General features: G+C 46.4%; 1 protein-coding gene across 1 annotated transcript; it reads left to right on the forward strand.

Moving 5' to 3' along the window:
* The first annotated feature begins 24909 nt into the window (after positions 1–24909).
* On the forward strand, positions 24910–63126 carry LOC311246316 (growth hormone-inducible transmembrane protein-like). Its single transcript, XM_084338481.1, has 9 exons — positions 24910–24988; positions 25543–25679; positions 27221–27323; positions 27652–27763; positions 29378–29519; positions 31270–31378; positions 31718–31906; positions 39389–39560; positions 62464–63126. Exons 2-9 carry the CDS (start codon positions 25566–25568, stop codon positions 62546–62548), a joined length of 1026 nt encoding a protein of 341 aa, XP_084194607.1. The 5' UTR covers positions 24910–24988; positions 25543–25565; the 3' UTR covers positions 62549–63126.
* The last annotated feature ends 64252 nt before the right edge of the window (positions 63127–127378 follow it).

A 127378-nucleotide genomic window follows, 5' to 3' on the forward strand; every position in this document is an offset into this window, starting at 1 on the left:
GTGTTTCACAAACACACAAAAAACTGGTGATCCAAAAAGAACTGTTTCCAAAAACTCACCAGAGCGCAACGCGTAAAGCGGGCAGATAAACGAGGCGCAGCTTCGTACGGGGAATCAGGTTCTCCACAGGGATAACTTCACAAAAGTCCTGGGGAGCAACAGACAGGGAACAGCGACGGGAAGACAGGCAAATGCAGGAGAATATTCAAAACGATCCAACATCGATATTAGGGGGAACAGGGTATATAAAGCCACAGGGCGCTGATGACAAGCTGTGATAGCTGCGGGATGAAATTGATCATTGCTCCAGAAGCGTGCGGTGGGGAGAGCACCAATCAACACGGCACCTTACGGGAAAGAAGCGTGTGGCGGGGAATGCAATTAATCAACAAAATACCTTAAAGGAACGGAGCGTGTGGGTGGGGAGCGGACCAAACCTCACATATCTATCCGACCTAAATACTATTGTAATAAAACGTTCAAAACTATGTTCAACTTGTGTTTTGTTTCTTACTATAAGATTGTATTTCGCACTGTATTAAGCCATACCGACGTCACAGATGAGCTTGCTAGCCATTAGATTGTTAACGTGATATTAACGTTAGATCTATGACCACAATTTGATTCCAAGTTTTTACATACCTCACTTTGTTGGTCTCTCACGAAAGTCTTTCTCTGGACTGCAAATATACCGTCTCATAAATATACTCTTCCAATATATAAATATACATATAAATATATTGTTTTAGATGCTGTTGTCACAATGAATTACAAATGGGGGACCCTGATGTAAACAAGACAAACGTCTTTCTCTGGTCTGCATCCCCTTAACAATTGTTTGATACTTTTCTGGACTCTTTGTATCATAAACAGTACTGTATTTGCAAATCTGGTATGTCATAATTAAATGTATAGATGTAGCAGTAGGCCTACTGTATCTGTATGTCATGTATGTCATATATGTTATGAAGAATTGAAAATGGGGGACCCTGATGTAAACAAGATGAAAGTCTTTCTCTGGTCTGCATCCCCTTAACAATTGTGTGTATTGAGCTGTACTGTATTGTAAGGGGGGGCAGTGTTAGTAAAGGGGGGGGGGGCAGTGTTAGTAAAGGGGGGGGGGGCAGTGTTAGTAAAGGGGGGGCAGTGTTAGTAAAGGGGGGGGGGCAGTGTTAGTAAAGGGGGGGCATTGTGCATTATGTTACACAGGAAAGGTTTAGCTTTTATCTCTCTCTTCTGGGATAAAGCGTGTACCAGGGAACCGCTGCACACATTCATATACGTTGATGAGGCGGGTTTCAATCTGGCAAAAGGTAGAAGGCGTGGAAGAAATCACATTGGACAGAGAGCAACCATTGATGTCCCAGACCAACAAGGAGGGAATATTACAATGTGTACAGTGTGTACAGTAATGTGTAACTGTAGATTTCAAATGGCTGTGCAAATAGTGTATAGTGCTGTCTTGAGAATTTTCAGGTAGTGTCACCAAGATCTGACTTTTTTGCATTGGAAAACACTTACAGAGTGATCTGTCATAATGAAAACATGACAAAGCCATTTGACTATCTTGTTCATAAACAATGGTGTCAGGACTTTTCGTTTTGATGACACCGACACTTTTCATTGACTTGAATACTTGCATTTGAAGAAGGAACTATCCATTTTGAGCAAGTGACATGCAGGTTATCATCTAGGTTTTGAGAAATGTACTAACTGCAAATGTAAATAGTGATGTGAGAAATGCACCAAAGCGACTGAGAAAAACTGTATATGCCACATAATTATGGCATCACTCACCCAAATGTGCTTTCTTTTTCCTCAGAAATTTCATAATGTAGGCTATTTGGTCTAAAGACTGAGTTTCCACTGTGCTGTATGCCTTTGGAAGATACTCTCCCAATTCCTAGTATATACTCCAGTGTATAGTAATTGACAAAAAAACTCCCATTATGTCATCCAAGTGAAGAGAATACATTCAAATTTGCACAATTTATTGAACATTGCACACTCTCAATGGCAAAAACACCATAACAATAACATAAATTTAAAGAGGGTGGGAAAGCTGCTCATTTTCAACGACAAACAAAACAAACAAAACAACAATGCAGGAGGGCGGCTAGGTGGTGTAGTGGGCAAGGTGCTCGCCACCAATGCAGGAGACGCTGGGTTCGAGCCCAGCTCTCAGCATTGCTATCAGCTTGGCTGGTCGTTCATACTGACACAATTGGCAGTATTAGAGGGTGGGAAAGCTGGTGGGTGGGTCCTGGTCGTTGTACAGTTGAACAGTGACTCCTACAGTTCGGTCGGGGCGCCTGCTCAGCGAGGATAGGATCTAAGGGGGGTAGTGTGATCCTTCCACACGTTACACCCTCTCAGTGAGAGTCCGCGTTGCCAGGTGAAAAGAAGCGGTTGATTGGCTACACGTGTGTCGGAGGAAGCACGTGATAGCCTCCACTCTCCCAGACCGACTGTGGGGGGGTTTTGATTGATTGATTGAAAACTTTATTAACAGATTGCAGAATGGGTACAATACAGTACAGCTCAATACACACAATTGTTAAGGGGATGCAGACCAGAGAAAGACTTTCGTCTTGTTTACATCAGGGTCCCCCATTTTCAATTCATCAGGACATATATGACATACATGACATACAGATATGAAGTACTGCTACATCTATACATATATGACATACCAGATTTGCAAATACAGTACTGTTTGTGATACAGAAGGAGTCAAGAAAAGGGAGTATATACATTTTACAAGTGCGCAGCGACCAGGAAGGGGATTGGGAATTGGCATAACGACTAACATTGGGATGAGAGAAAAACGGAGGAGGAAAAAGATTAAAAAAAAAAACGCAGGGATGGAACCTTCCTGGACAGGCTGATTTAATGCCTTATTGTATCCCTGAAAACATTGACCACGTCCTCCATCCCCGTCAGCTCAAACATCCTGTCCGGGAAGGTTCCATCCCTACATTTAGGGCAATACGGCGTGTTCGCCATCCATTGGGCCATGCAGACCCGGCACCCAACGAGGCTTCGGCAGCATGGTGCCACGACAAGGTTCACCATCACATCTGCAAGATACAATTTTTTTTATTAGAACAATTTTAGATCATATGATTATTATATTAGTAGGCTATGTAATAATAATGGTAATAATAACAATTCTATGACTAAAGTCAGTAGGTATTTCCATTTGAATATGAGGATAACCCCTTAAACTCAGATTTCCCCATGCATTTCCCTTGTATCCCTATGTATCTCCAGTTTTATAAACCACTTGTTCCATATTGTAGGACAATGTCACATGCATATAGTGTATCTGCTGGTTGCAGTTTCATTTAAGCCACATCACAGTAAAATATTCAAAGCCAAGATGCCATTGTTTTATGGCTGCAGCTTTACACCAAACATGCATGGCTTTAAACAAAGCTTGTCAGAGCAGTGTGCGTTTGTAATGATGAACCCACTAATGGGACTGGCCAGTTTGAAGAGGGTAATGCAATTATTACTTCAATTTAAAACGTCTGAATATGGTTTGTTAGTAGAGAATCAAAGTAAGTTACTAGCCTCTGCAAATAATGCACTGCAAGGTGAGCTGCACACTGGACACCTGATCGTCTGTCAGGGCCAGTGTGCTGACCTTGTTGGCCCGGGCGTACTGGCCCAGGCAGGCGCGGAACTTTGTTCCTAGCGGTGGGGGGGACATATTAGGGGGCGTGGTCAGTGATGTCGCAGGGGGGGGGGGTAGGGGGGGGCGGCCCCCCTTCCAATTTTTTTTTTAATACCAGGTGTGCAATACGCATTTTCCCAGGCGGTGGCGCCTCTTGTAAGAAGTGGTCATCGTGGAGCCAGGGCTTGTCCAGCTGCACGTCCGCTAATTTAATATAATGATACTAGTGAATTTTTTTTAACTCTGTCAAAATAAACGAGCTGCATAGGCATAATAAACTGTAAGCGACATATACATGTTTGCACTGTCTTTTTTCTATTATAAAGTGCCTCTCGAGACTCGGGTCCATAACACATAACAGATCAGTCATTTGATTGTAATGCAGGTGCTCGCATTATAAATCGAATGTATGCGAGACAAACAATGTAATCGTTTTGATGCATACATCTCTGCCCAGCCTACCCCACCTGTTGCTGTTGCGCCCCCGCACAGAGACCCATATCCCCGCACCAGAACGCTACGACGGGGACGTCTCTAAATGTCATGCCTTTATTTTTCAATATTCACTAGTATTCGGACAACAGCCGCACACTTAAAGTGATACATCTAAAATCGCTTACCTTACCTGTCGGGGGTCCAGGACTCCTGCGTTAGAATGGGCGACAGGCAGCTCTCCACTTCCCTCTGCAATTCGTTCCCTGCATACATCGCAAAAGGTATTCGACCACCCTCCCGGGGGCTCGGATAGTTCTTGTAACTGCCTCCGTGTTCAAGTTTAAGTTAAGTATGATGTCATAGACTATGTCAAATGTCATGACTCATAGTAGAATCGGCTGGCTTGTTCGCCATCCGCCAGGGAAACCGCAGATATATTCCTTTACTGCGAATTGAGAGCGTCCCAAAAATTATTCCAGGCCGCTATTTCTTTACCAACGGATTTCCAGTTCCGCGTAGACGCTTCCAACTGGTTCATGCGTCGGCTACACGCTGCTTTAATAACACTGCATTATCGAGACAGCGCCCCTATGTATGACTTTGAGGATCTGGCAATGAATTCCAAGAGTAGGGTAAATCTGCAGTGCCGGCACTGTGTAGTAGCGACTAGCGAGTCACAGTGCTGGCCGCCAGGCCGCGCAGTTGCAGCGGTTTGGGGGTAAAAACATGGGGGGGACAAATACTGCATTCTGAAATCATGCGGGGGACATTTTCCGGGGACCCCCCCGCAAGTTACGCCCCTGGGCCCAGGTCCCGCAGGGCATCCCTGATCGCTGGCAGCTCTCCTGCTGCCAGCACCAGCTCCTGGACCTTTTCCAGGGCTCCGTCATCTATGCGACTGGGGGGGGGGGTATACAAAAATACAAAAAGTGAGGCGAGACAATGTAGTCTTGGCTTCACTTGCCAAAATTCAAGCAAGTCTGGGCGGCTGGGTAGCTCAGTGGACTAAGCACTCTCCTACCACGCAGAGACTCTGGGATCGAATTCAGCTGTCAGTCATCCCTACTAACACAATTGGCAGTGTTAGCGGGGGGGCTGCTTGTGTCATCGCTTAGTAAGGTGGTGTTCAAAAGGGCTCAGTGACTTGAAATTACACATGAGGAGACTATTTTTGTGTATTTAAATGTCACTCTTCAGAGCCTATTGTGGTGAAAGAACTGAGTCTTTCAAAAATAGGTGGAGGCTTAGATAAACACCATGCTTTGTTACCTTGTGCTCTTCCTCTTCTTGTTCTGTAACGGCTCCTTGTGGGAGCTGTCATAGAGGGCAACCATCGTTCTGGCGTTTTGCCTCCAAAAAGCTAGGCCTAAAGAGAAGATATTACCATATTTACCATCAGTCATGCTCTTGCTAATAATGCGATGTCTGTGTCTAGGCAAACACTAGGAACGGGTATATACAAGCTCATGAAAGACATGACGGACGCGCCCATAAGCTACCTTGCAGCAGAAGACACACCTGAGGTAGAAGCTGGCGGCAGGACACATGCTGTGGGAGGTGGCCACCAGGTGAGAAACGTGTATAATTATGGAATAAGATAAGAGTGCATAACTAGTCCCCAGCTCCAGTACTTCCTGGAGGAAGCTTGCACATTGGTTTCCTGTCAAATATTAGATGAAGTTATTAATCTCAGGTGTGCAGCACAGCTGATTAATCACATCATCCAATAGTGTGAGCTTTGAAGTGGATTCCTAGCTTAATCTTCTCCTACTCTGCGTTGTGATTTAAATCTTACAAGCTCTTGGAATTCCCACTCTCGCCAAATGCAGATAACCACTGTTTAATCTGGTTTCTGCTTACCCAGAGAGAAAATACGGCGCGGCCGTTGAAATGAAGCGAGATCTGAGCAGTTTGAAAAGAACCCGTTTTTAATGAAAAAGGATTTCAATTAGATGTTACAAAAGAAATAATGTGCAATGAAATATACGAGTTGCATCCTCTATGCCGGAGGTTCGTAGAATTTCAGGCTAAATTCTCAATAAAAAGATCTGTCTAAAAACATGTCTCGTGTCTCGTCTCCGATCTGCTGCGTCGGTCTCTTCTCCTCGCTGGGTTCTAGTGGAGAAAAAGGGTGTGTTTGTTGCTTCCTGGGTCTGTGGGTTGTTCTTGTCTCTCCTAGCCGGAGTTTTGGTTATATCCAATTTAGGCTCCGCCTCTAATTTTACGGCAAGCGGGCGTTTCCAAAACTCGCCTCGAGCGTTCCTATTGGAGAACACTTATTCTCAGCTCTCATTGGCTAACTCACTACCGTGACGTTTTGAACTGAATTAGGTCACGGAGTGGATTTAAACGGTCCCTTTAATCAACTGCTCCTTTGTTTCAGCAGAGACAATCTGGCGTCTCTCAAGGCAGTTTCTTTGTATTCAATCTGTTTGGACCAGATGGCCTGTTGTAAAATCACCCATGTTATTGACTTTCCCAGGAAGATCAAACGAGACACTATCTCTCACTCAATAAGCGTCTGCCTGTTTCAACCCCCCCTCCACAGAGATAGAGGAAGCCTGAACCACGCAGCTGCATTACTAAATCAGCGATGTGTCTCGTTTCTTGTGTTTTTAGGAGCGGGGGAGAAAAGTGTATGTATTTTACCTCTGTGTTTCCGCCATTCTGGTTTGTTGTACACATATACACATATACAGTTTGGTATTTGACAGAAATCTACCACAGTTCCCCGGTTTGGGGATTAATGATCCCCAAGATACTTGTTAGTAATTTCTCAAACAAACTGTTTACAATTACCTTAACCTTACTGTTTAGCCTAATTACCTCAGAGCCAAACCTTTCCAGAATCCTTCTGACTCATTTTCCATATTTGTTAGTATCAATTGCTTTCAACACCCACATTAGCTCCCTCCTCCACTGACCGACTATGAATCCATTTTTGTTTACACAGTTCTTTATTCACTCACACCGTTTAACAATTTCCACTCATTTGCTGGTTATACACAATGTATCAGTTATATCAATTTCACTTCAGTCTAGGTCCGTCCCTTTATACAAAAAGATGATCGTACCAATTACCAGGTTTAGACTATACTTATGTGTTTTTCTTAACCAAACATGTCTGTTTTGTGCAATTCACTCTGAAAGAAAAGACCTTACATTGCATTTACTATCTAAACATTTCTAAAAAAGGAGAGAGCTCAGCTAATGAAAAATGAAAAATTAATATGTACACGCCCTCTCCAAGGCCTATCAGTTACACTATCCCTTCTTTCGCCTATGTATACCGTTTAGGCTTCTGGATGACTCGTTTTGGTCGAGTATCTTGTTCCGGGCTTGTGCTAAGCACTGGTTCCTCCGGTTCTTCTGGTACCTTCTCCAAGTCCACAGAGGAGAAATTATTATGTTCCAATTCATAATCTTCTCCTCTGTCTGGTTCCTGTAAAAAAACCTTCATCTTCTACTGGTGGCCAATCGTGGCCCCCTCGGTCTGGCTCGCCATAATCATCCGGGTCTTCCCCATCATTTGGGGTTAGCGCCGCCTTCACTTCGCCTTCGTGTAACGGTTGCGACGCCCCGGTTTTACCGTCAAGGTCTTGTGGTTCAGGTTCCCATTCCTGGTCCGTATTGATTGCTTTTACACAATGAGTAACGTGAAACCACATAGGCGATCCTTGAATTTGTAAAGCCCTCTCGGTGGCTCGAACGACTTTGTATGGCCCTTCTCGTCTCGCGCCAAACCACTTGCGTCTAAATACTTTTACATAAACGTAGTCGCCTGGTATGATTTGAGGTGTAGTCTGCCTATTCACCTCCTCCCCGGTTTCATGCTCCTGTCTACTGGAGACATGAACCAGAATACTTTTGTGTATCTTTGACATGTATTTTACGTACTCACGCATGTCGTTGTCCAGGATGTCCAAACTCGGACCTTTGCCTGTCGCGCGCAAACCTGGTACTACCATGCAGCGACCTAACATCATTTCGTGCGGTGTCAGACGCAGACCGCGAATTTCGCTTGAACGACAAGCTATCAAAGCTAAAGGGAGAGCGTTTAGCCAATTCAAGCCTGTGTGTTGACAGATCTTTACCAATTTGTTTTTTAGTGTCCCGTTCATGCGTTCCACCAACCCCTGGCTCTGTGGATGATAAACGGCCCCCAATCGCTGTTTTATGCCTAAATGTTGGAGTATTAAATGTACAGTTTTGTCGACGAATTCTTTCCCATTGTCGCTCGAAATTCTGTCCATTAGCCCAAATCTCGGACATACCTCTTTGCACAAGAACTTGGCCACTGATGCTGCATCCTTGTGCCGGGTGGCGCACGCCTCCACCCACCTTGAAAAACGACAGACAACGACAAGAATATATCTCTTCTGATTAATGGGCTTAATCATGTCAATGTAATCAATTACAAGGTCTCGCATTGGGCCATTGGGCGTGGGGATATGTCCTGGTGACACACTAATCCCCTTAGGTATATTGTTTTTCAAACATATTACACATCTCTGTAACACATGATCAATTTGACTGATCAAATCTGGCGCCCAAAAGCCATATTCTCTGATTTTTCTCCTTACCTCTCCTTTATGCGCATCGCAAAAGTCGTGCGCCGTGTGGATCAGCAGTCCGACCAGGCCAGCAGGAGCCACCACAAATCCACCGGCGTCGCGCCACAAACCTGAATCATCCTGACAAGCTCCCCTGGTTATCCAGAGGTTCCGTTCTACCTGACTAGCCTCCTCCTGGAAAGTCAAAACATCTTTGTAGGTTATCTTGTCCTCTAACTCAACTCTGTGTGTGATAACCAATACCTTGCCTGCTCTGTCAGCACCTGTCACTTCCTTGGCAGCTTCGTCTGCTCTTCTGTTTCCTCGAGATATCTTTGACTCGTCAGACTGGTGGGCAGCACACTTGATTATCGCAATCCGCTTTGGTTTCATAATTGCTTCTAACAATCGTTTAATCTGACTACAATGTTTTATGGCGCTTCCGTCAGCTTTCTTAAAACCTCGCCCTTTCCACACTGTTCTATGTAAAAATGCGGTACCGTGAGCATAACTGCTATCTGTATGAATATTCACAGTTCTGCCCTCTGCCATGTTACATGCTTCCGTCAGTGCGACCAACTCTGCTAATTGGGCCGAACAAAGTTGTGATAATGCTTCGGCTTTTTCTACCACAAATCCTTCGCCCTGTGACCTTACCACGGAGTAACCTGCTTTTAGTCCCTCGCCAACACGATAGCAAGAGCCGTCAGTCCATAACTCCAGATCTGGACTGTCAAATGGAAATGCCTGCAAGTCTGCTCTGAGTTTAGAGTACCTCTCGACTTCGACTAAACAGTCGTGGGGTTCTCCATCCTCAGGCGTAGGGATGTCAGCTGCCGGGTTCGTTATGGAACACCTGACCAGCGTCACGTCTTCCTGTTCCAAAAGTCTGTAGTAGTGTTTAATGCGAGGCATCGTTAGTGCATATTTACCGGACTCCAACAGACTCTTTAAGTCATGCCTCACCACGATATCCACTGGATATCCCATCATAATACTTGCGGCTTTTTCGTACATCGTATACACTCCAGCCATTTCTCGGTAGCATGGAGCCATCCCCATCTCTACTTCCGAGTAGGCAATTGAGTAGTACGCCATCGGCTGCGGTCGCGCCCCCACCCCTGTGTTCTGGGCCAACACCGCACACGCCTGCTTCTGATCTGGTGAAGAAGAGACGTATAGTATGAATTTCTTGGTATAGTTAGGCAACGCCAAGGCCGGCGCCTCTAACAGTCGGGACTTGATTGTTTCGAATGCCCGTGAGCCCTCTTCGGTCCATACCACTTTACTGCTCAGTTTATCAACGCCCGTTTCTTTCAGCATCTCTCTCAATGGTTTCACTATTTCCGTATAGTTCTCGACCCAAGGAGAGCTGTACCCCATTATACCCAGAAATCCCATTAGCTGTCGTACCGTCACAGGCTTGGGTGCCGTCCTTATGGCCACCAAATGTTCTTCTGAAATAGCCCGATGGCCCTGTGAAATTGTTTGTCCTAAATAGATCACTTTAGGTTTACAATATTGCAACTTTTTCAACGACACTTTATGGCCGTTTTCCGCCAACAGTTGCAACAGTTTCACGGAATCGCGATGACATGTTTCCTGATCGTCCGCGCACAGTATCAGATCATCCATGTACTGAATGACCCTAGAGGTCACGACTTGAATCCAGACACGCTTCTTACACCCTAACTGACTTGAATGCTCTGAACGGCAACGGTGCTCCGTTTTCCGTGCTTTTAGCTCTACTATAGAACGTACCACGCACGCTGTGCTTAGAGCCGCCCTCCCCAGCCAGAACATTCAACTCAATATTTCTTTACATCATGCTTACATGAGGTTAAATCTTTAGCAACCCCATCCATGGTTCGAATAGAGCACTCAAATACATCATCACACTCACCTCTTAGTAACTTCTCCAGTCACTTGAAGACGATCGATCGATCAGTTGTTTTCCTCGTTGACCGGCGTGAAGAAAGAGAAAAAAAAATTTCTTTTGTTGTGGTGACAAAACGAGCGCTCTGATTCTAAAGTCCGGCACCAAAATTGAAGTGGATTCCTAGCTTAATCTTCTCCTACTCTGCGTTGTGATTTAAATCTTACAAGCTCTTGGAATTCCCACTCTCGCCAAATGCAGATAACCACTGTTTAATCTGGTTTCTGCTTACCCAGAGAGAAAATACGGCGCGGCCGTTGAAATGAAGCGAGATCTGAGCAGTTCGAAAAGAACCCGTTTTTAATGAAAAAGGATTTCAATTAGATGTTACAAAAGAAATAATGTGCAATGAAATATACGAGTTGCATCCTCTATGCCGGAGGTTCGTAGAATTTCAGGCTAAATTCTCAATAAAAAGATCTGTCTAAAAACATGTCTCGTGTCTCGTCTCCGATCTGCTGCGTTCTAGTGGAGAAAAAGGGTGTGTTTGTTGCTTCCTGGGTCTGTGGGTTGTTCTTGTCTCTCCTAGCCGGAGTTTTGGTTATATCCAATTTAGGCTCCGCCTCTAATTTTACGGCAAGCGGGCGTTTCCAAAACTCGCCTCGAGCGTTCCTATTGGAGAACACTTATTCTCAGCTCTCATTGGCTAACTCACTACCGTGACGTTTTGAACTGAATTAGGTCACGGAGTGGATTTAAACGGTCCCTTTAATCAACTGCTCCTTTGTTTCAGCAGAGACAATCTGGCGTCTCTCAAGGCAGTTTCTTTGTATTCAATCTGTTTGGACCAGATGGCCTGTTGTAAAATCACCCATGTTATTGACTTTCCCAGGAAGATCAAACGAGACACTATCTCTCACTCAATAAGCGTCTGCCTGTTTCAACCCCCCCTCCACAGAGATAGAGGAAGCCTGAACCACGCAGCTGCATTACTAAATCAGCGATGTGTCTCGTTTCTTGTGTTTTTAGGAGCGGGGGAGAAAAGTGTATGTATTTTACCTCTGTGTTTCCGCCATTCTGGTTTGTTGTACACATATACACATATACAGTTTGGTATTTGACAGAAATCTACCACAGCTTCCTCCATGAAGTACTGAAGCTCAGACATGTGTTTCCTGTGCAGCACACCTGAGATTAATCACTTTATCCAGTTGGTTTTTTTTTTCTTCTGTTTATTCTATACTTTGTCTTTGTTCTTAGCTATGTGAAGCTTGTGGTTGACAAGTGTCATGTCTAAATGTGATTGATTGATTGATCCAACACTGTTTGACATGAAATTTATGTGAGGGAATTTATGTTCCCTCTCTTGCTTCACTGTGTTTTTTTTTTTTTACAGCCTCTATATTCCAGATTTGGACATACCCGTGATCCTGGCGTGTGCCATCCTCAAGAGAAATTGATAGTGACTGTCCGAGTGTTAACATTTCGATACGATTGAATGATTAGTACAATAGCCTACGTTCATAATCTGCATGCAAACTGAAACATTCCTTTTGCTGGTCTCCTTTTCCTAGGTCATCAGAGAGGTCAACCAGCCTGTGGACGTCCATCTGTAAGTGCTGTGGGTGTCTTGAAAAGCACTATATAAATGCAAGTAATTATTATTAGACCATTTATTATGTTCTGATTTAAGATCTTCATCCTTTCATAATGTTAAATGGTAAATGGCTGCTTTTTTATATAGCGCTTTGCCCCGGTGTTCACCGCCATATTTAATCAATCCCTGGCGGAGTCAGTGGTCCCTGCCTGCTTCAAGATGTCTACCATCATCCCTGTACCGAAGAAACCCTCCCCAACATGTCCAAATGACTACAGACCGGTGGCACTCACCTCTGTGGTCATGAAATGTTTCAAGAGGCTGGTCAAGGACCACATTTGTGCCTCCCTCCCCAGTGATATGGACCCTATGCAATTTGCATACAGGACAAACAGGTCCACTGACGACGCGGTCTCCCAGGTACTGCACAGCACTCTCTCCCACCTTGACCGTCAGAAGGGGGGCTATGTGAGACTGTTGTTCATTGACTACAGCTCAGCGTTCAACACCATAGTCCCCACCAGACTGGTGGACAAGCTGATCGAGCTAGGTCTGAGCTCCGCCCTGAGCGCCTGGGTACTGGACTTTCTGAGTGAAAGACCCCAGGCGGTCAGGGTGGGGGGTCAGACCTCCAACACCATCACCCTGAGCATCGGGTCCCCCCAGGGCTGTGTTCTGAGCCCCCTGCTGTACTCACTCTACACACACGATTGTGTGGCCAAGTTCAGCTCCAACTCCATAGTGAAGTTCGCAGACGACACGCTGGTGGTGGGGCTGATCTCGGACAACGACGAGAAGGCCTACCGGGAGGAGGTTGAGGTACTGGAACGCTGGTGCCAGGACAACAGCCTGCTCCTGAACATTGGTAAAACCAAGGAGCTGAACGTGGATTACAGGAGAGGACAGCAGGAGACACACACACCACTGATGATTAACAGGGCTACCGTGGACAGGGTGAGCAGCTTTAAGTACCTGGGGGTCCACATCTCAGAGGATCTGACATGGTCAACACACATAGACACAGTAGTAAAGAAAGCGAAGCAGCGCCTCTACCACCTGAGACAGTTAAGGAAGTTCAGAGTATCGGGGAAGATACTCCAGTCCTTCTACTCAGGAGCTGTAGAGAGCATCTTGACCGGAAACATCACTGCCTGGTATGGAAACAGCACGGCACAGGACAAGAAGGCCCTACAGAGAGTGGTGCGCTCAGCCGAGCGTACCACGGGTATTGCGCTACCTCCCCTGCAGGTTCTATACAACAAGAGGTGCAAATCCAGAGCCTGCAGATTAATGAAAGACCCCCACCACCCCAATAACAGCCTGTTCCAGCTGCTGAGGTCAGGCAGACGCCTGCGAACCCCAGCTACTAGGACGGAGAGGCTTAGGCTCAGCTTCTTCCCCCAGGCCATCAGAGCCTTGAACAATGAACATTGAGTGCCACAGAAACTGAACTATCCACACACAAGCACACACGAGCACACACACGACACGCACGCTGTGCACGCTCACACACTAGCAGCCACTTTAACACTTTAACACGAGCGGGCACACACTCAAGAACAGGAACAGTGTATTGCACTAATAAAGCTACCTAGCATGTCCTATATGCTCTGTAAATACTATGTACAGATACCGAGATGTCACACCATGTTACCTGTTTATTGCACAATGTTTTTTTTTTATTGGATTCTATTATATGTTGTACCACTGTATTTTTATTGGATTCTATTATATGTTGTACCACTGTATTGCACATCATCGCGGGCAAGACCACCCGCATTTCATTGTTTACTTGTATGCCGTGACAATTAAAACTCTTGACTTGACTTGACTTGACTTTATGACATACCAGATTTGCAAATACAGTACTGTTTGTGATACAAAAGGAGTCAAGAAAAGGGAGTATATACATTTGACGTAGAAACTGTACATTGGAGGAGGTTGGGTGGGGTTGTGTGGGGGGGGTTGGGTACATTGGGATATTGACAACCATACTGGGTAATTTACATTGGAGGTGGTTGGGGGGGGGGGAGAAACACTGTATAAACAAGCAAAACTGTACATGGGGGGGGGAGGAGACACTGTACAAACAAGCAAGATTGTACATTGGACTATTGACAAAACCATACTAGGTAAATTACTGTACATTGGAGGGGGTTGGGTTAGGACATTTACAGGGGCCAGTTTTGAATTGCAGTCTCCTGTAGGTGTCCCTTGAGAGTGGTTTTGAAAATGGGTAGTGATCCACATTCCTTTACAGCTTTGGGTAGGGCATTCCACATTGATGTGGCATAATTGCGAAACGTGTTTAGTCCCTTATTTGAGCCGAATCTGGGTTTCACATGATTTGTGGAGCTCCCTCTGGTGTTGTGATCGTGATATTCACTGACCTTTGGGAAGTATTTTGACATGTACATGGGTACCTTGGTCATGTAGTGTATCTTGTAGACCAGGCCCATTGCAAGTTGCTGTACTCTGCCGTCTACTCTAAGCCATCCTAGGTTGTCAAAGTGGGCAGGGGTGAGGTGGGTTCTAGGAGTAAGGTCAAGCAGTAGTCTGACCAGTTTGTTTTGAGATGTTTGTAATTTTGTTTTTAGCGCCTTTGAGGTGCTTTGGTACCATGAGGTGCAAGCATAGTCGTAGTACCCTTGAATGAGTGCTCCTGCCAGAGTCTTCAGGGTATTCTTGTTTACCAGAGAGGAGATCCGGTACAAGAATCGAGTTTGTTGGTTGACTTTTTTTATTACATTGGATGCCATTTTGTCACAGGAGAGATTAGCCTCTAGGATGGAACCCAGGTAGGTAATTTCATCTTTCCTTGTGACAATATTGTCACCCACTGTAACTGAGAAGCCGTCGGTCTTGCTGAGTTTGTTATTTGAACCGAAGAGAATGGACTCTGTTTTGCCCATGTGTAATGATAGTTTGTTATCAGCGAGCCATATGCAGATTTTGCCTAGTTCCGAGCTGAGGGTTTTTTCAACCTGTAACTTGTTCCTGTCAGAGACCAGCAGGGCTGAGTCGTCCGCAAACAGGAACAAGTTGCAGTCACAAGCTGACGACATGTCATTTGCATAAATTAGGAACAGTAGCGGTCCTAGTATGCTTCCTTGTGGAACACCACAGCTCACTGTGAGGGGGGGGATAGGGTACCGTTTACCTCCACCATCTGTTCTCTCCCCTCCAGGTAGGATTGCATCCAGCTCACTGATAGACTATCAAAACCAATTGCTTTTAGCTTGTCAATCAGAATGGAGTGATTGACAGTGTCGAAGGCCTTTTGTAGGTCCAGCATGACCATGCTGCAGTATTTGCCCGCGTCCACCTCTTGTTTGATGTGGTCATTCAAATAGAGAAGGCATGTGTCAGTGGAGTGGGATGTTCTGAAGCCAGATTGGAATTCGTAGATTAGATTTTTTTTTCTTCACATCAAAAACGAAAAACGAACTATCAAAACATACACGGCCCATTATTTACTCATTTTTTTCATTTGATTCTGACACCAAAATACGAAAAACAGCTCCGTATTTCTGTTTTTCCCCGTTTTTTCGATTTTGGTTTCAAACGGAAATTGGAAAACACCTCGTATTTCAGTTTTTTTTTTTCGTTTGCAACGAAAAACGAACTATCAAAACGCAAAACGTACACGCAGAGCCGTATAATTGAGAGTTGCGACACGCTTTGATCTCGCCGACAGGATATCACGTGGCTCACGTAGCTACCTGTAGTTCCAATTTGGCTTCCTGTCAACTTGATTTCAACGGTACAGAACCGCAGAACTAATTATACGGCTCTGCTACTACTGTTACAGCAATTTTTGGTACTTATTAATTAGTATATCAAAGCAGGGTAGCCGGACCAGCACTCACAGGTTCAATGTTTTTTATTGGCAGCCTGAATCAAAAGCAGACATGTTTCGGACAATGTCCTTCATCAGTGGTATGGCTAGCCATATAAAAAACATATAAAAAACATTGAACCTGTGAGTGCTGGTCCGGCTACCCTGCTTTGATATACTGAACTTTATGGGATTACAGCACCCAGTGTGAGAACTTGTGAGCGCGGTCTAACTTGACTATATGGTACTTATTAATACAATGTGCATTGATCACTGTTGCGATATATCATTTACATATCTGCTACTTTAATATTTACATTATATCACTAGGCGATGACGGCAATTTCAAACGTTAAATGCTAGCTGTGCTAGCTGACTTATTTTACATTAGCCATATCACCAGTTGTTACACAATCAAGCATCATTGTATTAATCAGCCCACATTATATGTGGGCTATTTATATTCAATATATAATAGCATTTCAGGGGAGTGGCAGAGACTTGTGCTTCTACACATCCTAATGCTATCTATAAGACATTCATACATGCTGTTTACTCTGCATTTCTTAGCATTTACATTTCATACTGTAACCATTGATATACTACTCAATTAAGCCAAGAAAGAAGTTTGGTCAACAGTAGAAAAAATACAAGGCAAGCAATTGCATTCCACACATTTTCTATTATTATAGGCCTATAATATGTCCAGGTAGAGGTCCAGTCTTCCACTCCTGTTGTTGGTAGTGCTAGGGCCTTTCTGTCACGACTGCTGCTCACCTCAGACTGGACACACGCACGTCATTATAGTGGTAATTTATCCTAGAAAACAAAACAGGGAGATAGAGTTATGGAGTTGCTCATGCACTCTACAACAACACACATCTTGTATCTCTTCTCATCTCTAACATTTCCATTCCACAGCATGCAAGCATCCTGCTTCAAGAAGTGTATGATTGTGTATGTGACAATAAAACTCGATTTGATTTCAATATTTTAGAGGGTTTAGAGTTCACCCACCAGTTTTTGCTGTGGGAAACTTGGCATTTATTTTTGAAGTATTCTACAATCTTGTATGTGATGTAACATGTGTGGTTATTCTATTCTGATTAACCTTTTACTGCCTGTAAAGCACTTTGTGATTTTAATCTGGAAAAGCACTATATAAATAAAATGTACCTTACATCAGGGTCCCCCATTTTCAATTCATATTGACATTTATGACATACACAACATACATGACATTTATGGCATAGGGACATACAGGTATTTAGTACTGATACATTTGTGACATAAACGGTATTCAAATATACAGTACTGTTACCCATAGATCCTGACAGAGTATATACATATGATGGGGAGGGGACTGTACATTAGGAGGGGGTGGGTGGGAGAGAAATATACATACGGTGGGGAGGAGACTGTACATTTCTACTAATAATATACAACCTACATATCTACTAATAATATACAAACTACATTACTACTAATAATAATCGACCTCACAACTCCAAATGACTGGGACACGTCTCTCATTAGAGTCAAGACCACGAGAGGAGAGCCAGACAGGTCTGTATCCACTGTGTTATTGTCTATATATTATATTATGTAACCTTACTGTACCTTATATGAAGACCAGTCTATCTAGTGTCATGTGTTATTTATTGTCTATATATTATAACCTTACTGTACCTTATATGAAGACCAGTCTATCTAGTGTCATGTGTTATTGTCATATTATAACCTTACTGTACCTTATATGAAGACCAGTCTATCTCGTGTTGCTCACTTTAACAATAAATCTAATAAACAATGATAAACTAATGAACACCAATATAATAACTGCAAATAATTTGGTAAATATAACGTTAGGCGTAGGCAGGCCAACGTCAGTATGGTAACGTTCTTAACTGCATTTAGAATCTAACAAGCTATTAACTTACGATCAACATTAACTAAAGCTTGCTACATAAAATACCAATATTGACTAAATCCATGAGTGGTCTGCTAATGCGTTAAAATGTACAAAGTAGTAAAAGTAAAGTAAACTTACCAGCGAGTGCCGCTCGGCAACAATGAAAATGCATGGCGTTGAGCTGAGACTTGAACTACGGACCCGCCTGAGGCGTCTCTACAAATCGTAGCTCCAGTTCTGCAGACCCCTCTCTGATTGGTTGAGCTCCATTTCTGCAGCCCCCTCTCTGATTGGTTGAGCGAAGCCCCTCTCTGATTGGTTGAGCGAAGCCCCTCTCTAAGGTACGCAAGGGAGGTGCGCGTAAGGTTATCGAGGTGCTCTCGCCAAGAAAAGAAAAAGATGGCGCAAATGTAATGCCGCAAATATAATGTTATGTTATGTTGGCTCGCTGCGGGGAGGCCGAAGAAAAGTGTGGTGAGCACAGACCATCGCTATAGTTTCCCAACAGGAGTAAAGTCTGGAACGCACCACAGCCTGTCACAAGCAGTAGAGATGTGTCGTAGCAATCCGAAGTGACATTGACCACCAATATAGCATGTACATAAAGACCCAGTGCCTCATCCGGAGCTAACAGTGTATTGCACTACCACAGGACCTAGCATGTCCTACCATGCTCTGTAAATAACTCATGTACAAATACCGATATGCCCTACTCTGTTTACTTGTTTTATTGCACAATGTCGTTCTATTGGATTCTATTATATGTTATTACTATTGTATTATGCACATCGTTGCGGGCAAGACCACCCGCATTTCATTGTAAACTTGTATGCAAATAAACAACTTGTGACAAATAAAACTCTTGACTTGACTTGACCACCAGCCTCTCTCTCTTAAGGCATTAACTGGGTTAATTAATCTAAATGTTATATTGTTAACTGTCTAGTTAGGCATTAACTGTGTTAATCTAAATGTTATATTGTAACTGTCTAGTTAGGCAAACTGTGTTAATCTAAATGTTACATTGTAACTGTCTAGTTAAGGCATTAACTGGGTTAAGTGGGGAGTGCGTCATGGTACAGTTTCAGTAAGTGGGGAGTGTAAACAAGTTGAACGCGTCACGTGAAATAACGTTATGTGAATAAACCTATAACGTTACAATGTACAGTTTATGACAGCTGGCTGTGTTGTGAAATGTGCATAACGTTATGAATAAACCGCGAAACATTACATCCGCCTTTTACCGCATGATGAGCTAAACCAATCAGAGAGGGGCTTCGCTCAACCAATCAAAGAGGGGGCTGCAGAAATGGAGCTCAACCAATCAGAGAGGGGTCTGCAGAACTGGAGCTACGATTTGTAGAGACGCCCCCCTGAGGCGCTTTACTAACAACCAAGTGGGCGGGAGTGTCGGAACTCTTAATTATACGGCTCTGCAATAATTAATAATTGCTTATTAACAGCGGAAGAGTGCAAAAATGCTTCCGCATTCGTCACCGCACGCCACTACGGTAATGCGCCTTTCCTTTTCCTTCGCCCAGGTGCACCGGCGTGCTCGCGAGGTGCCCGCGAGATGCGCGCATGCGCATGAGATCCCCGCTTGGTTCGACACATATTAACACGCTTTGGTTCAATTTAATCACGCTTTGGTTCATATTAATCACCATACACGTGATGGACGCAGCAGGCGATCACTCCTACTGTTATTCAGCTGCGCCGAGGTACATGATTGATTGATTGATTGATTGATTGATCGATTGATTGATTGAGCACTACTGAGCTAACATGAAGTGGGGCAAAAAAACATTGAAGCTCATAGTCTCCCAGTCCCTCCACTCTGCAGTAAACAGACATCACTGATATAGAGTGTCTGGTCAGTAACATGGGTCTAGAACCCACCTCACCCCTGCCCACTTTGACAACCTAGGATGGCTTAGAGTAGACGACAGAGGCGTAGTACATTTTCCTTTTTGAAAATCATCTGACATGAAGATGGAACACATTTTTGTTGTTAATATTATTTATATTACTGGTAGTTCATACAAGACATTATCCTCTAAGCCAAGCTGCACTTTAATGCATAATGGCATTTCCGCCAACATTGTAACCAGTGTTGCGTTGTTATTATGGACTGTGTTGTGTATGTGAATCACAACGGTGTTCACCGGGCCTTTAAGATGGCACGGTAATGTTGCGACACTGCTGTGATATACCGTAAAGCGTTGTGGTAACGGGAGATGGTGTGTGTGTGTTGTGCACTGGTGGAGCGGATTAAATAAACCGTCAAACGTAAAGCCGCAGTCCGGTGCGTTATTTGAATACACAATATTGGCGACGAGGATGGGATTATGGATTCCCTACTTGCACCTCTCTCTCCGTTCCTCGCCCTGCCTGGCGAGCCACCGGTTCCGTGGATTCACTGGCTGGAGGCGTTTAATACGTTCATAATAGCCGTCGGGCTCGCCGACGCTAACGCTGCTCGGAAGAGAGCCCTGCTCATTCACAACCTAGGAACCGAGGGACAACGGATCTTTAGGACTCTCGGAGCTGCACCGAGTTATGCGGACTGTGTCACACTGCTGTCGGGACATTTCGCTGCTCCACAAAACGTCATGCTCCGGAGGATCGTCTTCCGTCAGCGACGTCAACAAGTGGGTGAGTCGATCCACCACTATGTAGCTGACCTACGGGGGCTGGCTAGCCTCTGTAAATTTGGAGTGATGGAAGATGAACTGATACGGGATCAGCTAGCTGAACATACTAACAACCCTAAGCTCAGGGATAAGCTATTAATGATGCCAGATGAATTGACATTGACAAAGGCTGTTAATATCGCTTTCCATCTCGAGTCAGCAGCAGGTTTGGCAGCACAGCTAGCACCCTGTAATGTTTTCCCCAAACCTCTGATGTTGACTCAAACAGTGGCACCGTCCGGGGAGTTTCCCGAACCGGTTTTCCCGGATGACAGCCTGGAGGTAAATTTTGCTGCACGCCGGGGTACGGCCGCGTCAACAGCACGCCGGGCCGTGTGTGGAAATTGTGGCTCCGCATCACACCCCAGCCGGGCTCCAGTTTGCCCTGCCAGGGGACAGAGCTGTCAACGCTGTGGCAGGCAGAACCATTTCGCCCGGGTCTGCCGCTCTGCTCCCGGTGCTGATAGCACGCCGCCACGCTCGCCACGTCCACCTACGCCGACAACCATCCATTCGGTGGACGCCACCTCTCGTGCATTTAAATGGTGCACGGTGGAACTGGACGGGGTGGTTCTCCCACTCCTGTTGGATACGGGGGCCTCCAAGTCACTTTTGAACATTTCCACGGTTCGTCGACTTTTCCCGCGCCGGACGCTCACCGCCAACGCAGAGGACCTGTATGGGTATGGACACTCTAAAATAGGAATGGCAGGCACAATCACCTTCACTGTGTGCTACGGGACCAAGGCCCTTCCCTCATTCACTTTCCAAGTGTCTCATCAGGGAGCCAACCTCATGGGCTACGATTTGTTTTGTGGGCTTGGGTTCTCCCTGGTGGACAATACAGGGGCTGACATTCTGTCTGTGGGTTCGCCCTGGCACCAGCGCTGGCCTGCTCTGTTTAGTGGCTTGGGCTGCCTCACTGCGTTTCACCACCAGCCTCTCCTCATCCCGGAGGTGCGTTCGGTGATCCAGCCGCTGCGCCGCCTGCCCCTCGCCCTACGCGACGATGTCACCGCCGAGCTGCAGAAGCTTTTGGATGCGGGCATCATCGAGCGCGTCAACGCTTCACCATGGGTTTCCAACCTGGTGATAGTCAAAAGGAAATTAGGGGGACTGCGTCCATGCGTCGACCTCAGGCAGGTGAACAAAGCGGTGATTCCGGATAAGTACCCATTGCCCACAGTGGAGGAACTGGCGGCACAGTTTTACGGCTCCTCTGTTTTCACCAAACTGGACCTTCGCCAAGGCTACCTGCAGGTTCCACTGCATCCTGACAGTCGCTACCTTACGGCTTTCGTGACACATGTCGGAGTGTTTAGGTATACCCGCATGCCTTTTGGTCTCAGCTCAGCCCCCAGCTGTTTTCAAAAAATAATGGCCACCATCTTCGCCGGCATCCCGGGCGTGGTCGTTTTTTTGGATGACATAGTGGTCCATGGTGCAACATCAGCCATCCACGACGAGCGCCTGGCGAGGGTGCTGGACGTCCTTTCCGGTCACAACCTCACGCTGAATGGGGACAAGTGCACCTTCTCTGTCCCAGTCATCGAATTTGTGGGGTTCCGCCTGTCTGCTGATGGCCTCAGCCCGCTCCAGTCTAACGTGGAGGCCGTGCTGCGCCTGCCTGAGCCGTCCTGCCCAGCGCAGCTCTCGTCGTTTCTAGGGATGACAGCCTACTACCTTCGCTTCCTTCCCCAATACTCCACAACCACCACCCCGCTTCGGAGGCTCCTGAAACAGGACGCGGTCTGGGAGTGGACCCCAGCCTGCTCTATCGCTGTTCGCCAACTTAAAACGCAGCTCACCTCACCACCAGTGCTCGCGTTCTTCGATCTGGCGAGCCCGACGTTTGTCACCTGTGATGCGTCCAATACGGCGATCGGGGCTGCGCTGTCTCAGGTCCAGCGGGGCGTGGAGCGCCCAGTGGCGTTTGCCTCCCGCGCTCTCTCCCCAGCGGAACAGAAGTACTCGGTGGGGGAGCGCGAGGCTCTGGCCTGTGTCTGGGCGTGTGAACGGTGGCACATGTACGTGTACGGACGACATTTTACGCTGCGGACGGACCACCAGGCTCTTACCGCCCTGCTCGCTACATCCGGGTCGGGCCACAAGCCATTGAGGATTCACCGCTGGTCTGAGAGGCTCCAGCCATATAACTTCACCACAGTGTTTACTCCCGGCAGGGAGAATGTAGTGGCTGACCTGCTCTCCCGTGCCACCCCTGACCCAGCACCCAAAACGTGCCCGGATCCAATGGAACCGGAGCTTGTCCTTCAGCTTCACGGCCCGCTCCAGGCCACAGTCTCCCTGGAGGACCTTCAGCTTGCATCGGAGGGGGACTCCACGCTCGCCCAGCTCCGCACCTACATCAGGGGGGGGTGGCCCGTGAAGGTCCCGGAGGTGCTGGCGCCTTTTCATCGGGTCAAGGATGAGCTGTCCTGCTGGAGCAGTGTTTGTGTGGCTCGGGGGCTTCGCACAGTCATCCCCAGTGACCTCAGAGCACGCATATTGGCCATGGCGCACGAGGGGCACCTGGGCATCGTGAGGGTGAAGCAGCGCTGCAGGGATCTGGTGTGGTGGCCGGGCATTGACCGGGATATAGAGACAATGGTGAGGGACTGCTCAGCCTGCCTTCTCAGCGGTAAGACGGGGCCGCCGACCACAGCGCCGCTGCAGCCTTTGCCGTGGCCACCCGCACCTTGGAAGCACATCCAGCTGGACATCTGTGGGGAGCTCCATGGTGTCCCACACCACCAGCGTTTCCTCCTGGTTGCCTATGACCTCCATTCCAAGTGGCCGGAGGTGGCCGCCTCGGGGTCTGTGACTACCCGTGTGGTCACGGATTTCCTCTCCGCCCTGTTCGCCCGGTGGGGAATTCCAGACACCCTCACTACGGACAATGGGCCGCAGTTTGTCTCTGCTGACTTTGCCACTTTCATGGAGGCCAGGGGGATTAACCACGTCCGTACAGCTTTCTACCACCCGGAGGCAAACGGGGGGGTGGAGAGGTTTAATCAGACATTGAAGAACGGCATCAGAGCGCACCTGACGGAGGGTCTGCCGTTCTCAGCCGCTTTACTCCGCACTCTGCTGCACTACAGGGCAACGCCGCACACAACTACGGGCAGTTCCCCAGCCCTCCTGATGATGGGACGCGAGTTGCAGCTTCCCCTGGATCGGCTGAGGGTCCCGGCAAGTATCGCGCCGGCAGTGATACCCTGCCAGGGCACCAGGGTCGCAGATGCTCAGCGTCGAATGAAGCAGCGGTTCGACAGGAGGCGGAGGGTGAAAGCGCCTTCCTTCACAGAAGGAGACTGGGTCCGGATTCGTCGTCCCCACCGGGACCACAAGCTGCTCTCCTTCTGGTCGGCGCCGATACGGGTCACGGCCCGGCTGGGCCCGGCCACCTTTCGTCTGGCCGATGGATCACGGTGGCACGCAAACCGGCTTAAGAAGGTGGCAAACGACCCCATCTCGGACCCCGAGTCCAGGGAGGGTTCAGAGCTGGACATTGAGGACTGGGTTTTGCCAGATGAGCCGCAGCGGGGCCCGCCATTGCCAGCCGAGCCCCAGGTTCACCTGGAGGCCTCTCCAGACCGCGCCCAGCGGGGCTCACCATTGCCATTGCCGGTCGAGCCCCAGGTTCACCGGGACGCACGGCCAGTCCGCGTCCGGAATAGACCGGCCTACTTGAGAGACTATGTTACTTGAGAGATAGACTATTTATGTTACAGATTATTTATATTTATTCATTGACCGGTTTAGTCAGAGCATAGTCTGTTGCGTGGCAGAATAATCCACAAGACTATGTCGGTGACTGGCAGTCTACCCGGTTCACCTAGGTAGGCTGCAGGGACTGTTAGTATGAATTAAATATGAATTAAACTGTATGGGGATGTTCTTCGGGGTTCCCTGTGGGGGGGGGGAATATGTTGTGTATGTGAATCACAACGGTGTTCACCGGGCCTTTAAGATGGCACGGTAATGTTGCGACACTGCTGTGATATACCGTAAAGCGTTGTGGTAACGGGAGATGGTGTGTGTGTGTTGTGCACTGGTGGAGCGGATTAAATAAACCGTCAAACGTAAAGCCGCAGTCCGGTGCGTTATTTGAATACACAATAGACTGAGCCGGCACGCAGGATAATGACGGCGGCGTGAAAGGAAAGGCGCATTACCGTAGTGGCGTGCGGTGACGAAGGCGGAAGCATTTTTGCACTCTTCCGCTGTTAATAAGCAACACGCACACGGACCCTCCCCCGCAATCTCCTCACGAGCTCATTGTAACGCGGAAGTGCAGTGGTCTATTGCGTCACTAACGTGCGTCACTAACCTGCGTCACTAACGTGCGTCACACTGTACTCCCAGAGAGGTGAACGAGAAGCTACTAGAAGAAGCTCCCTTGGTATGTACTGTAACAATAACTCACTTAATGGAACTATATGTACTATGTAACAATAACGAATGCTTCGTGTATATTTCTAGTAAATGGAATTACGACGTGTGTTTCACTTTTATCTATTTGGTTTCCGTGAGCTGAAATAAAAGAACAATTCGTAATGTTGATCTTGAGCCCAGAGCTGCCGTTAGCTGCTGCGCCACAGTTGTTATAATATATAGTTGTTATGTCAGTGATGTAGCTTTAACCTTAACCTCACCTGATCACAGACATGTTGTTATTATATGTTATATCAGTGATGTAGCTCTAACCCTACTGTCTGTTAACTCTGTCAGCTCCTTAACCTGATCAGAGACATGTTGTTATTATATATATATATGTTATATTAGTGATGTAGCTCTAACCCTACTGTCTGTTAACTCTCTGGCAGCTCCTTAACCTGATCAGAGACATTATGTTTACAATCTCTCAGAACCACAGAAGCGCGACATGATGTTGATAGAAAGTCTTAAGTATGACTACTGTTATCTTTACACACGTTATATCTTCACTGTTTACAGGCTGATTCCACAGCTATATAACCATGTTGGTGGCGAGGCTGACCTGCCTGAGGACCCTACGGCCCATGCTGGCCCAGGGGACTCCTGCCCTCAGATGTTCAACCCTGAAGGCCTGTCCCACCCTGCTGAAGCCACAGGTACTTGTTGTAGTCTAACCTCTAATCACTGTGCAGATTTATTGATTGAATGAAAACTTTATTTAACAGATTGCAGAATGGGTACAATACAGTACGACTCAATACATACAATTGTTAAGGGGATGCAGACCAGAGAAAGACTTTCGTCTTGTTTACATCAGGGTCCCCCATTTTCAATTCATAAGGAATTTTAAGTAAGGGTGCAACTTGCTCCGTGCAATCCATTCTTTGTGGATCTAGCCCTCAGTCGTAAAAAAGGCGAAGCAGCGCCTCTACCACCTGAGACAGTTAAGGAAGTTCAGAGTATCAGGGAAGATACTCCAGTCCTTGTACTCCGGAGCTGTAGAGAGCATCTTGACTGGAAACATCACTGCCTGGTATGGAAACAGCACGGCACAGGACAAGAAGGCCCTACAGAGAGTGGTGCGCTCAGCAGAGCGGACTACGGGTATTGCACTACCAACCCTGCAGGTCTTATATAACAGGAGGTGCAAATCCAGAGCCTGCAGAATAATGAAAGACCCTCACCACCCCAACAACAGCCTGTTCATTCTGCTGCGGTCAGGCAAACGCCTGCACACTCCAGCAACCAGGACAGAGAGACTTCGGCTCAGCTTCTTCCCCCAGGCCATCAGAGCCCTGAACACTGAACTCTCCACACACAAGCACACATGAGCACACACACAACACACACACTGTATACGCTCAGACACTAGCAGTCACTTTAGCACACACACATGCTGCACACGCTCACACTAAACGGTCACTTTACAAAATGAAAGGTCACTTTAAAAACAAGAACGGGAGTGGTTATTGTATAGTAAACAGAAGGATATAGCAAGCTAGCATAAGGACACATAGTATAACTGTAGATTGTATAGTATAGTAGTGTACATAAGACCCAGTGCCTCATCCGTAGCTAACAGTGTATTGCACTATCGCAGGACCTTAGCATGTCTTACCATGCTTTTTGTAAACTTTATGTACATTATACCCGTTATGTCTTTACTCTTATTATTGTATTATTACTTGTATTATTGCACAAATGTCTTATTCTCATCCTATTCTTATTATTGTATTATTGCACAATCATTGCGGGCAAGACCCCCCGCATTTCACTGTATGCTTGTATGCCGTGACAAATAAAACTCTTGACTTGACTTGACTGTTGAAACTGAAATACATATATTATTTTTCCTGTTAGTGTTTTTATATCTTAACACTTTGAGTATGTGCAAAACTGGATTATGGTAGGAAATATTTTTTTATACAGACCACATACTGGATACTGGTAAATATTGGGTATCGGCCATAATAGAAAATGTATTATCTGTTATAGATATCGACCAGTGCATGGCATGCCTAATTATTTACATATTATGATGCATTAGCAACACTAGCAAGGATGGAAAGTGTCCAGTTGAGTGTCAGACCTGCATATTGGTATCTATCTTCTTTTCTGACTGGAGAAGACGGTAAGCACATATCCAGGTGTTGCACAGACATGAGTAAACCTGGCATGGCCATTCTTATTTCACCAGGGTTATTCCACCAAAGCCAGATTTGGCTTCCGCCGCGGAAAGGCAGCCAAGGAGCAGCTGAGCGAGGCAGCCTTTCAGCCAGCAACAAACACAGCTATCAGAAGTGAGTGTTCCTTCTTACACATGTGAACATCACCAACGTGTTTGCATGTCATTATCTAATTGTAGTGTTATTCAGCCTAATTTAGCTGTCCTCACAGGGCCTTAAATCTCATCACTAATTCACAGTAAACAAGACAATGTCCCAATGACACACGTATGGTCGCTTTTGGCCTTGTTCTATTTCTTAACGAGAACAAGCTATATCTTCTACTGGCACAACAATTACTTCATGTGAAACACACACACCAGACTGTCCAACCTGACACCATTAAAATCAAAGAATGTGTTTGATAGTGTTGTGTGTGAATGTTCTCTGTTCTTCACTACAGTTGACAGCATGGGAAGAATAATCCTCGCTGGCGGTGCGGTTGTCGGCCTCGGCGCCCTTTGCTTCTATGGACTCGGCATGTCCAATGAAGTCGGTGCCATTGAGAAAGCAGTGTAAGTAACAGTTAACGTTTACTGTTAAAGCCAATCTGGGGCTTATTTCAACATATGAATGTGGGCTATATTCACACATGCTCTTGAATAGTATGATATGTAGATGGAAAATGTCCCCATATTCTTTCTCACCGTAAGATGAACATTTTACAGCCACCAAATACAGCAATTGCAATTATGTTTATTTGTGCAATTGCTTTTGGTTCTCAAAAATGGGGGTACTATGTATACAAAGGGCTACAATTCCTACACGGTTCACCCGATATGGATGTAAACACAGTGTTCCTTGCTAAAAACAAGATTACAAACATCACAAAACAAACTGGTCAGACTTCTACTTGACCTTTACCCCTAGAACCCACCTCACCCCTGCCCACTTTGACAACCTAGGATGACTTAGAGTAGACGACAGAGTACAGCAACTTGCAATGGGCCTGGTCTACAAGATACACTATACGACTAAGGTACCCATGTACACGTCAAAATACTTCCCAAAGGTCAGTGAATACCACGACCACAACACCAGAGGGAGCTCCACAAATCATGTTAAACCCAGATTCAGCTCAAACAAGGGACTAAACACGTTTCCGTTTAAAATATAATGTCCTGGAGTACAGAGTCAAAAGAAGAGACCCTGAAGAATCTGTGCTAAGAATGTTTGCAAATATCGGCCGATATATTAATATCTAAATTTTCATACTCCACAATATCGATATTGGTATCAGCCCCACATATCCAGTATTGAATTCCTTGGATGGGCTCCAGTAGAACGTGCCCATGGACCACCTCCCCTCCATAGAGGTCCACATGGACCACCTCCCCACCACAGAGGTCCACATGGACCACCTCCCCTCCACAGAGGTCCACATGGACCACCTCCCCTCCACAGAGGTCCACATGGACCACCTCCCCTCCACAGAGGTCCACATGGACCACCTCCCCTCCACATGGACCACCTCCCCTCCACATGGACCACCTCCCCTCCACAGAGGTCCACATGGACCACCTCCCCTCCACAGAGGTCCACATGGACCACCTCCCCTCCACAGAGGTCCACATGGACCACCTCCCCTCCACAGAGGTCCACATGGACCACCTCCCCTCCACAGAGGTCCACATGAACCACCTCCCCTCCACATGGACCACCTCCCCTCCACATGGACCACCTCCCCTCCATAGAGGTCCACATGGACCACCTCCCCTCCATAGAGGTCCACATGGACCACCTCCCCTCCACATGGACCACCTCCCCTCCACAGAGGTCCACATGGACCACCTCCCCTCCATAGAGGTCCACATGGACCACCTCCCCTCCACATGGACCACCTCCCCTCCACAGAGGTCCACATGGACCACCTCCCCTCCATAGAGGTCTACATGGACCACCTCCCCTCCACATGGACCACCTCCCCTCCACAGAGGTCCACATGGACCACCTCCCCTCCACAGAGGTCCACATGGACCACCTCCCCTCCACATGGACCACCTCCCCTCCATAGAGGTCCACATGGACCACCTCCCCTCCACATGGACCACCTCCCCTCCACAGAGGTCCACATGGACCACCTCCCCTCCACAGAGGTCCACATTCTCTTTTCTCTTTCCTTCCTGTAGGATCTGGCCGCAGTACGTGAAGGACAGGATCCACTCCACTTACATGTACTTTGCAGGCAGCATTGGAATGACAGCTCTGTCTGCTATGGCAGTGAGCAGGACCCCAGCACTCATGGGACTGATGACGCGAGGCTCCTGGATGGTATCTCTTCCCCTCATTTACATATTGTGTACATAAGAAAGAAAAACAACTATATCTATGACTGCCGCGGTATTGATGTTTTACTTACCGCACAAATTTGCAAAATATTTCCTACCGCCACGGTTACCGCAAGAAAAAATAAAAATAAAAGTTTGAATGCATTTTATATATATATATATTTTTTTTTAGTAGTCTACTCTTTATAGCATATAGCCTGCCTCTAGTCTAAATGTCTATCTTTAGAGGATGACTTTGCAGCATGAATATTGTTTGGGATTCGGCAAGCACGCATTCGTTATCGAAAGTGAAACACGGATTCGAAGTCTCCCCTCTGGTCGTGCGCCGCTCACTCGGTGTCGCGGGCAGGGGTGGTAGCGCCTGGCGGTTACCCCCCCCCCCCCCCCCGACCCTTAGGTATCGCCATGTTGCGTCATTCTGTCCGTAAACTCTGTTTAATCAAAGACTGTTGTTGCCTCTGAATAATCTGGTCATTACACCAGCGTTTCCGTTAGCCGGTAATTACCGGTATTTGACCGGCAAAATCTGTTGAAGTCCGACATATTTACTCTCTCCGGTCTTAATGTCCGGTGAAAATAATTCCCTGAGTCTAAGCACAATTTGATTATTTGAATTGTATTAAAATAGGCTAAAATTAAATAGCCTATGCGATGAACGAAACGATCATTACATTTGTTTCCTCGTTGCTTCTAATAATGACAACGACGTCGTCAGCGAGAGCTTAGTGCTGGGTGTGCAAACTTTTGTGAAGCTGCAGAGCCAGAGCAACAACAGCACAATGCAGTATTCCAGCAGTACTCCAATTCAGCCATTTTCAGCCAATGTTGGGTGGGGGGCGCTGCTGTGCGGTTCCCAGAAAAGAGCCAATAACACTGAATCAGCTGCTCTGCAGCGCCATACTCTTTGCAAATAAGTCGTTGCGAGGTGGAGAGAGTCGTCACGCAAACCACGATAATGTTGCCGTCTCTCTGCTTTCTCAGTTCTTCGCTTGATATAATTAATACAAATGTCCAATATAACGGAATTCGTTAGCTCATAAAAATGTGATTATAACAGACTGCTGTTTAGTGTCGGACCGACTGCCCACATACGCGGTCTATTTTATTTCAAGTCAGCAGCAGCACGGAGTATCGAGGGACTTATTTTATTTGGAATATATTAATGACTGTATACGTGAAGTTGAACATTATGATATGTGTGACGTGTCTGATACAACGAGGTGAAGCGATGTCGACTCGAGATTCATTTGGGGGTGCGTGTGACAGAGCTGCTGCAGCGGGAGCCTGCGGGGCGGGAGCTTGATGCTGGTAGCGTATCGCACTAACTTGAGAGGCGAGAGATAGTAATTTGATTCTGCAAATCAATTTCTCATTCTTCGCTTGATGTAATTAATACACATGTCCAATTATAACTGAATTCGTTAGCTCATAAAAATGTGATTATAATAGACTGCTGTTTAAAACTCTGACCGGAATATCTCGAATATGTCCGGTGATAGAAATCTTGCAGGACACCCAGACCGGCACGAATATGTTCTAACGGAAACGCTGCATTACACATCATTCCTCAATATCAAGATGGCGGCAGAGTGAACAGACAGATGTTGCTATAATATTGATTTGTCTGTGTTTATAAACACCATATTGGCAGTGTTCTATTGTTTTATTCATTGATTGTTTGTCATTTAATACATGGTAATTTCATCTCAATACTATGTCGTTATTGTATGCAGGCAATTGGAGCAACTTTTGCTGCCATGATTGGAGCCGGCATGTTGGTGAGGTCCATTTCGTATGAGCACAGCCCAATGCCGAAACACCTCGCTTGGATGTTCCACGCAGGTACTTGAGAGATATTGTCCAGTAATTGTCCAGTGCAAAGTCACTGTGATGTAGTACCAGCAACCGTTTTCAAATGATTCTAGCCTTGTACCTCTTCTCTGCGTCTTGGTTAATTTGAACACTAGAGGGCAGTCATGTGCAGTTGTACACAACTCCTCTTATAATATAAACTATATTTGTAATTCTCAGGAATGAAGTAGGCCTGTCATGACTCTGACCTAGTTAAAGAAAATGAACATAATTAGATAAAAGATAAAAAATTAAAGATCTATCTTGCGTTGCCGCCAGTCTTGCAGTGGTTTACGTCAAACTAAATGTTGAATGTGTGTTTTTGAACAGGTGTGATGGGCGCAGTCATAGCTCCTCTTACTCTCCTGGGAGGACCACTGGTGATGAGGGCAGCCTGGTACACGGCAGGCATAGTGGGGGGCTTGTCCACGGTGGCCATGTGCGCCCCCAGCGAGAAGTTCCTCAACATGGGTGGACCCCTGGCTGTGGGCTTTGGAGTGGTCTTCGCCTCATCCATTGGTTAGTATAGCGCATTCAACAAACGGCATCTTATTATTAATAATAACAATAAATGAAGGCCTTTTTGGCGTCTTTCTTCTATTGACGGATACACCAATATCAAGAAATTAGGAGTTTTGTGTTCTATGTAATTTCCCACCATTCCTGTCATTTGCACAGTGATAGTTGCAATAAAATACTCCCCAGTGTAGAATATCCTTTGTTATAAGCTGTCTGTCCGAGCTGGCTGAGCCTCACTGAGATTCACTCCACTGTGCACAGAGTACATCTCAGCAGCCTCACAGTCTGATTGTACAGACAGGAGTGTGACCCCCATTAACTTTGTACTGGTTTGTGGCAAACTGTTCTGAGAAATAGCATGGATTGTGCTAAGAAAGGACCGATCTACAGCATCATATGACTAGGGTTCCAAACATCTGAACTACCCCCTTTTTAAAGGAGTAGAATGATCCAAAAGAACAATGTATAGACTCGTACAAATATAATCCCTCTCAATCATTGCTCAAGTGTTAGGGGGTGTACTTATCTGCAGAGACCCCATCCATCGCTCTTCTTTCTTGCTGCATGGGACATTAATCTGCGCATGTTATAAGTAATATATTCACGTATTGTACAATGTGTACATAACCTACATCTTCAGCATTTCAAGAGGAAAACGGCGTCTTGTTTGCTTGTCAACTTTCTCTTTTTCTACCTAAAGTTGAACTTAGTTGAAGTGTTTGTTAACACCACATTGCACATTTCCTTTATTCATTTGATTGTTCGATAATGTGTTTTGTCATTGTTTCGCAAGTGCATTTGAATTTTTTGTCCATAATAATCATCAAATTTAAAGATGTTGAATATTGGCACAAATATCTGCTATTGACCTATTTCAAGTGCCGTCCTCTTTCCCTGATCCTCCAATCGCAATTGTTGCTTTCCCTCGGACCGGAAGCAATAGTTGTGATTGGAGGATCAAGAAAAGAGGGCAAGGTTTGAGATGGGTCATTTGACATTTTAAAACCTCCCACACGGGTGGAACCCTGGGCCCTCATTTATCAAGTTTTCTTGGAAAATGTTCTATTTCCACACGTAAGCACAGAATTTAGAATGTGTGCACGCACAAAAAAAATGGGATTTATCACACGTGCGTACACAGGTCCTACGCACACCTGTCATGATAAATATCACCTTGCTTCTACGCTAAGGCTCGTGCACACTTTCACGTATTTGCATACCAAAACCGCCCCGATTAACCATATACGGTAATGGAACACCCCCATGAAATGTGGAAAAATGGACTAAACCGAGGGAAGCGTGTTATGAGACAGGCTGACAGACGTGTACACGTACGGTGATGTCGGATATGATATCTATTAACCATTGCTGCCTGGGCAGCGCAAACACTAATAAAGACCGTGCTGGAATATGACTGCCTCATGCATTAAAGCATTCCGTCTCCAGACGGATTTCCGTCAATTTGATTGGGGAGATCCGTCCATTTGATTTGCGGTCTGACGGAATTGGCTACCTGGTATAATATGATTTGTAGATGCATACACATTTAAACAAAATTGAGCCAATCAGAGGCGCCAAATATGAAGAAAAAAAAATCGCGCCGCGCCAAGCAGAGTCATCACTCAGCGACTCGAGAGACAGGACGCCGCTCGCTCCGGAGGCTCGCTCCGCGGTTGCAGCTGCAGTCTATTGGGCGAGTTACACATTTGCGAGGTCTGAGAAGTCTGTCCACCACATGGCAGGGTAACAAGATAGGTCTCACACAGGTGTATCTGTAGACAGTCTCCTCCCCACCGTATATTCTCTCCCCACCGTATATCTTTTTTCTACCATCCCCTCCTAATGTACGGTCTCCTCCCCATCATATGTATATAATCTCTGTTAGGATCTATGGGTAACTACTGTATATTTCTCTCCCACCCACCCCCTCCTAATGTACAGTCTCCTCCCCATCATATCATGTATATAATCTCTGTTAGGATCTATGGGTAACAGTACTGTATATTTTCTCCCACCCACCCACCCCCTCCTAATGTACAGTCTCCTCCCCATCATATGTGTAATCTCTGTCAGGATATATGGGTAACATTACTGTATATTTGCATATCGTATATGTCACAAATGTAACAGTACTATATACCTGTAGACTGTAGTATGTCCCTATGCCATAAATGTCACTATGAATTGAAAATGGGGGACCCTGATGATGTAAACAAGACAAACGTCTTTGGCTCAACGTATTGAGCCATACTGCATTGTACCCATTCTGCAATCGTTAAATATTGATTGATTGATTGAACATTTTATTAACAGAATTGCAGAATGGGTACAATAGAGTACGGCTCAATACACACAATTGTTAAGGGGATGCAGACCAGAGAAATACTTTTGTCTTGTTTACATCAGGGTCCCCCATTTTCAATTCATCATAACATATATGACACACATGACATACAGATAGACAATACTGCTACATCTATACATTTATGACATACCAGATTTACAAATACAGTATTGTTTGTGATACAAAAATAGTCTAAAAAAGAGAGTATATACATTGGAGGAGGTTGGGTAGGTGGGGTGGTACATTGGAGGTGGTTGGGTAGGCGGGGTGGGGTAACTGTACATTGGATTATCGACAACCTTACTTGGTCCCAAGAAGAGGGTCTTGTGTATTAAATAAAGTTTTCATTCATTCACTCTGGATCTGGTAAATCCAGTAGCAATACACACAATTGTTAAGGGGATGCAGACCAGAGAAAGATGTTTGTCTTGTTTACATAATCAGGGTCCCCCATTTTCAATTCAGTGACATTTATGACATACACAACATACATGACATCATGACATTTATGACATGGGGACATACTTGACTTACAGGTATAGTACTGTTACATTTGTCACATATATGATAAGCAAATATACAGTACTGTTACCCAGAGATCCTAACAGTAAATATATACATATGATGAGGAGGAGACTGTACATTAGGAGGGGGTGGGTGGGTGGTAAAAAATATATACAAACGGTGGGGAGGAGACTGTCCATTGTTGTTGTGGCATAATTGCGAAACGTGTTTAGTCCCTTGTTTGTATGATAACAAGCCGTTTAGTTCATGGTTCAAAGTAATGGGAAAGGGGTGCTAGCTCGCCATCAATCAGAAGCTAGCCACAAGACTTGCATTCACGCTCTCCAGCACACAGCCTCCCTGCCTGGCACAACAACCACAACAGTAGGGTATATAGTCACAGTCAGGACAGTAGGCTCCCTTAAAACACTAACGCTATTAAAAAAAATAGTGGAGATTAAAATAAGAATGACTTGGCCTGAAAAAAAGTTCAGTCAGGAGATTTTTTTTTGCTTTAATCCCTGCTGCCTTTTTCCGTTTTATTTGATTAATACCCAGGGATTAAAGTTCTCCTCAATTTTATTCCAAATCGCGACGGATTTTCCGTCAATTTTCTACCTGCTGCATATGATTTCTAGAGGCATACAATCTATTTTGATGTCAGTATTGGGTAGCCTATATAAACAATAATACGAGAGCATATACAGGAACAATGAATCTCGCTGCCATGTATGATGTAGCCTGCCTATGTGATCAATACATGAACTTGAATTCCATCATGTTTGTGTGCGGGAGCTCACAAGGCTGTTGTCACAATGGGTGGTAGTACAGTAATAACAGTCTACACAATATCACGATGGACCATGCCATGTAGCCTATGTTCTATTATGACATGATCTGTGATGACAAATGTTCTAGAATGTTTGATTATGACATCATACTCTGACAGCATGCCTATGATCAATAAAAACGCGAACTTGAATCCCATCATCATATTTACATAGTCTGTCCACTATCTTTATTACTTTGTTATTCCCCCCCCCATCTATGTAAAGCGACCTTGCATGGGTCTCTTAAAAGGCGCTATGTAAAATGAAGCTATTATTATTGTTGTTATTATTATTATCATGTCTGTGTGCTGAGCTCAGTGAAGTTTCAACGGAGCGAGGTAATCTATTCTAATCAACAAATTGAAGTAGAAAGCATTCCGTTGTGGCCAATCTTATTTGGAAACATGACACAAAATAATAGTATGTCGCTTTTTATTTGAAACAATATTTAATGGCGTTTGGAGGTGGGTGTTTTGCTTCTGCCCCCCGTGCCAAACAAGCAAGCCAACCTCTTGTTCCCGCATGAGCCCGTTATAATTACACTACTGTCGCTATTTTACAATGAACTATAATTAATTACGGGTCATACAGAAGTTGAACACGCCAGTGTTGGAAGTAATGCACGGAAGCTTATTTCCGCGTTGAAACTAATGCATTAACTGAGGAGCGCATATGCCGTAGTAACGATATTCTACCACTGGGCGTCAGCTAAGCATGCTCAGAGCTGTGCGTAGACATACGTACAAAGTCAAGCACAAGTTCATATTGATAGATCCCACACTTTGCTTAGAAATGGTCGTACGCACGGCTTAAGCACATATCTGTGCGTACGTCACGTTGATACATGAGGGCCCTGGGCCCTCATTTATCAAGTTTTCTTAGAAAGTATTCTATTTTCGTTCTTAAGCACAGAATTTAGAATAAAACGGGATTTATCACACGTGCGTACACAGGTCCTACGCACACCTGTCTTGATAAATATCACCTTGCTCCTAAGCTGGAGCTTGTGCACTGTTTTAAGTATTTGCATACCAGAACCGCCCCGATTAACCATATACGGTAATGGAACACCCCCATGAAATGTGGAAAAGTGGACTGACCCGAGGGAAGGGTGTTATGGAGAAATACGAGACAGGCTGACAGACATGTACACGTACGGTGATGTCGGATATGATATCTATTAACCATTGCTGCCTGGGCAGCGCAAACACTAATAAAGACGGTGCTGGAATATGACTGCCTTTTCCCGTTTCGTTCGATTAATACCCAGGGATTAAAGTTCTCCTCAATTTTATTCCAAATCGCGATGGATTTTCCGTCTTTTTTCTACCTGCTGCATATGATTTCTAGAGGCATATTTGATGTCAGTATTGGGTAGCCTATATAAACAATAATACGAGAGCATATACAAGAACAATGAATCTCACTGCCATGTATGATGTAGCTAGGCCTGCCACGATAACACATTTTGCTGGGCGATTAATTGCCCCCGAAAATATCGCGATAAGTGATATTATTGCGACCGGTTAGAGAATTTTTTTTTGAGAAATTTATTTCCCAAAACTTTTATTTTGAAGCCCACCGCTCCGTCTTTTCCGGTGTTTTAGACTTTTATTTTGAAGCCCACCGACCGGACCGGAAGTATTGTTGTGATTATCCTAGCAGATAGCAGCACGGTTCTGTGTTTTTGAGCTAATGATAAAACAAATATTGAGATTGTTGGTAAACAACTAACTTTAGGTTAGTTTTAACGTTAGCTACTAACGTTAGATGCAGCTACTACAGGCAATCAACGATGAGGAGGAAGCGTCAAAGCAGTATATAATAGAATAGCTGTGGTGCGTAGGCACTGCAGCACGACTCGAAACTACCTACTACGTTATAATAAATGAATTCATGTTTAACTTGTCCCCGTGTCCAGTCCTTTGACTAGCCCCACCCGTTCATTGTAAACAATGATGCATGTAATTGTATTAACGTTATTCTGTGTTGTAGCTATGCTATACGTTGTATTTCGTTTGTTAGCTATTTAGCTAATGTTGTTAGCATTGAATGAGAATCAACACTCGATCTTTCATCTTTATTTAGCAGTCCAGTTTCTCCGGGCAGTAGCGAGTAACTACTTGGGTCTAAAAATAGCTAACGTTACACTATAAATAACGCTACTTGGTTAAAAGGAGCAACACCATTGAGAAATGTAGTTAAGCTATATGTGGCGTTGCTACTGCCCCACGGAGCTCCCGTGCTGTGCTCTGTAGTAAGGCCAGCGGCCCCCCACACGGAGAGTGACTGACGAGGGATACTGGTTCCGCCTCATTAAAACAAACGCGCAAATAGCAATTAATCGCGCCCGTCAAAATCATTGCATTAATTTTATTTATCGCTGCAATTAATCGATTTATTGCTTATCGCGGCAGGCCTAGATGTAGCATATACGCCATGTATAACCTGCCTATGTGATCAATAAAAACGCGAACTTGAATCCCTAGCCCCTTTCGTGACTGTGATGCACGGAGTGAATCCACAGTCACTTGCTCCTCAATGGGAAACCAACCTAGATTTACCCTGAAGGACTGGTTCCGAACCGTTCGTTATACAAGTATCACAGAGACATTTCAAAGGTACTCACAGTTGCACGAGGGTTTCGAACAGAGATACGGGATGGTTTGAAAGCTCGGCGTTGCTAATAAACATTTAAATATTTTGTATAAACTGCTCAAAACGGCATTATTTTCGGCGTTGGCTGCCTGGTTGTGATCACAGCGCATGCGCATCATGCACCCAACGCCAGAAATAATGCAGTGTTGACCAGTTTATAAAAAATATTTAAAATGTTTATTAGCAGCGCCGAGCTTTCAAACCATCCCGTATTTGTGTCCGAAACCCTTGTGCAACTGTGAGTACCTTTGAAACGTCTCTGTGATTCTTGTATAACGAACGGTTCGGCCAGAACCAGTCCTTCATGGTAAATCTAGGTTGGTTTCCCATTGAGGAGCAAGTGACTGTGGATTCACTCGGTGCATCACAGTCACGAAAGGGGCTATTGAATCCCATCATCATATTTACATAGTCTGTCCACTATGTTTATTACTTTGTTATTTCCCCCCCCTATCTATGTAAAGCGACCTTGCATGGGTCTCTTGAAAGGCGCTAATGAAGCTATTATTATTATTATCACGTCTGTGCGCGGAGCTCACAAAAAAAAAATACTGTCTTTTACTGTTAGTCTCAGTGAAGTTTCAACGGAGCGAGGTAATCTATTCTAACCAACAAATTGAAGTATAAAGAATTTCGTTGTGGCCAATCTTATTTGGAAACATGACACAAAATAATAGTATTTCGTTTTTTATTTGAAACAATATTTAATGGCGTTTGGAGGTGGGTGTTCTGCGTCTGCCCCCGTGCCAAACAAGCAAGCCAACCTATTGTTCGCGCATGAGCCCGTTATAATTACACTACTGTCGCTATTTTACAATGAACTATAATGAATTACGGTTCATACAGAACACGCGCCAGTGTCGGGAGTAATGCACGGAAGCTTATTTCCGCGTTGAAACTAATGCATGCAACTGATGAGAGCTATGCCGTCCGTCTGCAGTCCCCATATTCTACCACAGGGCGTCAGCTACGCATGCTCTGGGCTGTGCGTAGACATATGCACAAAGTCAAGTTCACGTTCAAATTGATAAATCCCACACCTTGCTTAGAAATGGTCGTACGCACGGGTTAAGCACATATCTGTGCGTACGCAACGTTGATGAATGAGGGCCCTGGTCTCATACCTGCCGTCTCCGTTCTTTCCAGGGTCCATGTTCCTGCCGCCCAGCTCGGCGTTGGGCGCGGGGTTGTATTCAGTGGCCATCTACGGAGGCCTGATCCTCTTCAGCCTTTTCCTGCTCTACGACACACAGAAGGTCATCAAGAGGGCCGAGACCCACCCCCTGTACGCCGTCCAGAAGTACGACCCCATCAACGCGTAAGTTGAACCCCCCCCCCAAAAGAAATATTAAACAAGCGGAACAAAAAGGGACGGCATTTTTGGATCTGAAGCAACAGTGTAATTGTCCCTCAGAGGAAACTGTGTCCCACAGGAACTCTGCAACTAGAGTGTGTTTCACTGTTTCATGAACCTGTATTTAACCTGGAACTCTGCAACTAGAGTGTGTTTCACTGTTTCATGAACCTGTATTTAACCTGGAACTCTGCAACTAGAGAGTGTTTCACTGTTTCATGAACCTGTATTTAACCTGGAACTCTGCATCTAGAGTGTGTTTCACTGTTTCATGAACCTGTATTTAACCTGGAACTCTGCAACTAGAGAGTGTTTCACTGTTTCATGAACCTGTATTTAACCTGGAACTCTGCATCTAGAGTGTGTTTCACTGTTTCATGAACCTGTATTTAACCTGGAACTCTGCAACTAGAGAGTGTTTCACTGTTTCATGAACCTGTATTTAACCTGGAACTCTGCAACTAGAGAGTGTTTCACTGTTTCATGAACCTGTATTTAACCTGGAACTCTGCAACTAGAGAGTGTTTCACTGTTTCATGAACCTGTATTTAACCTGGAACTCTGCATCTAGAGTGTGTTTCACTGTTTCATGAACCTGTATTTAACCTGGAACTCTGCATCTAGAGTGTGTTTCACTGTTTCATGAACCTGTATTTAACCTGGAACTCTGCAACTAGAGTGTGTTTCACTGTTTCATGAACCTGTATTTAACCTGGAACTCTGCAACTAGAGAGTGTTTCACTGTTTCATGAACCTGTATTTAACCTGGAACTCTGCAACTAGAGAGTGTTTCACTGTTTCATGAACCTGTATTTAACCAGGAACTCTGCAACTAGAGTGTGTTTCACTGTTTCATGAACCTGTATTTAACCTGGAACTCTGCAACTAGAGTGTGTTTCACTGTTTCATGAACCTGTATTTAACCTGGAACTCTGCAACTAGAGAGTTTCACTGTTTCATGAACCTGTATTTAACCTGGAACTCTGCAACTAGAGTGTGTTTCACTGTTTCATGAACCTGTATTTAACCTGGAACTCTGCAACTAGAGTGTGTTTCACTGTTTCATGAACCTGTATTTAACCTGGAACTCTGCAACTAGAGTGTGTTTCACTGTGTCATGAACCTGTATTTAACCTGGAACTCTGCAACTAGAGTGTGTTTCACTGTGTCATGAACCTGTATTTAACCTGGAACTCTGCAACTAGAGTGTGTTTCACTGTTTCATGAACCTGTATTTAACCTGGAACTCTGCAACTAGAGTGTGTTTCACTGTTTCATGAACCTGTATTTAACCTGGAACTCTGCAACTAGAGAGTGTTTCACTGTTTCATGAACCTGTATTTAACCTGGAACTCTGCAACTAGAGAGTGTTTCACTGTTTCATGAACCTGTATTTAACCAGGAACTCTGCAACTAGAGAGTGTTTCACTGTTTCATGAACCTGTATTTAACCTGGAACTCTGCAACTAGAGTGTGTTTCACTGTTTCATGAACCTGTATTTAACCTGGAACTCTGCAACTAGAGTGTGTTTCACTGTTTCATGAACCTGTATTTAACCTGGAACTCTGCAACTAGAGAGTGTTTCACTGTTTCATGAACCTGTATTTAACCAGGAACTCTGCAACTAGAGTGTGTTTCACTGTTTCATGAACCTGTATTTAACCAGGAACTCTGCAACTAGAGTGTGTTTCACTGTTTCATGAACCTGTATTTAACCTGGAACTCTGCAACTAGAGAGTGTTTCACTGTTTCATGAACCTGTATTTAACCTGGAACTCTGCAACTAGAGAGTGTTTCACTGTTTCATGAACCTGTATTTAACCAGGAACTCTGCAACTAGAGTGTGTTTCACTGTTTCATGAACCTGTATTTAACCAGGAACTCTGCAACTAGAGTGTGTTTCACTGTTTCATGAACCTGTATTTAACCAGGAACTCTGCAACTAGAGTGTTTCACTGTTTCATGAACCTGTATTTAACCTGGAACTCTGCAACTAGAGAGTGTTTCACTGTTTCATGAACCTGTATTTAACCAGGAACTCTGCAACTAGAGTGTTTCACTGTTTCATGAACCTGTATTTAACCAGGAACTCTGCAACTAGAGTGTTTCACTGTTTCATGAACCTGTATTTAACCTGGAACTCTGCAACTAGAGTGTGTTTCACTGTTTCATGAACCTGTATTTAACCTGGAACTCTGCAACTAGAGAGTGTTTCACTGTTTCATGAACCTGTATTTAACCTGGAACTCTGCAACTAGAGTGTTTCACTGTTTCATGAACCTGTATTTAACCTGGAACTCTGCAACTAGAGTGTGTTTCACTGTTTCATGAACCTGTATTTAACCTGGAACTCTGCAACTAGAGTGTGTTTCACTGTTTCATGAACCTGTATTTAACCAGGAACTCTGCAACTAGAGAGTGTTTCACTGTTTCATGAACCTGTATTTAACCTGGAACTCTGCAACTAGAGTGTGTTTCACTGTTTCATGAACCTGTATTTAACCTGGAACTCTGCAACTAGAGTGTTTCACTGTGTCATGAACCTGTATTTAACCTGGAACTCTGCAACTAGAGTGTGTTTCACTGTTTCATGAACCTGTATTTAACCTGGAACTATGCAACTAGAGTGTGTTTCACTGTTTCATGAACCTGTATTTAACCTGGAACTCTGCAACTAGAGAGTTTCACTGTTTCATGAACCTGTATTTAACCTGGAACTCTGCAACTAGAGAGTGTTTCACTGTGTCATGAACCTGTATTTAACCTGGAACTCTGCAACTAGAGAGTGTTTCACTGTTTCATGAACCTGTATTTAACCTGGAACTCTACAACTAGAGTGTGTTTCACTGTTTCATGAACCTGTATTTAACCTGGAACTCTGCAACTAGAGTGTGTTTCACTGTTTCATGAACCTGTATTTAACCTGGAACTCTGCAACTAGAGTGTGTTTCACTGTTTCATGAACCTGTATTTAACCAGGAACTCTGCAACTAGAGTGTGTTTCACTGTTTCATGAACCTGTATTTAACCTGGAACTCTGCAACTAGAGAGTGTTTCACTGTTTCATGAACCTGTATTTAACCTGGAACTCTGCAACTAGAGTGTGTTTCACTGTTTCATGAACCTGTATTTAACCTGGAACTCTGCAACTAGAGTGTGTTTCACTGTTTCATGAACCTGTATTTAACCTGGAACTCTGCAACTAGAGAGTGTTTCACTGTTTCATGAACCTGTATTTAACCTGGAACTCTGCAACTAGAGTGTGTTTCACTGTTTCATGAACCTGTATTTAACCTGGAACTCTGCAACTAGAGTGTGTTTCACTGTTTCATGAACCTGTATTTAACCTGGAACTCTGCAACTAGAGAGTGTTTCACTGTTTCATGAACCTGTATTTAACCAGGAACTCTGCAACTAGAGTGTGTTTCACTGTTTCATGAACCTGTATTTAACCAGGAACTCTGCAACTAGAGTGTGTTTCACTGTTTCATGAACCTGTATTTAACCTGGAACTCTGCAACTAGAGTGTTTCACTGTTTCATGAACCTGTATTTAACCTGGAACTCTGCAACTAGAGAGTGTTTCACTGTTTCATGAACCTGTATTTAACCTGGAACTCTGCAACTAGAGAGTGTTTCACTGTTTCATGAACCTGTATTTAACCTGGAACTCTGCAACTAGAGTGTGTTTCACTGTTTCATGAACCTGTATTTAACCTGGAACTCTGCAACTAGAGTGTGTTTCACTGTTTCATGAACCTGTATTTAACCTGGAACTCTGCAACTAGAGAGTGTTTCACTGTTTCATGAACCTGTATTTAACCAGGAACTCTGCAACTAGAGAGTGTTTCACTGTTTCATGAACCTGTATTTAACCTGGAACTCTGCAACTAGAGTGTGTTTCACTGTTTCATGAACCTGTATTTAACCTGGAACTCTGCAACTAGAGTGTGTTTCACTGTTTCATGAACCTGTATTTAACCTGGAACTCTGCAACTAAAGAGTGTTTCACTGTTTCATGAACCTGTATTTAACCAGGAACTCTGCAACTAGAGTGTGTTTCACTGTTTCATGAACCTGTATTTAACCAGGAACTCTGCAACTAGAGTGTGTTTCACTGTTTCATGAACCTGTATTTAACCTGGAACTCTGCAACTAGAGTGTGTTTCACTGTTTCATGAACCTGTATTTAACCTGGAACTCTGCAACTAGAGTGTGTTTCACTGTTTCATGAACCTGTATTTAACCTGGAACTCTGCAACTAGAGAGTGTTTCACTGTTTCATGAACCTGTATTTAACCTGGAACTCTGCAACTAGAGTGTTTCACTGTTTCATGAACCTGTATTTAACCTGGAACTCTGCAACTAGAGTGTGTTTCACTGTTTCATGAACCTGTATTTAACCTGGAACTCTGCAACTAGAGAGTGTTTCACTGTTTCATGAACCTGTATTTAACCTGGAACTCTGCAACTAGAGAGTGTTTCACTGTTTCATGAACCTGTATTTAACCTGGAACTCTGCAACTAGAGTGTGTTTCACTGTTTCATGAACCTGTATTTAACCTGGAACTCTGCAACTAGAGTGTGTTTCACTGTTTCATGAACCTGTATTTAACCTGGAACTCTGCAACTAGAGAGTGTTTCACTGTTTCATGAACCTGTATTTAACCTGGAACTCTGCAACTAGAGAGTGTTTCACTGTTTCATGAACCTGTATTTAACCTGGAACTCTGCAACTAGAGTGTGTTTCACTGTTTCATGAACCTGTATTTAACCTGGAACTCTGCAACTAGAGTGTTTCACTGTGTCATGAACCTGTATTTAACCTGGAACTATGCAACTAGAGTGTGTTTCACTGTTTCATGAACCTGTATTTAACCTGGAACTCTGCAACTAGAGAGTTTCACTGTTTCATGAACCTGTATTTAACCTGGAACTCTGCAACTAGAGAGTGTTTCACTGTTTCATGAACCTGTATTTAACCTGGAACTCTGCATCTAGAGTGTGTTTCACTGTTTCATGGACCTGTATTTAACCTGGAACTCTGCAACTAGAGAGTGTTTCACTGTTTCATGAACCTGTATTTAACCTGGAACTCTGCAACTAGAGTGTGTTTCACTGTTTCATGAACCTGTATTTAACCAGGAACTCTGCAACTAGAGTGTGTTTCACTGTTTCATGAACCTGTATTTAACCTGGAACTCTGCAACTAGAGTGTGTTTCACTGTTTCATGAACCTGTATTTAACCTGGAACTCTGCAACTAGAGTGTGTTTCACTGTTTCATGAACCTGTATTTAACCTGGAACTCTGCAACTAGAGAGTTTCACTGTTTCATGAACCTGTATTTAACCTGGAACTCTGCAACTAGAGTGTGTTTCACTGTTTCATGAACCTGTATTTAACCTGGAACTCTGCAACTAGAGTGTGTTTCACTGTGTCATGAACCTGTATTTAACCAGGAACTCTGCAACTAGAGTGTGTTTCACTGTTTCATGAACCTGTATTTAACCAGGAACTCTGCAACTAGAGTGTGTTTCACTGTTTCATGAACCTGTATTTAACCAGGAACTCTGCAACTAGAGTGTTTCACTGTTTCATGAACCTGTATTTAACCTGGAACTCTGCAACTAGAGAGTGTTTCACTGTTTCATGAACCTGTATTTAACCAGGAACTCTGCAACTAGAGTGTTTCACTGTTTCATGAACCTGTATTTAACCAGGAACTCTGCAACTAGAGTGTTTCACTGTTTCATGAACCTGTATTTAACCTGGAACTCTGCAACTAGAGTGTGTTTCACTGTTTCATGAACCTGTATTTAACCTGGAACTCTGCAACTAGAGAGTGTTTCACTGTTTCATGAACCTGTATTTAACCTGGAACTCTGCAACTAGAGTGTTTCACTGTTTCATGAACCTGTATTTAACCTGGAACTCTGCAACTAGAGTGTGTTTCACTGTTTCATGAACCTGTATTTAACCTGGAACTCTGCAACTAGAGAGTGTTTCACTGTTTCATGAACCTGTATTTAACCTGGAACTCTGCAACTAGAGTGTTTCACTGTTTCATGAACCTGTATTTAACCTGGAACTCTGCAACTAGAGTGTGTTTCACTGTTTCATGAACCTGTATTTAACCTGGAACTCTGCAACTAGAGTGTGTTTCACTGTTTCATGAACCTGTATTTAACCAGGAACTCTGCAACTAGAGAGTGTTTCACTGTTTCATGAACCTGTATTTAACCTGGAACTCTGCAACTAGAGTGTGTTTCACTGTTTCATGAACCTGTATTTAACCTGGAACTCTGCAACTAGAGTGTTTCACTGTGTCATGAACCTGTATTTAACCTGGAACTCTGCAACTAGAGTGTGTTTCACTGTTTCATGAACCTGTATTTAACCTGGAACTATGCAACTAGAGTGTGTTTCACTGTTTCATGAACCTGTATTTAACCTGGAACTCTGCAACTAGAGAGTTTCACTGTTTCATGAACCTGTATTTAACCTGGAACTCTGCAACTAGAGAGTGTTTCACTGTGTCATGAACCTGTATTTAACCTGGAACTCTGCAACTAGAGAGTGTTTCACTGTTTCATGAACCTGTATTTAACCTGGAACTCTACAACTAGAGTGTGTTTCACTGTTTCATGAACCTGTATTTAACCTGGAACTCTGCAACTAGAGTGTGTTTCACTGTTTCATGAACCTGTATTTAACCTGGCACTCTGCAACTAGAGTGTGTTTCACTGTTTCATGAACCTGTATTTAACCTGGAACTCTGCAACTAGAGTGTGTTTCACTGTTTCATGAACCTGTATTTAACCTGGAACTCTGCAACTAGAGAGTGTTTCACTGTTTCATGAACCTGTATTTAACCTGGAACTCTGCAACTAGAGTGTGTTTCACTGTTTCATGAACCTGTATTTAACCTGGAACTCTGCAACTAGAGTGTGTTTCACTGTTTCATGAACCTGTATTTAACCTGGAACTCTGCAACTAGAGAGTGTTTCACTGTTTCATGAACCTGTATTTAACCAGGAACTCTGCAACTAGAGTGTGTTTCACTGTTTCATGAACCTGTATTTAACCAGGAACTCTGCAACTAGAGTGTGTTTCACTGTTTCATGAACCTGTATTTAACCTGGAACTCTGCAACTAGAGTGTTTCACTGTTTCATGAACCTGTATTTAACCTGGAACTCTGCAACTAGAGAGTGTTTCACTGTTTCATGAACCTGTATTTAACCAGGAACTCTGCAACTAGAGTGTGTTTCACTGTTTCATGAACCTGTATTTAACCAGGAACTCTGCAACTAGAGAGTGTTTCACTGTTTCATGAACCTGTATTTAACCTGGAACTCTGCAACTAGAGTGTGTTTCACTGTTTCATGAACCTGTATTTAACCTGGAACTCTGCAACTAGAGTGTGTTTCACTGTTTCATGAACCTGTATTTAACCAGGAACTCTGCAACTAGAGTGTGTTTCACTGTTTCATGAACCTGTATTTAACCTGGAACTCTGCAACTAGAGTGTGTTTCACTGTTTCATGAACCTGTATTTAACCTGGAACTCTGCAACTAGAGTGTGTTTCACTGTTTCATGAACCTGTATTTAACCAGGAACTCTGCAACTAGAGTGTGTTTCACTGTTTCATGAACCTGTATTTAACCTGGAACTCTGCAACTAGAGAGTGTTTCACTGTTTCATGAACCTGTATTTAACCAGGAACTCTGCAACTAGAGAGTGTTTCACTGTTTCATGAACCTGTATTTAACCTGGAACTCTGCAACTAGAGTGTGTTTCACTGTTTCATGAACCTGTATTTAACCTGGAACTCTGCAACTAGAGTGTGTTTCACTGTTTCATGAACCTGTATTTAACCTGGAACTCTGCAACTAAAGAGTGTTTCACTGTTTCATGAACCTGTATTTAACCAGGAACTCTGCAACTAGAGTGTGTTTCACTGTTTCATGAACCTGTATTTAACCAGGAACTCTGCAACTAGAGTGTGTTTCACTGTTTCATGAACCTGTATTTAACCTGGAACTCTGCAACTAGAGTGTGTTTCACTGTTTCATGAACCTGTATTTAACCTGGAACTCTGCAACTAGAGTGTGTTTCACTGTTTCATGAACCTGTATTTAACCTGGAACTCTGCAACTAGAGAGTGTTTCACTGTTTCATGAACCTGTATTTAACCTGGAACTCTGCAACTAGAGTGTTTCACTGTTTCATGAACCTGTATTTAACCTGGAACTCTGCAACTAGAGTGTGTTTCACTGTTTCATGAACCTGTATTTAACCTGGAACTCTGCAACTAGAGAGTGTTTCACTGTTTCATGAACCTGTATTTAACCTGGAACTCTGCAACTAGAGAGTGTTTCACTGTTTCATGAACCTGTATTTAACCTGGAACTCTGCAACTAGAGTGTGTTTCACTGTTTCATGAACCTGTATTTAACCTGGAACTCTGCAACTAGAGTGTGTTTCACTGTTTCATGAACCTGTATTTAACCTGGAACTCTGCAACTAGAGAGTGTTTCACTGTTTCATGAACCTGTATTTAACCTGGAACTCTGCAACTAGAGAGTGTTTCACTGTTTCATGAACCTGTATTTAACCTGGAACTCTGCAACTAGAGTGTGTTTCACTGTTTCATGAACCTGTATTTAACCTGGAACTCTGCAACTAGAGTGTTTCACTGTGTCATGAACCTGTATTTAACCTGGAACTATGCAACTAGAGTGTGTTTCACTGTTTCATGAACCTGTATTTAACCTGGAACTCTGCAACTAGAGAGTTTCACTGTTTCATGAACCTGTATTTAACCTGGAACTCTGCAACTAGAGAGTGTTTCACTGTTTCATGAACCTGTATTTAACCTGGAACTCTGCAACTAGAGTGTGTTTCACTGTTTCATGAACCTGTATTTAACCTGGAACTCTGCAACTAGAGAGTGTTTCACTGTGTCATGAACCTGTATTTAACCTGGAACTCTGCAACTAGAGTGTTTCACTGTTTCATGAACCTGTATTTAACCAGGAACTCTGCAACTAGAGTGTGTTTCACTGTTTCATGAACCTGTATTTAACCTGGAACTCTGCAACTAGAGTGTGTTTCACTGTTTCATGAACCTGTATTTAACCTGGAACTCTGCAACTAGAGTGTGTTTCACTGTTTCATGAACCTGTATTTAACCTGGAACTCTGCAACTAGAGTGTCTTTCACTGTTTCATGAACCTGTATTTAACCTGGAACTCTGCAACTAGAGTGTGTTTCACTGTTTCATGAACCTGTATTTAACCTGGAACTCTGCAACTAGAGAGTGTTTCACTGTTTCATGAACCTGTATTTAACCAGGAACTCTGCAACTAGAGAGTGTTTCACTGTTTCATGAACCTGTATTTAACCTGGAACTCTGCAACTAGAGTGTGTTTCACTGTTTCATGAACCTGTATTTAACCTGGAACTCTGCAACTAGAGTGTGTTTCACTGTTTCATGAACCTGTATTTAACCTGGAACTCTGCAACTAGAGTGTTTCACTGTTTCATGAACCTGTATTTAACCAGGAACTCTGCAACTAGAGTGTGTTTCACTGTTTCATGAACCTGTATTTAACCAGGAACTCTGCAACTAGAGTGTGTTTCACTGTTTCATGAACCTGTATTTAACCTGGAACTCTGCAACTAGAGTGTGTTTCACTGTTTCATGAACCTGTATTTAACCTGGAACTCTGCAACTAGAGTGTGTTTCACTGTTTCATGAACCTGTATTTAACCTGGAACTCTGCAACTAGAGAGTGTTTCACTGTTTCATGAACCTGTATTTAACCTGGAACTCTGCAACTAGAGAGTGTTTCACTGTTTCATGAACCTGTATTTAACCTGGAACTCTGCAACTAGAGTGTGTTTCACTGTTTCATGAACCTGTATTTAACCTGGAACTCTGCAACTAGAGTGTTTCACTGTGTCATGAACCTGTATTTAACCTGGAACTATGCAACTAGAGTGTGTTTCACTGTTTCATGAACCTGTATTTAACCTGGAACTCTGCAACTAGAGAGTTTCACTGTGTCATGAACCTGTATTTAACCTGGAACTCTGCAACTAGAGAGTGTTTCACTGTTTCATGAACCTGTATTTAACCTGGAACTCTGCAACTAGAGAGTGTTTCACTGTTTCATGAACCTGTATTTAACCTGGAACTCTGCAACTAGAGTGTGTTTCACTGTTTCATGAACCTGTATTTAACCTGGAACTCTACAACTAGAGTGTGTTTCACTGTTTCATGAACCTGTATTTAACCTGGAACTCTGCAACTAGAGTGTGTTTCACTGTTTCATGAACCTGTATTTAACCTGGAACTCTGCAACTAGAGTGTGTTTCACTGTTTCATGAACCTGTATTTAACCAGGAACTCTGCAACTAGAGTGTGTTTCACTGTTTCATGAACCTGTATTTAACCTGGAACTCTGCAACTAGAGAGTGTTTCACTGTTTCATGAACCTGTATTTAACCTGGAACTCTGCAACTAGAGTGTGTTTCACTGTTTCATGAACCTGTATTTAACCTGGAACTCTGCAACTAGAGTGTGTTTCACTGTTTCATGAACCTGTATTTAACCTGGAACTCTGCAACTAGAGAGTGTTTCACTGTTTCATGAACCTGTATTTAACCTGGAACTCTGCAACTAGAGTGTGTTTCACTGTTTCATGAACCTGTATTTAACCTGGAACTCTGCAACTAGAGTGTGTTTCACTGTTTCATGAACCTGTATTTAACCTGGAACTCTGCAACTAGAGAGTGTTTCACTGTTTCATGAACCTGTATTTAACCAGGAACTCTGCAACTAGAGTGTGTTTCACTGTTTCATGAACCTGTATTTAACCAGGAACTCTGCAACTAGAGTGTGTTTCACTGTTTCATGAACCTGTATTTAACCTGGAACTCTGCAACTAGAGAGTGTTTCACTGTTTCATGAACCTGTATTTAACCTGGAACTCTGCAACTAGAGAGTGTTTCACTGTTTCATGAACCTGTATTTAACCAGGAACTCTGCAACTAGAGTGTGTTTCACTGTTTCATGAACCTGTATTTAACCAGGAACTCTGCAACTAGAGTGTGTTTCACTGTTTCATGAACCTGTATTTAACCAGGAACTCTGCAACTAGAGTGTTTCACTGTTTCATGAACCTGTATTTAACCTGGAACTCTGCAACTAGAGTGTGTTTCACTGTTTCATGAACCTGTATTTAACCTGGAACTCTGCAACTAGAGAGTGTTTCACTGTTTCATGAACCTGTATTTAACCTGGAACTCTGCAACTAGAGAGTGTTTCACTGTTTCATGAACCTGTATTTAACCTGGAACTCTGCAACTAGAGTGTGTTTCACTGTTTCATGAACCTGTATTTAACCTGGAACTCTGCAACTAGAGTGTGTTTCACTGTTTCATGAACCTGTATTTAACCTGGAACTCTGCAACTAGAGAGTGTTTCACTGTTTCATGAACCTGTATTTAACCTGGAACTCTGCAACTAGAGTGTGTTTCACTGTTTCATGAACCTGTATTTAACCAGGAACTCTGCAACTAGAGTGTGTTTCACTGTTTCATGAACCTGTATTTAACCTGGAACTCTGCAACTAGAGAGTGTTTCACTGTTTCATGAACCTGTATTTAACCTGGAACTCTGCAACTAGAGTGTGTTTCACTGTTTCATGAACCTGTATTTAACCTGGAACTCTGCAACTAGAGTGTGTTTCACTGTTTCATGAACCTGTATTTAACCTGGAACTCTGCAACTAGAGAGTGTTTCACTGTTTCATGAACCTGTATTTAACCTGGAACTCTGCAACTAGAGTGTTTTTCACTGTTTCATGAACCTGTATTTAACCTGGAACTCTGCAACTAGAGTGTTTCACTGTTTCATGAACCTGTATTTAACCTGGAACTCTGCAACTAGAGAGTGTTTCACTGTTTCATGAACCTGTATTTAACCAGGAACTCTGCAACTAGAGTGTGTTTCACTGTTTCATGAACCTGTATTTAACCAGGAACTCTGCAACTAGAGTGTGTTTCACTGTTTCATGAACCTGTATTTAACCTGGAACTCTGCAACTAGAGAGTGTTTCACTGTTTCATGAACCTGTATTTAACCTGGAACTCTGCAACTAGAGAGTGTTTCACTGTTTCATGAACCTGTATTTAACCAGGAACTCTGCAACTAGAGTGTTTCACTGTTTCATGAACCTGTATTTAACCTGGAACTCTGCAACTAGAGTGTGTTTCACTGTTTCATGAACCTGTATTTAACCTGGAACTCTGCAACTAGAGAGTGTTTCACTGTTTCATGAACCTGTATTTAACCTGGAACTCTGCAACTAGAGAGTGTTTCACTGTTTCATGAACCTGTATTTAACCTGGAACTCTGCAACTAGAGTGTGTTTCACTGTTTCATGAACCTGTATTTAACCTGGAACTCTGCAACTAGAGTGTGTTTCACTGTTTCATGAACCTGTATTTAACCTGGAACTCTGCAACTAGAGAGTGTTTCACTGTTTCATGAACCTGTATTTAACCTGGAACTCTGCAACTAGAGAGTGTTTCACTGTTTCATGAACCTGTATTTAACCAGGAACTCTGCAACTAGAGTGTGTTTCACTGTTTCATGAACCTGTATTTAACCTGGAACTCTGCAACTAGAGTGTTTCACTGTTTCATGAACCTGTATTTAACCTGGAACTCTGCAACTAGAGTGTGTTTCACTGTTTCATGAACCTGTATTTAACCTGGAACTCTGCAACTAGAGAGTGTTTCACTGTTTCATGAACCTGTATTTAACCTGGAACTCTGCAACTAGAGAGTGTTTCACTGTTTCATGAACCTGTATTTAACCTGGAACTCTGCAACTAGAGTGTGTTTCACTGTTTCATGAACCTGTATTTAACCTGGAACTCTGCAACTAGAGTGTGTTTCACTGTTTCATGAACCTGTATTTAACCTGGAACTCTGCAACTAGAGAGTGTTTCACTGTTTCATGAACCTGTATTTAACCTGGAACTCTGCAACTAGAGAGTGTTTCACTGTTTCATGAACCTGTATTTAACCTGGAACTCTGCAACTAGAGAGTGTTTCACTGTTTCATGAACCTGTATTTAACCTGGAACTCTGCAACTAGAGTGTGTTTCACTGTGTCATGAACCTGTATTTAACCTGGAACTCTGCAACTAGAGTGTTTCACTGTTTCATGAACCTGTATTTAACCAGGAACTCTGCAACTAGAGTGTGTTTCACTGTTTCATGAACCTGTATTTAACCTGGAACTCTGCAACTAGAGTGTGTTTCACTGTTTCATGAACCTGTATTTAACCTGGAACTCTGCAACTAGAGTGTGTTTCACTGTGTCATGAACCTGTATTTAACCTGGAACTCTGCAACTAGAGTGTGTTTCACTGTGTCATGAACCTGTATTTAACCTGGAACTCTGCAACTAGAGTGTGTTTCACTGTTTCATGAACCTGTATTTAACCTGGAACTCTGCAACTAGAGTGTGTTTCACTGTTTCATGAACCTGTATTTAACCTGGAACTCTGCAACTAGAGTGTTTCACTGTTTCATGAACCTGTATTTAACCAGGAACTCTGCAACTAGAGTGTGTTTCACTGTTTCATGAACCTGTATTTAACCAGGAACTCTGCAACTAGAGTGTGTTTCACTGTTTCATGAACCTGTATTTAACCAGGAACTCTGCAACTAGAGTGTGTTTCACTGTTTCATGAACCTGTATTTAACCAGGAACTCTGCAACTAGAGTGTTTCACTGTTTCATGAACCTGTATTTAACCTGGAACTCTGCAACTAGAGTGTGTTTCACTGTTTCATGAACCTGTATTTAACCTGGAACTCTGCAACTAGAGAGTGTTTCACTGTTTCATGAACCTGTATTTAACCTGGAACTCTGCAACTAGAGTGTGTTTCACTGTTTCATGAACCTGTATTTAACCTGGAACTCTGCAACTAGAGAGTGTTTCACTGTTTCATGAACCTGTATTTAACCTGGAACTCTGCAACTAGAGTGTGTTTCACTGTTTCATGAACCTGTATTTAACCTGGAACTCTGCAACTAGAGAGTGTTTCACTGTGTCATGAACCTGTATTTAACCTGGAACTCAGCAACTAGAGTGTGTTTCACTGTTTCATGAACCTGTATTTAACCTGGAACTCTGCAACTAGAGAGTTTCACTGTGTCATGAACCTGTATTTAACCTGGAACTCTGCAACTAGAGAGTGTTTCACTGTTTCATGAACCTGTATTTAACCTGGAACTCTGCAACTAGAGTGTGTTTCACTGTTTCATGAACCTGTATTTAACCTGGAACTCTGCAACTAGAGTGTGTTTCACTGTTTCATGAACCTGTATTTAACCAGGAACTCTCCAACTAGAGAGTGTTTCACTGTTTCATGAACCTGTATTTAACCTGGAACTCTGCAACTAGAGTGTGTTTCACTGTTTCATGAACCTGTATTTAACCTGGAACTCTGCAACTAGAGTGTGTTTCACTGTTTCATGAACATGTATTTAACCTGGAACTCTGCAACTAGAGTGTGTTTCACTGTTTCATGAACCTGTATTTAACCAGGAACTCTGCAACTAGAGTGTGTTTCACTGTTTCATGAACCTGTATTTAACCTGGAACTCTGCAACTAGAGTGTGTTTCACTGTTTCATGAACCTGTATTTAACCTGGAACTCTGCAACTAGAGTGTGTTTCACTGTTTCATGAACCTGTATTTAACCTGGAACTCTGCAACTAGGGTGTGTTTCACTGTTTCATGAACCTGTATTTAACCTGGAACTCTGCAACTAGAGAGTGTTTCACTGTTTCATGAACCTGTATTTAACCAGGAACTCTGCAACTAGAGTGTGTTTCACTGTTTCATGAACCTGTATTTAACCAGGAACTCTGCAACTAGAGTGTTTCACTGTTTCATGAACCTGTATTTAACCTGGAACTCTGCAACTAGAGTGTGTTTCACTGTTTCATGAACCTGTATTTAACCTGGAACTCTGCAACTAGAGTGTGTTTCACTGTTTCATGAACCTGTATTTAACCAGGAACTCTGGAACTAGAGTGTGTTTCACTGTTTCATGAACCTGTATTTAACCTGGAACTCTGCAACTAGAGAGTGTTTCACTGTTTCATGAACCTGTATTTAACCAGGAACTCTGCAACTAGAGTGTTTCACTGTTTCATGAACCTGTATTTAACCTGGAACTCTGCAACTAGAGAGTGTTTCACTGTGTCATGAACCTGTATTTAACCTGGAACTCTGCAACTAGAGAGTTTCACTGTGTCATGAACCTGTATTTAACCTGGAACTCTGCAACTAGAGAGTGTTTCACTGTTTCATGAACCTGTATTTAACCTGGAACTCTGCAACTAGAGTGTGTTTCACTGTTTCATGAACCTGTATTTAACCTGGAACTCTGCAACTAGAGTGTGTTTCACTGTTTCATGAACCTGTATTTAACCAGGAACTCTCCAACTAGAGAGTGTTTCACTGTTTCATGAACCTGTATTTAACCTGGAACTCTGCAACTAGAGTGTGTTTCACTGTTTCATGAACCTGTATTTAACCTGGAACTCTGCAACTAGAGTGTGTTTCACTGTTTCATGAACATGTATTTAACCTGGAACTCTGCAACTAGAGTGTGTTTCACTGTTTCATGAACCTGTATTTAACCAGGAACTCTGCAACTAGAGTGTGTTTCACTGTTTCATGAACCTGTATTTAACCTGGAACTCTGCAACTAGAGTGTGTTTCACTGTTTCATGAACCTGTATTTAACCTGGAACTCTGCAACTAGAGTGTGTTTCACTGTTTCATGAACCTGTATTTAACCTGGAACTCTGCAACTAGGGTGTGTTTCACTGTTTCATGAACCTGTATTTAACCTGGAACTCTGCAACTAGAGAGTGTTTCACTGTTTCATGAACCTGTATTTAACCAGGAACTCTGCAACTAGAGTGTGTTTCACTGTTTCATGAACCTGTATTTAACCAGGAACTCTGCAACTAGAGAGTGTTTCACTGTTTCATGAACCTGTATTTAACCTGGAACTCTGCAACTAGAGTGTGTTTCACTGTTTCATGAACCTGTATTTAACCTGGAACTCTGCAACTAGAGTGTGTTTCACTGTTTCATGAACCTGTATTTAACCAGGAACTCTGGAACTAGAGTGTGTTTCACTGTTTCATGAACCTGTATTTAACCTGGAACTCTGCAACTAGAGAGTGTTTCACTGTTTCATGAACCTGTATTTAACCAGGAACTCTGCAACTAGAGTGTTTCACTGTTTCATGAACCTGTATTTAACCTGGAACTCTGCAACTAGAGTGTGTTTCACTGTTTCATGAACCTGTATTTAACCTGGAACTCTGCAACTAGAGTGTGTTTCACTGTTTCATGAACCTGTATTTAACCTGGAACTCTGCAACTAGAGAGTGTTTCACTGTGTCATGAACCTGTATTTAACCAGGAACTCTGCAACTAGAGTGTGTTTCACTGTTTCATGAACCTGTATTTAACCTGGAACTCTGCAACTAGAGTGTGTTTCACTGTTTCATGAACATGTATTTAACCTGGAACTCTGCAACTAGAGTGTGTTTCACTGTTTCATGAACCTGTATTTAACCAGGAACTCTGCAACTAGAGTGTGTTTCACTGTTTCATGAACCTGTATTTAACCTGGAACTCTGCAACTAGAGTGTGTTTCACTGTTTCATGAACCTGTATTTAACCTGGAACTCTGCAACTAGAGAGTGTTTCACTGTTTCATGAACCTGTATTTAACCAGGAACTCTGCAACTAGAGAGTGTTTCACTGTTTCATGAACCTGTATTTAACCTGGAACTCTGCAACTAGAGTGTGTTTCACTGTTTCATGAACCTGTATTTAACCTGGAACTCTGCAACTAGAGTGTGTTTCACTGTTTCATGAACCTGTATTTAACCTGGAACTCTGCAACTAGAGTGTTTCACTGTTTCATGAACCTGTATTTAACCTGGAACTCTGCAACTAGAGTGTGTTTCACTGTTTCATGAACCTGTATTTAACCTGGAACTCTGCAACTAGAGAGTGTTTCACTGTTTCATGAACCTGTATTTAACCTGGAACTCTGCAACTAGAGTGTGTTTCACTGTTTCATGAACCTGTATTTAACCAGGAACTCTCCAACTAGAGAGTGTTTCACTGTTTCATGAACCTGTATTTAACCTGGAACTCTGCAACTAGAGTGTTTCACTGTGTCATGAACCTGTATTTAACCAGGAACTCTGCAACTAGAGTGTGTTTCACTGTTTCATGAACCTGTATTTAACCTGGAACTCTGCAACTAGAGTGTGTTTCACTGTTTCATGAACATGTATTTAACCTGGAACTCTGCAACTAGAGTGTGTTTCACTGTTTCATGAACCTGTATTTAACCAGGAACTCTGCAACTAGAGTGTGTTTCACTGTTTCATGAACCTGTATTTAACCTGGAACTCTGCAACTAGAGTGTGTTTCACTGTTTCATGAACCTGTATTTAACCTGGAACTCTGCAACTAGAGTGTGTTTCACTGTTTCATGAACCTGTATTTAACCTGGAACTCTGCAACTAGGGTGTGTTTCACTGTTTCATGAACCTGTATTTAACCTGGAACTCTGCAACTAGAGAGTGTTTCACTGTTTCATGAACCTGTATTTAACCAGGAACTCTGCAACTAGAGTGTGTTTCACTGTTTCATGAACCTGTATTTAACCAGGAACTCTGCAACTAGAGAGTGTTTCACTGTTTCATGAACCTGTATTTAACCTGGAACTCTGCAACTAGAGTGTGTTTCACTGTTTCATGAACCTGTATTTAACCTGGAACTCTGCAACTAGAGTGTGTTTCACTGTTTCATGAACCTGTATTTAACCAGGAACTCTGGAACTAGAGTGTGTTTCACTGTTTCATGAACCTGTATTTAACCTGGAACTCTGCAACTAGAGAGTGTTTCACTGTTTCATGAACCTGTATTTAACCAGGAACTCTGCAACTAGAGTGTTTCACTGTTTCATGAACCTGTATTTAACCTGGAACTCTGCAACTAGAGTGTGTTTCACTGTTTCATGAACCTGTATTTAACCTGGAACTCTGCAACTAGAGAGTGTTTCACTGTGTCATGAACCTGTATTTAACCAGGAACTCTGCAACTAGAGTGTGTTTCACTGTTTCATGAACCTGTATTTAACCTGGAACTCTGCAACTAGAGTGTGTTTCACTGTTTCATGAACATGTATTTAACCTGGAACTCTGCAACTAGAGTGTGTTTCACTGTTTCATGAACCTGTATTTAACCAGGAACTCTGCAACTAGAGTGTGTTTCACTGTTTCATGAACCTGTATTTAACCTGGAACTCTGCAACTAGAGTGTGTTTCACTGTTTCATGAACCTGTATTTAACCTGGAACTCTGCAACTAGAGTGTGTTTCACTGTTTCATGAACCTGTATTTAACCTGGAACTCTGCAACTAGGGTGTGTTTCACTGTTTCATGAACCTGTATTTAACCTGGAACTCTGCAACTAGAGAGTGTTTCACTGTTTCATGAACCTGTATTTAACCAGGAACTCTGCAACTAGAGTGTGTTTCACTGTTTCATGAACCTGTATTTAACCAGGAACTCTGCAACTAGAGAGTGTTTCACTGTTTCATGAACCTGTATTTAACCTGGAACTCTGCAACTAGAGTGTGTTTCACTGTTTCATGAACCTGTATTTAACCTGGAACTCTGCAACTAGAGTGTGTTTCACTGTTTCATGAACCTGTATTTAACCAGGAACTCTGGAACTAGAGTGTGTTTCACTGTTTCATGAACCTGTATTTAACCTGGAACTCTGCAACTAGAGAGTGTTTCACTGTTTCATGAACCTGTATTTAACCAGGAACTCTGCAACTAGAGTGTTTCACTGTTTCATGAACCTGTATTTAACCAGGAACTCTGCAACTAGATTGTGTTTCACTGTTTCATGAACCTGTATTTAACCTGGAACTCTGCAACTAGAGTGTGTTTCACTGTTTCATGAACCTGTATTTAACCTGGAACTCTGCAACTAGAGTGTTTCACTGTTTCATGAACCTGTATTTAACCTGGAACTCTGCAACTAGAGTGTGTTTCACTGTTTCATGAACCTGTATTTAACCTGGAACTCTGCAACTAGAGTGTGTTTCACTGTTTCATGAACCTGTATTTAACCTGGAAATCTGCAATTAGAGTGTGTTTCACTGTTTCATGAACCTGTATTTAACCTGGAACTCTGCAACTAGAGTGTTTCACTGTTTCATGAACCTGTATTTAACCTGGAACTCTGCAACTAGAGTGTGTTTCACTGTTTCATGAACCTGTATTTAACCAGGAACTCTCCAACTAGAGAGTGTTTCACTGTGTCATGAACCTGTATTTAACCTGGAACTCTGCAACTAGAGAGTGTTTCACTGTTTCATGAACCTGTATTTAACCTGGAACTCTGCAACTAGAGAGTGTTTCACTGTTTCATGAACCTGTATTTAACCTGGAACTCTGCAACTAGAGTGTGTTTCACTGTTTCATGAACCTGTATTTAACCAGGAACTCTGCAACTAGAGTGTGTTTCACTGTTTCATGAACCTGTATTTAACCTGGAACTCTGCAACTAGAGTGTGTTTCACTGTTTCATGAACCTGTATTTAACCTGGAACTCTGCAACTAGAGAGTGTTTCACTGTTTCATGAACCTGTATTTAACCTGGAACTCTGCAACTAGAGTGTGTTTCACTGTTTCATGAACCTGTATTTAACCTGGAACTCTGCAACTAGAGTGTGCTTCACTGTTTCATGAACCTGTATTTAACCAGGAACTCTGCAACTAGAGTGTGTTTCACTGTTTCATGAACCTGTATTTAACCTGGAACTCTGCAACTAGAGTATGTTTCACTGTTTCATGAACCTGTATTTAACCAGGAACTCTGGAACTAGAGTGTGTTTCACTGTTTCATGAACCTGTATTTAACCAGGAACTCTGCAACTAGAGAGTGTTTCACTGTTTCATGAACCTGTATTTAACCTGGAACTCTGCAACTAGAGAGTGTTTCACTGTTTCATGAACCTGTATTTAACCAGGAACTCTGCAACTAGAGTGTTTCACTGTTTCATGAACCTGTATTTAACCTGGAACTCTGCAACTAGAGTGTGTTTCACTGTTTCATGAACCTGTATTTAACCTGGAACTCTGCAACTAGAGTGTGTTTCACTGTTTCATGAACCTGTATTTAACCTGGAAATCTGCAACTAGAGTGTGTTTCACTGTTTCATGAACCTGTATTTAACCTGGAACTCTGCAACTAGAGAGTGTTTCACTGTTTCATGAACCTGTATTTAACCTGGAACTCTGCAACTAGAGTGTGTTTCACTGTTTCATGAACCTGTATTTAACCAGGAACTCTCCAACTAGAGAGTGTTTCACTGTGTCATGAACCTGTATTTAACCTGGAACTCTGCAACTAGAGAGTGTTTCACTGTTTCATGAACCTGTATTTAACCTGGAACTCTGCAACTAGAGAGTGTTTCACTGTTTCATGAACCTGTATTTAACCTGGAACTCTGCAACTAGAGTGTGTTTCACTGTTTCATGAACCTGTATTTAACCAGGAACTCTGCAACTAGAGTGTGTTTCACTGTTTCATGAACCTGTATTTAACCTGGAACTCTGCAACTAGAGTGTGTTTCACTGTTTCATGAACCTGTATTTAACCTGGAACTCTGCAACTAGAGAGTGTTTCACTGTTTCATGAACCTGTATTTAACCTGGAACTCTGCAACTAGAGTGTGTTTCACTGTTTCATGAACCTGTATTTAACCTGGAACTCTGCAACTAGAGTGTGTTTCACTGTTTCATGAACCTGTATTTAACCAGGAACTCTGCAACTAGAGTGTGTTTCACTGTTTCATGAACCTGTATTTAACCAGGAACTCTGCCCGCCGCTCACATGCACTGACACACACACACACACACACACATTAAAACAGATCAGCTCAAAGGTGCTTTACAGTAAAAGTGCAGGGAACATTTAAAACAATTACAAATATCAATAGTCTGTTTCTATAGTTTTCACCATGCCTTTAAATTCATTAAGAGTGACTAGATCCTGGAGTTTAAGTTAATTCTGCAGGTTATTCCCTGCAGATGGTACAGAAAACATGAAGGCCTCTTTCCTAATTCAGTCCCAACTCTAGGAACAGTCATAAGTATAATGTCCTGAGACCGTAACCCCTTATTTGCCCTGTTTTCTGGTTCGCAAGACAGATAAATAACAGGGTAGTCTACCCAGAATGGCTTTATAAATTTACAAATAACTAAATCAACATCTTGACAGCGTACGACAATTTACTTTGGAATACAATGGACAGTGAGACTTGTCATTTACAATGTCAGGATTAGCTATTTATTTGTTTTACACAATTTATTTGGACACACTCAACATCTTCATTTGTTCTTGTCCCTGTACAGGTGCATGGGGATCTACCTGGACACACTCAACATCTTCATCTGTTCTTGTCCCTGTACAGGTGCATGGGGATCTACCTGGACACACTCAACATCTTCATCTGTTCTTGTCCCTGTACAGGTGCATGGGGATCTACATGGACACACTCAACATCTTCATCTGTTCTTGTCCCTGTACAGGTGCATGGGGATCTACCTGGACACACTCAACATCTTCATCTGTTCTTGTCCCTGTACAGGTGCATGGGGATCTACATGGACACACTCAACATCTTCATCTGTTCTTGTCCCTGTACAGGTGCATGGGGATCTACATGGACACACTCAACATCTTCATCTGTTCTTGTCCCTGTACAGGTGCATGGGGATCTACCTGGACACACTCAACATCTTCATCTGTTCTTGTCCCTGTACAGGTGCATGGGGATCTACCTGGACACACTCAACATCTTCATCTGTTCTTGTCCCTGTACAGGTGCATGGGGATCTACATGGACACACTCAACATCTTCATCTGTTCTTGTCCCTGTACAGGTGCATGGGGATCTACATGGACACACTCAACATCTTCATCTGTTCTTGTCCCTGTACAGGTGCATGGGGATCTACCTGGACACACTCAACATCTTCATCTGTTCTTGTCCCTGTACAGGTGCATGGGGATCTACCTGGACACACTCAACATCTTCATCTGTTCTTGTCCCTGTACAGGTGCATGGGGATCTACATGGACACACTCAACATCTTCATCTGTTCTTGTCCCTGTACAGGTGCATGGGGATCTACCTGGACACACTCAACATCTTCATCTGTTCTTGTCCCTGTACAGGTGCATGGGGATCTACATGGACACACTCAACATCTTCATCTGTTCTTGTCCCTGTACAGGTGCATGGGGATCTACATGGACACACTCAACATCTTCATCTGTTCTTGTCCCTGTACAGGTGCATGGGGATCTACCTGGACACACTCAACATCTTCATCTGTTCTTGTCCCTGTACAGGTGCATGGGGATCTACCTGGACACACTCAACATCTTCATCTGTTCTTGTCCCTGTACAGGTGCATGGGGATCTACATGGACACACTCAACATCTTCATCTGTTCTTGTCCCTGTACAGGTGCATGGGGATCTACCTGGACACACTCAACATCTTCATCTGTTCTTGTCCCTGTACAGGTGCATGGGGATCTACCTGGACACACTCAACATCTTCATCTGTTCTTGTCCCTGTACAGGTGCATGGGGATCTACATGGACACACTCAACATCTTCATCTGTTCTTGTCCCTGTACAGGTGCATGGGGATCTACATGGACACACTCAACATCTTCATGAGGATGGTGATGATTATGTCCAGCGGCGGCGGTGGAAGGAAGTAAATTACAAAACGACTTCAGAGTTCCAGTTTTACCTTCCGCGAACTTGAACAAAGTCATGTTCCAGCATACAAATAATGTTAGCCTACTTTTTAGTTTTTAAAAGTCTTATCCAACCGGCAAATAAACATGTATGCATTTTGCTCTCGTGTGAAGAAGAGGATTGCGTTTTCCTGTGAACAAAGTGAGGGCAGATTCTTGTATTGATAATGTTCTGGGAGATCTGAGGGTTGTGTTATTTGGTTCAGCTCAGGCTTGCAGTGGGAGACATCTGCCAGCACCACACCTCAGGTTTCTTTTGTATTGCTCCATATGTTTTCTATTTATTTTCACTTGCGTGTTTCCATTTTCTGAGTTGGGGAGACATTTGCGATCTCATGCAACTTCTAAGCCCCTACACATAAGACTATAGAGCCTACAATACAATATGTGAATATTCCTTATCTAAACTCCTCAATGTACAAAGAAATTGCACTTGTATATTGGGCACTTATACAGTTAGCACTTGGAAATATGTTTCTGTATGAGCTTAAGGTGTTTCAGTAATGGAATCATTCATCAATAAAGCAAGCCAAAAATTATTTCTTTTGTGTCTTTTTTTAAAGTGAAAATATAACAGTAGATATATCAAGTCAAAACTCTCCATAGAATAGGCCAATTTCTAATAATTATTATTTACAATTATCCTATCGTAACAGAGGATGCTATGCATTGTGTATGTTTTGAACAGAGTTTGGATTCTGCACTGATGTCTTATTTACTGATTTATGTTTGTAGGCAGATGGTCCAAATCAGGGACCTCTTGTTGGAGCAAGGTCAATAATCACTTCATCTTTGAAGATCGATGATCACAAATAAATAAACCATAATATATTAGTTTAGACATGAGTTCTCCAGTAAGGTTACAGTAAAAGTTAGGGTTTCCTGGTTTTATGCTAAACATTATTATGACTAGTTCATAATTATGACAAGTTCTGGCTTTGCAACTTGGCCAGCAACTGTTAAGCCTGGCTCAGTTAGACCATAAGAAGGGGAGATCCACACGGTAGCAACAGTTTTCTAAACTTTATAAACTAAGACTAAGTTTACTAACTAAGAAATGGAGTGTAGAATCGGGCAGTGTGTGTGTGTGGATGCAATGCAAAGTATAGGGTGTTGAAGGGTGTGTCAAACAAAGGAGAAAAATGAACAAACGGAGACACCAGCTAGTAGAGAGTGGTCCTTAAAAGAGACGTCACAAGTTACACACAGCCAGTAGTAGAGCCAGGGCCGTCGCACTACATATGGGGGGATTCCCCAACAACATGGTATCTGATGTATAAACCCCACCCCTACCTTAACCTACCTTACCTTAAGTTCTTAGTGTACGCACTACCAGGAGAAGACACTGCATTTCCATATGTGGAGTGAAACTGGAACAGTCTGAATGTTGTGCTAAAGCAATGTCCAAACATGAGACAATTCAAACTGAATTATAAAGAATTATTACATAGCGCTCGGTTGCCCCTGACAGCGGTCAATTATTTCTCGATAATTCACCGCTGCTATGGGCAACGCACAATAATGACAGCTGTTAGGGGCAACAGAGCGCTATTGACCAATCACAATCAAGCATTTTGATCGCAGTCACGAAAGCTAAGCTTTACCATTATGCACAGCTGCACTCATCAGTGCAATCAGACCACACACCTGCCGGCGATGACAGAGGACCCACAGAACAACTGCGTCTGCATTCAAGTCAAGTCAAGAGTTTTAATTTGATCTCGTCTTGTCGATGGTGTAAAATGAATTAGGTATATTGTTAGTAAGTTAGCCATGTAATAAGCGGGATAATGTATAGCTATATTCGGTCATTGTCGCAAAATAATTGACCGACACTGCGTTCTGGAACACCGAGGCGCATGACCTCGTAGCTATACATTATTCCTTACATAATTCTCACGAGGTACAGGGATGAGGGTGTTTACATTTTTATTTAATTTCTTTCATGTTTTACATATATAATTTTTTAGTTTTGCATATATATATATATATTTGTTTTGTAAGGTTTTAAATTAGTACATTCATTTGAGTAGTGGAAAAGGGGTAGCATTAAATAAGTGTATACGTCCTACTCCTTTTCGAACATGTAAATTGAGTTATGTTTTTTCTGCTAGAGATCAATGATTTGTTTTAGTTTTATATTGTTTGTATTTACATGTTCGAAATAAAGATTTCAAATCTAATCAAAACCTCATTGTATACCCGGAGGGCTGGTGCTCGACTCTGCCAAGGTTGTGTATCACAGTATGTTACGTCGGTGATGGCAGCCGGACTTTATCTTAGACACATACCCACGTAGAAGTCTACATCATCTACTGTATGTACTGTGGACAGTGTGGATACTTATAAACCTTTTATTTGAAAAGGTTCAGATCTAAACCAGCAGTTTAGCTGAAATGTGCATATTGCATTTCAAACCTTTATTTAAAGTCAAAAGGCAACGGAGGTTTCCCCCATTTACAGTCACGTCGAGTTAAGCATAAAAAGGCATATAAAATCATAACAATAAGACAAGTAAGCATATCTCAGAGGAGTGAGACGAGCAGGATCATAAAAATGCTACACTGGAATATGAAATGTATCTCTGGGGGCAACAGAGAGCCCCCTTCCTTAGAGAAAAGAATGCTTATACACTGCAAATAATGGCTGCAGAATTATACAGAGAGGCCCATCAACATCCCTGCACCTGGGCCTACTGTCACCTATAGTTCAGTGAGCAGTCTGCCTATACTCTGCACCTGGACCTACTGTCACCTATAGTTCAGTGAGCAGTCTGCCTATACTCTGCACCTGGACCTACTGTCACCTATAGTTCAGTGAGCAGTCTGCCTATACTCTGCACCTGGACCTACTGTCACCTATAGTTCAGTGAGCAGTCTGCCTATACTCTGCACCTGGACCTACTGTCACCTATAGTTCAGTGAGCAGTCTGTCTATACTCTGCACCTGGACCTACTGTCACCTATAGTTCAGTGAGCAGTCTGTCTATACTCTGCACCTGGACCTACTGTCACCTATAGTTCAGTGAGCAGTCTGCCTATACTCTGCACCTGGACCTACTGTCACCTATAGTTCAGTGAGCAGTCTGCCTATACTCTGCACCTGGACCTACTGTCACCTATAGTTCAGTGAGCAGTCTGTCTATACTCTGCACCTGGACCTACTGTCACCTATAGTTCAGTGAGCAGTCTGCCTATACTCTGCACCTGGACCTACTGTCACCTATAGTTCAGTGAGCAGTCTGTCTATACTCTGCACCTGGACCTACTGTCACCTATAGTTCAGTGAGCAGTCTGCCTATACTCTGCACCTGGACCTACTGTCACCTATAGTTCAGTGAGCAGTCTGTCTATACTCTGCACCTGGACCTACTGTCACCTATAGTTCAGTGAGCAGTCTGCCTATACTCTGCACCTGGACCTACTGTCACCTATAGTTCAGTGAGCAGTCTGCCTATACTCTGCACCTGGACCTACTGTCACCTATAGTTCAGTGAGCAGTCTGCCTATACTCTGCACCTGGACCTACTGTCACCTATAGTTCAGTGAGCAGTCTGACTATACTCTGCACCTGGACCTACTGTCACCTATAGTTCAGTGAGCAGTCTGCCTATACTCTGCACCTGGACCTACTGTCACCTATAGTTCAGTGAGCAGTCTGCCTATACTCTGCACCTGGACCTACTGTCACCTATAGTTCAGTGAGCAGTCTGCCTATACTCTGCACCTGGACCTACTGTCACCTATAGTTCAGTGAGCAGTCTGCCTATACTCTGCACCTGGACCTACTGTCACCTATAGTTCAGTGAGCAGTCTGTCTATACTCTGCACCTGGACCTACTGTCACCTATAGTTCAGTGAGCAGTCTGCCTATACTCTGCACCTGGACCTACTGTCACCTATAGTTCAGTGAGCAGTCTGCCTATACTCTGCACCTGGACCTACTGTCACCTATAGTTCAGTGAGCAGTCTGCCTATACTCTGCACCTGGACCTACTGTCACCTATAGTTCAGTCAGCAGTCTGCCTATACTCTGCACCTGGACCTACTGTCACCTATAGTTCAGTGAGCAGTCTGCCTATACTCTGCACCTGGACCTACTGTCACCTATAGTTCAGTGAGCAGTCTGCCTATACTCTGCACCTGGACCTACTGTCACCTATAGTTCAGTGAGCAGTCTGCCTATACTCTGCACCTGGACCTACTGTCACCTATAGTTCAGTGAGCAGTCTGCCTATACTCTGCACCTGGACCTACTGTCACCTATAGTTCAGTGAGCAGTCTGCCTATACTCTGCACCTGGACCTACTGTCACCTATAGTTCAGTGAGCAGTCTGTCTATACTCTGCACCTGGACCTACTGTCACCTATAGTTCAGTGAGCAGTCTGCCTATACTCTGCACCTGGACCTACTGTCACCTATAGTTCAGTGAGCAGTCTGCCTATACTCTGCACCTGGACCTACTGTCACCTATAGTTCAGTGAGCAGTCTGCCTATACTCTGCACCTGGACCTACTGTCACCTATAGTTCAGTGAGCAGTCTGCCTATACTCTGCACCTGGACCTACTGTCACCTATAGTTCAGTGAGCAGTCTGTCTATACTCTGCACCTGGACCTACTGTCACCTATAGTTCAGTGAGCAGTCTGCCTATACTCTGCACCTGGACCTACTGTCACCTATAGTTCAGTGAGCAGTCTGTCTATACTCTGCACCTGGACCTACTGTCACCTATAGTTCAGTGAGCAGTCTGCCTATACTCTGCACCTGGACCTACTGTCACCTATAGTTCAGTGAGCAGTCTGTCTATACTCTGCACCTGGACCTACTGTCACCTATAGTTCAGTGAGCAGTCTGTCTATACTCTGCACCTGGACCTACTGTCACCTATAGTTCAGTGAGCAGTCTGCCTATACTCTGCACCTGGACCTACTGTCACCTATAGTTCAGTGAGCAGTCTGCCTATACTCTGCACCTGGACCTACTGTCACCTATAGTTCAGTGAGCAGTCTGCCTATACTCTGCACCTGGACCTACTGTCACCTATAGTTCAGTGAGCAGTCTGTCTATACTCTGCACCTGGACCTACTGTCACCTATAGTTCAGTGAGCAGTCTGTCTATACTCTGCACCTGGACCTACTGTCACCTATAGTTCAGTGAGCAGTCTGCCTATACTCTGCACCTGGACCTACTGTCACCTATAGTTCAGTGAGCAGTCTGCCTATACTCTGCACCTGGACCTACTGTCACCTATAGTTCAGTGAGCAGTCTGCCTATACTCTGCACCTGGACCTACTGTCACCTATAGTTCAGTGAGCAGTCTGTCTATACTCTGCACCTGGACCTACTGTCACCTATAGTTCAGTGAGCAGTCTGCCTATACTCTGCACCTGGACCTACTGTCACCTATAGTTCAGTGAGCAGTCTGCCTATACTCTGCACCTGGACCTACTGTCACCTATAGTTCAGTGAGCAGTCTGCCTATACTCTGCACCTGGACCTACTGTCACCTATAGTTCAGTGAGCAGTCTGCCTATACTCTGCACCTGGACCTACTGTCACCTATAGTTCAGTGAGCAGTCTGTCTATACTCTGCACCTGGACCTACTGTCACCTATAGTTCAGTGAGCAGTCTGCCTATACTCTGCACCTGGACCTACTGTCACCTATAGTTCAGTGAGCAGTCTGTCTATACTCTGCACCTGGACCTACTGTCACCTATAGTTCAGTGAGCAGTCTGCCTATACTCTGCACCTGGACCTACTGTCACCTATAGTTCAGTGAGCAGTCTGCCTATACTCTGCACCTGGACCTACTGTCACCTATAGTTCAGTGAGCAGTCTGTCTATACTCTGCACCTGGACCTACTGTCACCTATAGTTCAGTGAGCAGTCTGCCTATACTCTGCACCTGGACCTACTGTCACCTATAGTTCAGTGAGCAGTCTGCCTATACTCTGCACCTGGACCTACTGTCACCTATAGTTCAGTGAGCAGTCTGCCTATACTCTGCACCTGGACCTACTGTCACCTATAGTTCAGTGAGCAGTCTGCCTATACTCTGCACCTGGACCTACTGTCACCTATAGTTCAGTGAGCAGTCTGTCTATACTCTGCACCTGGACCTACTGTCACCTATAGTTCAGTGAGCAGTCTGCCTATACTCTGCACCTGGACCTACTGTCACCTATAGTTCAGTGAGCAGTCTGCCTATACTCTGCACCTGGACCTACTGTCACCTATAGTTCAGTGAGCAGTCTGCCTATACTCTGCACCTGGATCTACTGTCACCTATAGTTCAGTGAGCAGTCTGCCTATACTCTGCACCTGGACCTACTGTCACCTATAGTTCAGTGAGCAGTCTGCCTATACTCTGCACCTGGACCTACTGTCACCTATAGTTCAGTGAGCAGTCTGCCTATACTCTGCACCTGGACCTACTGTCACCTATAGTTCAGTGAGCAGTCTGCCTATACTCTGCACCTGGACCTACTGTCACCTATACTGTTGGATTTATTGGTTTTATGTGACTTCTTACTGGACGTGACCTAAAGCTATCGGCGCTTGTTGTTGCCATAGCTACAGCTAACACGCTACAGTACTCACAGTGCTGAGCTCCCCCGAGGAAATGGCTCCAACATCAGATGTCGCAGAGATGCGAACGGAACTGAAGAACATCGAGATACTAGTAGTGGATCTTCTAAAGCGTCAAACGGAGCTAATGTCCAAGCTGGCTAGCATGGAACAAGCGGACACAGGCTGCACCAGCAGTCCCTCCTGGGCGACAGTGGTGAGGGGCCGACGGAAGCTCTCCCTTCCTCTCTATGATCCCGTTGATTCACCTCAACTATCAAACCGATTCAATCCTCTTTATAGTGATTCCAGCATCCTTGGCTCTCCTTCGTTTCCGTCTCCTGCTGCTAGTAGTGTAGCTTTGCTCAAAGACTATCCGAGGATAGCTACTAGCCTAGCTACTAGCCAGGCTCCAAGCGAAGCTACCAGGACGACGGCCCTCTCCAGCTCACAACTCAACCATGGAAGTATATCTGCGCCCCGGAGCAGAAAGCGCTCTGCCCTGTTTGCTCTCGCATCGCCAAGCTCCCCAGACTCACGCGATGGGTCCGACTCCCCAAAGTTTAAACGCCCTCGTCTGCGGTGCTCTGCAGCACATACCAGGATGATCATTCAAACGGCGAGTATCATCGATGGAAATGCCGCTGTGAATGAGCCCCTCCTCACGGCGCTGCTGCCCGACCAACCGTCTAACTCCGCCAGCAATACAGACGCTACTCCTTCGGCTTTTCACCATAGAAACCTGGCCATCTACGACGGGGAATGCATCCAGGAACAGCCAGAGATCCTACTCATCGGAGATTCCATCACCAGGTTTTTGCAAATACCACACGGCATTACGTATTGTTTTTCCGGTTTAAAAGTTACTGACTTACTGGAGTGTACTCCCGAAATCATCGAGAGATATCCGTCCGCCCACACCGTTATTATTCATATCGGAGCAAATGACGTAATGGCTAGACAATCCGTTAAACTCCAATCTGACTTTGAATCACTAATACTCACTATTGAAAGCCTGGGTAAAATATGCATTGTGTCTGGCCCCATTCCATCCATAGGTCGTGGATCTGAGCGATTTAGCCGTCTGTTCTGGTTGCACAAATGGCTACAGACCCACTGTACTACTATAGGACTTTGCTATATAAATAACTTTGATCTGCTCTGGTCCAGGAAAGACCATTACAGACCCGATGGCATCCATCCAAACATATCAGGGGTAAATGTGCTAATACATAACGTCATACAAAGTATAGCATCACTGGCCTGACAACCAACCATATCTAGCTCTGTAGACTATATACAGAAGCAGCCTAAACTACAAAAAAACACGTTGAGTGTCATCCCGATTCTGATCACCAAAAGACTAATCAATTACTCATTATCACGTCCCATATGTAAATCTAACCTTATCAATATCAGTGTTCAACCACAGATTATCTCACACCCCACTACAGAACCCGTACAGCTAAAACTAGCACTGTTCAACGTTAGAGCGCTGAAACAAAAATCATTTCTGATAAATGAACTCATAGTAAAACATGGTGTACATTGTATGTTTTTAGTAGAGACATGGTTAGACAATATCACTGGTGTAGCAACACTGATTGAGACCTGCCCTTCCAATTTTAAATTCTATCAATCAAACAGACAGAGTGGGAGGGGAGGAGGAATAGCAGCAATCATCTCCACTCAATTTGTGTGCAATGATATTGATATGATATGTGTGCACTGTCTATACTCTGCACCTGGACCTACTGTCACCTATAGTTCAGTGAGCAGTCTGACTATACTCTGCACCTGGACCTACTGTCACCTATAGTTCAGTGAGCAGTCTGCCTATACTCTGCACCTGGACCTACTGTCACCTATAGTTCAGTGAGCAGTCTGCCTATACTCTGCACCTGGACCTACTGTCACCTATAGTTCAGTGAGCAGTCTGCCTATACTCTGCACCTGGACCTACTGTCACCTATAGTTCAGTGAGCAGTCTGCCTATACTCTGCACCTGGACCTACTGTCACCTATAGTTCAGTGAGCAGTCTGCCTATACTCTGCACCTGGACCTACTGTCACCTATAGTTCAGTGAGCAGTCTGCCTATACTCTGCACCTGGACCTACTGTCACCTATAGTTCAGTGAGCAGTCTGCCTATACTCTGCACCTGGACCTACTGTCACCTATAGTTCAGTGAGCAGTCTGCCTATACTCTGCACCTGGACCTACTGTCACCTATAGTTCAGTGAGCAGTCTGCCTATACTCTGCACCTGGACCTACTGTCACCTATAGTTCAGTGAGCAGTCTGCCTATACTCTGCACCTGGACCTACTGTCACCTATAGTTCAGTGAGCAGTCTGTCTATACTCTGCACCTGGACCTACTGTCACCTATAGTTCAGTGAGCAGTCTGTCTATACTCTGCACCTGGACCTACTGTCACCTATAGTTCAGTGAGCAGTCTGCCTATACTCTGCACCTGGATCTACTGTCACCTATAGTTCAGTGAGCAGTCTGCCTATACTCTGCACCTGGACCTACTGTCACCTATAGTTCAGTGAGCAGTCTGCCTATACTCTGCACCTGGACCTACTGTCACCTATAGTTCAGTGAGCAGTCTGCCTATACTCTGCACCTGGACCTACTGTCACCTATAGTTCAGTGAGCAGTCTGTCTATACTCTGCACCTGGACCTACTGTCACCTATAGTTCAGTGAGCAGTCTGCCTATACTCTGCACCTGGGCCTACTGTCACCTATAGTTCAGTGAGCAGTCTGCCTATACTCTGCACCTGGACCTACTGTCACCTATAGTTCAGTGAGCAGTCTGCCTATACTCTGCACCTGGACCTACTGTCACCTATAGTTCAGTGAGCAGTCTGCCTATACTCTGCACCTGGACCTACTGTCACCTATAGTTCAGTGAGCAGTCTGCCTATACTCTGCACCTGGGCCTACTGTCACCTATAGTTAAGTGAGGTCTACTTTGTATTGAAGCCTGGGCAGGTTTATCAGTTACAGGTTGTACTTCAGATTTATTCATATATGGCACCGGGTGCTCTCACTGATAATGTAGGGGAAACTATTCCCACCATAGGCACTGCGTGCTCAATACATTAATAACACCCCGCTTGTACTTGGGGAGACCCAGGCATAATGTAGAGAAACATTGGGAATTCAAATAACAAGAATAATAAAATACCAAAAGAAAACCAAGCAAATGTGGGCCCACGTTACCAAAATAAAACCTACACTAAAGCCGGCTTAAATTGTTTGGGGTACCCCTTAGACACTGGTTGTTAGCGTTCACTTGAATGGACGCTGATGTTGATACACGAGGTACCGTTCGTACTTAGCCAAGATGGCGGACCCACTCTTATCACCTCTCGTCCAGGTGACAAGATGGCGTCGGCGATCCCTCGAGCACAGCCAGCGGGCTGGGCGAACAGCATGGGCAGTGGTTAGCTGGAGGAGCGTGCTGTGATTGCGGCCTCTGCCGGTGGGAAGAGGCGTCCTCTGTAACGTCTGGGGGACGTCCACTGCTGGCTGTTGCTTGCTGCTGTCTAATACTGCGAGCTAATACTGTTGCTACCCTAAACACAGCTAAGCTTCGGGTCTGGATGCACCCTCCTGCTATATCGGTTGTACTACTAACGCAACGTGGCTGATTATACCACCGGTCTTCATCGCCGCGTGCCCGGTAGTCTACTGGAGTCAGACAGAGCCGTTAGCAGCATGCTAATACACCGCACACTTACTACTATAACCCGTTAACTATAGACGTTAGTCCCGTTAACTCTAGACGTTAGTCCTTCGTTCTGTATCGCTTACTCACACACTATCGCTGGTACTTCTAGGATAACCCGTCAACTAGCAAGTACTTGTTGTCACCCGTTGCTCGTTCCAACAGGGCTTTTCAACATCACTTCTTCCACGGGGCTCGTTTGAGCACCCGCCCGTACTTCTAGGATAACCCATCAACTAGCAAGTACTTCTTATCACCCGTTGCTCGTTCCAACGGGGCTCTTCAACAGCTCTCCTTCAACGGAGCTCGTTTGAGCACATGCCCGCTGTGACTGCGACTGTTCACGGTCTAGGTCACTGCCGGAGAGAGATTCCTGGTCCTCTGGCCCCCAGGTAACTCCCTCTTCCTCGTTGCTTTCCTCTCTCCACCGCTCCACCTGCCACCACTGCCACTCCACCCCCTGCTGGCAACCGCCACTGATCCCCCTCTAGGACCACTTCAGCACAGGGGAAAGATGCTTCAATGTTAGTGTTAGTGATCCATAATGAAGCCGGAGAAGGGTAGCACCTCACCTCGTTATTAAACTGGGCAAGCTATCAAAAGGAACACTGTTTATCACACTTTATACACACACAGGGAAAGTAACAGTTAGTTAGCACTTCTGAATACTTAGTAGAATATTCAGGCTGCTACATTTCCCCCCACTTTAAACTTGCCAAGTCCTCTGCAAGTTACTCAATGAAACCAGGTTAATGACATGAAAACGGTCCTTAGACCAACAGTTTCACACATTGTTTCATTAGTTTCACACACTGTTCTACACCCACACGCTTCAGCACGTAGTCCTGGCGATACCCGGCAGGGAACCGACCTCTAGTACTCCTCTGGGGTGAGCACCACCTCTGGGTCCTCCCTGCGCGAGCACCATCTCTGGGTCCTCCTTGGGCGAGCACCATCTCTGGGTCCTCCCTGGGCGAGCACCATCTCTGGGTCCTCCCTGGACGAGCACCATCTCTGGGTCCTCCCTGGACGAGCACCATCTCTGGGTCTTCCCTGGACGAGCACCATCCCGGGGTCCTCTGGGGCCGGGTTCGTTCAACCTCCCCTGCGTCTGATTCTGTGTCAGATTCGTCTGTCTCTGTTGGTAGGGCCTCGGCCACAGCTTTGCCCTCCGAGGCCTCTGAGGGGCCACCCGCGGGGCCCTCCTCGCCCCTGTCTCCGCCGTCTTTGCCGTCCTCGCCATCCTCTCCTGAGGGGACCAACTCTACCTCTCCTCTTTGACCTCCGTCCGACCTGTTCTCCTTGTTCTCCTCTCGGTCTCGCACCAGTCTGGGACGGGGGAAACCCCTTGGTCGGAAGCCTCTGTAGTACTTCTGTCTCCTGGGTTTGTCCTTCCCGCGGTCTCGGTCCCCACTCCGGGACCTGTCGCGTCTCCTGTCGGGCTCCCTCTTCTCAGGCCCTCTCCTGTCAGGCCCTCTCCCTTCGGGCTTTCTCTGTTCAGGCCCCCTCCTGTCAGGCCCTCTCCTGTCAGGCCCTCTCCCTTCGGGCTTTCTCTGTTCAGGCCCCCTCCTGTCAGGCTCTCTCCTGTCAGGCCCTCTCCCTTCGGGCTTTCTCTGTTCAGGCCCCCTCCTGTCAGGCTCTCTCCTGTCGGGCTCTCTCCTGATGGGCTCTCTCCCCTCCGGCCCTCTACTTTCGGGCTCTCTCCGTTCAGGCCCCCTCTGGTCGGCCTTTCCCCTTTCGGACCCCCTCCTGTCCGTCTCTCTCTGGTCAGGCTCTCTCCTGCTGGGCTCTCTCCTGTTGGGCTCTCTCCTGTTGGGCTCTCTCCCCTCAGGCCCTCTCCGTTCGGGCTCTCTCTGTTCCGGCCCCCTCTGGTCGGCCCTTCTCTTTTCAGACCCCCTCCTGTCGGGCTCTCTCTCCGGCTCTCTCTGGTCAGGCTCTTTCTTCTCAGGCTCTTTCTTCTCCCGTTGCCGATCGAACGGGGTCTTAGGGGGCTGGATCCCTCGGACCACTGTCCGCCCCACTGGTTCCAGCTCGGGAGCGGGGAAAGGGGCGGGACCCTTTGTGGGGGGCAGGACCATCTCCTCCTCGGACCCGTTTATCGCCGCCATCGTCGGGTCGAGAAATGTCCGTCCCCCGTCGAGGGCGGCTTGGGTCCTTTCCAGGGCCAGTATCTGTCGGTCCAGGAGGCCTGCTTGCCAGTCCACTATGTCCGCCAGGGCCTTCCCCATTACGGTCTGCTGCTTCAGGAGTGCCGCCTGAGTCTGGCACTTCTCCTGCAGCTCCTTTAGATCCCTGGTCTTGTCCACCAGCTCTCCTTCCAGCTGGTCGCACCGCAGCTGCACCTCCTCCCCGTGGCTCAGCTGGTCACTCAGCCGACGCCACAGCTCCTCCACTTCGTAGGTGTTATGTACCATGAGCCTGATCAGTCCTGTGTCACTGGGCATGCAGGTGAGGGCTACTAATTAGCTAATTGCTGCTGATTGGTTACCTGCTGGGAGGTTAAAACCATCCTTTCAGACACACATGCAGTCTGTCTGTGGCTGGAGGGAGAGTTGTCATGTTCTTCTATCCTTTGTTCTTTAGTTTGTATCGGTATTTCATGGTTAGAGTAGTCTTTTTGGGTTAACCACAGGTTTTGGTGTCGGTTTAGCACATAGGTTGCGTGCCTTTGAGCCAGGGTCGTAACAGTAGGCTAGTTGCTCGCCTCTCGCCGCCATCTCCTGCACGGCGCGGGTCCCTTCTTCGGACGTCATGGTCTCTCTACCCTGCTCGGTCAGCTCCGGTTGCAAGGCCTGGAAGAGCTGTTCCTGGCGCGTGCTCAACCGCTCTTGGCCAGCGAACAGCTGTCGGATCGACTCCTGCGCGGCGCGGGTCCCTTCGTCGGACGTCATGGTCTCTCTACTGGTCTGTCAAGGAAGTGGAGTAGGATGTTGATCCTGTTCGTGACGCCAAATGTAGAAGGGTGGATTATCCCTGCTTGTGGGAGTAGTAGTACACAGACACTGGGTAGTAGGATACTATAGAATTGGACCTATATGTACCCCCGTCTTTGGCCCGGAACGTCGTTCTGGAGGGCTTGCAGCAGGAGTGGATGGGGCCCAGGATTTACTAACCTGGGGACTGGTACTCTGGTCTCCCTCGCCTTCCAAGGCGGTCAGCAGTAGCTCCCCACACACTCTCACTTCCCCCAGTACCTCCGACAGCCCTCCCACACCCAGTGACTGTCAGTTCAATAGTATTATTGGGCTTCCCTTTAAGGCAGTACCCTTCCTTGACCACCTGTATAGACCCTTCAAATGCTATTCTGTGAATGGGGTGTAAGGGTTAAATAATTATGCAGTCACAATATTTACCCAGGGGTTAGACTAGCAAATGGAAGAAACAGACACACACACAGTGCTCCCAATAAGGTCTACTTTGTATTGAAGCCTGGGCAGGTTATCAGTTACAAAAATACTTCAGATTTATTCATACATGGCACCGGGTGCTCTCACTGATAATGTAGGGGAAACTATTCCCACCATAGGCACCGCGTGCTCAATACATTAATAACACCCCGCTTGTACTAGGGGAGACCCAGGCATAAAGTAGAAAAACATTGGGAATTCAAATAACAAGAATAATAAAATACCAAAAGAAAACCAAGCAAATGTGGGCCCACGTTACCAAAATAAAACCTACACTAAAGCCGGCTTAAATTGTTTGGGGTACCCCTTAGACACTGGTTGTTAGCGTTCACTTGAATGGACGTTGATGTTGATACACAAGGTACCGTTCGTACTTAGCCAAGATGGCGGACCCACTCTTATCACCTCTCGTCCAGGTGACAAGATGGTGTCGGCGATCCCGCGAGCACAGCCAGCGGGCTGGGCGAACAGCATGGGCAGTGGTTAGCTGGAGGAGCGTGCTGTGATGGCGACCTCTGCCGGTGGGAAGAGGCGTCCTCTGTAATGTCTGGGGGAAGTCCACTGCTGGCTGTTGCTTGCTGCTGTCGCGCGAGCTAATACTGTTGCTACCCTAAACACAGCTAAGCTTCGGGTCTGGATGCACCCTCCTGCTATATCGGTTGTACTACTAACCCAACGTGGCTGACTATACCACCGGTCTTCAGCGCCGCGCGCCCGGTAGTCTACTGGAGTCAGACGGAGCCGTTAGCAGCATGCTAATACACCGTACACTTACTACTATAACCCGTTAACTATAGACGTTAGTCCCGTTAACTCTAGGCGTTAGTCCTTCGTTCTGTATCGCTTACTCACACACTATCGCTGGTACTTCTAGGATAACCCGTCAACTAGCAAGTACTTGTTGTCACCCGTTGCTCGTTCCAACAGGGCTTTTCAACATCACTTCTTCCACGGGGCTCGTTTGAGCACCCACCCGTACTTCTAGGATAACCCGTCAACTAGCAAGTACTTGTTGTCACCCGTTGCTCGTTCCAACGGGGCTCTTCAACAGCTCTCCTTCAACAGGGCTCGTTTGAGCACATGCCCGCTGTGACTGCGACTGTTCACGGTCTAGGTCACTGCCGGAGAGAGATTCCTGGTCCTCTGGCCCCCAGGTAACTCCCTCTTCCTCATTGCTTCCCTCTCTCCTCCGCTCCACCTGCCACCACTGCCACTCCGCCCCCTGCTGGCAACCGCCACTGATCCCCCTCTAGGACCACTTCAGCACAGGGGAAAGATGCTTCAATGTTAGTGTTAGTGATCCATAATGAAGCCGGAGAAGAGTAGCACCTCACCTCGTTATTAGACCGGGCGAGATATCAAAAGGAACACTGTTTATCACACTTTATACACACACAGGGAAAGTAACAGTTAGTTAGCACTTCTGAATACTTAGTAGAATATTCAGGCTGCTACATACATATATTCCTATCTCCTTATCAGACACATACATTTTCATTTACATATATCCCTATCTCCTTATCAGACACATACATTTTAATTTACATACACACCTTTAGTATCTATTAGGGAATGTACATTTCTGTCGTTGAAAATGTTGTTTTACCAAGATTCTGAAACAACCTTTATTATTCTCCTGCTTAACATGTCTGGGAAGAGAGTTCCATTCCTGCATACCTCGGAACATGACAGTTCGCTTCATTGCATTCGACCTCACTTTTGGAAGTGTCAAACCTCGTGCAGAAGCATGCCTGGTGGAATGGTCGTGTCCGTCAAGATAAATTGTTATACAGAATTGAGGGGATCTTTGTAACAAGAATATTCCTAGTGAATACAAGGAGTGAGTATATAGAGTAACTTATGTTTGACAAGTAACCAAGTTAAACAACTGCTGCGACATTAGTTCTGTACTCACAGTGAAGCACTATGCTGTAGGTGCTACACGTAGTTGATTAAAGATGCACACTCTAAGATTTTCAGTCATTTGAAATGTTGGTGGTATTTCCATATGTGTTTTGGTCATGTCCAAATACCATATACAAATACCATGATATTACCATTGGTATGATGGGTTAAATTGGATTATACCATGGTATTATTTGTACAAAAGTGGTACCATGGGAATACCATATGGTAGATTATGGCTTATGATTATGAAATCACCATGATACCTTTTGTAAGGTAATAGGGAAATGTACCAACACTTCTCTCTTCCTCTCTAAAACACACATGCTCAATCACATACATATATCTACACACATCCCTCTTGCACTCTCTTTCTCTTCTCTCTCCCTCCCTCTCTCTCTCCCCCTTCTTCCCTCTGTCTTCTATGCCCCCTCTCTCTCTCTCACACACACACACACACACACACACACACACACACACACACACACACACACACACACACACACACACACACACACACACACACTCACACACACACAGATGGTCCGTGGTCTGTCAAAGTGGTTTGTGGTCTGTCAACGTGGTTTCATTGCTGGGTTAAGTACTTCTATTCTATTGACTTAATATTCTTACTTCATATATCTATTCTATTCACATATATGCTTACCACTTGTATCTATTGCTATGTCTGCCCATTACAATCACGCGAGCTGTCTAACGCCTGTCCCATCTCCCCGTCTCCCTTGTGAGTTGCTGTCTCGTAGTGCTGACCGGAGTGCTGGACGTCCCGTGATGAAGACCGGGAGGATGCGACCCTCTCTGCGTGCCCTCCTGTCTCCCTGTCTCGTAGTGTTGACCGGAGTGCTGGACGTCCCGCGATGATGACGGGGAGGTTGCGACCCTCTCTGCGCTGCCCCCTGTCCCCCTGTCTCCGGCTGTCTCGGAGTTATGACCGGAGTGTTGAATGTCCCGTGATTAAGACGGGGAGGACACGACCCTCTTTGCGCCGCCCCTGTGCCTCAAATAGATCCGCTATCAGCTCTATCTTTAATGTTTCTAAATGTTCAGTTGCTATTGCATGCACTCATCTGTGTTTCACTACACACATGAGTGCATGCTTACCATGCATGCTCCCCTGCATGCTCCCCTTCCCCCACCCCACCACTCCAACAAACGCACCATCTCTTTCCGAAACATAAAATCCATTGACCCTCTCACCCTGTCCCAGTCCATATCCTCTGCCTTTCCCCCTGACTCCGCCCCCTCTAACCCCGATGACTATGCCCTCCTGCTCAATTCCACTCTCTCTGACTCCCTCGACACACTGGCACCCCTGAAAACCATCACGGACCCTCTTCTCCACTGTCAAGAAACTCCTACAACCCCCGGACAATAACTCACTCTCCTCCCCTGACCTCTGCAACTCGTTTCTCCCCTCCTTCAATAACAAAATATCTCAAATTAAAAGCTCACTGACCGCCCGCATCGCCAACTCCCCCACCCTCGCCCCCCCCACTATCATTTTCCCCCCACCTGACTCCATCCCTCCCACCCCTTTTACTGCCTTCGCCCCAGTCGACTCCTCCTTCATCATGGACCTCATGACCACCTCCAAGTCCACTACCTGCTCCCTTGACCCCCTCCCCACTACTCTCACCAAGGCCTGCCTCCCTGCTCTCATCCCCCACCTCACCGCCCTCTTCAACCAGTCACCATGACGGAACTACAAACCTGGATGATCCATAACCTCCTCAAATTAAACAGCGACAAGACGGAACTTTTCATCATCGGCACCAACACCACCCTCACCAGATCCGGACCCATCACACTCACCATCAATGACTCCACCATCACCCCCTCCCCCCTAGTCCGAAACCTCTGTGTCATCCTCGACCCCACCCTCTCATTTGACCCCCATGTCCGCTCCATTGTCAAAACTTCATATTTTCACCTGCCCAACATTGCTAAAATCCGTCACTGCCTCTCCCCCCCTGCTGCCGAATCCCTCATACACGCCTTCATCTCCTCCCTCCTGGACTACTGTAACTCCCTCCTCACTGTCATCACCTCCCGCTCCCTCCATAAACTGCAGATTGTCCAAAACTCAGCCGCCCGCCTCCTCACTAACACCTGGTCCCGCGAACACATCACTCCTGTCCTCCACTCTCTCCACTGGCTCCCGATCAAACAATGCATCAACTTCAAAACACTACTCCTCATCTTCAAAGCCCTCCACAGCCTGGCCCCCCCCTACCTGATTGACCTCCTTCTCTCCTACCGCCCCACCCGTTCCCTCCGGTCCTCTTCCACTATTTCCCTCACTGTCTTGTCATCCAAACTCAAAAGTTTTGGTGACCGGGCATTCTCACGAGCTGCACCCAGACTCTGGAACTCCCTCCCTCAGACCATAGCGGCACGGTGGTGTAGTGGTTAACACTGTCGCCTCACAGCAAGAAGGTCCAGGGTTCGATTCCCGCTTGGGGACCAGGTTTCCATGATGCCAGTTACCCAGGTGGGGTATCTCCCAGGCCTTTCTGTGTGGAGTTTGCATGTTCTCCCCGTGCTCGCAAGGGTTTCCCCCCTGATAAGATAAACCCAATGGAAAAACATGCACAACAACATCGCTAACGCTGTGGCGTCCTTGACGAAGACGGACAGGAGCACTTGGATTGGTCCCCTGGCGCGGCTCACGTTGACGCCTGTCTGCTCCCGGCTGCCCTTGGGGGGGAAGGACGACGGGATGGGTTAATCGCAGATACGAATTGCATGCATGCATCGCATGTGTGCCAATTGATGACCTCGGAGCAGGTCCTAAATTATTATTATTATATCAGAGACTCTCCCTCACTCTCCACCTTCAAATCCAGACTCAAAACCTACCTGTTCTCCCAAGCATTCAACCAATCCTTACCCATAACCACCCTCCTCCAACTCGCCACCATTTCCCCCTGCCCCACGTTCTCTCCTCTCCTGCCCCCCCCCCACCCCCCTTGGTTTTCCCTTACTCTCCTCCCGACTGTCTCCCCTACTCACTCCCGTATTTGTTATCCGTTACTCGAGGTTTTATATTCCTGTGTATTCTTATTGTTACAAAGGGTCAGATTAAACCGAATATATATATTTATTGCCTGAGATCCCATGTATAATATTTGTATATCGTTGATATCCCTTGTATATTCTTTGTACATATACATGGAATATCCCTTTACCTGGTACAGGACAGACCATAATATTCGTTCTCCTATTGGAAGCGATCCCCTAGGCGCCACGGCCATACCCCCCAATGTCTAGTTCAAAGTCACCGCCAAGACATGCCTGAACATGCCAGGCTCTGCGCAAGAATACGAGACAGAAATAGGGCTGGTACTAGATTGTTCACCGTACGTATAAATACGTCGCAGGTGGATACAGCAGCACTTAGCCTAAAGTCAAGTTAACCTAGAAACGTGTTACCCTCAAAACGTTAAAGCCTTCATCACGAGTCAACGACCAAGTGAAGTGAGCAACCGTGCATCTAAATAGAGCACTTATACCCGCGTGCGAATAGGACAGTAAAAGTGTCAGAGCTTAGTGGAATAACGTCAAGTTCGACCTAGTTAATGTGAAGTACCGCGCACCGGAGAATCTACACCGGTGAATGCAGAGCCCTTTCTGGCTGGATTATTGCTTTGGTCCTGTGGCTGTTGGAGCGGAGGAGAATCGTCTACACCCACTACTGTGTGGGATTTACCTGTGAGGAACATCACTCGAGCCCGTCTCTAGGAGAGGCTGGCTGGCTTTCACCTATGCTGCACGCATACTTGGATTATAGCTGCTGCTTTCGTCTGCCGATCAAGGGAGTAATGTACCGCCTCCCGTAGCTGGAGCTTATTGATTCCCCGTTGATCCAGAGTTTGCATTCGAACATTCCTCCCCTGCTGGCCTACAACCGGAGGGACCCTACTAGTATCTCCCGCTGCCCTAATAGTGTACCATAGATATAATTCCTAGGATACAGGTGGTATTCATTATCTCCTGCGTGATATTCTAGTGGACTTACACTCTTGACCTATTCATGCACATTCTTCACCTTACAAGTAAATTCTCAAGTAATGTAAGATAATCTTAGTGCTGCTAATAAATATTATTCTAACCCATATTTGTTGTGGAACCGTGTCATTGTGGAGGTGTTCATCTCATATACCTGTGTACTGTATGGCCAGTAGTAATGTACATAAGACAGTAGTGGTTTAATGATACCATACTTATTAATACAGTCAGGGAATTGTACCCCTCAGTTACAATTGGTCCTTCGAGCCGGAGGGTAATTAGCGTAATATTAATATAATATTAATATTAACATGGCCAATGATGAACACTCCACAAACGGTTCTCCTAAGCTAGATCGTCCGCAGCGCAGACGGCAGCCACCTCATTACCTAGAGGACTACGCTGCCAGTCTACTACCTAGCTTTATACAGACGTTAAACGCGGAAAAAGCGGATAGTAAAAGTATGCCAAACCCTACCGACCAGGCGACCCCGCCAGTAGAGACCCTAGTGGGTTCTAACGTAACTGACCAAGCTCACGGGGGGGACCAGGAGGGACCTGACATGACTTTACCCCCCGCCAACGTCGACGAGGTAGTCCCCGGAGAGCTCCAGGATAAAGAAAGCCCTCCAGGGACGGAACCCGACCCACCACCAGAAGAGACGCGCACCCAGGAGATTGACCTCCTCGGTACGCGACAGGAGAATGGATCTCCAACGAGTACTACCAGAAGCCGATCACCTCCATCAGTGTCTTCCCCCAGCGAAGCGGACAAGATGCTGGCGCAGGCACTCATCGCCACCCTGGCAGCCTCCACCGAACGCGATCGACTCCAAGCGCAACAGACGCGCGAGCGCGAACAAGCTGCAGACCAACGAGAGCGCCTTCACGCGCAACTCCAAGCGCAAGCCCTCAGTGAACGCGAACATTCTGCAACCGAGCGAGAGCGCTTCCAGGCGCAACAAAGGAGTGAAGACGACCGCATAAGACTGGAGACCAGACGCCTTCAGACGGAAGAGAACATTGAAAGAAGCCGCGCCGATGCACAGCACGCCGACGCCAATGCACAGCACGCCGCCGCCAATGCACAGCGCGCCGCCGCCAATGCACAGCTCCACGCCGCCCATGCCAGCGCCAATGCACAGCGCGACGCCGCCAATGCCCAGCGCGAAGCAGTGCGCGACGCCGCCCATGCCCAGCGCGAAGCAGAGCGCGACCGGCTGCAGGCGCAGACGATGGACAAATTGATTGCCATGAGCTCCCGGAGATCATCACGACAAGGGTCTAGGACACATTCCCCTACCCGACCAAGCGACCCGGGACCCCGCCAACAGGAGGATCCTGTCCACGTCTCCGAACCCCCTCCCCGGCCGGTCCATACGAGACCCAGCAACCGGGAAGAACCGGACCACGCCGAGAGACTGAACAGAAGACTCCAGGACCTAGCAGAGGAAGAGGAAGAGGAGGAATGTCAAACCGACCAGCAGCAACGTACTCTGGACCAGGAGGCCCAGTACAGCCCAGACGTCAGCCCCGAGGCACTGCGCTACAAACCCCCGACTCAACTCACGGGTGAGTTTGACGCACCGCCAGCCCCGAGGAACAGCACCTGGGTACCCGAGCTTCGGTACCCACCAAGTACCAGCCCACGACGACACGCACGGGGAGACTCGCCTAGGAGGCCTCTCCCCCAACGCTCACCGATGTGCCAGCCATCCATGGCATCGTACCTTGGCACACCAACGTTCCCGGACTTCACACGCGAGGACAGAGCACAGTACACGGAGCTACGGATGTGCTTAGAGACTATGCTGTCCGACGTACCAGATGAACCGTACAAGTATGCTATCCTACTCAAGCACCTGAAGGTGCCCAGAGCGCACAATATAGCGCTGGCATATTCCACCTCTACTACCCCATACACCGCGGCTCTAGTAGCCCTCGACTAACGTTATGGACGCATATGGGACTACGTGATACAGGAGATAAGAGACATTGACCGTCTCCCCCCAGCCAGAGACAACAGAGCATTGGATGACCTCTCTATCAAGGTACAGTCCCTGGTAGGGATGCTGGGGTCCCAAAAGGAAAAAGGGATATACGAACTGTATGCTAACTCTAATGTAGAGAGAATATTAGAGAAGCTCCCTCCCGCCCGACAAGAGCGTTTTCGGCGGCAGAGAGACCACCGTGACCCCAACGGCCCAGAGGCATCCCTCCTAGACCTGTCTGAGTTCCTCGCCAGGGAGGTCAGCAGCTTACGACTGGACACGTTCGTATGGAGTGGACCAAGCCCAAGACCAGGACCTCGGGGATCAAATGATAACCGCCGGTCGGTGACCGTTATGCACCAAGCCGAATCAGTACCGCAGCACAAGAACCACAACACCCCCTCGACAAAAGAGGAGTGGAAGATTGAATGCCAGTACTGTGAAGGGGAACATCGGCTGTATCAATGCGACACTTTCGGGAAGCTGACCACGGACGAGGTGAGTCAGTGGATCAAGGACCACCGCCGCTGCTTCCGCTGCGCGCGCAGCCATATGGCAGCTGAGTGCCGCTTGAAGAAGAAGTGCAGCAGGTGCGGTGGCGCCCACTTGGAGGTCCTGCATGACATCAACAGGCGTCCGGCAGGACAACAAAGTGGGCCCGTCGCGGTAATGTACCAGGCCGAGGCGGTGGCACCAGTACCGAAGAGCCACCAGACCGCCCCCTACTGTACCTACTGCGACGGCGGACACTGGCTGGCACAGTGCGCCGAATATAAGACACTGAAACCCGCCCAAGTTGACCAGTGGCGTGAGGCGGCCCAGGCGGGCGCCGCTTACCGCGCAGCAATGTGTGGGGCCCACCAGAACATCCAAGGCAACCGACCAACAGGAGTGCTCCACATTGACCAGCATAGCGGGACCCCCCGAGTGCTCATCAAAGTGGTCAGAGTGCTCCTGAGCTACGAGGACAAGGTCCTGGACACTTACGCCGTCCTGGACGATGGATCTGAAAAGACTCTCCTCCTCGCTTCCGCCGCAGCCCAGTTGGGCCTGCGGGGTGCCAAAGGTACCATGACAATACGCACCATCAGAAGAGACCAGAAGACCATAAAGGGTGAAAAGGTCTCCTTCAAGATAGCAGCGGTGGACCAGCCCGAGAAGCAGTATAGTATTACCAACGTCTTCACCAGCCACGACATAGGCCTATCACAGTACACCTACCCCATCCCACAGCTGATGGCGAAGTATGTGCACCTACGTCAACTACCTATACCGCTTATCGACGGCGCCACACCGACCCTGCTCATAGGCTCCGACCACGCGGACCTCATTCTCCCAATTGAGGCGGCCCACATCGGACCCAAAGGATGCCCAGTCGCGGTTCAGACCCGACTGGGGTGGACGCTCCAGGGCCCCCTCTACGGACTTGACAGTCAACCCACGTCTACACGTTGCCCACACACAAAGGTGAGCGACACCGGCCACTCTCTCATACAGCCCGTCGAGAGGCTATTGACATTAAGCGAGAGGCCTGTGAGAGAACCGTGGGCACAAGAGGGAGTTCGGAACTCCACCCCCCTCAGCTGCGCTTCAGACGTAGCTGACCTCGAACCCAGCACCCCAAGCGACTCCTTGATGGGGCGGCCGGAACCGGCCCCTCCTCAGACGGGGTACAGAGCAAACAAGAGAAACAGACGGAGGAGGTGGAGGCGCAGCCAAGCACATATCAAAGCAGTCTCAGGCCCGCTTCCTCCTAACCCCCCTACTATCCCTTCCAGCCCGTCAGAAGCGGGTCAAGGACGGGGACAACTTAAAAGTGGACACAGTCGTCGTGATCATAGACCAGTCACTACCCCGAGCTGCGTGGCCGGCCGGCCTCGTAAGCAAAGTGATCACTGGTGCCGACGGAAAGGTGAGAGCGGCAGAAGTGCTCGTCCAGGGGCGGACGTACACCCGACCCGTGGCGAGGCTGATAGAGTTGCCAAGGCTCCCCGACTCGCTTAATGACGACCATGACCCACTGACTTTGTGAATTGCCCTACTCCTCACAACGGACATTGAGTAGTGGACAAGGCGGTTAATCTGTCTCTGCTTATCTAATTAGGTGCGGACTAATTAGGAGGCGGCTGTTACAAAGGGTCAGATTAAACCGAATATATATATTTATTGCCTGAGATCCCATGTATAATATTTGTATATCGTTGATATCCCTTGTATATTCTTTGTACATATACACGGAATATCCCTTTACCGTACAGGTACAGGACAGACCATAATATTCGTTCTCCTATTGGAAGCGATCCCCTAGGCGCCACGGCCATACCCCCCAATGTCTAGTTCAAAGTCACCGCCAAGACATGCCTGAACATGCCCGGCTCTGCGCAAGAATACGAGACAGAAATAGGGCTGGTACTAGATTGTTCACCGTACGTATAAATACGTCGCAGGTGGATACAGCAGCAATTAGCCTAAAGTCAAGTTAACCTAGAAACGTGTTACCCTCAAAACGTTAAAGCCTTCATCACGAGTCAACGACCAAGTGAAGTGAGCAACCGTGCATCTAAATAGAGCACTTATACCCGCGTGCGAATAGGACAGTAAAAGTGTCAGAGCTTAGTGGAATAACGTCAAGTTCGACCTAGTTAATGTGAAGTACCGCGCACCGGAGAATCTACACCGGTGAATGCAGAGCCCTTTCTGGCTGGATTATTGCTTTGGTCCTGTGGCTGTTGGAGCGGAGGAGAATCGTCTACACCCACTACTGTGTGGGATTTACCCGTGAGGAACATCACTCGAGCCCGTCTCTAGGAGAGGCTGGCTGGCTTTCACCTATGCTGCACGCATACTTGGATTATAGCTGCTGCTTTCGTCTGCCGATCAAGGGAGTAATGTACCGCCTCCCGTAGCTGGAGCTTATTGATTCCCCGTTGATCCAGAGTTTGCATTCGAACATTCCTCCCCTGCTGGCCTACAACCGGAGGGACCCTACTAGTATCTCCCGCTGCCCTACTAGTGTACCATAGATATAATTCCTAGGATACAGGTGGTATTCATTATCTCCTGCGTGATATTCTAGTGGACTTACGCTCTTGACCTATTCATGCACATTCTTCGCCTTACAAGCGCGACTCTAATTCTCAAGTAATGTAAGATAATCTTAGTGCTGCTAATAAATATTATTCTAACCCATATTTGTTGTGGAACCGTGTCATTGTGGAGGTGTTCATCTCATATACCTGTGTACTGTATGGCCAGTAGTAATGTACATAAGACAGTAGTGGTTTAATGATACCATACTTATTAATACAGTCAGGGAATTGTACCCCTCAGTTACACTTATTGTCCTCCGTTTCCCTGTGGTTCTGTTTCTTTGTTTTCTTTGTTTTCTTTGTTTCTTTTTTTTGTGCCTATTGTCAGCAACTTTGGGTCTTTGAAAAGCGCTATACAAAATAAATGAATTATTATTATTATTATTATTATTATAACTGTGAGTTTTTCCTTACCTTCGTGTGGGGTATGTCTGGGAGTGTTCGCATTGCATTCATTTATTTTGCATTTATTTTAAATTTGTTGGACCTTATGGTGTTCTTGTTTTGTTTCTTGTGATGTTTCTTCTTGACTTGTTTAAAGAAGACGTGTCCGGCCCATGGGGACATTAGCGTGTGTTGTCGGGCCTTATAAATACATTTGATTTGATTTAGATAGAGAGAGACAAACACACACACACACACACACACACACAGAGACAAGCACACACACACACACACACAGACAAGCACACACACACACACACAGACAAGCACACACACACTCACACACACACTCACACACACACACACACACACACACACACTCACTCACACACACACACACGCTCACACACACACACACACACACATACACACACACACAAGTTTGAGTTAACTTTTCTGTTTCAATATGATGAAGGAGGTGGAGATGGTGGAGATGGTGGAGACCTACAAGTTCCTTGGAATTCACTTGAACAATAAACTGGACAGAGCAGGACAACACAGAGGCTCTACAGGAAGAGACAGAGCAGGACAACACAGAAGCTCTACAGGAAGAGACAGAGCAGGACAACACAGATGCTCTACAGGAAGAGACAGAGCAGGACAACACAGAAGCTCTACAGGAAGAGACAGAGCAGGACAACACAGATGCTCTACAGGAAGGGACAGAGCAGGACAACACAGAGGCTCTACAGGAAGGGACAGAGCAGGACAACACAGACGCTCTACAGGAAGGGACAGAGCAGGACAACACATAGGTCCTCTACAGGAAGAGACAGAGCAGGACAACACAGGCTCTACAGGAAGAGACAGAGCAGGTGTAACAGAGTTAGAAATGATATTTGTTTGCATGTGAATTTTATCTAAATTGAGAAACATCATACCATATTTGTTTGGGAGCCACCTGGTGACGTGTTGAGGTCATTGTATATCGCGCTGCATGTCCCTGTGGGGACACCGTATCTACCCAGCAGTGTTGTACCGGTCTGCTTGAGGTAGGTTCCCCATTGAAGTGTAGCTATGCTATTTCACTAATTTCTCTGGTTAGAATTTGTCTAAACATTAAACTGCAGTAACCTAGTGCATAATGCTCACTGTATTACATAACGTAATGATAGCTGTGTTGGTTTGACCGCTGGTATTGGTTCTGCATGTGTGTTGCGTTTGCAAATGTTGGAACTGGAAGAACGTGTTATGGCGCGAATACTTTCTTTGTACAATAATCTTGAGAAGGAAGTCTAATGTACCGTTTTATGTTACACATGCAGGTCTACCAGATATACAGTGACCAGGAAAACACTACAGCTGTTTCTATTTCATGTCTTTTTATAGGTATGTGGCTTCATACGTAATGCAAACATGTTATATTTGACGTCATTATATTGCTGAAAATCCACTGATGCACTTCCTGCTATGTCCAGCAGGTCGTGCAAGTTTACCAATTTGGTTAATAGACTTAATGGTATTATACTGTGTGTTGGGTAGTGGGTTTGTTATTTTAATTGTTATGAGAATGTAAAATACATGTACTTTTATAAATACTGTGTCATTGAGACATTATAAAAGAGCAGTGTTGTACCGGTCTGCTTGAGGTCTACCAGATATACAGTGACCAGGAAAACACTACAGCTGTTTCTATTTCATGTCTTTTTATAGGCAATAAACAGTCGAAAGCAGTTCCGTCTCTTCAATCTCTGACCAGATGACAACCGTTACACTGGTGCCGCGACCTTCTGGATCTTCAAGATCAGCTCGACGCCGATCGCCGAGGATGCTGTGTGGCTGTCCAGAATTGTGTACAAGATCAGTGTGTGGTCAGATCTGTAACTAGTATATTGGTCAGAGCGAAGTGTTTTCACTCCCATACATAGAGTGACGATTAGTTTTGTTTTGTTTTGTTAAAAAGAAAGTAAAAATATATATATAATTATTATTTTGATTATAATTTTCTTTTTCTTTATTTTTCTTTATTTTCTTTATTTTCATTTGATATTCCGTAGTTTAACACAACGCGAGTACTTGCAATGTCTGAGGGGGGAGTTGATGACGATAGGGTGGATACTTTTGCCAGCCCAGTCCTATCGATGGGAAGAGGTTTGGCGTTGAGTGGCTATGCTGAAGGCAGCGATGTCACCAGGAAGTTTGATGGGGGGGTGGGGCATTCCCGGTCCATGGCTGACAGCGGTAGGGGTACAGGGTTGAGTCAGAGCCCAGGTTGTGCTCCTGTTGGGCAGGTCATGGGGGAGGGTCCTCACACTTCTACACCTAGTAGTGATGCTGATGCTATGAACAACCTCACAGACATGGTAGGGCAGTTAGGTGCCCAGATTGGCGAGTCTATAGTCGCAAAGTTGATGTCATCTGGTGTAATAAACATGAGTGGCGATCTCCAGAATACTTCACATAGTCAGGATACGCACAGGGAAGCTACCAGGCAGGAAGCCCCACATGTGACAGTTCAGGTTAGGCCAGACAGAGAACCCCAGACATTCAGAGGTGACGGTTCTGATAAGTGTTCAGTTCAGGAGTGGATTGACATGACTAAGTCTCATCTCAGGAAACAGGCGATACCTATGCTTGAGCAGGCTGAGGAAATTCTGAGTCGGTTAAGGGGTAAAGCTAGAGATGTTGTGAGGATCGGCCTACGTAGTGATCCATCACTTGATGCCAATAGAGACCCTGGGCTGATTTACAATATCCTCCTTCAGTACTTCAGTGATGCATCCTCATGTCTCCCTCTTTCAGACTTCTATGCCACCCTGCCCAAACCCAGAGAAAACCCAGTCGATTACTGGATTAGATTGAGCAAGGCAGCAGACCTAGCTATTGAGGGTCTGGACAGACAGGGCAAGCAAGCAGGGAACATGAGTGATGAGGTGGCGCTCATGTTTGTGAAACATTGTCCTGACCCAGAGTTATCCTACACTCTGAAATGTAAGCCAATCCATGAATGGACCTCACGAGATGTGCAGATGAGGATTGATGATTACCAAAGGGAGTTGAGGGCTAGCAGCAGAGTTAGTGGGGCTGTGCAGTTAAAGAGTCACACCACCACTGTCCTCCATGAGCAGTCTAGCTCATCACCAGCCAGTTTGTCAGTACCTGAGCAGTGCCACACCCAGAGTCCTATCTCTCTCTCTCTCTCTTCAAGCCCAACACCAGGAGTGTCATACTCCTTACCCCTCTCCTGGTTCTGTCCCAGTTCAAGGAGAGTTCTGCCATGTCCCACGCCCCACCTCTACGGCAGTTGTCGGTCAGAATCTCCAGCAGTCGGAGGAGAGGCTTCTTAGCCGTATGGTGGACATGTTTCAGGGGATGATGGAGAAAATGCAGCAGCGCAATGTCGCTACGCCAATGCGTGGTGGGAGGTTCCCGCGTACCCCTGGAGGGGGACGTCCCAGGGAGCAAGCTTGTCGGGTCTGTGATGACTCTAGTCATAGCACCATTTCACACTGCATGAATGAGAGGCTGTGTTTCGCCTGTCTGGCCCCTGGGCATACAAAGAGGGACTGTCAGGCCAATAAGTCCTCCCAACCTCAGTTTGGGGGAAACTAACTGACCTGTATGTGAAGGGAGGCAGTACAGGTCCCGTCGTGAACTCCCAAACTAGTTATATATCTGATGCTGAGACGGTTTATACGTCTGTGAAGGATTCAAGTGATGACTCAGAAGTTGTTGTGTATCAGAACATACACAGGATTAGCAGCAGTGACAGTCTTTTTTATACACCTGTGGGTGTGGGTGGTACAACAACGCTGGGTGGCATGCTGGACAGCGGGTCCATGGCTTGTAGCATCAGCGAGGCAGCAGAGATGAAGCTGAGGGAGGCTGGAGTGATAACTGAGCACAACCAGATCAATGTGAACGTGGTCCTTGTTGGATGTGGTGGACGTCGTGTCACGCCAAAGTCTGCCTTCGATGTGGAGATGGAAGTGTATGGCTGTAAGATGTCGGTCCCCACGCTCGTTGTTCAGGGACAGCATGATGAGTTGATACTGGGGACTAATGTTATTAAGCATGTCCTTCGTCAGTCTAAGCTGTGCGATTCCTACTGGAAAGCTGTATCCGACCCCTGCACTGCCAAAGATCAAGAATCTGAACAGTTCCTATCTATGCTCTCTGGTCTGAGTCCGTGGAGAGGTCAGGACGTGCCGGACAAAGTTGGCACTGTGAGGTGCAATTCAGCTGTTTGCCTTGAACCTGGCCGTGAATATCTCGTATGGGGAAAACTACCTAAAGACACTGTTGTATCTCCGGGCAGCACCGTAATGACAGAGCCCACATCTGCTCGTTCGGCCCCGAGGGGAGTTTTGGTAGCAAGGATTGTTACTCCATTGTGGGGAGACAGATGGGTCCCACTGAAGCTCATCAATACTTCTGACAGGCCCGTGTTGGTGAGGCGTAATGCAAAGCTGGCCGACGTCTTCTCCTGCATGGCGCTTGAGGACATGGATGTCGCTGACCCTCCAAAGGTCCCCCTGGTCAGTTGCACTCAAGTGGAGATGCCCGCCTCTGCCGAGGTACGTTCCACTGATGACAAACTTGAGTCAGTTGGGTTGAGCAGTCTCGACGTCCAGTCTTGTGATGTATCAGAGAGCTGGAAACAGAAGATGGCTGACCTGATTGTGCGGTATGAGGACATCTTCTCACGCCACCATCTTGACTGTGGAGAAGCGAAGGACTTCGTACACCGCATTCACCTCTCTGACCACAGACCATTCCGGCTCCCATTCAGGCGGGTTCTCCCCGGCCAGTATCAGATATTACGCCGGGTACTGAGTGAGATGGAGGAGAAGGAGATCATCCGAAAGTCCACCAGTGAATACGCGTCTCCTCTGGTACTTGTGTGGAAAAAGAATGGCGATCTCCGTGTGTGTACGGATTTCCGTTGGCTGAACAAGAGGACCCTAAAGGACGCTCATCCTCTCCCTCACCAGGCGGATTGCCTGGCTGCGCTTGGTGGCAACTGTTTCTTCAGTACAATGGACTTGACCTCCGGGTTCTATAACATGCCATTACATGAGGACGACAGAAAGTACTCAGCCTTCACCACGCCCATGGGCTTGTATGAGTACAACCGCCTTCCGCAGGGCCTCTGCAATAGCCCCGGGAGCTTTATGCGCATGATGACCAGTATCTTCGGGGACCAGAACTACTTGAGTTTACTGTGCTACTTGGATGACTTGTTGGTGTTTGCTCCAGATGAGGAGACTGCCTTGGGGCGCCTTAAAATGGTGTTCGACAGACTGCGTGGTCATAACCTGAAGTTGGCCCCAAAGAAATGCTTCTTCCTTAGAAGGTCTGTGAAATTTCTCGGTCACATAATAGACGAGAAGGGCGTGTCAACAGACCGCAGCAAGGTTGAGAGCATTGCAAAAATGACGAGTGCTGACCTCATGGAGCCCAATGGGGTGAACCCATCACAGAAGCGGATAAGATCGTTTTTGGGGATGATCAACTATTACCAGCACTTCATTCCCAGATACTCCGCCGTCGCCAAGCCTCTCTTCTCTCTGTTAAAGGGCGAGAGAAGAAAAGGGAAGGAGGGGAAGTACAGACTGTCGAACAAGAAGTTGAGAGCCTCTGACTGGACCTCAGACCAGGAACAGGCTTTTGAGAAGCTGAAGACATCCCTTGTTAACACGGTGGTCCTGGCTCACCCTGACTTCAGCCGCCCCTTCATGCTGTCGACGGATGCATCCCTGGATGGTATTGGTGCTGTCCTGTCACAAGTCCAGGAAGGCGAAACCAGAGCCAGGCCTATTGCGTTCGCCAGCAAGTCCTTGTCTCAGTCTCAAAAGAACTATCCAGCTCATCGTTTGGAGTTTCTGGCCTTGAAGTGGTCAGTCTGTGACAAGTTTAGTCACTGGCTGAAGGGCCACAAGTTTACAATTTGGACTGACAACAACCCGCTGACTCACATAATGACAAAGCCGAAGCTGGACTGTTGTGAACAGCGCTGGGTAGCTAAATTGGCAAGCTACGACTTTGACATCAAGTATGTGCCAGGCCGGCTGAACGTTGTGGCTGATGCCCTGAGCCGTGTGCCGTTTGTTAAGGACAGTGTTGGTCATAGGTTGCTGGAAGAGCCCTACCTGAGTCTCCTGTCCCAAGTCAGGGATATGTCGAGTGGCTCTGTTCAAGATGCCTTTCGGGTTTCCAGTGGTCACAGGGAACACCCCCCGATGAGTGTCGATGCTCAGGCCTCATGCAGTCCCATTCACATGCATACTCAATCCATTGAGATGGAAGATGTGTCTGCTGTTGTACAATCACATGTGGAATGGGAGGCTGGTTCAAGGGCTCGTGCTGTGGCAGTGCTGCAGTATTTGCCTCAGTTGGTTCCGCCTGGACAAGACTCTTTGCCTGCCCACACAGAGAGGGACCTCCGTGATAGGCAGTTGGAAGACAGAACCGTTTCCCGTGTCCTGTATTACGTGGAGAGATGTCGGAGACCTTCCAGGAGAGAAAGAGTGAAAGAGTCTGTCACAGTCATGAGATACTTGAAGCACTGGGAGAAGCTCGCTGTGAGCAATGGTGTGCTGTACAGAGTTTCAAGAGACCAGATCACCAAGGCAAGGCGGTCTCAGTATGTCGTGCCTGATTCACTCAAGGTTGAGGTTCTGAAGGGTGTTCATGATGATGCAGGACATCAGGGCCAGTTCAGGAGTCTCAGTTTAACCAGACAAAGGTTCTTCTGGCTAAACCTTGACAGGGATGTGAGAGACCATGTGCGCCACTGTCAGCGATGCATCGTCAGCAAGACAGTCGAACCTGAGGGGAGAGCTCCCTTAGAGAGTATAACATCAACCAGACCGCTGCAGCTTGTCTGTATCGACTTTTGGTCGGCTGAAGATTCCAGAAACAAGTCAGTCGATGTCTTGGTGGTGACCGATCACTTTACGAGGATGGCTCAGGCGTTTTCCTGTAGAAACCAGTCAGCCAAGCAAGTGGCGAGAGTCCTCTGGGACAGATATTTCTGTGTCTTCGGGTTTTCAGAGCGGATCCACAGCGACCAAGGGGCAAACTTTGAGAGTCAGCTAATCAGTGAGCTTCTCAGAGTTTCAGGTGTCAGGAAGTCGCACACAACACCCTACCATCCAATGGGAAATGGTAGTGTGGAACGATTCAACAGGACCCTGGGTGGGATGATCCGTGCATTGACACCTGAAGCAAAGGCTGACTGGCCACGGCGTTTGCAGACGTTGACATTCATGTACAACTGTACAGTCCATGAGACGACGGGATACGCCCCCTTTTATCTCATGTTTGGCCGCATTCCCCGTCTACCTGTAGATGTCCTCTTCCGAACCGTCTTGAATGACTCATGTGTGACGAGTTATGACAAGTATGTAGAATCTCTCACTAAAGATCTGAGGGAGGCCATGGCCATTGCCCAGGAACATGCCACGAAGGAGCAGAACAGGCATGCTCGGCTCTACAACAGGAAAGTGAAGGGGTCTGACATTGAGGTCGGCGACAGGGTGCTCTTGGCGAACAGGAGGGAAAGGGGGAAGAGGAAAGTCGCTGATCGATGGGAATCAACCATCTACACTGTGGTGGGCATGAATGCTGAGACACATACGTACAAGATCTGTGACACAGTTGCTGGACGTGAGAAGGTGGTCCATAGGAACCTGCTGATGCTTGTCAATTTTATCCCTGTGGATGACATGAGTGAAGTGTCCGACCTTGCCTCATCCGTGCCTGAGACCCAGTTGTCCATTCCATGTGTCGACGGTGTGGGGGAGAACACCGAGAACATCTCTGAGGAAGGGAGTGAGGATCTCTTGACTGGCCCAGCATCTGTGGACTCTGAAGGAAGGACCCGAGACTGGATTACGCAATTGTCTGTTCCTAGTCTTTCGCAGGCCGACATTACAGACATAAGCAGTGCAGCCTCTGTGTCTCGAGACATCTCAGAGGGACCTGAGGGCCAGATGGAGGTTCGGTCTGTGAGCTGTGACTATGGACCAGTGAACGTCTCTGTTGATGCTGACAGTTCTGTACACAGAGTGCAGGCGGATCCTTCACTTGACACTGTGACACGGACTGATGGGGCGAGAAATGTGCAGTGCAATGACATACAGGGTCCACCCGTGCACACTGATCAGGCTCGGTCTAGATTTGGCCGCCTTATCAAACCAGTTAGCAGGTTAATACAGACCATGTCAAGGCAGGATGTTGTTCGCGACACAGGGTCCTTGTTCTAGGTTTTGACAGTCCAGAGTAATTTATCTTACATAATTTTTTTTTTATGTTGGGATGATTTATTTTCATGGGCTTATACTACACAGTGTATGAGGGTCTTGTGGGGTGTACAAGGCACCCTACCGCCAGTAGCTGGATTGAGAGCGTTGTTCTCATACCACTTCATCCTTATGGGATACTTTTGGAGTTGGTTTTGTTATTTTGAAGACCCAGTGTGTGTGTGGTTGTGTTGTACTGTGCCTTTAGTAGGTAGTACGTAGTTGGTGCTCAATGTTGCCAAAATTCAGTGGGGGTGGGTGTAACAGAGTTAGAAATGATATTTGTTTGCATGTGAATTTTATCTAAATTGAGAAACATCATACCATATTTGTTTGGGAGCCACCTGGTGACGTGTTGAGGTCATTGTATATCGCGCTGCATGTCCCTGTGGGGACACCGTATCTACCCAGCAGTGTTGTACCGGTCTGCTTGAGGTAGGTTCCCCATTGAAGTGTAGCTATGCTATTTCACTAATTTCTCTGGTTAGAATTTGTCTAAACATTAAACTGCAGTAACCTAGTGCATAATGCTCACTGTATTACATAACGTAATGATAGCTGTGTTGGTTTGACCGCTGGTATTGGTTCTGCATGTGTGTTGCGTTTGCAAATGTTGGAACTGGAAGAACGTGTTATGGCGCGAATACTTTCTTTGTACAATAATCTTGAGAAGGAAGTCTAATGTACCGTTTTATGTTACACATGCAGGTCTACCAGATATACAGTGACCAGGAAAACACTACAGCTGTTTCTATTTCATGTCTTTTTATAGGTATGTGGCTTCATACGTAATGCAAACATGTTATATTTGACGTCATTATATTGCTGAAAATCCACTGATGCACTTCCTGCTATGTCCAGCAGGTCGTGCAAGTTTACCAATTTGGTTAATAGACTTAATGGTATTATACTGTGTGTTGGGTAGTGGGTTTGTTATTTTAATTGTTATGAGAATGTAAAATACATGTACTTTTATAAATACTGTGTCATTGAGACATTATAAAAGAGCAGTGTTGTACCGGTCTGCTTGAGGTCTACCAGATATACAGTGACCAGGAAAACACTACAGCTGTTTCTATTTCATGTCTTTTTATAGGCAATAAACAGTCGAAAGCAGTTCCGTCTCTTCAATCTCTGACCAGATGACAACCGTTACACAGGACAACACAGATGCTCTACAGGAAGAGACAGAGCAGGACAACACAGAGGTCCTCTACAGGAAGAGACAGAGCAGGACAACACAGAGGCTCTACAGGAAGGGACAGATCAGGACAACACAGAGGCTCTACAGGAAGGGACAGAGCAGGACAACACAGAGGTCCTCAACAGGAAGAGACAGAGCAGGACAACACAGAGGATCTACAGGAAGAGACAGAGCAGGACAACACAGAGGCTCTACAGGAAGAGACAGAGCAGGACAACACAGAGGATCTACAGGAAGAGACAGAGCAGGACAACACAGAGGTCCTCTACAGCAGGGGTGGCCAACCAGTCAGAGACTAAGAGCCACAAAAAAATGACTGTGGTACCACAAAGAGCCACACCATATACCAGCGTTTCTCAACCTTTTTTTTCAGTCACGGCACCCTTCATGTGTTTATAGGTCTCACCCTCTGGCCTCTGAAGTTGCTAATGTCTTTTTTATTTGGGCCTCACAGGGTTAAAAGTACCCTGTGAGACCCACGGTTGCAAAATTACAAAATCACTTTTAGCCATTTAAAAAAATAATGTTTATTTAAAAAATGTTAAAGGGGAACTATTTGACTATTTCTTTCACTATTTGGGCACTTTTACACAATTCCTGCGAGTCTATGGAACACCTAGGTTTTTTTCAAAAAAAATGCATTGTTTTGTATTTCTAATCAAGTACTAAAAACCGCATTTTTCTACCTCAAGATCTTAAGCCGTTTTGAGGCTGGGCTCCAACCACTGTGTGGCCTGGTGCCAACTGCCACATCAACTGCCACATTATTATGCAGCTGAGAAATCTCTGACATCACAGATATGCACATTTTCAGATGACTCAGTTCAGTGAGGGTGAATATTGTGAGAGGAGAATTGGAAGAATTCGCCAATATGAGAATTAGAGACATATATACTATTAATATAAGTCCACATAGCTAAGAAACAATGGTAAACACTGAAAAAAGCCATTTATAAGATAGTTCTCCTTTAAGCACATGTATAGTCAATTGGTCCTGTTGTTCAGCCTCACAATGCTATTTGATAGTAAATGTGTTTATATGTCCCACCCTCTGGCCTCTGAAGTTGCTAATTTCTTTTTAATTTGGGCCTCACAGGGTTAACCTCTTAAGCCCGAGATATACAGTAAAAGTGTATATTTTCAGCATTATGTTTGTTTACCAATTAGTTTAACTGTTATTAGTGAAATATAAGATTATAGAAATCTCAGGGCATTGCGTCGGAAACCGGCGCATATTGACAGGAAGAAGTGGCACAGCCAAAAGTGAGTGTAGTCTTTTGAAGGAAGAGACTCAGGGCTTTCAAATTTCGAAAAACTACCCTACCCAGCTCACACCAGCCCCTGTCAATCATCTGACTTCTGGATTTACTTTTTAATTTCTCTTATTTTTTGGGATTATCTCCCACAAACCTGAACGTTATTGCCATAAAACAGAACGCAGTTAGTTTCTCTACCTTTCTGTGAAGGTCTTGCAAAAAACGGTGTTGCAATATGATGAAAAATGGTGGAGAAATTTACATTATAAAAAAGATGGCAGAATTCAGTACTGTATCTACAAAACCTTCTGTTTAATCATCTTCCCTTTATTCATTTGCTTAGATTTTTCAGGTCTGGTCAATTTTAGCATGGTGTTATTTACAGTCAAAGAATTTTTTTTTTTTAAATAGAATTGATATTCTCCTTTGGTTCATTACAATTTACTCAAGCCTAGTAACAGACACACTATTTCTGACACTGATCCATATATGTCCCTAGATTCAGATACCAAGAACATGCAAATGGACCATTTAAAAAAAAATTGTAAATGTTTATTCTACGTCCTTATGTGACATAAAAAAAAAAAAAAAGTAAAAAAAAAAAGGGTAAAAAAAAAAAAAAATTATGGATGGAAGAGCCGCACATTGACGGGCAAAGAGCCGCATGCGGCTCGCGAGCCGCGGGTTGGCCACCCCTGCTCTACAGGAAGGGACAGAGCAGGACAACACAGAGTTCCTCAACAGGAAGAGACAGAGCAGGACAACACAGAGGCTCTACAGGAAGAGACAGATCAGGACAACACAGAGGTCCTCTACAGGAAGGGACAGAGCAGGACAACACAGAGTTCCTCAACAGGAAGAGACAGAGCAGGACAACACAGAGGCTCTACAGGAAGAGACAGAGCAGGACAACACAGAGGCTCTACAGGAAGAGACAGTGCAGGACAACACAGAGGCTCTACAGGAAGAGACAGAGCAGGACAACACAGAGGCTCTACAGGAAGGAAGGGACAGAGCAGGACAACACAGAGGCTCTACAGGAAGGAAGGGACAGAGCAGGACAACACAGAGGCTCTACAGCAGGGGTGTCAAACTCATTTTCACAGAGGGCCACATTAGCATTATGGTTGCCCTCAAAGGGCCAAAGACCGTATAAATGTTAATGTAATGTAAAATAAATGTAGCTACTCCTTTACATATTGTTAAACATGTTGTTTCTGTATTTATTACTTATTCAAGTTATACATATTGCATATGCATTTGCATAGATGTAAAAATATATGTTAGCTTATGTTATTTTAACAAATAATTTTTGTTTATCAGAACCCCATATTACTCCATCAATCAATGATCAAACCATTCAAGTAAATAACAAAGAAGAATATCATCAAATACAAGCTATGACATTAAGTTTGTTCAAAACCTTTTTGTCACAGTCAAGAGGGGCAGAGCTAACAACTGTGAGCTGCAAAGAACACGTGGAACAGATGTAGCAGATGTTACAAAAACAAATGGCTGCACACAACCTTGCAGAGGCCATACATCCAACTAATGGAAGATAGTTTAATTAACTTTAATTAACAGATTGCAGAATGGGTACAGTACAGTACAGCTCAATACACACAATTGTTAAGGGGATGCAGACCAGAGAAAGACTTTCGACTTGTTTACATCAGGGTCCCCCATTTTCAATTCGTAATGAAATTGCTATTATGTGTCTGCATGAACACACAACTGTAACTGTACTCAAAAATAACAAAATAAGGGTTGTCTCAGTTCACAACTATATTGGTCAAGTTTTGGGTGGGACTTGTTTGCGTCCCTACAGCTTCTTATTCAATTGAGCAAGATGCTCGGTTATGTCACACAGCCAGCTTGCATCTGACAGTTCAGACAATATTTCTTCAACCTTTTGTTACCTATTCCGCCTGGATCTTTTTTTGTATTTTGGGCTGTAAAATTGTCAAAGAATGTCTGAGGAGTAAGTGCTTTTGGCTTTTTTCCTTTGTTACTTCATCAATACCTCAGATGTTCAACACACATGTATGTGTAAGAATGTGTAATAACTAAGGCTGTCAAAGCTTTATTAACGCATTAAGCCACAATTATTTTAACACAGCTATTTTTTAACCCAAGATTAATGTTAAAAAAAAAAGAAAAAATTTAACCAGAGCTCTTGGGGGGCCACATCAAATGACGTGACGGGCCGCATTTGGCCCGCGCGCCGTGAGTTTGACACCTATGCTCTACAGGAAGGAAGAGACAGAGCAGGACAACACAGAGGCTCTACAGGAAGAGACAGAGCAGGACAACACAGAGGCTCTACAGGAAGAGACAGAGCAGGACAACACAGAGGCTCTACAGGAAGAGACAGAGCAGGACAACACTGAGGCTCGAAGGAAGGGACAGAGCAGGACAACACAGAGGCTCTACAGGAAGGGACAGAGCAGGACAACACAGAGGCTCTACAGGAAGGGACAGAGCAGGACAACACAGAGGCTCTACAGGAAGAGACAGAGCAGGACAACACAGAGGCTCTACAGGAAGGAAGATACAGAGCAGGACAACACAGAGGCTACAGGAAGAGACAGAGCAGGACAACACAGAGGCTCTACAGGAAGGGACAGAGCAGGACAACACAGAGGCTCTACAGGAAGAGACAGAGCAGGACAACACAGAGGCTCTACAGGAAGAGACAGAGCAGGACAACACAGAGGCTCTACAGGAAGAGACAGAGCAGGACAACACAGAGGCTCTACAGGAAGAGACAGAGCAGGACAACACAGATGCTCTACAGGAAGGAAGGGACAGAGCAGGACAACACAGAGGCTCTACAGGAAGGGACAGAGCAGGACAACACTGAGGCTCTACAGGAAGAGACAGAGCAGGACAACACAGAGGCCCTACAGGAAGGAAGAGACAGAGCAGGACAACACAGAGGCTCTACAGGAAGGGACAGAGCAGGACAACACAGAGGCTCTACAGGAAGAGACAGAGCAGGACAACACAGAGGCTCTACAGGAAGAGACAGAGCAGGACAACACAGAGGCTCTACAGGAAGGAAGGGACAGAGCAGGACAACACAGAGGCTCTACAGGAAGAGACAGAGCAGAACAACACAGAGGCCCTACAGGAAGGAAGAGACAGAGCAGGACAACACAGAGGCTCTACAGGAAGGAAGGGACAGAGCAGGACAACACAGAGGCTCTACAGGAAGAGACAGAGCAGGACAACACAGAGGCTCTACAGGAAGGGACAGAGCAGGACAACACAGAGGCTCTACAGGAAGAGACAGAGCAGGACAACACAGAGGCTCTACAGGAAGAGACAGAGCAGGACAACACAGAGGCTCTACAGGAAGAGACAGAGCAGGACAACACAGAGGCTCTACAGGAAGGAAGGGACAGAGCAGGACAACACAGAGGCTCTACAGGAAGAGACAGAGCAGGACAACACAGAAGCTCTACAGGAAGGAAGGGACAGAACAGGACAACACAGAGGCTCTACAGGAAGGCACAGAGCAGGACAACACAGAGGCTCTACAGGAAGAGACAGATCAGGACAACACAGAGGCTCTACAGGAAGAGACAGAGCAGGACAACACAGAGGCTCTACAGGAAGAGACAGAGCAGGACAACACAGAGGCTCTACAGGAAGAGACAGAGCAGGACAACACAGAGGCTCTACAGGAAGGGACAGAGCAGGACAACACAGAGGCTCTACAGGAAGAGACAGAGCAGGACAACACTGAGGCTCTACAGGAAGAGACAGAGCAGGACAACACAGAGGCTCTACAGGAAGAGACAGAGCAGGACAACACAGAGGCTCTACAGGAAGGGACAGAGCAGGACAACACAGAGGCTCTACAGGAAGAGACAGAGCAGGACAACACAGAGGCTCTACAGGAAGAGACAGAGCAGGACAACACAGAGGCTCTACAGGAAGGGACAGAGCAGGACAAAACTGAGGCTCGAAGGAAGGGACAGAGCAGGACAACACAGAGGCTCTACAGGAAGGGACAGAGCAGGACAACACAGAGGCTCTACAGGAAGGGACAGAGCAGGACAACACAGAGGCTCTACAGGAAGAGACAGAGCAGGACAACACAGAGGCTCTACAGGAAGGAAGATACAGAGCAGGACAACACAGAGGCTCTACAGGAAGAGACAGAGCAGGACAACACAGAGGCTCTACAGGAAGGGACAGAGCAGGACAACACAGAGGCTCTACAGGAAGAGACAGAGCAGGACAACACAGAGGCTCTACAGGAAGAGACAGAGCAGGACAACACAGAGGCTCTACAGGAAGAGACAGAGCAGGACAACACAGAGGCTCTACAGGAAGAGACAGAGCAGGACAACACAGAGGCTCTACAGGAAGAGACAGAGCAGGACAACACAGAGGCTCTACAGGAAGAGACAGAGCAGGACAACACAGAGGCTCTACAGGAAGAGACAGAGCAGGACAACACAGATGCTCTACAGGAAGGAAGGGACAGAGCAGGACAACACAGAGGCTCTACAGGAAGGGACAGAGCAGGACAACACTGAGGCTCTACAGGAAGAGACAGAGCAGGACAACACAGAGGCCCTACAGGAAGGAAGAGACAGAGCAGGACAACACAGAGGCTCTACAGGAAGGGACAGAGCAGGACAACACAGAGGCTCTACAGGAAGAGACAGAGCAGGACAACACAGAGGCTCTACAGGAAGGAAGGGACAGAGCAGGACAACACAGAGGCTCTACAGGAAGAGACAGAGCAGGACAACACAGAGGCCCTACAGGAAGGAAGAGACAGAGCAGGACAACACAGAGGCTCTACAGGAAGGAAGGGACAGAGCAGGACAACACAGAGTCTCTACAGGAAGAGACAAAGCAGGACAACACAGAGGCTCTACAGGAAGAGACAGAGCAGGACAACACAGAGGCTCTACAGGAAGGGACAGAGCAGGACAACACAGAGGCTCTACAGGAAGAGACAGAGCAGGACAACACAGAGGCTCTACAGGAAGAGACAGAGCAGGACAACACAGAGGCTCTACAGGAAGAGACAGAGCAGGACAACACAGAGGCTCTACAGGAAGGGATAGAGCAGGACAACACAGAGGCTCTACAGGAAGAGACAGAGCAGGACAACACAGAGGCTCTACAGGAAGAGACAGAGCAGGACAACACAGAGGCTCTACAGGAAGAGACAGAGCAGGACAACACAGAGGCTCTACATGAAGGAAGAGACAGAGCAGGACAACACAGAGGCTCTACAGGAAGAGACAGAGCAGGACAACACAGAGGCTCTACAGGAAGAGACAGAGCAGGACAACACAGAGGCTCTACAGGAAGAGACAGAGCAGGACAACACAGAGGCTCTACAGGAAGAGACAGAGCAGGACAACACAGAGGCTCTACAGGAAGAGACAGAGCAGGACAACACAGAGGCTCTACAGGAAGAGACAGAGCAGGACAACACAGAGGCTCTACAGGAAGGGACAGAGCAGGACAACACAGAGGCTCTACAGGAAGAGACAGATCAGGACAACACAGAGGCTCTACAGGAAGAGACAGAGCAGGACAACACAGAGGCTCTACAGGAAGGAAGGGACAGAGCAGGACAACACAGAGGCTCTACAGGAAGAGACAGAGCAGGACAACACAGAGGCTCTACAGGAAGGAAGAGACAGAGCAGGACAACACAGAGGCTCTACAGAAAGGAAGGGACAGAGCAGGACAACACAGAGGCTCTACAGGAAGGGACAGAGCAGGACAACACAGAGGCTCTACAGGAAGAGACAGAGCAGGACAACACAGATGCTCTACAGTAAGGAAGAGACAGAGCAGGACAACACAGAGGCTCTACAGGAAGAGACAGAGCAGGACAACACAGAGGCTCTACAGGAAGAGACAGAGCAGGACAACACAGAGGCTCTACAGGAAGGGACAGAGCAGGACAACACTGAGGCTCTACAGGAAGGGACAGAGCAGGACAACACAGAGGTTCTACAAGAAGGGACAGAGCAGGACAACACAGAGGCTCTACAGGAAGGGACAGAGCAGGACAACACAGAGGCTCTACAGGAAGGGACAGAGCAGGACAACACAGAGGCTCTACAGGAAGGGACAGAGCAGGACAACACTGAGGCTCTACAGGAAGAGACATAGCAGGACAACACAGAGGCTCTACAGGAGGGACAGAGCAGGACAACACAGAGGCTCTACAGGAGGGACAGAGCAGGACAACACAGAGGCTCTACAGGAAGGGACAGAGCAGGACAACACAGAGGCTCTACAGGAAGGAAGGGACAGAGCAGGACAACACAGAGGCTCTACAGGAAGAGACAGAGCAGGACAACACAGAGGCTCTACAGGAAGAGACAGAGCAGGACAACACAGAGGCTCTACAGGAAGGAAGATACAGAGCAGGACAACACAGAGGCTCTACAGGAAGGAAGGGACAGAGAAGGACAACACAGATGCTCTACAGGAAGGAAGGGACAGAGCAGGACAACACAGAGGCTCTACAGGAAGGAAGGGACAGAGCAGAACAACACAGAGGCTCTACAGGAAGGGACAGAGCAGGACAACACAGAGGCTCTACAGGAAGGGACAGAGCAGGACAACACATAGGCTCTACAGGAAGAGACAGAGCAGGACAACACAGAGGCTCTACAGGAAGAGACAGCGCAGGACAACACAGAGGCTCTACAGGAAGGAAGGGACAGAGCAGGACAACACAGAGGCTCTACAGGAAGGAAGGGACAGAGCAGGACAACACAGAGGCTCTACAGGAAGGGACAGAGCAGGACAACACAGAGGCTCTACAGGAAGGGATAGAGCAGGACAACACAGAGGCTCTACAGGAAGAGACAGAGCAGGACAACACAGAGGCTCTACAGGAAGAGACAGAGCAGGACAACACAGAGGCTCTACATGAAGGAAGAGACAGAGCAGGACAACACAGAGGCTCTACAGGAAGAGACAGAGCAGGACAACACAGAGGCTCTACAGGAAGAGACAGAGCAGGACAACACAGAGGCTCTACAGGAAGAGACAGAGCAGGACAACACAGAGGCTCTACAGGAAGAGACAGAGCAGGACAACACAGAGGCTCTACAGGAAGGGACAGAGCAGGACAACACAGAGGCTCTACAGGAAGAGACAGATCAGGACAACACAGAGGCTCTACAGGAAGAGACAGAGCAGGACAACACAGAGGCTCTACAGGAAGGAAGGGACAGAGCAGGACAACACAGAGGCTCTACAGGAAGAGACAGAGCAGGACAACACAGAGGCTCTACAGGAAGGAAGAGACAGAGCAGGACAACACAGAGGCTCTACAGAAAGGAAGGGACAGAGCAGGACAACACAGAGGCTCTACAGGAAGGGACAGAGCAGGACAACACAGAGGCTCTACAGGAAGAGACAGAGCAGGACAACACAGAGGCTCTACAGGAAGAGACAGAGCAGGACAACACAGAGGCTCTACAGGAAGAGACAGAGCAGGACAACACAGAGGCTCTACAGGAAGGAAGAGACAGAGCAGGACAACACAGAGGCTCTACAGGAAGAGACAGAGCAGGACAACACATAGGCTCTACAGGAAGAGACAGAGCAGGACAACACAGAGGCTCTACAGGAAGAGACAGCGCAGGACAACACAGAGGCTCTACAGGAAGGAAGGGACAGAGCAGGACAACACAGAGGCTCTACAGGAAGGAAGGGACAGAGCAGGACAACACAGAGGCTCTACAGGAAGGGACAGAGCAGGACAACACAGAGGCTCTACAGGAAGGGATAGAGCAGGACAACACAGAGGCTCTACAGGAAGAGACAGAGCAGGACAACACAGAGGCTCTACAGGAAGAGACAGAGCAGGACAACACAGAGGCTCTACATGAAGGAAGAGACAGAGCAGGACAACACAGAGGCTCTACAGGAAGAGACAGAGCAGGACAACACAGAGGCTCTACAGGAAGAGACAGAGCAGGACAACACAGAGGCTCTACAGGAAGAGACAGAGCAGGACAACACAGAGGCTCTACAGGAAGAGACAGAGCAGGACAACACAGAGGCTCTACAGGAAGGGACAGAGCAGGACAACACAGAGGCTCTACAGGAAGAGACAGATCAGGACAACACAGAGGCTCTACAGGACTCTACAGGAAGAGACAGAGCAGGACAACACAGAGGCTCTACAGGAAGGAAGGGACAGAGCAGGACAACACAGAGGCTCTACAGGAAGAGACAGAGCAGGACAACACAGAGGCTCTACAGGAAGGAAGAGACAGAGCAGGACAACACAGAGGCTCTACAGAAAGGAAGGGACAGAGCAGGACAACACAGAGGCTCTACAGGAAGGGACAGAGCAGGACAACACAGAGGCTCTACAGGAAGAGACAGAGCAGGACAACACAGAGGCTCTACAGGAAGAGACAGAGCAGGACAACACAGAGGCTCTACAGGAAGAGACAGAGCAGGACAACACAGAGGCTCTACAGGAAGGAAGAGACAGAGCAGGACAACACAGAGGCTCTACAGGAAGAGACAGAGCAGGACAACACATAGGCTCTACAGGAAGGGACAGAGCAGGACAACACAGAGGCTCTACAGGAAGGAAGAGACAGAGCAGGACAACACAGAGAGAGATGAAGGAAAGAGAGAGATGAAGAAAGGAGAGATGAAGGAAGGAGAAAAATGAAGGAATGAGAGAGAGAGATTAAAGAAAGAGAGATATGATGGAAGAAGAGAGAGATGAAGGAATGAGAGAGAGATGAAGGAAAGAGAGAGAGATGATGGAAGGAGAGAGATGAAGGAAAGAGAAAGAGATGATGGAAGGAGAGAGAGATGATGGAAGGAGAGAGAGATGAAGGAATGAGAGAGATGAAGGAAAGAGAGAGAGATGATGGACGGAGAGAGATGACGGAAGGAGAGAGAGATGAAGGAAAGAGAGATGAAGAAAGGAGAGAGATGAAGGCAAGAGAGAGATATGATGGAAGGAGAGAGAGATGAAGGAAGGAGAGAGAGATAGAGGAAAGAGAGAGATGAAGGAAGGAGAGAGAGATGATGAAGAAAGGAGAGAGAGATGAAGAAAGGAGAGAGATGAAGAAAGGAGAAAGAGAGATGAAGAAAGGAGAGAGAGATGAAGAAAGGAGAGAGAGAGATGAAGAAAGGAGAGAGAGATGAAGAAAAGGAGAGAGATGAAGAAAGGAGTGAGAGATGAAGAAAGGAGAGAGAGATGCAGAAAGGAGAGAGAGATGAAGAAAAGGAGAGAGAGATGAAGAAAGGAGAGAGAGATGAAGAAAGGAGAGAGAGATGCAGAAAGGAGAGAGAGATGAAGAAAAGGAGAGAGAGAGATGAAGAAAGGAGAGAGAGATGAAGAAAGGAGAGATGAAGGAAGGAGAAAAATGAAGGAATGAGAGAGAGAGATTAAAGAAAGAGAGAGATGATGGAAGAAGAGAGAGATGAAGGAATGAGAGAGAGATGAAGGAAAGAGAGAGAGATGATGGAAGGAGAGAGATGAAGGAAAGAGAAAGAGATGATGGAAGGAGAGAGAGATGATGGAAGGAGAGAGAGATGAAGGAATGAGAGAGAGATGAAGGAAAGAGAGAGAGATGATGGATGGAGAGAGAGATGACGGAAGGAGAGAGAGATGAAGGAAAGAGAGATGAAGAAAGGAGAGAGATGAAGGAAAGAGAGAGAGATGATGGAAGGAGAGAGAGATGAAGGAAGGAGAGAGAGATAGAGGAAAGAGAGAGAGGTGAAGGAAGGAGAGAGAGATGATGAAGAAGGAGAGAGATGAAGAAGAGAGGACGAGAGAACGAGAGGAGAAGAGAGATGAGTAGATGGATGAGAGAGTGTGTAGAGAGTGAGTGATGATGATTGGTGTGTGTGTGTTGTTGTTGTGTGTGTGTTGAAGTGAGAGATGAAGAAAGGAGAGAGAGATGCAGAAAGGAGAGAGAGATGAAGAAAAGGAGAGAGAGATGAAGAAAGGAGAGAGAGATGAAGAAAGGAGAGAGAGATGCAGAAAGGAGAGAGAGATGAAGAAAAGGAGAGAGAGAGATGAAGAAAGGAGAGAGAGATGAAGAAAGGAGAGAGAGATGCAGAAAGGAGAGAGAGATGAAGAAAAGGAGAGAGAGATGAAGAAAGGAGAGAGAGATGAAGAAAGGAGAGAGAGATGCAGAAAGGAGAGAGAGATGCAGAAAGGAGAGAGAGATGCAGAAAGGAGAGAGAGATGCAGAAAGGAGAGAGAGATGCAGAAAGGAGAGAGAGATGAAGGAATGAGAGAGATGGAGATTAGGAAGGAGAGAGAGATGAAGGAAAGAGAGAGAGATGAAGGACACACACGCATACACCCAATTTTTTTTTATTTCAACCTTTATTTTAAATCGTAAGCTTCTGAGGTTTCCCTCATTTACAGAAACGACAATTGTACAAAATGTAAACAGTTCATAATAAAAGCAATATTCAGTAAAAAAAAAAAAAAACAGTTACACAACAGAGTACAAATAAACAAAAAAAACATTTTAAAATAATTAAAAAAATCAGCTAAAACCATTAGAGGTTTGAAATATACACACATGCATACATACACACACATACACATGCACACATACACGCACACATACATATACAAACACACGCATATACACACTCATACATGTACACACACACATTATAGAGACAGGGCGACAGTGTCGGAAGGTTCCCGGTTCGATTCCCGCTCCTCCCGGGCAGCGTGTCGAAGTGTCCTTGAGCAAGACACTTAACCCCTAACTGCTCCCGATGAGCAGGTTGGCACCTTGCATGGTCGCCTCTGCCGTCAGCGTGTGAATGTGTGAGTGAACGGGATAAAAGCTGTTCTATAAAAGCACCATTTACACACGCATACACGTACACACACACACATTATAGACATTATAGACATGAACACACCGGCATGAATGTGCACACGTATACATACACAAAACACATACACACACATAAATATATACACACACATGCACACATATACACGTACACACACAGACACGTACATGCATACTATCTCTCTCTCACACACCCAGCAGTGTAATGCGCTGCTGTGGAGAGCTCTGTTAGACTGAGACAGTGTGATGTTCTGCTTTCTTGTTTTATTCATCATATGTGTCTTTCTGTCTCCATCTTACTTTGCGTTTCAGACGTGAACGTCACGTCATCCTGTGTTTCCCACGACATTTAATGACATTGAAGTTCAACATCTCTGGACTGATGGAGCAACTGTGACCTCTGGTGGCCTGCGTTGGTACTACACGTTATCAATGAATTCCCTTTCGATTCAATCATGCAAAATGTCAATAGGAACTGCGGTTCGGTGAGATTTACCGATACAAGGATCCATTCTCCATCATGTTCTTCATTATTGGATATAGTGATTATTCCTTTTGTGCCAAGATCTTCATCAAAGTTTGAACGTTATAAAAAGATAAAAGATCCACTTAACATTCAATTGGAATTGATTATGAAGTGAACCCGATGTGACCCTGGTTACTGAGAACAGCTGGATCTTCCTCTTCCTCCTACAGACTGATTCTCTACTAGCAGACATTTCTGTTTTTTACATTTCTGTTTTTTTACAGTTCTGTTTTTTGCTTTTCTGTTTTTTACATGTTTTTTACATTTCTGTTTTTTTACAGTTCTGTTTTTTACTTTTCTGTTTTTTACATTTCTGTTTTTTACAGTTCTGTTTTTTACTTTTCTGTTTTTTACATTTCTGTTTTTTACATTTCTGTTTTTTACATTTCTGTTTTTTACGTTTCTGTTTTTCGACTTGAGAGGCTTTAGCTTCATATATATTTATTTATTTATTATATATTTATATATATATTTATCTGAATATACCTGCATATACTACTTTTCTATATACCTATTTATACACCTGCATATAACCCATATAACTCTGTATAGCATGTACAATAATGCTGTATACCTGCTCTTACTAGTACTACTCTTACGAGTATTACCTACTCTTACTTGTTACGCTGCTAGCCAGTATGATAAAAAAAATTCTTGATTCTTCTCTGAGGCCATGGTTAGACTAGTGTTTTTGTGGTAGTTTTGAATACGTTTGCTGTCCCTATTAGATAGAAATGCCGTTTTGGCGGATACGTTGTGGCCCTACTGAAAACGCAAAATTGTGTTTCCGTTTTGGAATAGCGCCAAAAACTCGCCGACAACATGTTGTGTAATCTGCGCGGAGCCGTTGTTGCTCAACGCCCATGCGCAGTAGATACCATCTGCGTGCCCTTCCGGTGACAACAGAGCTGTCCCAAATAGCTGCAGCTACCATGTGTTGTCAAGTTATTGTTATAAGGACTCCAGTCCAAGCTACAACAGTCTGCATTCCCTTAACAATTGTTTGTATTGAGCCGTATTGTATTGTACCCATTATGCAATATGTTAAATAAAGTTTACATCCATTCATTCTGCTAGCATTATCGATTGCATGAGCACTGCAGCTGGCTAACGTGAGCAGCTGAGCTCTGGCTCTGACTACATGCAGTCACTGTGTGTTGTTGTAGCCAGCGGGTAAATCGTGATTTTTTTATTTGTTTGTCATGACAAACGAATGACATAATCCAACATATGTGTAAAGGCACAACATATTCCAGTTAACGGTATATTTTTTTAATGATTTGTTACGGCGTAGTCGTTCTATATGAGTTGAAAATGGGGGACCCTGATGTAAACAAGATGAAAGTCTTTCTCTGGTCTGCATCCCCTTAACAATTGTGTGTATTGAGCCGTACTGTAATGTACCCATTCTGCAATCTGTTAAATAAAGTTTTCATTCATTCATTCATTCAGTCAATACTTCCATGCGTATAAATTGAGGAAGCGAGCGAGTCCGCGGTGGATAGGGGGGCGGGTCACGTGGGGGTCGCGGCCAATCAGAGGAACCCGGAAACCGAATTCCGTTGCGGAAAGGATACACGCAGCAGGGACACGGAGGAGCCAAGTCCCACCGAACCCCCAACTGTGGTGGCCGCGCTGTTAGACGTAAGCGGTAGGAATGCAGTAGGCAGGGCCTTAGGGTTTACTAACCTAGGAACAGGTACGTTAGTCATGCAGGATGTTATAATAACAAATACCCATTAGTACCCTGTAACCCCCCTGAACAACTGCGTCCAGTCTAACAAGGGGCGTACCCCCTCACACCCGGTGAAAGTAGGGATCAATATATGGTCGAGCAGTTTCTCTGACAACCACTATTACCCCTCAAAGGACCGTTGACGACCCACCCCAATAGGGTCCTCACGGCATAAGGTATTGTCTACCCAGCCTCCCTTCCTCTCCCCCTCCTCTACCCAGCCTCCCTCCCTCCCTCCCTCCCTCTCCTCTACCCAGCCTCCCTCCCTCCCTCCCTCCCTCTCCTCTACCCAGCCTCCCTCCCTCCCCCTCCTCTACCCAGCCTCCCTCCCTCCCTCCCTCCCTCTCCTCTACCCAGCCTCCCTCCCTCCCTCCCTCCCTCCCTCTCCTCTACCCAGCCTCCCTCCCTCCCCCTCCTCTACCCAGCCTCCCTCCCTCCCCCTCCTCCCTCCCCCTCCTCTACCCAGCCTCCCTCCCTCCCTCTCCTCCCTCCCTCTCCTCCCTCCCCCTCCTCTACCCAGCCTCCCTCCCTCCCCCTCCTCTACCCAGCCTCCCTCCCTCTCCTCCCTCCCCCTCCTCTACCCAGCCTCCCTCCCTCTCCTCCCTCCCTCCCCCTCCTCTACCCAGCCTCCCTCCCTCCCTCCCTCTCCTCCCTCCCCCTCCTCTACCCAGCCTCCCTCCCTCCCTCTCCTCCCTCCCCCTCCTCTACCCAGCCTCCCTCCCTCCCTCCCTCTCCTCCCTCCCCCTCCTCTACCCAGCCTCCCTCCCTCCCTCCCTCTCCTCCCTCCCCCTCCTCTACCCAGCCTCCCTCCCTCCCTCTCCTCCCTCCCCCTCCTCTACCCAGCCTCCCTCCCTCCCTCCCTCTCCTCCCTCCCCCTCCTCTACCCAGCCTCCCTCCCTCCCTCCCTCTCCTCCCTCCCCCTCCTCTACCCAGCCTCCCTCCCTCCCTCTCCTCCCTCCCCCTCCTCTACCCAGCCTCCCTCCCTCCCTCCCTCTCCTCCCTCCCCCTCCTCTACCCAGCCTCCCTCCCTCCCTCCCTCTCCTCCCTCCCCCTCCTCTACCCAGCCTCCCTCCCTCCCTCTCCTCCCTCCCTCCCCCTCCTCTACCCAGCCTCCCTCCCTCCCTCCCTCTCCTCCCTCCCCCTCCTCTACCCAGCCTCCCTCCCTCCCTCTCCTCCCTCCCTCCCCCTCCTCTACCCAGCCTCCCTCCCTCCCTCCCTCTCCTCCCTCCCCCTCCTCTACCCAGCCTCCCTCCCTCCCTCTCCTCCCTCCCCCTCCTCTACCCAGCCTCCCTCCCTCCCTCTCCTCCCTCCCCCTCCTCTACCCAGCCTCCCTCCCTCCCTCCCTCTCCTCCCTCCCCCTCCTCTACCCAGCCTCCCTCCCTCCCTCTCCTCCCTCCCTCCCCCTCCTCTACCCAGCCTCCCTCCCTCCCTCCCTCTCCTCCCTCCCCCTCCTCTACCCAGCCTCCCTCCCTCCCTCTCCTCCATCCCTCCCCCTCCCCTACCCAGCCTCTGACCAGACGTCCACACAGGATACACTGACCAGACCTCAGGATACACTGACCAGACGATACAGGATACACTGACCAGACGATACAGGATACACTGACCAGACGATACAGGATACACTGACCAGACGTCCACACAGGATACACTGACCAGACGATACAGGATACACTGACCAGACGTCCACACAGGATACACTGACCAGACGATACAGGATACACTGACCAGACCTCCATACAGGATACACTGACCAGACCTCAGGATACACTGACCAGACGATACAGGATACACTGACCAGACCTCCATACAGGATACACTGACCAGACCTCCACACAGGATACACTGACCAGACCTCCATACAGGATACACTGACCAGACCTCCACACAGGATACACTGACCAGACGATACAGGATACACTGACCAGACGTCCACACAGGATACACTGACCAGACCTCAGGATACACTGACCAGACGATACAGGATACACTGACCAGACCTCCACACAGGATACACTGACCAGACCTCCATACAGGATACACTGACCAGACCTCCACACAGGATACACTGACCAGACGATACAGGATACACTGACCAGACCTCCATACAGGATACACTGACCAGACCTCCACACAGGATACACTGACCAGACCTCCACACAGGATACACTGACCAGACCTCCATACAGGATACACTGACCAGACCTCAGGATACACTGACCAGACGATACAGGATACACTGACCAGACGTCCACACAGGATACACTGACCAGACCTCCACACAGGATACACTGACCAGACCTCCACACAGGATACACTGACCAGACGATACAGGATACACTGACCAGACCTCCATACAGGATACACTGACCAGACCTCCATACAGGATACACTGACCAGACGTCCACACAGGATACACTGACCAGACGATACAGGATACACTGACCAGACCTCCACACAGGATACACTGACCAGACCTCCACACAGGATACACTGACCAGACCTCAGGATACACTGACCAGACCTCCATACAGGATACACTGACCAGACCTCCATACAGGATACACTGACCAGACCTCCACACAGGATACACTGACCAGACCTCCATACAGGATACACTGACCAGACGTGTACTGACCTGGGTGCTGGGTGCAGGGTGCAGGGTGCTGGGTGCTGGGTGCTGGGTGCAGGGTGCTGGGTGCTGGGTGCTGGGTGCTGGGTGCTGGGTGCTGGGTGCAGGGTGCTGCTGGGTGCTGCTGGGTGCTGGGTGCAGGGTGCTGGGTGCTGGGTGCTGCTGGGTGCTGCTGGGTGCTGGGTGCAGGGTGCTGGGTGCTGGGTGCTGCAGGGTGCTGGGTGCAGGGTGCTGGGTGCAGGGTGCTGGGTGCAGGGTGCAGGGTGCTGGGTGCTGGGTGCAGGGTGCTGGGTGCTGGGTGCTGGGTGCTCCTGGGTGCAGGGTGCTGGGTGCAGGGTGCTGGGTGCTGGGTGCTGCAGGGTGCAGGGTGCTGGGTGCAGGGTGCTGGGTGCTGGGTGCTGGGTGCAGGGTGCAGGGTGCTGGGTGCAGGGTGCTGGGTGCAGGGTGCAGGGTGCTGGGTGCTGGGTGCAGGGTGCAGGGTGCTGGGTGCTGCAGGGTGCTGGGTGCTGGGTGCTGCAGGGTGCTGGGTGCTGGGTGCTGGGTGCTGGGTGCAGGGTGCTGGGTGCAGGGTGCTGGGTGCAGGGTGCAGGGTGCTGGGTGCTGCAGGGTGCTGGGTGCTGGGTGCTGGGTGCTGGGTGCAGGGTGCTGGGTGCAGGGTGCTGGGTGCTGGGTGCTGGGTGCTGGGTGCAGGGTGCTGGGTGCTGGGTGCTGGGTGCTGGGTGCAGGGTGCAGGGTGCAGGGTGCTGGGTGCTGGGTGCAGGGTGCAGGGTGCAGGGTGCTGGGTGCTGCAGGGTGCTGGGTGCAGGGTGCTGGGTGCTGCAGGGTGCAGGGTGCTGGGTGCTGGGTGCTGCTGGGTGCTGGGTGCTGGGTGCAGGGTGCAGGGTGCTGGGTGCAGGGTGCTGCAGGGTGCAGGGTGCTGGGTGCTGGGTGCTGGGTGCAGGGTGCTGGGTGCTGGGTGCAGGGTGCAGGGTGCTGGGTGCTGGGTGTAGGGTGCTGGGTGCTGCAGGGTGCAGGGTGCTGGGTGCTGGGTGCTGGGTGCAGGGTGCAGGGTGCTGGGTGCTGGGTGTAGGGTGCTGGGTGCTGCAGGGTGCTGGGTGCTGGGTGCTGGGTGCAGGGTGCTGGGTGCTGGGTGCAGGGTGCTGGGTGCAGGGTGCTGGGTGCTGCAGGGTGCAGGGTGCTGGGTGCTGGGTGCTGGGTGCTGGGTGCTGGGTGCTGGGTGCAGGGTGCTGGGTGCTGGGTGCTGCAGGGTGCTGGGTGCAGGGTGCTGGGTGCAGGGTGCAGGGTGCTGGGTGCTGGGTGCAGGGTGCAGGGTGCTGGGTGCTGGGTGCAGGGTGCAGGGTGCTGGGTGCAGGGTGCTGGGTGCTGCAGGGTGCAGGGTGCTGGGTGCTGCAGGGTGCAGGGTGCTGGGTGCTGGGTGCTGGGTGCTGGGTGCTGGGTGCTGGGTGCTGGGTGCTGGGTGCTGGGTGCAGGGTGCTGGGTGCAGGGTGCTGCAGGGTGCTGGGTGCAGGGTGCAGGGTGCTGGGTGCAGGGTGCTGGGTGCTGGGTGCTGGGTGCTGGGTGCTGGGTGCTGCAGGGTGCTGCAGGGTGCTGGGTGCAGGGTGCTGGGTGCTGCAGGGTGCTGGGTGCTGGGTGCTGGGTGCAGGGTGCAGGGTGCTGGGTGTTGGGTGCTGGGTGCAGGGTGCTGGGTGCTGGGTGCTGCAGGGTGCTGGGTGCAGGGTGCTGGGTGTTGGGTGCAGGGTGCTGGGTGCTGCAGGGTGCTGGGTGCTGGGTGCTCCTGGGTGCTGGGTGCTGGGTGCTGCAGGGTGCTGGGTGCTGGGTGCTGCAGGGTGCTGGGTGCTGGGTGCTGGGTGCTGCAGGGTGCTGGGTGCTGGGTGCTGGGTGCAGGGTGCTGGGTGCAGGGTGCTGGGTGCTGGGTGCTGGGTGCAGGGTGCAGGGTGCTGGGTGCAGGGTGCTGGGTGCAGGGTGCTGGGTGCTGGGTGCTGGGTGCAGGGTGCTGGGTGCAGGGTGCTGGGTGCAGGGTGCAGGGTGCAGGGTGCTGGCTGCAGGGTGCTGGGTGCTGGGTGCTGGGTGCTGGGTGCTGGGTGCTGGGTGCTGGGTGCTGGGTGCAGGGTGCTGGGTGCTGGGTGCTGGGTGCTGGGTGCAGGGTGCTGGGTGCTGGGTGCAGGGTGCAGGGTGCTCTGCAGGGTGCAGGGTGCAGGGTGCTGGGTGCTGGGTGCTGGGTGCAGGGTGCAGGGTGCTGGGTGCAGGGTGCTGGGTGCTGGGTGCTGGGTGCAGGGTGCAGGGTGCTCTGCAGGGCGCTGGGTGCTGGAAATCCTTGTTTTTGACGCACAATTAAAGTAATGTCCAGGCGGTGTCACTTGCCGTTGGGTAAAGTTCGCATTTAATTCAAGTATTTAACATAAATACATGGTTGCTGAGCAAAACAATAGATTATAGAAAATTATATTATGATTCAGATTCCTTTATTGTCACTTATTTCAGTACTTTACAGCAAGAACAGTGAAATTCTATTTAGATAGATATAGATACTTTTGTAATCCTCTTGGGGAAATTCAGGTATCCAGTAGCCATTTATTGTGGTCCTTGACCATAGCAGCTTCTATCTTAATAATAAGATAGATTCTTAATAATAAAATGAGATACAAATACAATACATTTAGCATAGAATAAAATAAGATGACTAAAATAAAGATGACTATATACAGTTCTAAAGGTGTGCAGTGAATGTTAGTGAAATGCGGTAAAAACCGCGAGACCTCTCCGTCACCCATACCTGATTGCGCAATAGCCTACACCTGTGCTCCACACCGCCACCCAGTGGTGAACTTAACAAACTACAGACATAACACAAAAACAATCAAATAGCTCCTGCAGTTCCATTAGTTCTGACATGATGACCCTTCCTTCTCTTATAGTTCCCTTGGTTCTGACATGACGACCATTCCTTCTCTTATAGTTCCCTTGGTTCTGACAGGATGACCCTTCCTTCTCTTATAGTTCCCTTAGTTCTGACATGATGACCCTTCCTTCTTTTATAGTTCCCTTGGTTCGGACATGATGACCCTTCCTTCTCTTATAGTTCCCTTGGTTCTGACATGATGACCCTTCCTTCTTTTATAGTTCCCTTAGTTCTGACATGATGACCCTTCCTTCTCTTATAGTTCCCTTGGTTCTGACAGGATGACCCTTCCTTCTCTTATAGTTCCCTTGGTTCTGACATGATGACTCTTCCTTCTCTTATAGTTCCCTTGGTTCTGACATGATGACCCTTCCTTCTCTTATAGTTCCCTTAGTTCTGACATGATGACCCTTCCTTCTTTTATAGTTCCCTTAGTTCTGACATGATGACCCTTCCTTCTCTTATAGTTCCCTTGGTTCTGACATGATGACCCTTCCTTCTTTTATAGTTCCCTTAGTTCTGACATGATGACTCTTCCTTCTCTTATAGTTCCCTTAGTTCTGACATGATGACTCTTCCTTCTTTTATAGTTCCCTTGGTTCTGACATGATGACTCTTCCTTCTTTTATAGTTCCCTTAGTTCTGACAGGATGACCCTTCCTTCTCTTATAGTTCCCTTAGTTCTGACAGGATGACCCTTCCTTCTCTTATAGTTCCCTTGGTTCTGACAGGATGACCCTTCCTTCTCTTATAGTTCCCTTGGTTCTGACAGGATGACCATTCCTTCTCTTATAGTTCCCTTGGTTCTGACATGATGACCCTTCCTTCTCTTATAGTTCCCTTAGTTCTGACAGGATGACCCTTCCTTCTCTTATAGTTCCCTTAGTTCTGACATGATGACCCTTCCTTCTTTTATAGTTCCCTTGGTTCTGACATGATGACCCTTCCTTCTCTTATAGTTCCCTTGGTTCTGATAGGATGACCCTTCCTTCTCTTATAGTTCCCTTGGTTCTGACATGACGACCCTTCCTTCTCTTATAGTTCCCTTAGTTCTGACATGATGACCCTTCCTTCTTTTATAGTTCCCTTGGTTCTGACATGATGACCCTTCCTTCTCTTATAGTTCCCTTAGTTCTGACATGATGACTCTTCCTTCTTTTATAGTTCCCTTGGTTCTGACATGATGACCCTTCCTTCTTTTATAGTTCCCTTGGTTCTGACATGATGACCCTTCCTTCTTTTATAGTTCCCTTGGTTCTGACAGGATGACCCTTCCTTCTCTTATAGTTCCCTTGGTTCTGACAGGATGACCCTTCCTTCTCTTATAGTTCCCTTGGTTCTGACATGATGACCCTTCCTTATTTTATAGTTCCCTTGGTTCTGACAGGATGACCCTTCCTTATTTTATAGTTCCCTTGGTTCTGACAGGATGACCCTTCCTTATTTTATAGTTCCCTTGGTTCTGACATGATGACTCTTCCTTCTCTTATAGTTCCCTTGGTTCTGACATGATGACCCTTCCTTCTCTTATAGTTCCCTTAGTTCTGACATGATGACCCTTCCTTCTCTTATAGTTCCCTTGGTTCTGACATGATGACCCTTCCTTCTCTTATAGTTCCCTTGGTTCTGACAGGATGACTCTTCCTTCTCTTATAGTTCCCTTGGTTCTGACAGGATGACTCTTCCTTCTCTTATAGTTCCCTTGGTTCTGACATGATGACTCTTCCTTCTTTTATAGTTCCCTTGGTTCTGACATGATGACCCTTCCTTCTCTTATAGTTCCCTTAGTTCTGACATGATGACCCTTCCTTCTTTTATAGTTCCCTTGGTTCTGACAGGATGACCCTTCCTTCTCTTATAGTTCCCTTGGTTCTGACAGGATGACCCTTCCTTCTCTTATAGTTCCCTTGGTTCTGACAGGATGACCCTTCCTTCTCTTATAGTTCCCTTGGTTCTGACAGGATGACCCTTCCTTCTTTTATAGTTCCCTTGGTTCTGACATGATGACTCTTCCTTCTTTTATAGTTCCCTTAGTTCTGACAGGATGACCCTTCCTTCTCTTATAGTTCCCTTAGATCTGACAGGATGACCCTTCCTTCTCTTATAGTTCCCTTGGTTCTGACATGATGACCCTTCCTTCTTTTATAGTTCCCTTGGTTCTGACATGATGACCCTTCCTTCTCTTATAGTTCCCTTGGTTCTGACATGATGACTCTTCCTTCTTTTATAGTTCCCTTGGTTCTGACAGGATGACCCTTCCTTCTCTTATAATTCCCTTGGTTCTGACAGGATGACCCTTCCTTCTCTTATAGTTCCCTTGGTTCTGACATGATGACCATTCCTTCTTTTATAGTTCCCTTGGTTCTGACAGGATGACCCTTCCTTCTCTTATAGTTCCCTTGGTTCTGACATGATGACCCTTCCTTCTCTTATAGTTCCCTTAGTTCTGACAGGATGACTCTTCCTTCTCTTATAGTTCCCTTGGTTCTGACATGATGACCCTTCCTTCTCTTATAGTTCCCTTGGTTCTGACATGATGACTCTTCCTTCTCTTATAGTTCCCTTGGTTCTGACATGATGACTCTTCCTTCTCTTATAGTTCCCTTGGTTCTGACATGATGACTCTTCCTTCTCTTATAGTTCCCTTGGTTCTGACATGATGACTCTTCCTTCTCTTATAGTTCCCTTAGTTCTGACAGGATGACTCTTCCTTCTCTTATAGTTCCCTTAGTTCTGACAGGATGACTCTTCCTTCTCTTATAGTTCCCTTAGTTCTGACAGGATGACCCTTCCTTCTCTTATAGTTCCCTTGGTTCTGACATGATGACCCTTCCTTCTTTTATAGTTCCCTTAGTTCTGACAGGATGACTCTTCCTTCTCTTATAGTTCCCTTAGTTCTGACATGATGACCCTTCCTTCTTTTATAGTTCCCTTGGTTCTGACAGGATGACCCTTCCTTCTCTTATAGTTCCCTTGGTTCTGACATGATGACCCTTCCTTCTCTTATAGTTCCCTTGGTTCTGACAGGATGACTCTTCCTTCTTTTATAGTTCCCTTGGTTCTGACATGATGACCCTTCCTTCTCTTATAGTTCCCTTGGTTCTGACATGATGACCCTTCCTTCTCTTATAGTTCCATTAGTTCTGACATGATGACCCTTCCTTTTCTTATAGTTCCCTTGGTTCTGACAGGATGACCCTTCCTTCTTTTATAATTCCCTTGGTTCTGACAGGATGACCCTTCCTTCTCTTATAGTTCCCTTGGTTCTGACATGATGACCCTTCCTTCTTTTATAGTTCCCTTGGTTCTGACAGGATGACCCTTCCTTCTCTTATAGTTCCCTTGGTTCTGACATGATGACCCTTCCTTCTCTTATAGTTCCCTTAGTTCTGACAGGATGACTCTTCCTTCTCTTATAGTTCCCTTAGTTCTGACAGGATGACTCTTCCTTCTCTTATAGTTCCCTTAGTTCTGACAGGATGACCCTTCCTTCTCTTATAGTTCCCTTGGTTCTGACATGATGACCCTTCCTTCTTTTATAGTTCCCTTAGTTCTGACAGGATGACTCTTCCTTCTCTTATAGTTCCCTTAGTTCTGACATGATGACCCTTCCTTCTTTTATAGTTCCCTTGGTTCTGACAGGATGACCCTTCCTTCTCTTATAGTTCCCTTGGTTCTGACATGATGACCCTTCCTTCTCTTATAGTTCCCTTGGTTCTGACAGGATGACTCTTCCTTCTTTTATAGTTCCCTTGGTTCTGACAGGATGACCCTTCCTTCTCTTATAGTTCCCTTGGTTCTGACATGATGACCCTTCCTTCTCTTATAGTTCCCTTGGTTCTGACAGGATGACCCTTCCTTCTCTTATAGTTCCCTTGGTTCTGACATGATGACCCTTCCTTCTCTTATAGTTCCATTAGTTCTGACATGATGACCCTTCCTTTTCTTATAGTTCCCTTGGTTCTGACAGGATGACCCTTCCTTCTTTTATAGTTCCCTTGGTTCTGACATGATGACTCTTCCTTCTTTTATAGTTCCCTTAGTTCCGACAGGATGACCCTTCCTTCTCTTATAGTTCCCTTAGTTCTGACATGATGACCCTTCCTTCTTTTATAGTTCCCTTGGTTCTGACAGGATGACCCTTCCTTCTCTTATAGTTCCCTTGGTTCTGACATGATGACCCTTCCTTCTCTTATAGTTCCCTTGGTTCTGACAGGATGACCCTTCCTTCTTTTATAGTTCCCTTGGTTCTGACATGATGACTCTTCCTTCTTTTATAGTTCCCTTAGTTCTGACAGGATGACCCTTCCTTCTCTTATAGTTCCCTTAGTTCTGACATGATGACTCTTCCTTATTTTATAGTTCCCTTGGTTCTGACAGGATGACTCTTCCTTCTCTTATAGTTCCCTTGGTTCTGACATGATGACTCTTCCTTCTCTTATAGTTCCCTTGGTTCTGACATGATGACCCTTCCTTCTCTTATAGTTCCCTTAGTTCTGACAGGATGACCCTTCCTTCTCTTATAGTTCCCTTGGTTCTGACATGATGACCCTTCCTTCTCTTATAGTTCCCTTGGTTCTGACAGGATGACCCTTCCTTCTTTTATAGTTCCCTTGGTTCTGACATGATGACCCTTCCTTCTCTTATAGTTCCCTTGGTTCTGACAGGATGACCCTTCCTTATTTTATAGTTCCCTTGGTTCTGACATGATGACCCTTCCTTCTCTTATAGTTCCCTTGGTTCTGACAGGATGACCCTTCCTTATTTTATAGTTCCCTTGGTTCTGACAGGATGACCCTTCCTTCTTTTATAGTTCCCTTGGTTCTGACATGATGACTCTTCCTTCTTTTATAGTTCCCTTAGTTCTGACAGGATGACCCTTCCTTCTCTTATAGTTCCCTTAGTTCTGACAGGATGACCCTTCCTTATTTTATAGTTCCCTTGGTTCTGACAGGATGACCCTTCCTTCTTTTATAGTTCCCTTGGTTCTGACATGATGACTCTTCCTTCTTTTATAGTTCCCTTAGTTCTGACATGATGACCCTTCCTTCTCTTATAGTTCCCTTGGTTCTGACAGGATGACTCTTCCTTCTCTTATAGTTCCCTTAGTTCTGACAGGATGACCCTTCCTTCTCTTATAATTCCCTTGGTTCTGACAGGATGACCCTTCCTTCTCTTATAGTTCCCTTGGTTCTGACATGATGACCCTTCCTTCTTTTATAGTTCCCTTAGTTCTGACAGGATGACTCCTCCTTCTCTTATAGTTCCCTTAGTTCTGACATGATGACCCTTCCTTCTCTTATAGTTCCCTTAGTTCTGACAGGATGACCCTTCCTTCTCTTTCACACATAGTTGGGTGGACTCGGTGTGATTCGGGGGTGAAGTTGCAACATTGTTCATTTGGTTCGGCTGCGTTCACACTGCAATGTGTCAAGTGCACCAAACTGTCTGAACAATGTCACTGGGTGGAAAAGGGCGCTGGTCTATTGGACACATGGAGGATCCTTGACATGAGCAGGTCTGCACCTGGCATGGTGGCCTCCACCTTCGCTGTGTGAATGTGAGTGAATGTGGGGAACAAAATTGTAAAGCACTTTGGAAAAAAGTGCTATATAAAATGCACCATTTACCATTTATTTATGGTATTAACTGTTGGATTATCAGATGAGTGATGATCACAGCCGTGCTGATATTCCTGGAGTGTGACATTGCTTCATTAAACACACCTCCATGGTTGCTCTCCAGTAAATGTCTTGTGCTCAGATCTTAGTGCTGTGTCTAATGACATGTTGTCCCACCATCCCTCCTGCTGCTGCCTCGCCCCCTCCTCTTCCTCCTCTCCTCTTCCTCCTCTCCTCTTCCCTCCATCTCTCTTCCTCGGTCCGTTCCTCTTCCCGTGCAGGTGTGACCCTCACAACCACTTCCTGCTTGGCGCCGATACCGTTGCTGTCGTCGTGGTGGAAGTGGGCGGGGTTATCGTGGCCGCCTCCCTCCGAGGCGCCGGGGGAGGAGGAGGGGTCTGTGATGTCAGAGGGCACTGGCACAGCGTTGAAAGTGACAAAACCAATGAGGATCATCACCAAGGAGACCAGGTACAGGGCTGAGAACTGGAGAAAGAAGAATAAGAGTTTAAACGTAAATAAAAAGGTGATATTAGCATAAAACAAAAAAGCTAAATATGCTTTTTTATTTTGGGTGAACTGTTCCTTTATGTAGCTTCACTCTCTTCTGTTGTACGTCTGCAGCTCTACCGCGTCTATGCCAAATACAACGCTGTTCGGTTTCCGGGTTCCTCTGATTGGCCACGACGCCCACGTGACCCCGCGCTAGCACGCCCCCTTATCCACGCCTGCCGCTACGCCGCGCCAAGCTCCTCTGTGTGTTGCAGCGCGCGGCAGAGCGGCAGAGGTCCCTGTGTGTTGCAGAGCGGCAGAGGTCCCTGTGTGTTGCAGCGCGCGGCAGAGGTCCCTGTGTGTTGCAGAGCGGCAGAGGTCCCTGTGTGTTGCAGCGCGGCAGAGGTCCCTGTGTGTTGCAGAGCGGCAGAGGTCCCTGTGTGTTGCAGAGCAGCAGAGGTCCCTGTGTGTTGCAGCGCGGCAGAGGTCCCTGTGTGTTGCAGAGCGGCAGAGGTCCCTGTGTGTTGCAGAGCAGCAGAGGTCCCTGTGTGTTGCAGAGCAGCAGAGGTCCCTGTGTGTTGCAGAGCAGCAGAGGTCCCTGTGTGTTGCAGCGCAGAGGTCCCTGTGTGTTGCAGAGCGGCAGAGCTCCTCTGTGTGTTGCAGCGCGGCAGAGGTCCCTGTGTGTTGCAGCGCGGCAGAGGTCCCTGTGTGTTGCAGAGCGGCAGAGGTCCCTGTGTGTTGCAGAGCGGCAGAGGTCCCTGTGTGTTGCAGAGCGGCAGAGGTCCCTGTGTGTTGCAGAGCGGCAGAGGTCCCTGTGTGTTGCAGAGCGGCAGAGCTCCTCTGTGTGTTGCAGAGCGGCAGAGGTCCCTGTGTGTTGCAGCGCGCGGCAGAGGTCCCTGTGTGTTGCAGAGCGGCAGAGGTCCCTGTGTGTTGCAGAGCGGCAGAGGTCCCTGTGTGTTGCAGCGCGCGGCAGAGCTCCTCTGTGTGTTGCAGAGCGGCAGAGGTCCCTGTGTGTTGCAGCGCGGCAGAGGTCCCTGTGTGTTGCAGCGCGGCAGAGGTCCCTGTGTGTTGCAGCGCGGCAGAGGTCCCTGTGTGTTGCAGAGCGGCAGAGCTCCTCTGTGTGTTGCAGCGCGCGGCACAGCGGCAGAGGTCCCTGTGTGTTCTCAACTTCCTCAATTTATACGCATGTAAGTATTGACTACGCCGTAACGAATCATTAAAAAAATATACCGTTAACTGGAATATGTTGTTTCTTTACACATATGTTGGATTATGTAATTGGTTTGTCATGACAAACCAATAAAATCGCAAACCGCTACTTTACATCAGGGTGAACGCTGTTGGTAACACCACCCACTTCAATGACAGAGCTCTTGACTCAGAGTGGCGTTGCGCGTGATGCGCGACAATATTATAAAATACAATATTATAAAGCACTTAGCAGCACTTAGCACTTTAAACTTACCAGAACTTTAGCACGCGGAGGCGGAAACAGGCTTCGACAGCGACTTTAGAAGCGGCTGATTAAACAAGACGAAAGCGAAATACGAAAGTGAAAGTCAAGTCGTCGCCACTCATAGCAAATATGAGAGCTCTGTAGCAATTTTATTGGTTTGTCATGACAGACCAATTACATAATCCAACATATGTGTAAAGAAACAACATATTCCAGTTAACGGTATATTTTTTTAATGATTCGTTACGGCGTAGTCAATACTTACATGCGTATAAATTGAGGAAGTTGAGAACACACAGGGACCTCTGCCGCTGTGCCGCGCGCTGCAACACACAGAGGAGCTCGGCGCGGCGTAGCGACAGGCGTGGATAAGGGGGCGTGCTAGCGCCTGGTCACATGGCCAATCAGAGGAACCCGGAAACCGAACAGCGTTGTATTTGGCATAGACGCCACCTGGACCTCTGTTAAAGCTGCAGTACGCAACTTTCTGCAGGTCAACTCACTCTTAACCTCTTCTGCCCGTAATTACATCACATCATAAATCAAGCTCGCCAGACTGTCTGAAATAAAAAAAATTAACATATAATATTACATATTCAAGAATAAACATCATAACCATGTCACAACAGCAGTTATAATGTATATTGTCATCAATATGTTTGTTTACCAATAGGTTAAAGTGTTATTAGTGAGATTTTATTTTTTGAAATGTATTTGTTGTGGTCGCGGAGATCCACCATTTTAAATAAGCGGCCCGCGCTGAATGATGGAAAATGTTTTTCGGCAAGCAAATGACTTCCGGATTATTATTTTTTATTTGTCTTATTACTCGGGATTATATACCACAAAATGTTACGTTATTGGCATATATTGGAGCACAGTTAGTTTGTCTCCCCTATTTTGAGCATTTAGCAACCATCCGATTTGAAATCAGTTTCAAAATGGCGGAGCTCTGGCAAGAATAAAAAAAACGTACATACAGTAGATTTCATTATCTGTCATTTGAAAGAGAAGATTGGGCCCGATCCATAAATGTGCGAATTGACTATGTAAGGGATAATGTATAGCTACGAGGTCATTGTCGCAAAATAATTGACCGACACGGAGTTTAGAACACCGAGGCGCCTCGGCGAGGTGTTTTAAACGTCAGTGAAGGGCAATTATTTTGCGATGATGACCGAGTATAGCTATACATTATCCCGCTTATTACATGGCTAACTTACTAACAATATATCTAATTCATTTGACAAATCGCAGTTGTTCTGTGGCTCTGTCAGCCCAAATAAAGTGATTATTATTATCGCGGGCAGCCCGGCAGGTGTGTCTGATTGGCTGCACTGAAACAGTGTGTGTCAGTGGGGCTTGATTACTCCAGCTGCGAAAAACAATAATCACAGGTGGTTATCGAAAAATAATTCACCGCTGTCGGGGGCTATTGACCAATCACAAGCAAGCATTTCGGCGAATGTGAAAACGCCATGTAATAAAATAAAGTAATTTATAGGCCTGCTATTCAGTAACAGACAATATTTCACAAGATTTTCAGAAATATGGCTAGGGCTTAAGAGGTTAAGTCTGTTAAATATAACATATTTCCAAATAGCCTCCCAAATCAGTTTAGCTTGTAAGAATTTTTTTTTAAATTGTAACTGTTTTACAAGGTGTGTGTGCGGATACAGTGCATTAAGATTAGACTTTGACCTAGTGCTGAGTTAACACATCCAACAGAGTCACTGTGACCATGAGAGGAGAGAGAGAGAGAGAGAGAGAGAGAGAGAGAGAGAGAGAGAGAGAGAGAGAGAGAGAGAGAGAGAGAGAGAGAGAGAGAGAGAGAGGAGAGTGATTGATTGATTGAAAACTTTATTAACAGATTGCAGAATGGGTACAGTACAGTACAGCTCAATACACACAATTGTTAAGGGGATGCAGACCAGAGAAAGACTTTCGTCTTGTTTACATCAGGGTCCCCCATTTTCAATTAATCATAACATATATGACATACATGACATACAGATAGACAGTACTGCTACATCTATACATTTATGACATACCAGATTTGCAAATACAGTACTGTTTGTGATACAAAGAGAGTCCAGAAAAAAAAGTATATACATTTGACGTAGAAACTGTACATTGGATTGGGTAGGTGGGGGACTGTACATTGGAGGTGGTTGGGTGGGTGGGGGGGGGGGGGGGGTAGGAGTGGGGGGGGGAGGTTGGGTAGGAGGGGTGGGTGGGGGACACTGTACAACTGTACAAACAAAACTGTACATTGGAATATTGACAAGACCATACTTGGTAATTTACTGTACATTGGAGGGGGTTGTGTTAGGACATTTACAGTGGCCAGTTTCGATTTGCAGTCTCCCGTAGGTGTTCTTTGAGAGTGGTTTTGAAAGTGGGTAGTGATTCACATTCCTTTACAGCTTTGGGTAGGGCGTTCCACATTGATGTGGAATAATTGCGAAACGTCTTTAGTCCCTTGTTTGAGCCGAATCTGGGTTTAACATGATTTGTGGAGCTCCCTCTGGTGTAGTGATCGTGGTATTCACTGACCTTTGGGAAGTATTTTGACATGTACATGGGTACCTTGGTCGTGTAGTGTATCTTGTAGACCAGGCCCATTGCAAGTTGCTGTACTCTGTCGTCTACTCTAAGCCATCCTAAGTTGTCAAAGTGGGCAGGGGTGA

This window comes from Notolepis coatsorum (genome assembly GCF_963971535.1).
Source record: "Notolepis coatsorum genome assembly, contig: SUPER_1_unloc_1, whole genome shotgun sequence".
In the NCBI taxonomy this organism is placed as follows: Eukaryota; Metazoa; Chordata; class Actinopteri; order Aulopiformes; family Paralepididae; genus Notolepis; species Notolepis coatsorum.

Bases quoted from the DNA above. Each gene is read 5' to 3' on its own strand.
- LOC311246316 (XM_084338481.1), top strand. From the start codon at position 25,566: ATGTTGGTGGCGAGGCTGACCTGCCTGAGGACCCTACGGCCCATGCTG. The intron at 27,324-27,651 runs GTGAGTGTTCCT...TCTTCACTACAG, and splicing joins AACAAACACAGCTATCAGAA to TTGACAGCATGGGAAGAATA. The intron at 29,520-31,269 runs GTATCTCTTCCC...TATTGTATGCAG, and splicing joins TGACGCGAGGCTCCTGGATG to GCAATTGGAGCAACTTTTGC.